This window comes from Gigantopelta aegis, chromosome 6 (genome assembly GCF_016097555.1).
Source record: "Gigantopelta aegis isolate Gae_Host chromosome 6, Gae_host_genome, whole genome shotgun sequence".
NCBI classification, from domain to species: Eukaryota; Metazoa; Mollusca; class Gastropoda; order Neomphalida; family Peltospiridae; genus Gigantopelta; species Gigantopelta aegis.
The window spans coordinates 32,684,792-32,828,970 of NC_054704.1; the positions used below are offsets into that span (position 1 = coordinate 32,684,792).

The window sequence follows — 144,179 nt, forward strand, 5'->3', positions numbered from 1 at the left end:
GATTTTACAAATCCTGATTATACGTGTCACTACGTACATTTGCAATGCTGGAACACCTGCGTTTAAGAAAAACAAGCTTCGTAAATTCGGCCTTTGGTAATGTTTGACACATTGTGTTAGAGGAAAACAACTACGTTTTTCCATTAGCAGCAAGGTGTCTTTAGGACAACACATACCACGGCCTTTGATATATACCAATTGTTGTGCACTGGCAAGAACGGGAAAAAACCCAATCCATCGAGATGATTCGATCCTACAACGCAAGGCGAACGTTCTGCCGACTGAGCTAGCAGTTGTCCGATTTGCCCTGTCTTAATGCTACTACAGTAACTAGAATTAATCCATACCTGTGTCGTCATACTATTGTACTAGGTGTAGATAATCTTTCATTAAAATACACCTGTGACATCACTGTATTGTCTAGCGGGCATAGTCTCCATCATTTTTCAGGAATGGAAAGTTATTCGGACATTCCTCTTTACAGAATCAACACCTGCAAAACCATGCAACTTGAACTTTTTATGCGTTCAGGTCAGGGATTCTAACCCACTAACCCTGTACACTGTGAACAAGTACAACGCTTTAGCCCACGAGGCCCAGACATCTGCAACACCAAATTAACATGTAATTTAAGCCCACCAGGCAATTAACATGTAATTTAAGCCTAACGAACCTGATTACTTGTGATATTAATATAGTCTGGCGGAACACAGCGAGAATTATCGGAAACTAAATCGGAAATCAGATATTACACGTTTAGAATTTGCATCACGCTTAATGCCATCCACCCACCACTGAATAGTTCCTGCCCGAATCGTTCAGGTTAGGTCCGATAGTTTTGGGGGATTAGTTTTGTAAATATTCTTTGCCATTTTAACCAATATTTGTTTATTAAAAAAATTCAACATAGCTGTTAATTCAGCAGCCACGTACTTTGTTTTAACGAATAATTATATATGTATTAAGTTGGAGAATGCACCCGGAAGTGTGGATTTCACGAATCTACACCTCCTTATACATTCTCCATTACAGAATTCTAATTTGTAAAATAAAATAAATTTTCGAACACCTACTCCCTATAATGAATGGAAGAGACGGACCACTGAAACGTAAGACTGACAGGAAAAAAGCACCAACCATCAGTATCTCGATGGTTCACCAGTGTTCATTTAGTGTCTGCATTCAGCAACCATACCCTGAGATCTAAGCAAAACATCAAATACTTTTAAACACAAATTTAACACGTTGAGGATTTCTTGTTAAAATTTTGAAAGAGGTGCACAAACGCTCTGGATTCGCCTAAGCGTTAAATATCTACTGGTCTACGCCTAGAAAATCCTATGACAACCGTGTACAAACTTTAATAAGAATACATTAATTATCCACACCATATCGGAGTATTTGTTACATCACTATCAAAAGTTTATTATTATTACAAAATCATGATAAAATGTTCAATTTTTACACCAAATAGAACAGTTATATCATGGAAGAGTATTTTAAGAAACAGTCCAGTAATCACGACTTGGAAGTTTGCTTTTTATCATATCCAAACGATTTTTTTTTTTTATGAAAGTACATAACAGAATGCATGTCTTTTGCAAACCCCATGAGTTGTATAACTAATACGATTGCTTCATGGTCATATTCTAATAACAATTTTACAAAAAAAATTAATTTCTTTTCTGTTTACTAAAACTAAGTCGAGATACGATTCTGACATCGATTCTAGTTTTTTGTATATATACAATTGTTATCGTGTTGTGAAAATATAAATTTAACAGTGATTAACATTTTCTTGGAAATAAATTTATTCATGATTTCTGTTTTTGTTAAGTTATTTTGTGTACAGATGCACTCTTGACAATGATTATAATAAACTTTTCTCAGGTGTAGATAACAATTTTTGTAAACTTGATCTTGTGTAGATGACAATGGCTACAGTTTTAATCCAGTCCCCTAGATTATAAATCATGGACAATAAAAAACAAAAGACATCAGTTGAGAAATCTATTGAGCAGCAATGCCTTTCATTATTTGAAATAAATTATTCAGAAAACATCACAAATGACACAGTAATTGTTTACAAGAAGTAAATATCGACAGTTGGCAATGCCACAATCTACAACCAGTTATTGAAATGTGACAAATACACAAATGTATTGAATATTTATTCTAATAAGTTGGTTTTAAAGTTTTGCAAAACAAATGTAGGATCTAAACAATTGGTCTTAAAACCGTCATTGTAAAATAATCATTAACACACATTAAGTCTTTGAATATGAAATTAATCATTAAAAGAAAAGCTCTAAAAATTTATCTTTCAAGAAAATCTTTTCAGTGTAAATTTAATAATTAAAACAAAATTTGAAATAAAGTTTCCTTGTCAGTACATTTCATAAATGGAATGTCTATTTTTCACAACAAATATAAGCACACAATTTTGATCAAGCAGTTCATTATCAATAAGCCACTACATAACAAATGGTATTTGTGGTATAGCAAAACAAAAGAAAAAATGTGTAAACTTCTGCGACAACAATACTAATGAGAGGCAACAAAGCTGATAATCATCTGGTTTTTGTCAATGGACTTTGAGCTTGCTGTGGTTGCGACGTTATTTGCACGGGCAGCTATTCGCACATTTACACGAGTCCACACCGGTACACCCGGCTCCACAGGTGCATGACCCTAAAAGACAAAACACAGTACAAATTGGTGCAAAACCCCTCACCAAATTAAGAACACTCTGTTACTTGGTATAATAGTTCAAGTACTGTGACGTACGAAGAACATACACGTTTTAGTCTATGTGAATAAAGGTCAAGGCCACAAGGATGAATATTTTAATGTCAAGGTCACAAGATTGTGTCTCTTTAATATCCACATCTCAAAAACGTTATCTTGGCCAGCGTTTGTAAAACATTTAGATAGTATAAATATGGTTGCAAACAGGTCACTTTATTAACGGAACCAAAATTTGAGCCTTGGGTCTAATCTTTATGATATTTTGTATATAATTACCTGAACATTTGCAGGCTTTCTTGCAAGTTGGACATTCACAGCCTGGTCCACATTTGCAGCTCTCTCCGCATTCACATGACTTACCCAGGCATTCTTTCGTGCAGTCTGAAAGGAAAAGAAAGAAAGAACTTTTGTTTTTTGATACCTTAATCAATCGCCATTTGGTAATAAACATGTTATTTCGACACGTTTTTAACAATAAGAGAAATCCCACTTCCATATGGCCTTTGATATATCAGTCATGGGACAGTGGTAGGGAAGGGGATACACCTGACTGATCCACCTCACTACTGTAGTGGCCGTTTGTGTCACACAGTTGCTTTTGTCCAACAGAAGCAAAATACTAAAACAATTCATCCCAAAATACATACAATAATGTTCATTTCAAATTACTTTCTGAAAAAACTATAAATACATTACGCTTCCCATTCTCTCTAGATATGTTCATATACCAGTTAAAAACCAGAAAGCAGTTTTCTCACAAATATAATCATTAACCTATCAAAACTAGATGTAATAAATGACCTCCTCAAACCAGAATTAATATAAATATTATTTTGGTAAATAATTAATTTTACATGATAATTATCTAAGTTAAAAATCAGCTAACTATTAATAATTTGTCAAGTCTGTGTGAACAATATTTAACAGAAATAATTACTTGTTTTGCACGAGCAGTCTTCTTTGCACTTGCAGTCACTGGATTTAGTGCAGCCTACACCACAGCTGCAGGTATCTGAAAAACAAGGCATGGGAAAACATTTATATACTCAGAAACACCATTTTCCAAAAACGTTTGTTTTGTTTAACGACACCACTAGAGAACATTGATTAATTAATCATCGGCTATTGGATGTCAAATATTTGTTAATTCTGACTCGTAGTCATCAGAGGAAACCCGCTACATTTTCCATTAACAGCAAGGGATTTTTTTTTATATGTACTTACTCCACAGACAAGAAAGCACATACCACGGCCTTTGATCAGTTGTGGTGCACTAGGTGGAACGAGAAAACCCCCAAATCAGTTGAATGGATCCATCGAGGTGGTTCGATCCTGCGACACAAGCACCTCAAGCGAGCACTCAACCGATTGAGCTAAATCCCGCCCCAATTTGTCAGTATTACCAAAATAGAACCCTATAATATTACTTTCTTTTCTGCACCCCCTCCCAACCCCACTCTCCGTTATTTTGGTCTAGGCACGGCCCAGGACGAGCGTCGCTCATTGGGATGAATCAAAAACCATTCTAAATTTGGTACCATCCACTCGTTTATTACATTCCGTTGCAGCAGGACAGAGATATTGGCACAGGCGTTTTCACCACGATCATATGACCACTCACATCATGTCATTTGTTTAAATATTCTGTTTTGGAGACCTTTTTCTCGAAATAAAACACTGACTTATCTTCAAAGACTGGACTCTGAGACTGTTGACGAAACACCATGCAAAAATAATAATTCGGAAACAAGGTCTCCGAAACAAATTCTCCGAGTCTTCGTAAACATATCACCTGAGTATGATAATGTATTTATTATGTACAAACTGTAATTGAATTTATTATAATTGTATATTCGCTTCGCAATCTGTGTTTATACATTCAATAGGGTCGGTGCGTTCGTAATACTTTAACATGCTCATATACCACGAAGGTTTCGAGCATCTCCGCCCCAGAATTCGGTCTCTGGGAAACCAGGGGCCCAATCCGGCGCAGAACAGGGTCAGTTAGTTATTTTTCGAGTAGAATCCTAACGTTAGACCTACATACGTTTGTAACTGTTTCCATTTGCGCGAATTATGTCCCCTGTTCATGAATGTTTTCTAAAGTTGAAGTTTGTTGTTTAACTACACCACTATTGGATGCCCAAAATTTGGTACAAGTGGGGTGGGGATGGGGTAAGAGCTAAATTCCTTGCATTCCCGAAGGGCGGTTGCTTTTAGAAAGCTTTGTAGATTTAGGCCCCTTGACTTAACAGTTACTTACCTCCACATTTGCAGGCCTTTTTGCATTTCGGACACGTACAGCCCGGTCCACACGTGCATTTCTCTCCACCGTGTCCTTTACAGTCTGCTGTATTTAGAAAGAAAAGGAATGTTTAAAAAACCTCAAAAACCAAAACAAACCCATTATTAGTATTTAAATGGTGCGTATAGGTGTCTAACATACTGAAATGTTGACACTTAATCCTGATTAGAGGTGGCTGTATTAAATATTATATGAAGAAAATAATTGTTTAAAGTTAAAAATATTTATTAAATTTTTTTCCATTACTAGCAAGGGATCTTTTATATGTAACATCCCACATATCCAAGCCAGGATAGCACATACGATGGCCTTTGATATTCCAGTCGTGTTACATTGGAAATAGCCCAGAGACAATAATTGTGTCCTACATAGTCATATTTCCAAACAATAATGAATGTAAAAGCTCGGGTTTTTAACTGAATACTACGGTAGTGTTATGAACAAGTTTGCCTCGGTAACATAAACTCTTCTTTCGACAAGTCTCAGTATGTATCGATCGAGATTGAGATTTTATGTAACCGGCCGATGTTCATCCGAGGTTTGAATCGTAGAATCATCCGACGAGTTCCGAGCGGTCATTCATTATATAAATAACCCACCAAAGTACGTGACATACGACCCTGAACGTTTGGGTCGCGCACAGAAACTAAATTTGGTGATGAGTAAAAAAAAAAAAACCCACTAAGAATCACTGGGCCATAACCCGTACGTGTTATATTACCGAGTAAAAACACTCGTTAAAAACATCAGATATGCCTAACGGTACCGTCTCAGGACAACGCTTACTTAGGTAAGGTCAGTGAACTATGATGGACATTTGACAATTTAATATGATAATACTCTTTATAAACACAAATCATGGCCGTAGCTAGGAAGATGGGGGAAGGGGGGGGGGGGTGCCTTACCTCCCTATTTAAAAAAAAATGGTTATTGATATTGACGAAATGGAATTTCAGAGCCTATAGATTTCAAAACTTCCTGGGGGTGGGGGCATGCCCCCAAACCCCCTATTGTCTTGTGCCTTCCATGCTCCTTCGTTCTAAAAATTGATCTACCCTCCCCGACAAAAAATCCTAGCTACGGCCCTGCAAACGAATGTTGGTAGCATACACAGAAAATACACATGGCTATAAATTAACAAAATAACCGGGGAGTATTTCTTTTTTTCTTCTTCTCATAAGTTATTTTCTTTCTTTTGTTTGTTCAATTGTTACACAGTTCGTTAAGAATTACATGCCTTCATGGAATACATAATCTGTACACATACACTTTAATCTACATTCTGTAGGCGGCGGTATCAAAATCACATGACACGACTCGTGATAGTGACTGTTGACAGACTGATGCAATCTATGAAACCATGGCGATAAGATCCGAGTGTATATCATGATGACAATGATGATGATGTAATTTATTTCAAGCACGCAGTAGTAATGGGCACGCAACTCGACAACCTGCCTAGGACAGATGTTATTTATTCGTGCTGTTATGTATTCAGTTATAGCCTAACAATAGCGTACTTCTGGGGTGTCGTTAAATATTCATTCATTCATTCATTCATTCATTCAATAGCGTACGAGTAAATGTTCAGTTATACTTTGAAATATCCAAATGATTCACTGGCGACTGCCCTTCTATTTGTTTTTAAATAATAAAAAAATACTTTAATAATACTTAACCATCCCCTCCCCCCCCCCCCCAGTTGAAAGGCAATCTAAATAATATATATATATCTATATCTATATCCATCTATCTACTCTTGACAGTTCACTAGAATGCAGTTCATAATTATCCATGCTTGTTTTAATATGATTAGGTGATTATAAACATTCTAAAAACAGTTATAGAAAGCGATGAGGGAATTTGTATATGTAACTGTACGTTTTAATGTTTATATAATCTCTCGTGACTATATAAAGAGTAGCCTGTGTTTGTGTTTAAAATATATATATATATATATAATATATATATATATATATATATATATATATATATATATATATATATATATATATATATATATATATTTTATGTTATTGTTTATATAGTGTGAGACTCAAATAAAATGTTATTATATGTTTGTTTTCCTGTCATTTTAAAATATAATTTTCAGTATTATATCGACTGTCAATTAGTAGTACTAAGAATATTACACATACATCTAATACTTAGTATTTATGAATGGAAAACACACACACACACACACACACACACACACACACACACATACATATTATATATATATATATATATATATATATATATATATATATATATATATATATATATATATATATGTGTAATCTATATTTTGTACCGACTGAACCTGAAATAAAAACGACAAAAATAAATTCGAAATAAAACCTTCTAACGAACAATTTTATTTAACATTTTCGCAACCACCCTGTTACACACGTAGACATTTCTGATTTTACGGGATTTGTTTTTCCAATCTTTTGAATCCTTGACTGTCTGCTCGCAGACAAGGTCAGCGTGTTATTGGAATAATGAATGCACTAAAAGATGTGACCTTGCGAAACTAATTCCTGGAACGCCTGTGTTCCACTTTTGCTAGCGACAGCTTCAATATATACGTCGATACCAATGCGTTAAAAATAAACAATTAATACACTTTATAACCTATAACCAATATATATTATGTAACTTAAATAAATACCCCCCCCCCAAAAAAAAAAAAAAAAAACCAAACAAAAACAACAACAACCCAAACAACAACAACACGACTACACGAAAACACCCCACCCCAAACAAAACAAACCCTTAACCTAAACAACAATGCGATGAAATCTAAATTATATGAGTAAATCTTGAACTGTTATGGTAAGGTTTACATGATTTTAAAGTATTGTTTTTTTTACTAATGTGTTAGAAATCGTATTTAAATATGAAAGTTATATCGCAATAGGCACCGTTTTAATATGGGTGAGGAGAATAGCTGCCAGGCATCTACTCAACAAGACAAATAACCTTCACTGTGGTATGTAGCACGTGTTTGTGTGATGAAATCTTGTCAAGTCAAGATTTAATATTCCTTTATAACTTCCTGGATTCGCCAGGTAAATTAGGTTGAAGAATATCCGCGACGAGCATGAAACAACACGACCAACACACATCCGTCTTCTGGTACTATTAGTATTCCACTAAACTACGCACACTTGTAAAAACATACAGTCAAACTTGTGTTAAACCGAAACTCAAGGAAGTAACAACAAATGCAAGTCTACAGGATTTGACTAAAAGCAAATTAATAAGGCCAAACCCTTTGTTGTTTTATAGCTGGTGAGCATTTCGGAAATAGCACTAATAGAATATATGAATAGATTAAATGTATTTAATCTACTAATATTGTAGTGATACACTAGTTCGCTGAATATTTCTATTACTATTGAATTTATTTTTTATATGCTTAGTAATACTCTTATACAATTTAATCTGCTATAAATGGCACCATTCATACAGTAATCTGTCCGTTTTGTTACGTTTGCTTAAAAATGCTTTTACTTCTTATCTGCATCAAAAACATCGACACCCACGAAACAGAAATATCAATAATAATTAAAAAAAACACACAAACTAAAAGACCCCCCCCCCCCCCCCCCCCAACAAAACACTCGCTAATGAAAACTCAACCCAAACAAGACAAGTTACAACACCCCAAATTAAAACAAACCAAAAACAAACAACAAACAAGGAAAAAAACTAATCCGAATTACAACAAACAACATACAATTAACTCCCCAAAACAACAACAACAATAAATAAAATATCAATATGTTAAAATGGTTATCAAAAATGAGAATAAACTTTTAATAAATATTTGAAAACACATCATATCTGTATATTTCATTGTATAATATTATAATTATGCTTTTTGAATGCTTTTAATTTCATATAAAATATTTAAAATGCAACCCCACAATGAAAAACAACAATGAACAAAAACACTAGTATTATTTTATACATCATAATGGTTTTTTAAAGGTCAGCTGACCTTAATTAACCGACAGAACATAACACATTGACTTTCCACGTCGATTATTCCATAAACGTACGTCATTCATGTACAAAGTTTAAATGTCGTATAGCCACGTTCCCACGTTTTAACCAGCTACTCATTCTGTCTACTAGTTATACGTGACACGTAAAATTCAAATCTGAGAAAGGTTTACTCACCGGCTTTAGCGTCTGCCATCTCTGTTGGTTCGCTTGGTTGTGGTAGTATTGATCGCGGAAGGGTCACGGACGAACTATTTGTAAACAAGTAACGTGTGCAGACGACGCTTTCGTGTGCAGCCAATGGATTCGTGCGCAAACTGTAGTTCGTTCGTGTGTTTCAGTTAGGCGTACTAAATAAAGCGGTATTTTTAAAATGGATATTCGTTAGAAAAAACACAACAACTTCATTTGCTGTAGAAAATATATATTTGTCTAAAGGTATTTAAAAACAAAAACAATCGGTCTTTTTAACAATTAAACTTTGTAAATATACTGAACTCGGAGTTATGGTTAGTTTGTCATTAGAATAAGGTTGATAAGCACTGGGTTGGCAGCCCGGTAGACACTGGGTTCGCAGCCCAGAACCGGCTCCCACTACACTCTCTTCTCTCTCACTGACAACTAACAACTAACCCACTGTCCTGGACAGACAGCCCAGATATCTGGTATGCGTGTCCAGGACAGCGTACTTGAACCGTAATTGGATATAAGCACGGAAATACGTTGAAATGAATGAATGAATTAGAACAGGTTTACTTAATTACAAATGCTCAATTCTGTAAAAATGGCCTCAATGATGTAGTGGTTAAGCCATCGGACATAAGGCTGGTAGATACTGGGTTCACACCCAGGTACCTGATCCCACCAGAGCGCGTTTAACGGCTCAGTGGGTAGATGTAAGGCCTCTACACCAACTTCTCTCTCACTAATCAGGGGCGGGTTTTAGCTCAGTCAGTTGAGTGCTCACTTGAGGTGTTTGCGTTGCAGGATCGAACCACCTCGGTGGATCCATTTCAGTTGATTGTGTTTTTTTTGTCGTTCCAACCAGTGCACCACAACTGGACAAAGACAAAAACAAAGATGTGCTTTCCTGTCTGTAGGGAAGTGCATATAAAATATCGCTTGCTGCATTTGGAAAAATGTAGCGGGTTTTCTCTAATGACTACGATTACCAAATGTTTGACATCCGATGATTAATTAATCAATGTGCTCCTGTGATATCGTTAAACAAAACAAACTTTAAACTCTTAATAACCACTAACAACTAATCATTAACCCATTGTCCTGGACAGACAGCTCAGATAGCTGAGGTGTGGGCACAGGACAGCGTGCTTAAACCTTAATTGGATATAAGCACGAACATAAGTTGAAATGAAATAAAATGAAATGAACCTTAATTGGATATAAGCACGAAAGTTATATATATATAATTCTGTGAAATGATAAAAGGTACTTCAGCCTGTAATGCTCCTGAATCTCAGAGTATAATCCCTTCTTAAATATTAATATTTAAAGGCGCGTACCCTAGTTTTAGCCCGTGGAAATGGACACTAAATTTAGTTAAGCTACAAAACTTACAACACACATGCGGATAAGGTTATAACAGAGAGAAGTAAAGCTAAAATCTGTGAAGTTTAAACAGGGAAATGCCGTCTAAAAATTACTAGAGTTTGTCTCGATAACCATTACTTCTCAGACGAACGTGCGCTTTTTAGAATTATGAGAAATGCATTTTGGGGTATTGTAACAACCTGGATGAACAGAGCAACTTCATGTGTACGAAAATTAATATTCTAAATAATAACATGTAAGTACTGATAAAGCAAAATTATCAAAGACGGCTTTTATAGTGAAAAATACGTCGTAGTGTTTAAAAACTAGGGTCTGTCACTTTAATCATTTAATGCTACAGCTGAGATTATATTCCGGTTTCTTTTGATGTTCAGTTTAGTATGTTTAAATATCGTATATCTTTTGGGAATGACGTAGTTGATACTTTCATCCGTGATTAATAATACTTATCGAAAGATCACCACTCATGTTATCCGATAAAAGTATACTTTATACAATAGCATCTATAAATAAATATATGTAGTATCTTAGGTCAGTTTTTGTTTACTTATTACTTGCTTACATCTTTACTTACCAATGATTCTAAAAACGTTTAAAATACATGTACAATGTATATGCTTTTATGATATTAGTATATCTCAACACCCGTTGACCAAGAACAATAATGCTAGCTGTATTATCACACATTAACACATGCACATAACGAATAGAAAAAGTTGATGAAGTTGGGTTTAATTTACAAACAGAAGCTAAATTAAAGTGATGAACCCTAGTTTTTAAACACAACAGTGTATTTTTAACTACTAAATCTGTTTTTGATAATTAAAAGCAGGCATTACTTACATTTGATTATTTAGCTTATCTATTTCCGTACATCTGGTCATCCTGGTATTTGTAATAGTGCGAAATACATTTTCCATAAATGTAAAAAAAATGTAAATGTACGTACCTCTGAGAAATGGCGGTTATGGAAACGAACACTATATTTTGTTTTACTTTGTTGTAACTTTATACCCACGTGCTACATGCAGGCGCGTGCGCAGGGGGGGGGGGGGTTGGGGTCGACCCCCCCCCTGCTCAAGGCGAATTTTTTTTTTCATATCCCGATTTTTTACATTCCTGTGAAAGCAGCTCGGCTAGCCAGCAGAAAACACCTCAGAATAGCCCTAGAAAGGGTCATTTTTTCAAACTTTTCGGGGGGAGGGCCCCCCAGACCCACCCGCCACGGGTTTCGCGCCTGCGGCGCTCGAGGTGTCAGGCTTCGCCAGACACCTCGACCCTCCCCATGCAAAATTTCCTGCGCACGCCCCTGACATGTTTGTAAATTAACCAAACTTAGCGTCCATTTTCACGGGTTGAAATTACTATCTGCGATCGAACGAAAGCAAAATATTTATAATTTACCGTATTATCTACGTTAGCCTTGCAATAAAGTATAACAGCAACTAGACTTCATTTATCAAGCCTGATTATGACGTCAGAAACGTTCTTTACTGTTAACGGTTGCCAACGCGAAACACAAAGGAACATTTTACACCTCCCCCCCCCCCCCCCCCCCCCCCCCGATATACATATTCAACCTACAGTTGTCAAAATGTGCAGTAGGGTGTAATGTTGGTGGGGGTTTCTAAATAACTTCAGGTTTGGTAATCATATGTCACTGCTTTGCCCATCTATTTCTGTGAGAAATTTGCAGAATATTATGATATTATATATAATGCAATGAAAACTGTTTGTATGTGTATTGAGCCAGAAACTTTGAAGTTGATCAATGTGTCTTCGATATATTTGTGTGATGATGCACTGAAATTTGTTGACAACAATAAATATCTAAGTCATATTATATGCAACAAATGAAGGAAAGGAAATGTTTTATTTGACGACACACTCAACACATTTTATTTATGGTTATATGGCATCGGGCAAAAAAAAGAAGAAGACATTACAAGACAGTATAGAGCCGTTTGTGTACGTGCAAACATGTTGTTGCGGCGATTTGCAAAATGTTCAGAATCTGTTAAAAAACCCAAGTATTTGTGAGTTAATGTAGTAATTTGTACGCAGGTGCATTAGATGAAAGTTTAGCAGGATACCAAGAAGGATCTTAACATATGTTATAACATTACACACCGATGGATGATTGGACAACGACGACCATACAGTGCCAACAAGATGTCTGTCAGTCATCGAGTAAAAAACTGTAGCTCTTTACTTCACACAACAACATATTCACTGAAAAGTAGAATCGAAGCAACCTCAAACGACCTACTTGCCCACATGCGATGTACAAGTGTGTACGTCAAATCCGTATGTGTAAATCGTTGGCTCAAGCTACTGTCAGGGCCGTAGCTGGGATTTATTATTATTATTTTTTATTATTATTATTATTATTTTATTTATTTATTTATTTATTTTAATTTTAATTTTAATTTTAATTTTAATTTTAATTTTAATTTTATTATTATTTTTTTTTTTTTTTTTTTTGGGGGGGGGGGGGGGGGCAACTGAGTAGTTAATAGTCTAAAACTCCTTAAACGGTTAAGAAGAAAATTTTCTTTAAGTTTCTATACTTCTTTTCCGGCCCTGACTGTATATTACGTAATCAGTTTTGTATGTGATTTTTAATTAGGCCTATGTTCTATGGATCTTAAACAAAAATCTATTATTATTATTATTATTATTATTATTATAAAAATGGTATGATAGACAAGCTCGTTTAGTATTCTATACATATACTCCGATAGCCGTAAACAGACCTATTAATTGGAAACGATTACACATACGGATTTGACGTACATACTTGTACATCGCATGTGGGCAAGTAAGTCGTTTGAGGTTGCTTGATTCTGCTCTTCAGTGAATATGCTGTTGAGTGGAGTGAAGAACCATATTTTTTTACTCGATGACTGACAAACATCTTGTTGGCACTGTATGGTCGTCGTTGTCCAATCATCCATTGTAATGAATGACTAATTTGATAAAATTATGTTTTACCATGTTCAGTTTACTATCGAAATTAACCAACAAATGTTCAGAACGGTGTGAATTTCTATGCTAGCCATAGTCTAATATTGACATTCCTCGATCCCCCCGTAAACCGGGCTATTGTTATAGTGACTGAACATAGCAGAACAGGACCTTATTTACACTCAGGGCGTAGTCTAGGGTATATGGAGGACGGAAATGTTTTATTTAACTACGCACTTAACACACTTTAGTTATGGTTATATGGCGTCAGACATATGGTTAAAGATCACACAGATATTGAGAGAGGAAACTTCATGGACTGCTCTTTTCGATTAACAACATCCCACAGACAGGGTAGTACATACCACGGCCCTTGATATGACAGTCGTGGTGTACTGGCTGGAACGAGAAATAGCCCAAATGGGTCCACCGCCAGGCATCGATCCCAGACCGACCGCGTATCGAGCGAGCGCTTTACCACTGGGCTACGTGTAATCCCCTAGGGTATATGAGGATATATACATACAACAATCAATATACATTTAATTACAAGATGGTGGGTGTAAATTAATGTACATAAGTACAAAGATACACAGAAAGCTACACAGAATATTAGCCAGTGGATTTGAAAGTATTCATAATTAAACTACGAAATAGAGTTAAATAATTCATACAATTTATATATTTATTTGGTTTAGAGTTAGGCTGACAGAAAGATTGTAAGTAACGATTAAAAACATACATGTAAATATATAATGCAACTCATGTCACATGACTTCACCAAAACGCTTATGCAACGAATCTGCGAAGCCGACAAGACTTTGACAACGACATTGTTGTAAAACTGCTTCATATTTAGGTTTATTTAATAGTGCAGATCATTCAATATAGTGCTACAACGAAAAATGGCCATCGTGTATACATTTTCCTCTATATAAAAATATTTTGTATGCCTACTTGTTTTTTTTATTTGTGCAGTTTGAGTTAATGCATGTGCAGATTCATAAAAAAACCCAAGTCATATGTAAATGATTTTTGGAATAGCCTCGGTTTACAGAATATATATGTATATATATCCATGCGCATGAATTAAATTAAAAAAAACAAACGAACCCCCCCAAAAAAAACCCCCACAAAAAACCCAAAACAAAAACAAACAAAAACAAAACACAAACACAACAACAACAAAAAAACAAACAAAAAAGCCCAAACAAAACAACAACACCCTCCCCACAAAAAAAAGAAGAAGAGAGAATAGCACATACCACCGCCTTTGATATACTGCGATGACAATGGTCAATTTACTAATGAATGAATGAATGAATGAATGTTTAACGACACCCCAGCACGAGATTTACTAATGAAGGCAAAAGATCACCAACAAATGTTCAACTTCATCAATGTTTATTAATAACTAATAGATTTTAACAACAACTTGTTGAATGTATATGTATATGTCTCCTTTAGTAATCAATAATAGCTATATACTAACACTAAATTATTCCAGTGCTAAATAACTAACAATATATTCTACTCAATGTATTTAACAAGTCAGGTGATGTCGACCTTAAAAGACTGAGTTCAATCATCTACTAGTACTTTAACCAATTAATTAACGAACTCGACAGACTGAGTCTAAAAAAATACAGATAATGGATTTTGTACAAAAAAATCCTCCAACGCATCACTAGAAAAATACTGTAGTCTACAAACAATATCTCAAATTGTTTAGGTCAAATACTAGTCCACTCGCACTGACTTCATAGATAAAAACAATACAAACGATATCCAATTGTTTGCCTAATCAGTGTACATGTACAAGCCTCATGTGTGCACACTATATTCTTTATACAATTCGTCCAGGTACATTTCGTTCACCCACCTCGGACAATTCGTCCACTCGAATACAACATTTAGACCAATAAATCTAAAATGTTATTTCTTAGCCATTGAAATGGTTAGTTATTTTTGTTTTGTGGTAAACTACTAGTATACGTCGAGATTATCTTTATTCGTAACAAAAACATCTTTCAATAGATACTGTATACATTATTACAATCCGCACCTAACCTCTACTCAACTGCTTTTCAACCCTTTACGTCTTTGTAGTCATGAATCCTCTCTTCAACTCTTCAGCTATACTCTCCACAAACTATATATATATATATATTATTAATTATTATTATTATTATTATTATTATTATTATTATTATTATTAATTTTGAGAGCTCTTTCAAAAATAGTGTCATAAATAAATTTGTAAATACAATAATCATAACTTTACTTTCCCATTCCCAAATGGGCCAAATTTAGGAAGCTTGTTTTTCTCTAATGCAGGTGCTGAAGCATTGTAAATGTATGTAGTTACATGCGTGTAACACAGGTGTTGAAGCATTGTAAATGTATGTAGTTACACGTGTGTAATAAATAAAGAGTCTTTGTAAATTCGGCCCGTTACAATTAGCTGTCGGTATTCGTAACAGTAATGGTGTCGTTGCGAAACCTCTAGTAAATAATACTGACAACAAAAATTTACAGCCACAATTCTTATGTCAACTGTATCACTATCCACAGTGGCAATTACTCTAAATAAAAATAACCGTTTTAGGATCTACAGAATTATCGGTCCTGACGTTTTGCGATTTAACACGTTGATTCATACTGTCATTACTCCATGCGTCCATCCATGTATTCATGCATCCAAGCATCCATCAATCCACACACAAGCTCATAACATCTCCGCCTGTCTGTCTCTCTGTCTTCCTGTCTCCCTGATTGTTTGTCTGTCTCTCTCTGTCTGTCTCTCTGTCTGTCTCTCCCTGTCTCGCTCTTTCTCTATGTCTCTCTGTATGTCTGTCTCTGTCTCCCTGTCTCTCTCTCTCTCTCTCTCTCTCTCTCTCTCTCTCTCTCTCTCTCTCTCTCTCTCTCTCTCTCTCTCTCTCCATATACTGTTTACAAAATACGCACTTTACAAATAAGTTAGAACCATAAATGTTTCATAAACTATATACATTATATTGGATTGGATAACATACTAACGTGCCTATATCCAATTGAAGTTCAAACGCGTCTCTCCCGGGCACAATCTCTGACTTAGCCAGTGACTGGATCCGGGACAGAATGGGGAGGGGGGTGAATTGAAAATGGACAGCATTTTGGAATAGCTATTAGTGGAAAAGATAGATATATGTATTTTTTAATCAAAAGGTTAACTGGCCAAAAAAAAAGAAAAAAGGAATTGACTGCTCGGCCGAATATTTATATAATTTGGAGCATTTTAAATAAATGAGATAAAGAATAGAGGATCGGACTATTTAATAATATAGAAAAAAAGTAATTTTGACATAAAAGTTTGAACGAAGGTCTAAAAGTTTAAAATCCGATCTATATGATAAACTACATTAAGACCCTCATATCCCATATATGACAAAAGAAGGGGAGAGAATCACTTCTGCAAATACATGTACATGTATCTACAGTTAACTACAGTTTTATGAGAACATTTTCTACTCTTTCAAGGAATGTGTTAATGAGTTATATGGTGATTTCAACTTTGTATTAATCAAGAATTATATACTATTAGAGATACAATAAAAAAGTACTTTCGTATTTTCATTTCACAAAAGTTATTTAAATATAATTAAAAATACGCCTAGGCAAAACAACTTCTGTCAATTTTTTTTTTTATGAAACTCTTTTCCCTGTCAACTGTAATTGTATCGATAAAAAGCAGTTACAGATTTGAACATATAAAATTAATTCTACACTTAAAGTTACAAACTCGCCTCACCATAATATATCATCATATACTGATTCAAAATACAAACACACCTATGGTTTTTAATAAACTTATCAACGGTTGACGACAGTTGCCTTCATATAACCTATAAGTAAGTCGGTCGCAATGTTTGTTATACTTTGTGAAAAAACATAGCCCGCTTCTTAGTATTGAAATGAATTAAAAAAATTCATATGACGTAGATATGGAGTATAGCCTAGGTGTGCTTGTATTTTTAATCAGTAAATGATGTTATGTTATGGTGAGGCGAGTTTGTAACTTTAAGTGTAAGAAAATTAATGTAGATGGTCCATTCTAAATGGTTAAATCGTTACACACAGACCCGAGATTGCAGTTTTAAGAGTACACGGCATTTTGTTACACACCCACGTGAGAGATCACCCGTTGAAGATCATTTTCGTTTTTCAATATACGTTGGAGGTCACTTTTGAGACTTGCGATTGGTTGATCCACATTGATGACCCGGTAATCTCAGCCATACCATCCAAATAAAAACAAACAAGACTGAAATTGACTACTCTGTGATATATAAGTTAACTTGAAACCGGGGGCGAGATGTATCCCAGTGGTAAAGCATTCATTTGATGCGTTGTCGGTTTAGTATTGAACCTCGTCGGTGGGCTCTTGGGCTATTTTTCGTTCCAGCCAGTGCACCACGATTGGTATACCAAAGGTTGTGATATGTACTATCATGTCTGTAGGATGGTGCATATAAAAGATCCCTTGCTACAAATCGAAAAATGTAACGAGTTTCTTCTCTAAGACTATATATCAAAATTAGCAAATGTTTGACATTCAAAAGCCGATGATTAATAAATCAATGTGCTCTAGTAGTGTCGTTAAACAAAACAAACTTTACCTGAAACTTCTTGCTCTATGACGCTTAAATTAACTGCAAGCGCGAATGGTGTAAATACGTTTTAGCTGAAAACGTTTTTAAAAAGTTGAGAATATGTAAGGAATAGAATACTACATTCATTTCCACTAGAATAATATTTATCTTACAACTCGTTGTTTAAAAATGTATGCAACTCGCTTTCGCTTTCGATAATATTTTAGTAAATAATTCGTTATAACATAAATAGTATTCAACGGCAAATAATGTAGTGACCTCTATTTAAAATAGACAGTAGCTGTAGACATTTAAGAGGTATAGGTAATAGTTTAAAGTGTCAGATGTCAATATGCTATCCCGATATATAGGATGGCCCCCTCCCACAAAACTGTATCTCCCTGTCTCGTACGCTTAGGCATACTTGAAATTAATATCATAACTGAACAATACCGATATGGTATCACATGAAATATTAGTATCCTTGTGTAAATACTTACAAATTTAAAAGAGGGTTACATTTTGGGTTGGGGGTTGGGTGGTTTACCCGATATAAAAGAGAAAGCAACTATTTTTCTGCAAAGAAGTAGAAGCATATATTTCTGAACTTGCCTTTTACGTCTTATTGTCAGACAACTTCATTTATTATAACGGCCATAGCAATGTTTACATGTCTAATGTTAAAATGGTAATGAGTCGTATGAGACATATAGGGTTAACAAGATCCGTTGAATCTGTAATTCCTTGAATATGTTGCATTGAAACATATTATAGCATTGAGAATCGAGATTGCTTCTTTAAAATTAATCTCTGAAAATGGGAGTTGAAGTTGCTCATTTCTGTAGCCATTGTAACATGTTTTTGACCAATTATAGCCTTTCTATCTTTTTAAAAGTTTACAGCATATTTACATATTCTTGATTAAAATACAAATGTCTGTATATTCAAATTATTTGTGGTCATTTTTTAATGTTCGTAGTAGCTCTGTGCGGACATTTCATATATTTTATTTACCAAGATGTATGCCATGTGGGTAGATAAATCCATTGTATGTTTTAATGTTAAACAAACCCAGGATAGTCCCATATCTCACGAAGAATTTAATTTGTAGTTAGCAAAATCCCCAAATGCGAATAAATGTTAATTTAGCTATTATATTTTATTATTAAGTCGCAAAAATCTAATTCAAATATCAAATAAATACAATTTATATAACTTTAATTATTTTGTTATAGCAAAATATATTTAAAAAAAACCAAGAAAAACCCCAACCAAAAACCCCCCAACACAAACAACGAAAACATCCCCCCCAAAAAAAAACAACAACCCTCCCCCCCAAAAAACCCCAACATGAAACACCCACAAAAAACAAAACAAACCCCAAACCACACAAGGCAAATCTATCGATTTCTTCTTTAGATATAAATATCCCTCTGTATGTTGGAACGTACTAGGATGTTTATTACTGTACATGAAACTGTACATTCTTAAACATTATGAAGTAAGTTTTAAAAATAAATTCTCGCCTGCCCACTCACGCCGCCCACAGATCTACGCTCGTTAACTTTGAATTATTAACCTACTACCCCACACACATTACAGCGACCAATAACCCCAAGAAATTCGATGACAAAAGACCTCTTATAAATGCAAATGCTGCAATGAATTCACTGATGCGTACAGTCTAGGTGCGACCGCCGCTGTAGAATGTAAAATAAAGTTATTCACGCTAGACTTGTTTGTTAAAAATGTCTGCAGCGTCGATATCTAGGGACAGCTTGACATCCTAGAATATCGATCCGTCTGACAAATAAAAACTTGAATACAGCAGAATATGTTATTAAATTCTAACGATTGTTTCGCGTAGCTATCTAATTTGTCTAATCAAGACCAACGAACAACGGGAGATTTTTGATTGACACGAACTGGGCGGGGCTTGGTGACGTGACCTGGTCTATTATATTATGTATGTCTTGTACAGCTGGGACATAATTGCGTCTGCTGTCGCAGACATAATGCTGCTAATCCCCCAACCGACACAAACAGCACAAAGACTGTGTTCTGGGTATATTCTTGGTTTTAAAAGAGAAGTTACTGTCGTATAACGTGGATGGTAACGGCGGCAGGGTAAGACCGCGACGTTAAGGAAATCGATTAAACGGGAGAAGAAAGAAATGTACACAGGTACGTTTGTTTACATGTCAGTTTCAGTAGTAGGTCAGAGCTCACACGGCTACTGTACATATGTCGCACACGTAAATGATGATTTGTTTAGCGTTATAGTTTATATAACATGCTGATGATAGTGTAATAATATCAATACGATAAATTGACTGGGATTATGGGTTAGTAGTAATCGCAATACTAAAATGTAGACTATTTTCAGCAAGACAAAAATGGGAATGGGTAATTTAAAAGGCGACCTGTTTGTATTTATTTCTAGATGGCGTCAATCCTTGCCTCACCACCCGCTGGTTACGATCATTATTAACACGCCAGGCTCACAAAGCACTTTGTGAATGATGATTGTAATTCGTATTCGATACAAATTATCATAAAACGCCTGCAGCGATTACCTCCCCTATGCAATGTTGACGAACACAAAGTTGGCATTATGTGGATCACGCTAAACGCCTAACCACTCGTTTATTTAAGCTTGTGTCTTTATGGACATAGCCGGCCTTTGTACTTAAGCATTTTCACAAACAGAAGAGGAGTAAAGCTGAGGGTTGTAGCGCATGCCACGGATATTTTACACATCTCAAATACATAGGTCGACTCCTGTTGGAAAGCAACAAAAGTAACGTGTACATTCAAAGGAAATCATTGTACTTACGTATAGGTGCGGATTCACAGCGGCATAATTTGTATGTAACATTGTAGGTTGCTTTAGACAGGTTATAAAAGGTAATTCCAATGAAACCTTTGTGAATAAAACTTTCATTCCACACATAACCGCAATCATATTCAATTTAAACATATCACTAAAAAGGGTCTCCTCTTAATTTATATCTGACGTACATAGTATTAAAAATGTAATTTAATTTCGATATCACGGTAAATTAATTGTTATAAAAGAATCAAAATGACATCAAACATGTATAAATGATATTCCCCTCGTGTCTTGTGATAACATGATCTATCAGCACTCTATCCTGTGCCGTCTATCCTGTCTATAGCAACCTATAATATTACATACAAATTATGCTGCTGTGAATCCGCACCTATACGTAAATACAATGATTTCCTTTATGTCTTGTGATATCATAATTTATCAACGTGTGCTGATAAATTATGATATCATAAGTCTCGAGCGGGTATTTTTTTATTATTATCCATTATCATTCTTTTCATTTTAATTAGAATGCAGTGATTAAAATTTGACCAATCAAGATTATAAGGAGCGATATCTCCAAGGAGAATATCGCAGAAGATTTTGCAAATTATAGTGTCAGCGATATCTCCTACAAAAGCCTTTAATGGATGATAAATATATATACACATGTATATAATATGAGAGAGAGAGAGAGAAAGAGAGACACACACACACAGAGAGAGAGAGAGAGAGAGAGAGAGAGAGAGAGAGAGAGAGAGAGAGAGAGAGAGACAGACAGACAGACAGACAGAGAGAAAGACACACACACACACACACACACACACTACACACACATGACACATTACAATACACACACACACACACACACACGCACGCACGCACACACACACACACACACGCACGCACACACACACACACACACACACGTTTCTTTATTTTGAATTAAATAATACGTTGTTCACTGTCCCTTTTCCTGTTTTCTCTTTATACACATTGCATACAAAAGACACCCTGTGACGTTTAACTATATGGTAGCCTATTTGGCAGCAGCAGGTTTTTTCTTTCATTCTCTAGACAAAGAGTCGTAAATGTCATATTGGCCGTTTTCCGAATGGAAAATCATTTGTATTATTACGTGATTACCAACAGTAGTGTTGTTATATTAGTCCGGTTTATAAAGTATCCTTGTGCATGTGGTGTATCGCGAATACAATGTTTTATTATTATTATTATTTTATTTTTTTTGGCATATACATACTTGGATAAATGAATAGATGGATGGAGGAAGTGTTTAATTGCTTCCCTTACGTAGATTATATGGAGCCGTTTAAGATATTACCAATGGTTCATATTAATACCATATAAATTCACATGCTAAGGGAACTAAAATTACTAAAATTACTCTCCTTGAACTAGTCTCAAAGGAGTGTTGGGAAGCGAGAGTGATAGCTCCCCTTAAATGGCGAGGTCTGTGGCTGTATAGGTAGATAGATAGACGGATGGCCGGACGGACAGACGGACGGACGGAAAAGTCCATAGTCGTAGGGGAGCTAATGCCTCCAGCCACCCCCAGCTCACATGCTTATGGTAATTGTGTATACATACATTATTTTCAGACAACAGCAAATACGACAACAATAACATTTGAAACAACAGCATCATCATCAGTAAACAATGATAAATGCAACTTGACCCACAATGCATCAGGAGCCGTCTGCTAGTGCTGAAAGTAGTGCTCAACTGCGCATTGCGCACACTGATGACGATATAGTTCGCGCCGATGACGTCCCCGTGCTGTCGTGTGAAAATGGCCAGTGGTCAGGGCACCGTCCGAAAGTGAAACACTCGACGTACGTGACCACACCGCGATGCTGTACTTGTGGAATCTTCCTCAGACCCGAGAAATGGCGCGTGGGCGCGGTGCTCGTGTTCGGAATTGTGCTCATGTTCCTCGCTCTGGGACTCATTGTCGCGGGATCTCTCAAACTCAACCAATGTAAAGGCGTGTCCACCGTCCAGGTATGGTATATACTGATCATTCATGTAGGTTTTTTTTTAGTAGTTGGAGGCCAGAGTGTAACACTGTTTAATGAATGATGACTACCCCTCATACCGACTTCTGTGTTTCTCGATGCAACAAACGGCAATATCTTTCTTTGTAAATATATGTATAAGAGGCCAAAAACAAACTCAACCAGGTATGGTGTATACTGATCATTCCTATGAGTTTGGTTTTGTTAGTTGGAGGGCAAAGTGTAATACGTTTTAATGAATGATGACTACCCCCCTCCCTCCGACATTTGTGTTTCTCCAATATACAAACAACAATATAACAGCTTTCTTTGTAAATGTAAGAGGTCAAAACCAAACTCGACCAATGCAAAGGAATGAATGAATGTTTAACGACACCCCAGCACGAAAAATACACCGGCTATTGGGTGTCAAACTATGGTAATGGGCCAGGTATGGTGTATTCTGATCATTCGTAGTTTTCTTTTATTAGAGTGCAGAATCACTTTTTAATGAATGAAGACTTCAGCCACCCACAACGTTTTTATTTCTCGATGCGACAAACAGCAATGACTTTCTTTGTAAATATAAGAGATCAAAAACAAACTCAACCAATACAAGGGCATGGCTACCGACTGGGTATCGTGTATATTGATCATTCGTAGTTTTTTTGTTAGTTGGAGGACAGAATGTTAACACTTTTTAATGAATGATGATTACCCCTTCCCTGGACATTTTTGTTTTTTCATGTGACATGCAGCAATAATTTTTTTGTTGTAAATATATGAGGTCAAAAACAAAGACGATTTTAAAACTGATACAGTAGAAAAAAACTGCATACTCATTTTATAACAAATGTTATATATATATAACATGAAAAATACATAAATTATGTTGTTTTGGAATATAGTACAAAGTTATAGGATCGAGGTTGGGGATAAGGGGTGAGGCGTAGCCCATTGGTAAAGTGTTCGCCTGATGCGCAGTCGGTCTAGGATCGGTCCCTATCAGTGGACCCATTGGGCTATGTCTTGTTCCAGCCAGTGCTTCACAACTGGTGTAACAAAGGCCGTCGTATGTACTATTCCGTCTTTGGGATGGTGCATATAAAATATTTAATGCTGCTAATCATTACGTTGTGTCAGCGGGTTTTCTCTCTTTTTATCTGTCTGACGCCATACAATCGTAATTAAAATGTGTTGTATGAGTCGTTCAATAAAACAGTCCTTACTTCCTTCCTTTCCTTCACAGGATCGATATATGCGTCGATGGTCTCCTGTCAGAAAATTAATAACTACATATGTAATGGCAGATACATAATATATTCGTAATATTACAATACGAATCGTGCATGTAAAAAGGCTTTTTTCAATATTCTAAAAAAGGCATCAATTTGTTTTAACATGGAAATCTATTTGTGGTAGAGTTTCTCGGTCATATAATCCTTTACCATGGAAACCAGACGAGGAAAATGGTAAGCAGTTTAATTAAGAATTATATATTTTTTTGATATTATTAGGATAATATGTACTACTGAATTTACAGAGGATATTATAAAATAGACGGCAACCTGTATTTGTTTTGGTCATTAAATACATATAAATTATGTGGGTTTTTGAAAGTTTAGATACATCATTCTAAAATGGATTTTGAAACGTTTTCTCTGTATTTATTACCAACACCAGGTGCCAGGTGGCAATGAGTTTTCCCCATATATTTTTTTCATTCATTTCGCATGGAATTAGAAAATATTGTTAGCCGCGAACAAAACATTCGCTTTTTTATATACTTCACATTGAAATATGAAATATGGTGTCTAAATTACGTATAAACTAACAATATACGTAAACGTGTATATTACGTATCAGCTAACAGTATACGTTTATATCCATAGGTGTAATAGATAGCACTTTACTGGGGAGTCGTAGCAAATCTGCCTTTAAAAGGTACTTTGGTTTCCGTAGAAACACTATTATATGCATATAACCAAGCTATAGGAAAGAAATGTTTTATTTAACGACGCACTCAACACATTTTATTTACGGTTATATGGCGTCAGACATATGGTTAAGGACCACACAGATTTTGAGAGGAAACCCGCTGTCGCCACTACATGGGCTACTCTTTCCGATTAGCAGCAAGGGATCTTTTATTTGCGCTTCCCACAGGCAGGATAGCACAAACCATGGCCTTTGTTGAACCAGTTATGGATCACTGGTCGGTGCAAGTGGTTTACATCTACCCATTGAGCCTTGCGGAGCACTCACTCAGGGTTTGGAGTCGGTATCTGGATTAAAAATCCCATGCCTCGACTGGGATCCGAACCCAGTACCTACCAGTCTGTAGACCGATGGCCTAACCACGACGCCACCGAGGCCGGTCCCAACCTATAGGAACCAATCACATACAAAGTAGCGAACACTTGATCCACCTGAAGCACTAAAAAACGTTTGGTAGTTCTAACACACAGCCATCAGAGGAAACGCGCTACATTTTGTCCATTAACAGCACGGGATCTTTTATATGCACTTTTCCACAGACTGAAAAACACGTACCATGGCCTTTGGCGAGTTGTGGTGCACTGGTTGGAACGAGAAAATAAACCAATAAAATACCAAAACAAATACAAAGTATCAGAAAGATCTCTTTTAAACAGTATACGGAAACTCCCATCATTGTGATCTTTTGTGGTGTGGTAACGCTGATAGTTTCTGTTAATTGCATAGAAAATTATGTTAATAACGTTAATTCTTCAGATATTACTTGTATAAAACGCCCATGCGAATTTGGTTTAGGTTTAGTGAAAAGCATACCAGCTACTGTTCAGTTTTATTAATGGTAGGCGAACGTTCCCAAAATGTCCTTGGTATAACAACCACGAAGGTGAAATTCAGGTAAGCCCTATTTTTATATATATATAAATGAATTTCTACATCGTTAAAATAGTTTTATTTATTTTTCAGTTGAAGCACCCCTTGGGTACAAGCACGGTACAAATAAATGACACATTTTTCACAATTAGTAAGTAAAGATTTTACAACATCCTTGATTTGAATGACAACATCTGATTATTTGTGTTGTATCGTTTTTCACTCAGGATACACATATTTTGTTATTTGTGCTTTAATTAGCGTTGATGGTAATTTCTTTGGCACTCTAGTACTCTAGATTTTGCAGTTGTTAGGTGCTTAAGACCAGAACAAACTACAGTAAGCTATTCACTCTTTATTCCCCTAAACAATAGACTACTTCAGTTTGAAATATCATTCATACTGGTTTGCTTATAAACCATTTCTACCAGTCATCATATACATTACGATGCTTCCAACTTGACTAATGTTTTCCAAAATTTTAGCATTTAAAGGTCATTTATCCTTAAAGGGACACACCCTAATTACGGCTATTTGTTAACCACTACGGTGTTGTTTTTCGCTATTAAACCCCATTTTTCACAAATAAAATTGCACTTTACTTACATTTTATTATTTAGAATACACATTTCCATTCACCTGAAGTGCTTTTTGGTAATCCTGATGTTTGTAAAACCACGAAATGCATTTGTTTGCATTTTTTCACAAGACGTGTAGTCGAGAAAAAACCGTTAAGCAAGCGAGGTCCAATCTGTTTTTAGAGGGAATATTTCTATTTCAATGTCACAGACGTTGGTATATCACGTGACCGTTATCATTTTGGTTCGGTTTGTTTTCTCGTGCACGGTTCGCGCAATCAACATCCGATTTGTTGTTGTTCATTTGTGAGATTTTTTTCACAGTTCGTGAACATTTTCAGTAACAATAAAGTTCAGACAAGTAAGTATCTCAATACAAAACGTTACAAACCCTTAAAACCAATAATTTTGCTAAGTCCTACGATATCTGGAGAGGGGATACAACCAGGACAGAACAGTTGGAACATGTCCAGGAGAGGTGAAAAGAACGCACCCCAAATCTGTGAAATTTGTCGTGACGTAGGCATTATTGTGCTTCGAGCGACATCTACCGGTGACATCAGAATACAAACTTTCAAAATTATTTCAAGCAATTGGGACATGGGGATTCCCATGGTATTTATCGATATGAAATCTGCTTTTTCACTCCATTTGATAAAAACGTGATCTAAGTGTGTTACAGGTTTGTAGATTAACCAAATTATAATTTATTTTCGCTGGATGGAACTAGGGTGTGCGGCTTTAATGTAAAATTAATCTGTTTTACAGTGTCTGTTTAATAATTGCCTGTTCTGTAATATAAGACGTCAGTTAATATTTATTTATACAGGAGCATCAAAGATTATGTGTGGGCGTATGTGTGCGTGTGCGCGTATGTGTGTGTGTGTGTGTGTGTGTGTGCGTATGTGTGTTTGTGTGTGTGGACGTATATATGTGTGTGTGTGTGTGTGTGTGTGTGTGTGTGTGTGTGTGTGTGTGTGTCTATTTGTCTGTGTGTATGTGCGGGACAGCAGTATTTCGAACCCTGGAATTTCAGTATAAAATGCAAAAATCTCGTGCAACTTGTTCATTATTTGTAACTGTTATATTTGTTTCTTACAGAACAGTTAACAGCACTGAACAACTTTGCGTTTCAAAAACCGACCGTCCAATCTTCTACCGATTCTACAATTGAGAACACACCGGAAATAGATGGTGTATCAGCGATGGCGGTTGATGGCAATGTAGAAACATGCTCCAGAACAGGTACGATGATATAACTTACTGTGTTGTGTCAATACGTGCACACTGGGGTAGGATATGAAAGTATCACGAAGTTCAACATTTAAACGTCACAATGCACTTCGTGATACATGCAAAGCGTTTGTAAGATGGTTTCTAAATTGGTTCTTTTCGATTAGCAACAATATTTATCAAATATTTTGGACGTCAGCATAGTTATTTCTGTACCGTGTACGATCGTTTGTTAAGTGTTCCGAAAACGATATCGCGAAGACATAAGTATTTTTCATTAAACATATTTTATATTTGATGGAAGAATATGGAAGAATTGTACGAGTACGATCCACGTTTTGTTTCGTTAGTTGTTTGTTTGGACTATAGTTTTGTCAGGTACGTTTTCACAGCATTAATAGTAATTGTTAATAAAGGATAAAGTTTATTTTGTTTAACAACACCACTAGAGCACATTGATTTGTTAATCATAGGTTATTGGATGTCAGATATATGGTGATTTTGACACAGTCATAGAGAGGAAACCCGCTACATTTTTCCATTAGAGGCAAGGGATCTTTTATATGCACCATCCCACAGACAAGATAGTACATACCACGGCCATTGATACACTGGCTGGAACGAGAAATAGCTCAATGGGCCCACCGACGGGGATCGATCCTAGACCAACCGCGCACCAGGCGTGCACTTTACCACTGGGCAACGTCTACCCCGTAATAAAGGATAATACTGATTTAAGTTACCGTAAAACGTCATGGTGATGTAAAAAGAAAGGAATATTTTATTTCACGACGCACTCAGCACATTTTAATTGGAGGGGAAACGCAACACGCAATAGACTACTCTTTCCGATTAACAGCAAGGAATCGTTTATATGTAGCATCCTACAGACAAGAGTAGTAGATATCACGGCCTTTATTACACCAGTTATGAAGGACTAACTGGAACGTGAAAAACGTCCATCGACGGGAGTCGTTCCTAGATCGACCGCGCCTCAAGCGAGCGCTTTACGTCAGGTACCCCATGGTCGACTAATTAACAAATGGCCCCGTTCCTGTGATTATTCCATTAATGTTAGGTCAGGTTTAGGGTATGTTTTGATCGCCGTGATCAACTAAGGGGCGGGACGTAGCCCAGTGGTACAGCGTTCGCTCGATGCGCGGTCGGTGTGGGATCGATCCCCGTCGGTGGGCCCATTGGGTTATTTCTCGTTCCAGCCAGTGCACCGCGACTCGTATATCGAAGGCCGTGGTATGTACTACCCTGTCTGTGGGATGGTGCATATAAAAAATCCCCTGCTGCTAATCGGAAAGAATAGCCCATGAAGTGGAGACAGCGGGTTTCCTCTCTCAATATCTGTGTGGTCCTTAACCATATGTCTGACGCCATATAACCGTAAATAAAATGTGTTGAGTGCGTCGTTAAATAAAACATGTCTTTCTTTCCGTGATCAACTAAGATGACGATCAACACGGATCCAACTTCTGACGCAACACTACCATACATATACTTATATGGGGTGGGGACGAAGAATTCTGTGTGGCTCTGTGTGCATGATTTAAAAATAAAATTAGCTGTAATAACTAGATGTGTCTTTATGCATGTGCATTGTAATGTATGTATGTGTGTACACGCTGTGAAATGATCGGCAATCCAAATAAACATATTCGTATTCGTATTCGTATTCGTAATGAAATAACCTAAGTTACAAATAAATTAATATGCAGGTCCCCAAAACTTTATTTCTATTAACAGCTATTCCAAAATACACCCGACAAATCATAGCATCGACGTCGATGAAAAACCACGTTCCAATTGTTAAATATTTATCTTTATTATCACGTTCCATTGTTTTCCAGTTTATCTTTATCTTTATTATCTGATGATTCTTACATTTCCCTGTTTTGTATCTACAAATAGTGTCCAAATGTTTCAGTTACACATTTTATTGGAATGTATTAAAACATGTATAATTATTTAATGAAAACAATAATTATTATTAAGAATGACATAGACTATGGTAAACGTTTTAATTATTATATATACAAACAATTACAATTGTTTTCAATAAAGTCAAAAGATAAAGGATTATGCAGTTTGTTTTCTTGGGCTCTCTAGTTCTGGCGTGAAGGTCGGCAATGCCTTGGCTCTTGTTAATCATCTGGTTCATTAATCTTGATTTTTTTTCCTTTTGATCTTTGCTAATAGTATTTTTTTGGTCAAAACGTAGGGAAGATTTATATGTTATAAATAGACCATTTCATGACACGTTTTTTTTTTTTTTTACTTCGATTTCAATATGTCAACTCGTGATGTGTAAAACCATGTTGTCACTTAGTGCTTCGCAATTCGATAAAGATGGTATTCACACACACACATGACTCATTGACATAAAAATCGTATTCGAAAAACCCACACGCCATGGAATAGCCTCTATATATTTAACTTTAGAGGCAGGGATGGCTTGAAGAAGATATCATTATTATAGGTGACCGTTATTTTGGCGAGACATAGGGGCGCGTGTCGTGGTGGATGATTATAAAACCGTAGCTTCCCAGCCACGTGGCTACATCATTGTTTCCATGACTCACTGACAACTTAATGTTTTTCTCCCAAGACGCTGAACGTGACCCCAGGTGGCAGGTCGATCTAGGCGGAGTGGAACCAATAGGAAGTATTAGGATCGCTAGTAGCAACACGAGCAGTAAGTGTCAAGTCTCATGTTAATTTAGGTTTCTAAGTGACAATTCTTTATATCGTATGTTGAATACTTTGAAAATCCCCGTAACACCTTTACTTAGTCAAACCTGGATATCGAAAAAACAACAACAACAACAACAATAATAAATAAAAACAAAACAACAACATGAAAACAATACATTTTTAAGATGGTTGCCTCGGGGGCATAGCTGTTAAGCCATCAGCCATATAACTGGGTGGGGCAGAGTTCACATTCCAGTACTGGTTACAACCCAGAATGATTTTTAATAGCTCAATTAGAAAATGCAAGGCCGGTACAACACCTTCTGTCTCACTAACAACTCAATTACCATTAATCTGTCTTGGACAGGTATGCCCATGCTGTTGAGATGTGTGCCAGGGACGCCGTGCTTGAACTTCCATTAGATATACACAAGGAAACTAGTCAGTTGGCACTATACTGGATGGCTTATAGAATAGAAACGTGACCTCTTAACAAAGATGTAACTGAGGTGACCCGTTTAGCAAGTTAGCGTGTATTTTGGGGTTTTATTTCTAAATGTATGACCAATACATTCCATTTTCCACCTATGTTTCACTCCTGTAATTATGTTTTGCAGTTTTGCACGATTTTGATGTATACCTGGGAGAAGATACAGATACTAGTGCTAAGAAGTTGTGTTACCACCACAACGGTCCTGTCAGACAACATCACGCCAGGATTGTATGTGACGAGGAGAGTAGTGGAAGGTATGTAAATCAGCTGATCATAAATAAATTTAAAAAAAAAAATGAATATAATATAATATAATATAATATAATATCATCATCAACAGTTCAGTTATTTTATGAACTCACACACTCCTACACATACACACACACACACAGAGAGAGAGAGAGAGAGAGAGAGAGAGAGAGAGAGAGAGAGAGAGAGAGAGAGAGAGAGAGAGAGAGAGAGAGAGAGAGAGAGAGAGAGAGAGAGAACCTGCAGTGCCTGTCGGGTAATCTTGCACCATTTGGGGTCATACACTCGAGAAACACATTCACAATGGCACCTGTGCCTGTACCTTATTACATCCGATAATTATCATTTAACTTTCAGCACAGCCGCGTCTACCAACCATCTACCTAAGTGCTCTTAAATATTGTATACTAAGTCGTATGTAACATTGTAGTTTACTAATGTAATGAAATACTCTTCGGTATTTGTTCCAGATTTGTGTCTATTGTCTTACGTGCCAGTGCTTTAAATAAACTGGAGAATTTGGTGCTGTGTGAGGTAATGGTGTTTGGGCGGTGACGTTGGTTCGTGGTCTACACGTGACGTGGATAATCCTGTGATAACTAAAAACACATCCCAAGTGTTTAAAACAGATTATGAGTGTGTAGTCCAGCTATCGTCGAACGTCATCCTAGATTACGACCCACTTGGATATCAGGATGGCTGTTCATACTATGCATATAGTAGGCGAAGAATGTGAATCAGAACAACATGGGTGATTAGATGTCGGAGGACATACCACCAGTTGTGGCAGAGAGAACAGGGATGCTAAAAACAGGACATTCTAAATATTTCTTTAACTTGATATTTGTAGTGAAGAAAACTGATTTATGTGCTATTATTGGTTATTTCATTTTAAGGCACGTGTGCAGGAAATTATTTAAGTGTCTAGAAGGTATCTAAACTGTGGCTAGCGAATTAATTTTTTTTATTATTATTATTATTAATATTGTTTTGGGGGGAGGGGGAGGGTAGGGTCATGCTCCCCTAGAAAATGCATTTAAAAATAATTTTTGCTTTGGAGGTTTCGACCCCTCTTGGCACACGCGCCTGTTTCTGTTTCAACATGCATTATTAGACAATGGCAACAGGCAGTCAAACAACATTCTTTGACCGCAGTCATGGCAGTGGCACACCAGCAGTGGAGAGGAGTTTCGATTCATTATTTGGGTGAGGTGGGAGTTGTGGGCTCTGACAGACGGACTGCTGGTATCGGCATCGTCAGTGTTTGTCAATCCGTCTTACCCTGACTCGATGTCACCATCCGTTTAACATATCTGTTTGTAATAGCGACCCAACGAATTTTCAAAACATTCCAACATAGCATGTTTTATTACCACAAGAAGATGTTCGAATACATAGTATTTAATATTTTATTATTTTCAAAACTGATCCATAAACTTTTATTTATCAAGTAGCGATAGAGTAAGGTAATTTGAGTATTCAATAGCATACATGTTTGAAGAAATATTAAGTGGATGTGACGCATCAAACTTTTATAAAGCTTCCTCTGTTTTCCAAAGATAAAAATCCTAATTCTCTGTTCAAGAAATTTTTAATTAATATAAATTTAGTAGTTTTAGTTATTAATAACATTGTTTGTGTTTAATTAGCAGAACATTTCATTACTGTGATTAAAGGAACATCACCAACAACGACGACGACAACAACAACAACAACAGGCTGCACATACAAATGTGAATTTAGTCCGATGAATATATGAAATTATGCCGATGTTTGTACGCCGCTTTAGTATTTTGGATTGTTAATGGAAATGATATAGATGTGCTTTTTCTGAAAATCTGGTGCTATCAGCAAATAGTAATAGATATTTGTGGTAATGTAATATACATTATATATAAACGTGTATTTATTGTATTGTATATTTATTCCGGTGAAGTACAACTGGTTGTATATATAAACACAAAAGTCACGAATCGTTACACCTCGGCTGTATGAAACGAAGGATTATCGTATTGATGTCCAACATTGTGCGCAGGAAGTGCTCATTACATATAGCGAAACACCCTATGTACAAAATGGTGTTGGCATACAATAGCTTTATTTTAAACTCACAATACAGACATTAAAATACGTATTCAAAGGTAATGACTGCACCCGACAGTAACTTCATGGGAGCATTCCATCACAACTTTGTTAAATAGTCATTTCAACTCATCTTGTACTACCTCTCCCCGACAATTCTCCAGCAAATCGTTTCATTTCGGAAAAAAACCCTGGTGGAGACATTCGGGTAAAACAAGCTGGTCTGAAAACTTTTTACCATGCATTTCAATCATTTTACTCACAACATTACTTGTAGTTCATATAAAAATGCAACCCTATGTTTGGTAGTAATGTATTTGTGAATAAATGTTATTATGGAGATTCGAGCATTTTCGTTTAGAAAAAAAACAATTAGCTTTCACTCTACACACGCACACACGCACACGCGCGCACACAAAACAATGGGATCCCGTATGCCTACACATGATATTGTTTCGACAAACGTGTGGCCCAAGGTAGACTAATAAGAAAAACGTAGTTACGACTTACATCATCTGTCGAAGAAATCCGAGTGAATTATTGATCACACTGTACAAAGATCTTGTCTGAACAAGACTACATCAACGGTTATTTTAACGTTTGCTTGGCGCTTGTTTCAGTACTTCATATAACTTAAAAGTACTGTTAGTCTTTATGCATCATTTCCTTTAAAAAATATTCCAAATTTAAGAACATGCGATTTCTCTTCGTTGAAGATGGTTTTAAAGTTTCGTCATCTAACAATATCTACACTTCCCGAAAACCTGATATTATCACTCCTTTTTTCTGATTCATGAGTGCATGTCATCAATTCTGTACATATTCCATTGAGCTCTGACCAGTGGAAGTTAGTGTTCTAAGCTAGTATTGGGAGTGGTAGGCATCCTATGGCCGGTGCAGGAGGGATGAAACATCCTGTTACCGATTTCCTAGGGAGTGGCGGTCCTCATAAGAGCGATCACCTGACAATCCTTTCGACTGCCATGTGCAGAGATACGATTTTAATAATGGAATACGTTTTTTGTCATTCAGATTCAGTAACTATCGACTGTTAGCATAATACTTAAAATGTATTTTTTGTACTTAGATGCAGTTAAGGCTCAAGCACGTTGTCTTGGTCGCCCAAACAGGGATTGATAGTCGAGATAGAGAGTGAAGTCGGCGTAGAGCCCTTAGACCACATCGCCGAACCATTATAAATATCTGTCTGGGTTCAATCGGTACTGGATCACGACGTGATAAAACGAGAATCTAATCATACGGAATGCATCTCTGCTTGTACGGTGTAGAAACACTACAATTTCGATATTCTGAGTTATTGAGAAAGGATTAATTTGTAATTATTTAAAAACACATAAATGTAAAACAAATTAACAAAAATTGGCACTTATAACAATGATGCCGTGCCTTTAAGTCTTGGGGTTGCTGGCACGTCGTATATGCGAATCAAAATTTGACACATTGACGGCCGGCATCTAGATAGAGACGTCCAAGAAAGTCATGTTTCACAGAGGCAGCGAACCTTTCGACAGCAACCAACTGGCATAACGTTACGGAGTGTTCCTCTCAACTGAACGCGCTCAATTCCGTCGGCCGTCCACTAAAGATACCCTGATAAAAAACATTCTACTAATATATTAAATTAGTTGACTGTAATTTTAATGAATATATAGTTTAATTTATAATGTTTACATTTTAAAGCAACAGTTAATGAATAATGTTGACTGGAAACTGCCATTATGCAACTTTGAGATAACACCTTTAACACAGATGGTTTAACCTCTGTGTCCCTGAGGCCGGTGGTTATCGACTTAGATGATTTACATTTATATTTTATGTTCAGCATGAGAGTAAACGTAGCTGGACATGCATGTGCTGTATCGTCATGGTTCCAGACCATCGGAAAAACGAAATGGACCAAAATAATTGTGTTGTGAACAATGTCCATAACGGTAAAGCATATCAGTTATTGAACAGTTATTTTGTTGGATATTACATCTCGCTTCAAGATATACAATAATTGTTATAGCATATAGCGAGACAAGATGCAGTAGCCAACGCATATGTTGTCTTTATAAAGACCTATGGCCGAATCATTAAATAGTGCTAGTTTATTGAAAACAGGAATTGAGAAATCTCTCTCTCTCTCTCTCTCTCTCTCTCTCTCTCTCTCTCTCTCTCTCTATATCTATCTCTATATATATATATATATATATATATATATATATATATATATCGCACCACCATTATCCAATATAGAGGTTTTTGAAGGCTCGCCTGTCTTTCGTAAAAAAGGTTCTTTGACGAACGGAAACGTCTATTTCAAATAAACGACTAGTTACTGGTCTTTCCTGTTGCTATACACGTCATATTAGTTAAGCATTTTATACATTTTATTGATATAATACTGCATTATTGCTATAATTATTTTGCCAGTCAAACGTTGAATAATCGTGTAGTTTGTAATACAAAACCGATTTATTTTGCAATACGTATGCACATAATATGTAAAGAAAGTTGTAATTATACTATATGTTATTTATTGATATTTCGCTTTCAAGTGATTTATTATAATCTAGCAGGTCTCCTGTTAAACATATCATGCGATTAGCTTCTGTCAGTGTTGGGTACCTACTTATACAATGTGTTGATGTTATGTAAATATTTTGTTTAATATATTTACTTATAAACATGCTTTTTCTAGTCTGTTTAGTTAGTAATATAACTATTATATTCGATTAAATCTGTATTTTCTGTTTATCTGTATCTCATATATGGCAGTTTTATTTGTATTTAAAAAAAAAATGAATCTCATGAATGTGTTCAAAGGATTAAAACTAATTATGATAGTTTTAGATATGGTAACATGGGATGATGAGAGAACTGATCAACTTAATTAAAGACCTCTAGACTTTTTGCAGATTGCATAAACTTTGATGGTGGAAAAATGTGTTGCATTCTTTTCACTGCTCAATTCAGGTTTTGATTACATTTTCCTTTTGGCCGACAACATGTTTGGCGACAGAAAAGTAAATGCTTCATTGTATGGAAAACATTTACTGGCCCTTAATTTATTGTGTTGAGTATAGTTAAACGAAGTCCTACCATCCATAAGGCGTATTTCTCTCACACTCATTGCTCATGTCTAGAACGGCCTTAACTATTTTCCAATATATGATTTTAACAGTTTGTGTTCATACCGCTTATAGGCGAAGCAAAATAAAAGATTCTATAAAACGAGTGGAAGAACATTTGTTTTATTGTTACGGTGTCTGTGTTATACATAAACGTAGATGTATGTATGTATGTATGTAAGTATGTATGTATCTATTTATCTATAACACACACACACACACACACACACACACACACACACACACACACACACACACACCATTTTACAATCACCCACAAACATCTATCTATATGTCATCATCTATCTATCTATCTATCTATAACACACACACACACACACACACAACCACACACACCATCCATGAATTTTACAATCAGCCACAAACATCTATATGTCATCATCTATCTATCTATCTATCTATAACACACACACACACACACACACACACACACACACACACACACACACACACACACACACACACACACACACACAACCACCATCCATGAATTTTACAATCACCCACAAATATCGGTGTTTAAGACGGAGTATCGAGGGGATGGTTATTGTCCTGCCAAGTTTCGTTAACTTCGTGAAAGTTCCAATGTTTTCCTTGCATGCTTTATGCCCGCAAACACCTACAACCTATGAAACAACTGTTTACATATAGGTATCTCCACAAAACAATATTAAGCCTGTACCGTCAACATGCTTAGAATCATAATCTGTGGAGATGATGATGAAGACAAAGAAGAAGAAACATAATACGAAGAAAAATCGTTACGGTTAAAGGGAAGGTTCAAAGTTACACTTTGACCAAAATATTTATTAATAGTTCTTGTGAAATATAAATATTACTAGTATACCTAATACAATTACATTTACACAACATATAACATTCAAATAATTTAATTTACTACATGTTTCAATTTATATTATTGTAAAATCTAATTACGGTAACTTACAGTTTGAGTTTGATTTCATCCTGATCTCCCTATTGACAAAGAACTAGCTGCTATTTTAATAGATACGCGATGAATATGTTTTTTTAATATATACTTTATATTTTTTAACATGTTTTATCGAGGAAACCACTATTTATGCCGAGTGGCAGGCACCACATTACAGTCGTGATATTCTTGAGTTACTTAAAGTTTGTTTTGTTTAACGACACTACTAGAGTACATTGATTTATTAATCATCTGCTATTGGATGTCAAACATTTTGACATATAGTCTTAGAGAAAACCCGCTACATTTTTTCCATTACTCGCAATGAATCCTTTATATACACAATCATACAGACAGGATAGAATATACCACGGCCTTTGATATACAGTCGTGGTATACTGGCTGGAACGAGAAATATCCATTGGGCCTACCGACGGAGATCGATCCCAGACTGATCGATCATCATCAGGCGAACGCTTTACCACAGGTTACGTCCCGCCCCTTAAATGAATTACGCAAAGATTATAAATGGGATCAATTAATTTGTAGTTATTTATCACAAATGTTTGTGGAAATTACAAAATATGACACTTGCAACTTTGAGAACGCACCTTTAGGTAAAATAAGCAGTATTATTAACAAAATAATCATTAAACAATAGGGAGGAATTTTAAATTATTGAAAAACTCGATCAAAGGGACATACCCTAGTTTTTAAACACTAAGATATATTTTTGACTATTATAACCGTTTTTGATAACTTAAATCATACTTTACTTAGATTTTATTGTTTAATTTATCAATTAACGTACATTCGAAGTGTTTTTTGTCATCCTGGTGTTTTTAATATCATAAAATGAATTTTTCATATTTTTAAAAACGCACGAGCGTCTGAGAAGTAACAGTTATGGTGTCGAGTTTTAGTCTATTTTTAGAGGGTATTTCACCATTTCAAAATCACAGACTCATGTTTCACTCAATTGTAACTTTATCCAAATGTGTTACAGGTTTGTAGATTAACTAAACTTAGTGTTAATTTTCACGGGTTGAAACTAGGGTATGTCCCTTTAATTTGGCGTTACAAATCTGACTGGTTCTCATTTAACCACAAGATATCTATCCACATTGCACTCAATGATACATGGTCGAGAATCATATCGCGAACATGCAGTCTATTAATATCAAAGAATGCTCACGACAATTGTCTGTTATCAGGTAATTTCATGCGACTTATCTCAGTTGTGACGAAACGTCGTTACAGCCATGTTGAAAGTGGTTCTGTTGCTCACCCTCTGGGCCTTGGTCCAGCCCAAGTCTGTGCCAAGACATAAGCGTATGTATTTAATAATAAAACCAGTTTAGTAGTATTATTGCATACATCGATTAATATGGATTTGCATAATTTCATTTTTTATTTTACTTTGCTTTAATTTTCCTTTCCAAGAAATATGTTTTTCTTTTCCTCCGTGTCTTTATAAAGACACTATTTAAATTCTTTATATTATTTCATATTAAAACCAGTTTATTAGTATTATTACATGAACCGATTATAATGGATTTGAATGAAAAACCCCAATCCAATGTTGTTACTCTACATTTGTCTGACATTAGGTTGATAGCAAAAATATGATTAACGTGCACATTCAGAGCAAGCTGTCGCAGCACACGCCTGTAATAGGCACAGGTGTCGACTCTTGCAGGCTCCTCTGTCCAGGACAGGCTATGTCTCATTTCGTCAGTGACTTTATATGGACATAAGTACAACTTGAAAACCCCCAGAATTAAAATGATATTAAAATACAAAACAAAAATACACTTTTAATCATGGAATCCATTATATTACATCGTTTGAAGTAAACAATATGTTGATTATCGACAACATACCTAGATACCGTTGTTTCTAATACCCGTCCAACCCTTTAGAATTTAGTTAATAAAGTTGTCAGTATTGACATTAAACACAAAAATCGAAGAGCCAACAAGCCCATTAAACACAATGTTATGCTGTATATCACACTACCACAATGTCATCATAATATCTGACACCACTTTTACCAATACCAAAACTATTCCAGGCATGACGGTATGTTACGATGCCTTGGGATGTTTCAGTACTAAGTACCCGTTCTTCAGTTTGCAACGACCACTCAGTTTTGTCCCCGAGTCCCCCAGTTTCATCAACCCCGACTTCACCCTGTTCACCCAACAAAACGTCAACAACGGCGACGTGCTTCACACCACTGACGTCACCGCTTTGAAGTCGTCACACTTCAATGCCCACAGACCTACGAAAGTCATCGTCCACGGGTACCTGGAGAACGGTAAAGCCAGCTGGTTGACGGTAAGATGAAAATATTCATTGTCTTGGTTTTAGTAGTGTTATAAACTATCAGATATTTGGGAGGAACACTGAAGAAGAAGAAGAAGATGCTTTATTGTACTGAAGTGGCCTTTGCCCATTGTACATATTACATATATACTAAGTTTACAAGGAGCTCCATTCAATATCATGACATATTCAATAGCATAACATTTTGACACAGTATTATTATAGATAATACAATAACACCAATTCATTGACTAGGTTTACAGCACCCCCCCCCCCCCCCACACACACACACACACTTTTGCTGTTAATTGATTCTTCAATATTATAAGTAATAGTAGGCCTACTATACACAGTAACACCAGCTCACTTACTAGGTTTACAAAACCCTACATACCGTTAATTAACCCTTCAACAGTTTTGCTCTAAAAAATTTTTTTTTTAATATAGAAAGCTAAGTTTTTCAAAGCGTTAATGTCTTTGCTACAAAATAGGCTTTGTACATTTGCACTGTCTGGTCTATATCTGATATTACAAAAATCGTGTAGGAAGTTACGTCTAAGATCAGTTAACACTGTGCAATTAAGATCAAATGTATCTCGTCTCCAATGGTACCTAAGTTACATATATTGCATAGCCTCTCAGCAATGTTTATATTGGTATGCATATCCTTTTCATTATTACTATGATGGTAAAAACAGCGGGAAAATGCTATTATACTTCTCAGATGGTAATTTAAGACATATAGGTAGTGTTCGGTAGTTGGTGTTGTATAATGACATAAAATGAGTCTTCTTTTTTTTAGGAACACTGAGATAAGATGGTGACATAAAACAACTAAAACAACAACAACACCAATAACAATGAAAATCACACACTCTCAAATACAATCCCAAATCACAACAAATAAGAAAAACCCCACCCATTCCAGAACCCCAAATATTAAGAAATGAATACAGCAACAACAAGAAATACCAAACCCATCAACATCAATAATGAACAAACAAAACAAAAATACAAGACCCCCCAAAACCCCAACAACAACAACCCTCCAAAACATCCTAAAATATGCAGAGGAAAGTATAAAACAACAAAAAACCCCAAACAAAATAAAAATAAAAACAAAACAAACATGCACGGTAAACGCGTAGAAGTACAAACACAACTCCGAAAGTGAAACTTTACTAACAAAAATACAATATTTCAAAAACAAATTATTACATTTTGCAGTAAATGTTAATTTAAACAATTTATTGTCGTTTTGTTTTGTCTCAGTAAATACTATTTGTTTCTTTCAGCATATGAAAAATGAGTTTCTGAAGACGAACGATTTCAATGTTATTATCGTGGGGTGGGGAAAAGGATCACTGCCCCCGTACACCCAGGCTACAGCCAACACACGTGTGGTCGGAGCCATGATAGCGCAGCTCATCAAAACTATACAGGTAGGCGCAGGTGTAATCGAAACAATACACGCATTAGCATATTCAGACTCATACTTACATACTCCTACGAGACATGTATATTTTGCTGGAACTATAACAACAGGAATTCACGAACCACTATGGGTGTGTAGACACAAAACTGAAATGGTCAACATAGCTTCAAACCGAGGTGTTTTATGGCATATAAAGATATTTTTGAAACTCGAACACGCTGGAACTTGAAATATTTTGCCGATCCTTAAATTTTGTGTGTATATATAATTTTCTTTATTTTTCATACCATCATAATTATGCATTTTCTCGTCGAACAGAAGACTACGGGTGCACAGCCGGAAACGTTTCACATCATTGGTCACAGTCTGGGTGCCCACATCGCAGGGTATGCAGGAGAGAGAATACAGCACGTTGGTCGAATCTCGGGTTAGTGGATGTAGTTACTACATATAACTTCCTAACAATACACTAGTAAATTTGTTTTATTTGTTTAAAATACCACAAACATTTTGTTTAGGGCATCAAAGAGTGCATTTATCTTTATGGCGATATGAATGATGAAACCGCGAGTTTGGTATCGCACTACTTGACTCATCCGAGCCTGAGGTACACATGATCTGCAGTGCCTACCCATAAAGTGGGTGAAACTCGGTCACCAAGCCTAATGGTGCATTCGGTCTTAATACTGAAATGAAAAATCGTCTCATTGCCTCAGGTGGATACACGAACTCAGTACCCACTAACGTTGGATACTAGTATTACAAATTCACTAAACTACCGAGTACCGAGGCCTGTATGTGAGTTTTGTTTTCTTTCATAAGTATACAATTTATCGGTAAGAAAACATGACACAAGGTGTTTGTAGGTAATTTTTTAAAATTTATTATTACATTTTAAAGGTAAACAATTTTGATCTCCACAAAAAAAGAGTACTTTTTTTCTATCCTAAGTAATATAAAATTCGACAGAATGGCCTAAATTATTTCAAAGCAATTCAGAACATTTTGCATTTAAAGCTGTGATCTAAAATGAGACAATTATTAGAATATAAGGTATGCATGACCATGTCACACACATTCTAATTTTAAGCCAGGTTGTAATTCAGTAAAAATACGAAACTAAGATGACACTTTTCAGGACTTGACCCCGCGGAGCCCTATTACCAGAACACCGACATCCGCGTGCGCCTTGACCCGAGTGACGCGCTTTTCGTCGACGTCATACACACAGACGGACAGAGCATTCTTAAACTAGGTGAGATTTGTTACACACTAATAGAGCTAGTGAGTCGTACTGATTTTACGAAACGAGTGTCAGTATTATTGTATTGTTCAAGCGAGAGCGAGGGTAATACATGAATCCTGACATGAGTTTCGTAAAATCAGTACTCTGTACTTGGTAACTATTATCCTGTTCAATTATTTAGACCCAAAGTTTTTTGCAAATGTTACGTTTATTTCCTATTCGATATTTGTTTTCTTTGCATTTACATGAAAACAAACCCAAACCCCGACAGGTTTTATATACAAATCATCATATAAAATGCACGAAGTTGACTTAATTCCACTTTTTAAAAATCTCTGTGTGTTTTGAATGCACGTTACTTCTCCTATAAATAACTAAGGTCATTTGCATATCAAAAGCATCATTCTACAGTGCGTTTCAAACTAATGTTCGGTTCTATCGTCCTATCCGCACAAATCGTAGTATGGCCTATATTTAAGAAAATATCTGTAAACATAAAGCAGGCGCGGATTCAGGTGGGGAGTTCAAGTGACAAAACCTCAGTTTGAAAAAAAAAATGTATTAAATATTATAATTATATTGTGGAATACACAAGCGCGCGCGCTGAAGGGAGAGAGAGAGAGAGAGAGAGAGAGAGAGAGAGAGAGAGAGAGAGAGAGAGAGAGAGAGAGAGAGAGAGAGAGAGAGAGAGAGACCCGTCATTTATGTAACGACGCACTCAACATATTTTAATCTATGGTTATATGGTTATAGGGAGAGAGAGAGAAGAATATAGTATGCATGCGATAGGTGGAAGTGTGATCCTCTGCACAACCCCAACCTCACTTAAGGCTTCTTTTGTATATGGAGCGAGACGTAGCTCAGAGGTAAAGCGTTCGCTCATGGTAGGTCGACTGATCGATCCCACATGGTGGACCCATTGGGTTGTGTCTAGTTCCAGCCTGTGCACCACAACTGATGTATAAAGGCTGTGGTATGTGTGTGTCATACTAGTTATAATATGTAGATATTAAATAAAAAATTATTATCCTGTCCGCTTTCTTATACATAACACAGTCTGTAGCGAGTGTGTCCACCTAGAACATCGATATAGGCCTGGCACCGTCGTCTCATTGAGGCCACTAAACGCTGGAGAAAGTTCATGGGAATGCCTGTTTCGCAGATGCGTGGTTAGGATCTATGTGTCTTGGCGAGGGGTTGTCACGGGTGGTCGGCCGCTACGGAGATGGTTGACCTGACCTGGTTGTTTTGTTGATATCGTTGCCATAATTGCCATATGGTGTTTCTGTGGACGTTAAATTGACGTACGACGTCACGCTGCGAGGTCCCAGATTCAGGCATCCCTACGACTCGCCATCTGTCATTTTTTATTGAGGCGTGGCATGACGAAAATGCATCAAACAGTTCACTAATGGTGTTTTTCTGACTTCTGGACTTCTGAAGGCTGCACAGAGTGGCAATGATTTGCAACTGAATGTCTGGCCTTTTATAGTGAACACTGGACAGAATTTCTCCCGAATATTCCATGTTTCTTGAACAAAGTATGCAATCGCTGCAACAACTGTTTGGCTGCATTTCTGTGAGCTGTTTCATGCACATTTTCTCTGGTTTACATCCATAAATCCATTCACAAATTTATTACTTTTGCCTTTGAGTATATATATATATATATATATATATATATATATACACATGTACTAGTATATATCTGTATGTGTATGTATGTATGTATGTATGTATGTATGTATGTATGTGTCTGTCTGTCTGCCTGTCTGTCTGTCTGTCTGTCTGCCTGTCTATCTATCTATCTATCTATCTATCTATCTATCTATCTATCTATCTATCAGTTTTTCTCTGTATGGCTGCATGTCTGTCTATATATCTGTCTGTCTGTGTCTGCCTATCTATCTATCTATCTATTTTTCTCTCTATGGCTGCCTGTCTGTCTATATATCTGTCTGTCTGTGTGTGTCTGCCTATATATCTATCTGTCTGTCTGTCTATCTATATATCTATCTATGTATGTATGGCTGTCTGTCTCTGTCTATCTATCTATCTATATATCTATCTATCTACCTATCTATCTATCTATCTATGTGTGGCTGTCTGTCTCTGTCTATATATATGTCTGTGTGTGAAAGTCCGTATAAAGCGGCCTTAATATAATTCTGTCCTCATCTGAAATATTCCTCGTTGCATCGTTGTAGGCTATGGAATGAAACAGACGTGTGGCCACGTGGACTACTTTCCTAACGGCGGTATGACTCAACCTGGATGTGACAAAGGACCCATTACTTCTATTAAACTGGAAGGTCTATATGATGGTTAGTGTTACATTACTGTGATAGCAGATTCCTCTGGGATCCACATGACACAATTATATTTGCAATTGTATTTACAGATTAAGGTGGATTTTTTAGAATCAAACAAGTGCTCTTAACATTTGAGTCATTATGACGCTTGAATCTAGATTTAGAATCTACACTATTATGGAACTTTAATAAAGGCTCTACTTTGATCTGATCTTGATCTTGAGCTTGAGCTTGATCTTGATCTTGATTTTGAGCTTGAACTGCAAACCTGAGTCTGTAATACAATGCAGTGCAATATAATGTAATGTAGTCGTAGTCATAATAGTTGTAGTAATGATGATAGTGACGACGATGATGATATTGATGATGCTAAACACGATGATGACAACAATAATGATGAACATGAAATTGTATTTAATGATAATAATGATAAGGACCATTGGAGAGTTAATTTAAGATATTAATACCTTAAATTTTAAAACATGACAACTCCTACTCACCTATCATTTCAGGTGTTAAGAATTTCGTTGCATGCAGTCACCTGCGGTCTCACTACCTCTTCATCGAGTCCATCAACAGCCGGTGTTCCTTCGACGCGTATCAGTGCAACAGCTACGACGACTTCGAGGTGAAAACACAAACGATTTCATTTCTACGATTCGATTTCATTACACTAATTGCCAATACACTAAAATAGTTTTTATTTCGGTTTAGGCTTAATGCATCAAATAAAGTCCGTATTAACATACATTAAAAAGTAGTGTCATATAGTATATTTATTTGTAATTTTCAAAGAACACAAATGCACGCCATACAATGGCAAAGTCTATAATATAATTAAATATAATAGCGTCCGTAGACAGCACATATATTTGTGTTACGTCACATTAGTCTGCGCGGTACAAAAGTCTGCGCATGTTAATTACGTTACATTACGTCTTGAGACAAGTGCTGGGGTATGTTTGTAAACAAACAACGTTAATTTAATTCACAAAACAATAGTTAAAACAACACATCTCGATTGTGAATATATGTATAAAACTAACTGATAACAATTTGACTTAAAAAAGCCCTTTGAATTAATGCACTAAAAGTATACTTTTGCCAGCCTCGATTAACGTTTTTTTGTATCACCTGTCAACACGTGTCTGTCACCGCTGCAATGATCAACCTTGTATATCAACTTACACAAGTTTACATAGAACCTTTAATACATACGTTATTGTAATTTATGGAAGTATAAATGAAATGGATGTTTTATTTTATCTGTTAAAGTGCTGTGCCAGACCATACACTAAAATTTGAAATTCCATAATTAAATGTTTCTTAACACAACCAATATGGCTGCCTAGGTAAAATAAAGCTTACAGCATGCCCCATATTTAAAGCTCCTGTATGCCGGAAACGAACACTATTTATGCTTATTTATTAAGGCGCGTGCGTGTGAGACACCTTACCACTGGATTACAACTTTTATTCTTGTTTTTGTTCTTTAGCTTTTTCGTGCAGGTAGGGGGGTTTGGGGATTGAAACCTACCCCCCCCTGCTCAAGGCGAAATTGTTTTCATATCCCCCCCCCCCAGACCCCCCGATTCTTCCACGGGCTGAATAGTGTAGTAATGCGGCGCTCGCGGTGTAATATTTTTGCCAGACACAACAAATAATGCCTTATCAGTTTGAACTTGCAAAATTTTACGACGAACTCGACCCTGACAGATGATGATGAAAAATTTCCTGGCGACAACTTACCCCCTGTTTATACGAATTAGTTAATAACAGACAACTTATGTTGAATAATGATAATAAATTTTGACATTGGCTTTTTTTTATACTGGCATTTTGTGTTATCCAAACTAAGGAGCATAAAACACTATTTATATTTATCTTATTTGCATAAACTAAATTAACCTGTAACAAACTATAATAGGAATTGTGTGTTGTCTAGAAGTTACGAAAAGTCGAACCTATTACCTATTTGTTGTTTCTGTTAACAGTAGCGACATACGTGGTTGTTTTGTTTGCTGCGCAGACTTAGGTGCCGTCATGCAGGCCAGTAAATAGAGGAGGGTGCCACTAAAAAGCGTTCATTACTTGAGTTTAAAACAAATTATTTAATTTTTTAACTTTCAGTAGTAACACGTTTATTGTTCCATTGTACTGTGGCAGTGAAACAAATATTTTTAAAGAAATATTTTAACTTTAAAATATAACACAAATGCTTAGGTGCGCCGACTTTAGTGCCACGAGTGTATATTTATTTTTGATGTTCAAAGTTCGGCAAATGTATGCCATGCAATGGTAAGGCTTGTGGACACATGGGATTTCACGCCGACAAAGTGAAACCCGCTAGAGGACTGAAGCACGTGAAATACTTCCTCAAAACAAGTGGAGACGGACCTTTCTGTCGTGAGTGTTTTTCTAGTACGAGTTATTCTAAACATGGTCACCTCGCGGTGAGGCGGAGACAAGTTTTTGATAATAAGACAGATTTCTACTAAATTAATTTAAGAAAATTCCATGGTCTTACCTAGCTTACATTAACTAGGGAGCAACAATCAACAGAATCCTGACACAGTAATATAAGATCTTTCTTAGTTAGATCCCTGCATATATATAAAAGACCTTGGTATGTAAAAACGCATGTAAAAGACCCCTTTCTACTAACAGAAAAATGTAGCGTTTGTTTTTCTAAAATTATATGCCAGTTACCAAATATATCTATAAATATGCTGTAGTGGTGTTAGTGGTGTCTTCAAACAACAAACATTAACGTTTGTACTATCGGCCTATTATTAATATTATTATTATTATTATTATTATTATTATTATTATAATACACGGTTTTTTTTATTGAGAGAATGTATTCTACATTTCAGGCTATCATTATAAAGTACAGCTGTCGTTTGGCAGTCAGTTTGGTGCACGGGCAGAGCGTGGCGACATGTTCGTCAATTTAATCGGGAAAACCGGCCAGACAGGAGAACTGACACTTAACAAAGAGTAGGTAACATTATAATGTATTTACTTCAATTCAGTACATTTCTAGTCTTGAAGATTACTTCAGTGATTTATGAAGGAAAATTACTGGTAAAAGTGGCCAAGCAATGTATGAAAAAACTATATAAAAAAGTTTAATTAGGAAATTTTAAATTTTTATATTACCATTTCATAGTCTGTATAGGCCTATAAATACAGGGACGAGGGACCTGTGCCCCCCACTCGATGAAAAAAATACACGCCACTACTCTATTTACCGTAAATAAAGATACAAATCTGGATTGCCCCCCTCCCCCCTCCCCCCCCCCCGATAGCGTTGCAGCGGGCCTGCACTAAGACATTTAATGCAATTAGCACTCACCTTAAGATAGGTATTTTTTCAGTGATATGTATATACAAAACTGCACACCATCTATGCATTTGTTATTCAGTCACATGTACGTGCAGCCGGGAATGTCATACAACTTTGTAGTGACGTCAGTTAAAGATATTGGCGACATCACCAATGTCGAGTTCCGGTGGCATCACAATTCTGCTTTATTGAACCCGCTGAGCTGGAATCTCCTGAACTTCCGACATCCAAGGCTGTATCTAAACAAAGTAAACGTTGTCAACGGGCACACGTCTAACCAGTGAGTACAACATTTTGTTACATGCGCGATTTTCTAATACATCGCATACATGATTTTCATGTTCGTGCTATACGTGATCTTTGTTTTGTGCTATACGTGGTCTTTGTTTTGTGCTATACGTGATATTCGTGTTCGTGCTATACGTGATCTTCACGTTCGTGCTATACGTGATCTTCATGTCCGTGCTATACGTATATTCGTGTTCCTGCTATACGTGATCTTCACGTTCGTGCTATATGTGATCTTCACCTTCGTGCTATACGTGATGTGATCTTCATGTCCGTGCTATACGTGATATTAGTGTTCGTGCTATACGTGATCTTCACGTTCATGCTATACGTGATCTTCATGTTCGTGCTATACGTGATCTTCACGTTCGTGCTATACGTGATCTTCATGTCCGTCCTATACATGATATTCGTGTTCATGCTATACGTGATCTTCACGTTCGTGCTATACGTGATCTTCATGTTCGTGCTATACGTGATCTTCGTGTTCGTACTATACGTGATTTTCACGTTCATGCTATACGTGATCTTCATGTTCGTGCTATACGTGATATTCATGCCCGTACTATACGTGATATTCGTGTTCGTGCTATACGTGATCTTCATGTTCGTGCTATATATAATCTTCATGTTCGTGCTGTATGTAATCTTCATGTTCGTGCTGTATGTAATCTTCATGTTCGTGCTGTATGTGATCTTCATGTCCGTGCTATACGTGATATTCGTGTTCGTGCTATACGCGATCTTCACGTTCGTGCTATACGTGATCTTCATGTTCGTGCTATACGTGATTTTCACGTTCGTGCTATACGTGATCTGCACGTTCATGCTATACGTGATCTGCACGTTCATGATATACGCGATCTCCATGTTCGTGCTATACGTGGTATTCGTGTTCGTGCTATACGTGATCTTCACGTTCGTGCTATACACTTCACGTTCGTTCTATACGTGATCTTCATGTCCGTGCTATACGTGATATTCATGTCCGTGCTTTACGTGATATTCGTGTTTGTGCTATACGTGATCTTCACGTTCGTGCTATACGTGATCTTCAGGTTCGTGCTATACGTGATATTCGTGTTCGTGCTATACGTGATCTTCACGTTCGTGCTATACGTGATCTTCATGTTCGTGCTATACGTGATCTGCACGTTCGTACTATACGTGATCTTCATGTTCATGCTATACGTGATCTGCACGTTCGTGCTATACGTGATATTCGTGTTCGTGCTATACGTGATCTTCACCTTCGTTCTACACGTGATATTCATGTTCGTATTATATGTGATATTCGTGTTCGTGCTATATGTGATATTCGTGTTCGTGCTATACGTGATATTGATATTCGTACTATACGTGATCTTCTTTTTCGATCTATACGTGATATTCGTGTACGTGCTATATGTTCGTGCTATACTTGATATTCATATTCGTGCTATACGTGATCTTCATGTTCGTGCTATTCGTGATATTCGTGTTCGTGCCATACGTGATATTTACGTTCGTGATATACGTGATCTTCGGTGTTCGTAGTATACGTAATCTGTGTTCGTGATGTATGTTATATACTCTTCAAAAGAAGAAACGCAAAACCACATTGTCGTAACATTTGGAGAATTGATTTAATTATTGAATGGTGAGTCCGATAATTACCAAATGTTGCAGGATTGTTCACAATTCACTCTAGTCCATTGTGAGTAAGTGATAGGACACACCACCAAGGTCAAGGTCATCTGGAGTCAATACCGGGTGTGGCCTCCGCGTGTGTTGACAACTGCCTGGCACCGCCTGCCCATTGAAGCAACCAGAGTACGGATGACGTTCGGGGGATGGTGGCCCACTCGGTGCTATGCCAGCTCGGGCAGGGTCTCTGTGGTTGTCGCTGTCGGGAGGCGTCGGTCCAACTCGTCCCATAGATGCTCACTTGGGTTCAAATCCGGTGATACGATGGCCAAGGAATCTTAATGTGTTGTTCTGTAGGAAAGCCGTTGTGAGACGTGCTGTGTGAGGCCTGGCGTTTCATGTTGGAACACTGCGTTGGCGTTGGCCATAACTGGAACGATGTGTGGCCGGAGGATCTGGTCAATGTAGTCCTGTGCATAGGTTGCCCTGCACGTGGACCAGGTCAGTTTCAGTGTGTCGTGCTGCCCACACCATGACACTACCCCCGCCGAATCTGTCCACTTCCTGCACGCAGTTTGCCGCATAACGTTCACCACGACGCCTATACACGCGACATCTTCCATCATGACGTCGGAGCAGAAATCGGGACTCGTCACTGAACCACACCTTTCTCCATCGCAGTTGAGGCCATTTCGTGAATCTGGCACCACTGCAGTCGGATCGACGGTGTTGTGGTGTTAAGATGACACCTCGAACTGGACGTCTGGCACGAATTCCTACCTCACGTAGGCGGTTCCGTACGGTCTGGTCGGATATCCTGCGCAAACCTGGTATTGCTGCGGCTGTGGAGGTGGCTATACAATCGTTCCCGAAGGTGGCGTACCCGGATGTAGCGGTCGTGTTCGGGGGTAGTGACCCGTGGTCGACCGGATCTAGGGAGGTCACGTTCGTGCATGAATGTGAACTTCACAGTCTGGAGATGGTGCTTGGGGACACATGGAATGCCCTGGCAACGGCCGCTCTGGATTCGCCTGCGTCTAGTCGGCCGATGGCATTGTTTCTCTGCGGTTCACTGAGACGTGGCATGTCCTGGATTGTCAACTGTCGGCCAGATACAGAGGCCAGGCAAGCTATAACACCCTGCACTTTTATACTGTCGTGTTCTGCACGTGCAGACAACGCACGTGCAGTGGTGACATGATTTGCGCGTGGCTGCGTGCTATTACGTGGAACTTTATTTCAGTAGCTGCGTTTTTCGTGTAACCGTGGGAATGTGTTTGGGACTATGTGATCTTCACAAAGTTCGGTAGGAAACTATACGTGAGTTCATTTGTACCCTTTTGCGTTTCTTTTTTTGATGAGTATATTTTTGTTTATGGCATACATATCTCCTTATATTTTGCTCGTGTTCATTATATATTTGTTCGTGCTATACGTCATCTTTGTATTCGTGGTGTACGTGATTATCATGTTCGTGCTATATGTAATCTTCATGTTCGAGCTATATATAATCTTCATGTTCGTGGTGTATGTAATCTTCATGTTCGTGCTGTATGTGATTTTCATGTTCGTGCTGTATGTGATCTTCATGTTCGTGCTGTATGTGATTTTCATGTTCGTGCTGTATGTGATCTTCATGCTCGTGCTGTATGTGATCTTCATGCTCGTGCTGTATGTGATCTTCATGTTCGTGCTGTATGTGATTTTCATGTTCGTGCTGTATGTGATTTTCATGTTCGGGCTGTATGTGATTTTCATGTTCGTGCTGTATGTGATTTTCATGTTCGTGCTGTATGTGATCTTCATGTTCGTGCTGTATGTGATTTTCATGTTCGGGCTGTATGTGATCTTCATGTTCGTGCTGTATGTGATTTTCATGTTCGTGGTGTATGTGATCTTCATGTTCGTGCTGTATGTAATCTTCATGTTCATGCTGTATGTAATCTTCATGTTCGTGCTGTATGTTATCTTCATGTTGATGCTGTATGTAATCTTCATGTTCGTGCTGTATGTGATCTTCATGTTCGTGCTATATATAGTCTTCATGTTCGTGCTGTATGTGATCTTCATGTTCGAACTATATATAATCTTCATGTTCGTGCTGTATGTGATCTTCATGTTCGTGCTATATATAATCTTCATGTTCGTGCTGTATGTAATCTTCACGTTCGTGCTGTATGTAATCTTCATGTTCGTGCTGTATGTGATCTTCATATTCGTGCTGTACGTGATCTTAATGTTCGTGCTGTATCTGATCTTCATGTTCGTGCTATACGTGATCTTCATGTTCGTGCTGTACGTAATCTTCATGTTCGTACTGTATGTGATCTTCATGTTCGTGCTGTACGTAATCTTCATGTTCGTGCTGCATGTGATCTTCATGTCCGTGCTATATGTAATATTCATATTTGTGCTGTATGTGATCTTCACGTTCGTGCTGTATGTAATCTTCATGTTCGTGCTGTATGTGATTTTCATGTTCGGGCTGTATGTGATCTTCATGTTCGTGCTGTATATACGTGTTCGTGGTTATGTGATCTTCATGTTCGTGCTGTATGTAATCTTCATGTTACGTGTAATCTTCATGTTCGTGCTGTATGTTATCTTCATGTTGATGCTGTATGTAATCTTCATGTTCGTGCTGTATGTGATCTTCATGTTCGTGCTATATATAGTCTTCATGTTCGTGCTGTATGTGATCTTCATGTTCGTACTATATATAATCTTCATGTTCGTGCTGTATGTGATCTTTTTGTTCGTGCTATATATAATCTTCATGTTCGTGCTGTATCATTATATATTTGTTCGTGCTATACGTCATCTTTGTATTCGTGGTGTACGTGATTATCATGTTCGTGCTATATGTAATCTTCATGTTCGAGCTATATATAATCTTCATGTTCGTGGTGTATGTAATATTCATGTTCGTGCTGTATGTGATTTTCATGTTCGTGCTGTATGTGATCTTCATGTTCGTGCTGTATGTGATTTTCATGTTCGGGCTGTATGTGATCTTCATGTTCGTGCTGTATGTGATTTTCATGTTTGTGGTGTATGTGATTTTCATGTCCGTGCTGTATGTAATCTTCATGTTCATGCTGTATGTAATCTTCATGTTCGTGCTGTATGTTATCTTCATGTTGATGCTGTATGTAATCTTCATGTTCGTGCTGTATGTGATCTTCATGTTCGTGCTATATATAGTCTTCATGTTCGTGCTGTATGTGATCTTCATGTTCGAACTATATATAATCTTCATGTTCGTGCTGTATGTGATCTTCATGTTCGTGCTATATATAATCTTCATGTTCGTGCTGTATGTAATCTTCATGTTCGTGCTGTATGTAATCTTCATGTTCGTGCTGTATGTAATCTTCATATTTGTGCTGTATGTGATCTTCATGTTCGTGCTATATCTAATCTTCATGTTCGTGCTGTATGTAATCTTCATGTTCGTGCTGTATGTGATCTTCATGTTCGTGCTGTATATAATCTTCATGTTCGTGCTGCATGTGATCTTCATGTCCGTGCTATATGTAATATTCATATTTGTGCTGTATGTGATCTTCACGTTCGTGCTGTATGTAATCTTCATGTTCGTGCTGTATGTGATCTTCATGTTCATGCTGTATGTAATATTCATATTTGTGCTGTATGTGATCTTCACGTTCGTGCTATACGAGTTTTTCAAGTTTGTGATTCTAGTGTACGTAGTATATACGGTATTGGGGCGGATGGTAGCCCAGTGGCAAAGCGTTCACCTGATGTGTGGTCGATCTGGGATCGATCCGTGTTGGTAGGCCCATTGAGCTATTTCTCACCCAAGTCATCACGATTGGTATAGCAAATGCTGTGGTGGTATCCTGTCTGTGGGATGGAATATATAAAAAATCCCTTGCTACTAATGCAAAAAACATGTAGCGCGTTTCCTCTTTATGACTATATATCAAAATTACCAAATGTTTAACATTCAATAGCTCAATGTGCTCTAGTGGTGTCGTTAAACAAACACTTTTTAATACACACACACACACACACACACATGCGCACTCGTCTTTAATCTGTGATCGTAATAATCGTAATCTTTTTGTTTGTGATATACATATCTCCGTATGTGGTGCAAATATACTTTTCAATCTCGATGTTACTGGTTTTGAATTATGATCAAATTTAACTTTATATATCTTAATATTTATGAGTTAGACATTGATAAACAAAATTTAGTATTAGATTTTGCATTACCGTTAGCTAACTCAAGAAATTACTGATGTAATTTTTCAATCCCTAACATTTTGTTTCAACCTTTTTGTTTTAAATTTCTTTTTAAAAAGCATGTTTATAATACATCATTACGTCCAGTAATAGAAATAATAATATTGCATGATTACGAATTATGACAAAGAAAATGATTTTGTTTAGATATACGTTGTGTGGTCACAGCGGTGGAGTCGAGAATGGGCACAAAGATCGGCTTTCCATAGGAGCACACACTTGTTAATGTGTGTGTTATGGTATTTGTCATGATGTATAGTTTACACGTGATTTGATTACACTTGTCTCACAATGAAAATGTGTTTTGTTTTAATTCCATTGTTATTTATGTTCTGTTGTATGCCTAACAATCTGAACGACAAAACCGTAATAGGTTGTCAGGGCCGTATATTTGCACATTGCGGAGTCGAATGGGTATTTGGCAAAATAGTGAATGATTCTATGGATCTCTGTCTCATGTCTCGTCTATAGGAGGAAAGCCACTCCAGAGTAGATAATTTACTTGAGATTTCATTCCTCTGGCACCGCTAAAAGAGGACTGCCACTCCCAGACTTAGAATAACTACTTTTGTGATAACATGCACTCATGAATCATTGTTTGCTCCACCCGACTAGACCTGTTAATCGTTTTACAAATTCCAAACTTAATACATTAATATAAACTTAATCTATAAAGTTCATTGTGCTGTATAGAAATCTGTCTGGAGTGCGCTGTAAAGAAACTACCAATATAATCGCCACACAGGAAACGTTCGAAGAGAAAGTAACAACATGGTTTAAATAAAGGTTGTTTTTTTCTCTCGCTAAGATGTTATTTATATAAAAGTGTACAAAAAACTGCACTTAGAGCCATAGGGTAAAACATGCCGTATTAATCATAATCACACTATGGAATACGCAGGGAACTAAACACAGGGAGGCAAAACATTAAAACATTATATTGTCATGCTTTTAACTATGGCAAATATAGTGTGAGATATAAGTGACTCGACCTTTAACAATAGAGAAAATAGAGTTGATGACACCAGTGTTATTGATTATCAGATTACTGTAGGAAACATAGGAGTGTGAATTAGATAATAAAATTCCAGTCATTTATTCCGATTCAAGCATGTGTTATATGAATCGTAAAGGTTTTTGTCAGATAATCAATATGGAATGTGATAACCTTGCATTCTGTTGCTCCAAGTTATCATGGTGTCACTTCAGAAGCTGTGGCTGGATTGACCAAGTAGATTGTTGTATTACTCGGAATGGCCCATTTACATTCTGAAGGTTGTTGTTGAACACGAACTAACTGTGTTAATACTCGCGAGATTTGGAATCGTCATTCTGAAACCTGAACAAGTTCAACTCGTAATCTTGTTAGAAAGCGAAAAGTCAACACAAAAGTCAGGCTGTACATGCTAGGACGACATCCACCGATTGAAGTATTTGGGGTTTTATTTTTGACCAGAGGCTTTGCAGTAATGTTACCTTTAATAAGAACAAACATTCTGAGAGTACTGCTAAAACAATGCATGTCCCCTATCGTATATCCTAAGTTAAAGTGCCATAACTGTGAAAAATGGGAAAATCGCCATCTGTAACAGTACGTGATAAAGCTATATACAAAAGTTCATCTCAATATCTTCAAACATTTTATAAAAACAAATGTCCGTAAAACTAATTTTCTTATCTCCTAAGTTCAAGGGCCATAACTCTGTCAAAGCTGAGTAAACCGTCATGACAGTCAAACTTGATCTGTGACAGTACACTATAAAGCTATGTACAAAATGTGAGCTTAATATTTCGAGGGATTGTGAAAAACCATCTGGAAAACTACATGTGGGGCAGACGGATGGACAGGCAGACAGACGAAGATGAAACCTACAGTCCCATCCTGCTACCTGCTTAAATGTCAATAAACCTAGTGCCGTGACCTCGATTAATTTACATCTTATTTGCAAAGTTATCAAATTCTTAAAGTATGTAATCTGAAAAATATCATATACTTTGATTGCACTGAAATAAAAAAAAAAATTAATATCTTACATTTTCAGTGTATAATATCTTACATTTTGAGTGCAATGAAAGTATATGATATTTTTCATTAATCGAGGTCACTGCACTGGGTTTATTGACATTTAAGCAGGTGACACTCCATAACTGACGTATACATTCATAGTCATCAAACAGAAACACTTCAATAACAATTTTACACTAAAAGCTGTCCAGCGTTCATAAAACAAAAAAACGTTATGCAGTAGTTTATTTTGAGGTAAGGACACCCAAACTTGACGTCATTCGAGTTTGACGTCATTTCCATTCATAAAGACACCGCGCCAAATATTCTTACGTCATTTGAATATCTAGTAATGGCGGACTGGAATTAAAGTTGCGTGTACAGTTTACAAAGTTTATTAAGCTTGAGATTATATGATAAAGAGATTATTACCCTCGTGTGTTTCGGTATCGTCAGTATCATATATTAGGAATAAAAATAATGTATTATGCTTGCCAGAGGCTTGCATAATACAATAATACAATTTCTATTCCTAATATATATATATATATATATATATATATATATATATATATATATATATATATAATGTTTTTATTTTATGTTTTATATTGTCCAGCTATACAAAATCAGTTAAATGTATTATTATTTTCGCATATATTCTTTTTACAAATGAAAATCTGACTGGTGCGTTTTCAGTGAAGTTCAGTATATTTTTCTGCTACAAAGGCCACTCCTACCGACTGGTATATATCATAGTAGTTGGTAAATTAGGCTTTCTTAGGCATAAATATTCCACGATTGTAGAGTTGTAAACGTGAAAATATTAAAAATATATATCACCTTACTAAAATTGTGACATCACAGGTTATTTCCGTGGACCCTTCACACATACACACACACACACACACATACGCACGCGCGGCGCTGAAGTGAATTGATCATACGACTGATCGCACCCCAAGCAAACACTGTATCTCAATGTTTTCACCCTTAACAAACAGAAGAAGTAGGGAACAAAACTCCCAAAACAAACACATTTTTCAATTTGCAACATCGATTTTATTTTATTTGGCAATGAACAAAACAAAACTCTGCGAACGTGATCACAAAATTGACATAAGCAGTTAATTATTTATCATATGAAATCTATAATCTTGTACGAATTCCAATTATTGATTTACAAGATACGTTAGATTCCATATTTGTCATACAACACATGGCTAATTAAAGACTGTCTCTAAGGTATACTATTAACAACAATAATTTAAATGTGCGTACTGTACTACTGCCCATTAAACAGACAAAAATCAAATCAATATAAAATATAGTGTTTTAAACATCATTTATATAAAAGTAATATCTTGAAGTGTATTTATTACTTAATTTATATTCCATTTCTAAACCTGTAATTGAAATACATTTTATTGAAATAGTATAGCACAACAGAGCACAGCATAGCGCAGCGCAGTACACAATAGTATACAGGATAGAGTAGACCTTTGCAGTATAGGACATATTCGTTTTATAAACAGAATTTAATTAAGCGCCCCTGTTTGCTTTTTCACGACTAAAAACATGTGCTTACTAGCATTCAGTCTCAAATACGACGAAACATTAATGCCATCTGAAAGATAAGTCTTTTGACTAACAGAAACACAAAAAATTATTGCAATTTTCAATATTTTAATTGCCTTAACACAGTTTTGACAATACTGTATTTGTGGCAAAACATCGCTCTAACCAATGCCCCACTACACGTGTATCAAAGGCCGTGGTAACGAGAAAATGTAATGGGTTTCTTTCTAAGACTATGTCAAAATCACCAATGTTTGACATCCAATAGCTGATGATTACTAAATCAATGTGCTATTGTGGGGTCGTTACACAAAACAAACTTTGTTTTGTGGTAAACCAGGAACAACAATAACTATAGATCTAGAAAATTCTACAATCATGTATAATTGACTAGCCTGTCAGAAAACGTTCATTGTAACCTTAGAAAGACAACCCCAGTCCAAAACGTCAGTAGCAAGTGGACCCGACACGTGCCCGGATAACAACATGTACCCTTCTTCCGATTCCCCCAGTGACTTGTCCTATACACGTTTAGAACCTCCTCTAGCTATAAGAGCTTTCTAGCGATACACCAAATAAACTTGCATTTTTATCAAAGGTTATATTAGCGTCCTTTATTATTTCAGGGGGTACTTAACTTATCTGTGTAAATAAAGATATGGAATTAAATGGCATTGCTTAGCGCTTTGTTACTTGATAATTCATATTTTGACGAAAATCCACAAATGTAAAAAATAAATAATTAACAAACAAATGGAAACCAGTAATAAAGTCAGAAGTAAAAAGAAACCAAATAAGAAGAGAAGCGACACACGAAGAAGTGGGTTTTTAAAAATTCAGAATGGCTGTATTGGCAGAGAAAATCTTTTATATCAGTTTAACACAGCAGTGGTAGGTCGAATACTGTCAACGGTCTCGACTCGAAAGTCTACCCAACGTCAGTACAGCTGGGACGCTGGTGCTAAAGGCACTACGCCACCGTTTGTCGTGTCGTTATTTGTTTTAGCATCTTATTATGGTCATATTTAGGGAATAAATGAATGAATGAATGAATGTTTAACGACACCCCAGCACGAAAAATACATCGGCTATTGGGTGTCAAACTCTGGTAAATGCAAACAGTAAGTGATATTTAGGGAATAGTTCCTAATTAAAAAATAATACAAAATTCTAAAATGCCTTTTGAAATAACCTCAGTAGTATTTAAATAGCCCACTGGTTTGACGTTGCTTGTTATTTTTAGAACTAATTAATGACAACTCTGAAAGTAGTATACTGCCACTCGTGTAACAGAAAATAAAGAGAAAAAGGCAGTGCTATGAAATAAGCATGGCTGATCGAAAATCTTCGTGGATTTGTTTGCAAGGTAGTTGTCTATGGAGACTACTTGATAAACCTAACAGTCGGGCAGTCCTCTCAGTGTCGTATTTCTCACAGAATATCTTATGACAAAGAGATTATATTGAATTGCATGGAGTAATTAATGGTGGTGTGCAACCTGAAACAACCTTACTAGAATCATCGTAAAACGAACATCGCAAATGGGACAATTTTTCAGGACATCTCGACTGTCCCTAGATCTGCAGCTGATCCACCCTTCTCATCAGGCATTTAACTCGATATTTTATCTAAACAGTCAAGTTAAACTAGTATATTGTTTGAATGGTGAGCTCTCAGTTTCCTGTTTTCCCCAAAATTATCATTTATGCATTTTAAGATTGTTTGTCTTAGCAATTTAATCAAATTATATGTTACAAAAAAAAAGAAAAAAGTGTCCAAAGTGTTGAGTTCTGAATGGTCGCTGTGCAGATCAACCGAATTACCGTAGCAGGTAGGAGGCTAGAAGTTTTTCTTAAAACATGTGCGTGTGTAGAGGGGGATTTTAAAAAATATATTTCGGGTGGAGCAAGACACTAAATAAAATATTCGCTCGCCATACTCTAGAACCCCCCCCCCCCCCCCCCCTGCGTGTGCTGTAACCTCACCGTGGTGCAGGGGTGTAACATTCTCTTTGAGAATAGCCAATACAGCACAAATTGAAGTTTAAAGTAAAAGTCAGTATCTATCTGTGATATTTTTATTTTTGCACAGTTCTTTACACTGTTTTTATTTATATCTTGAATTTTTCTATTGATGTTGATCATCACCTTATTTGTTTCCATTACCATAGTTTGACACCCAATAGCCGATGTATTTTTCGTGCTGGGGTGTCGTTAAACAGTCATTCATTCATTACTCTAGAACCCCACCTACATAATTTCCTGTACACGCGTCTGTATGATTTTCTGTGATGTTAAGTGCAAGGCTAGAAGTCTTAGTTTCAAGATGGTGCAGTGAAAATAAAACCAGTGATGATGACAGTGTCTGCGAGCCGATGTCTTGGAGCGCCTTAATCGCGGCAACAAGCGCAGGTGTCAGACCGCCATGCCCATGCAGAGCACGTTGCCCACTCTCACCTTGCCCATCTCGTCTTCAGCACCTGCAGGCGAGACAGAAAACAGTTCAGGGGCATAATTCACAAAGCTCTCTTAAACTCTTTTAACGTCTCTTAAGAAACATCGTATTGTCACTGAAAATAGTTTTTCACTGCGTTGCCAGATCGCAAAATCGCGAGAGTTAAGTGAATTGGGCCCCTGATTCATAATGATATATACTTGTATAGTTCTAACACAGCGTTATGGCTAATTATGAACTTGCGCATTATTGCACCTGGTCCCAACTCGTCGGAGAATTGCATGGGTGTAGGGTGTGCCGAAAAAATCCGAGGAAACAATACAGGAGGATCGCTCTTAAACCACAGGGTAAATGCTTGTTGACTACAAAGTTTGATTTTTGGAAAGAGCTTCCCCCGCAGTACACAAAAATTTATTTTTGACGGCATTTGTTCAAATCCCTTCTCTAGATATGGCCATGTTGGAGACAAAAGCACAATGCCATATTAACCTGCTGCGGGGCCAGTAACAGAACGATAGCATATTACACGTGTCCCACCCTTACCATAGGCTTACCTAGTGACAAAAATAAACAACCACCCCCTACTACCATATGCTTACATAGTGACAAAAATAAAATAGCCTCTAATTGCAGTCAGCAGATCGAATAACCATAAAAAAAAATCAATCACCAGGGCCCCTGAAAGCGCGGGGCACAAAATATAAATTTACTATATCTTCTACGTTGTAAATCAGGCACTGCAAAAACAACATAATAACACACTGAACAGAAATACACGATCCTAACAAATTAAAGATATACAAGTATTCAATATGTGTTTAATAAATATAATTACATCACGTGTGACAGTTCGAAGCACTCAACATCTAGCGAGAATGACACTAGTATTATATTATGTGTATGAAGTGAATGATGGCTAAATGCTGAGTGGTCCGAAAAGGTCACGTGATGTTTAAATGGCGTCCATCTTCTTCGGTGGAACAAGTTAAGAAAGTTTAGGATCTTTTCCCCAACAGAATATTGGCCCAACGTGTCCGAACCCGGCTTCGTTTAGTCCTCCTTCAAATAACAAGAAATCAAGTACAATGTGTAACTGATATGGACTCATTTTACTACATGGTAAATATGTCACTAACAGGGTAGCATCAGAGAGAAAATACAGTAACAAACTGACGAAACTGGAGTACATCAACTTATATTAAAATAACAATCAGTTACATACACATGCACGCATATGATGTCTAAAACTGCCCATATTTGTGATTAATATAGTACATTTTCTTTATATAAGATCTGTGTTAGTCCATAAAGTGAAATGATGTATCTGTAGTTGAGAGGATTGAGTAATATAGTCATATTCGTTTTATCAACTGATGTATCTCTTTTCTTGTATAAAGTTACGATTTTATCAACTGATGTATCTCTTTTCTTGTATAAAGTTACGATTTTTTATGTGGTAACAATATTGTCAGTTTCATTACTATGATGTTACAATAAACAGATGACTAAATACGACAAACTGATGATAATATAAAAAGGAACATCATAATGACAATGATAAAAATAAAAGACAACACGTATCGTTATAAAAGGAGAGAACAAAAATAGCCTTTTAATAGTTAATAAGACAGGTGTTTTTAATAAAAGACAATTGATAAACAAATATTTAAACATGATGAAATACACGATAACACATTTTACATAAAACCACACCGTAATAAATAAATAAAAAAACGTACCATAATAAAACATGACATAATATTTGAAAAATAGAAAGTAAAACATAAAAGACATGACACGACACGACCAATTATATATATATATATATATATATATATATATATATATATATATATATATATATATATATATATATATATATATATATATATATATATATATAAATACTCGCCTGTATCTCCTGCTACAAATTCAACAACAGGCAGATCATCCTTGTACGTCAGGTAGCCGGAATCCTCTCTCCAGACGTCATCATTCATGTCACAGTTGCACGCAAGGGTCGGGTCAACGCAGGAACCTGTCATGCCACACCCACAATTGCCGCTGCCAGGACTGCCACCCCCAAAATAGTCGACCAACTCATTGGTCCTGTTCTTCCAGCCAGTGGTGATCATGCCCAGCACGTCACTGTTGGGGTTGTGGATGAGCGCCGCCTTGCACTTCCAGCTGATGAACTGCTTGCACGACTTGGAGTTGTCGATAATGGCAATGGCTTCCTCCAGCGTCACGTTGTAGTTGATTATCATCTGGAACTCTCCCGCGCCTTCGTAACCGACCACCTCTTCCTCCTCCTGCTGGTCGTGACCTGTGAATAAAATAATGTGCGCTGGTTTCAATCGTCGTATGTAGTTTGTTTAAAAAGAATGTACATTATATATATATATATATATATCAGTTCCAAAACTATGAGGATTTATAAATATTAAAAATGTATATGCACCAAACTCTATAGTTAGAAAGACATTTCATGTTGTTGGGTATCTAAATAGAAAACCAAATCCAAATTTGTATTTAGAAATCATCAAACCTTGGCAAACATTATGACGGAATATAATCTAGCATCACATTAACAAAACCAGGGAATTGCTGAAGGTACTTTTGAAACAGTATAGCTTTAACAGTAGCTGCCATGGATTTATACGGATTCATATAAAATACAGTTATCTACTTGATGTCATTTGATTTAACAGGCATTCCATATACAATGTATAACTGTACCTATAACAGTGACTCCTATACCATCCTCGAACAACACGTCACAATAAACTAGTATGCTCCTTGTAATAGTCTGTGGGATGGTGCATATAAAAGATCCCTTGCTACTAATCCAAAAGAGTAGCCCGTGAAGTGGCGACAGCGGGTTTCCTATCTCAATATCTGTGTGGTCCTTAATTATATGTCTGAAGCCATATAACCATAAATAAAATGTGGTGAGTGCGTCGTTAAATGAAACATTTCTTTCCTATTCCTTCCTCGGACACCATGTCACAGTGCACTAGTATGACCTTGTAATAGTTGATTTTAAAATAAGACAGACTTGTACCTATAGCAGTGACTCCTGTCCCGTCCTCAGACACCATGTCACAGTGCACTAGTATGACCTTGTAATAGTTGATTTTAAAATAACACAGACTTGTACCTATAACAGTGACTCCTATCCCGTCCTCAGACACCATGTCACAGTACACGAGTATGACCTGGTAATAGTTGATTTTAAACTAAGACAGACTTGTACCTATAACAGTGACTCATATCCAGTCCTCGGACTCCATGTCACAGTACACGAGTATGGCCTTGTAATAGTTAATTTTAAACTAAGACAGACTTGTACCTATAACAGTGACTCCTATCCCGTCCTCAGACACCATGTCACAGTACACGAGTATGGGCTGCTGGAGAGTCTCGGGTTTCTTGAAGGGATCAATGTGCGCCATCGTGTTCTCCTTCAGTCCGCGCTTCCCCCACTCTGTGCACGTGGCAGCTGACAACAGTAAAGGTATATAATGGAGACAAAACACGAGGAACGTTCACAAAAAATGATCCAATTATCTAAAATTAGATTTACACCATAGACTCAAAATGCACGCGTCTAATGAGAGGGGCTTCATGTATGAAAACACATACAAGGTTGTTCACATTGGCTGTTATAAAAGTCATGAACACCCTGAATGAACTGTGTAAAAAAAATCCTATACAATGTCGTGAGAAACTATATGTTGTATATTGTAAACATTAATCATAAAGGGAAATAGATTTATTAAGTCTATGGATATATTTGTTTTGAAAATCAGCAAGAAATAAAATATTTATAAAAAAATCTGAAACCCACCCCACTCCCCCCAAAAAAGAAGAGAAACCGTCAGTTTTATTTTAAAATAATTTTTGTAACTTTTAATTGCCGCTTGTTTTTACAGTGGATATGAAAGTTATGAATAAAATTACTTTATATATCATGACTAATTAAGGAGGTGTTGTTTTGTTTAATACATTTTATCAGTTTTGAAACATTTCCCAGTTTGGTCTGTGTTTATGTTTGTAAAGTGTTGTTGATGTACGCTAAAAAGAAGTACTACTTACCATACGGCGTGCATGAAAATGTGTGACAGTCTTCAATCTCTTTAGCATCACCGGCACAGGGAGCAGTGAGATCACCGTATGACGTCATGTCACACTCTCGCTGTCGTTGCCGTTTTCCACCGCCGCAAGTAACTGAACAAAGCGGCCATGATTCCCATGGGAACCAGTCTCCTGGTACTAATTCAGAAAATAATTATATTTAGAATAAAATATCGTGATACGAATTTTGCTAGAACATCTTCATATTAAATAAAGTACAATAGTAGCAATGTGTACCTGATATTCTATATTACACTTTCTATAGTAAACTTTACTTTACTTACGTTAATATTTTTTATGTTAATTACATCTGTTAATTTGTTATTAACAACGTTTTTACAGAAGTATACTGCGGTATCTACTTGAATATCATCACGAATTTTCTTTTATGAAATATAATAAACTGTTATAGTGTTTGAGTATTAATTATACAAAATAAGCACTAACCTTTAACTGCACTGTATTAAAATTAATATAAACAGAAACTAAATATGTCATGGTCCCATGTTTATTGAATTTAAAATCCAAAAGTTTATAAATTAATGTACTATCCCCTCACTTGGACAAACATTCACGTTGCAAATCAGATACTCTGACGAGTTTCCAATACAGTCGGCGCCGCCATATTTTGGCTTTTCACATTCGCGAGTTCTCTCCCTTGTTCCACCACCACAAGTGGCGTTACATGTTCCCCAAGCCGACCAGGAATACCAAACTCCATCAACTGTGAGAAACAATAATAGTCTGAATTGTTGTTACTTTAATAACCAAGTGACTATGTATTTTAGGGCATGAATACATCAATATTTATCACGTCAACCAGTTAAAAAATAAGACTGTTTATAATCAAGTGATCACTTGCTATACTGGTACTATGATAACGAATAAATAAATACTTATAAATAAATAAATAAATAAATAAATAAATAAATAAATACTTATAAACAAATAAATACAAACATAAATAATTAAATAAATAAGGAATAAACCAGTTAGATTGATATATTTGCACTTTCTCTCTCATTAAATATATGACGTGAAATATTTCTTAGTACTTGTTATATTAATATATAATATCGTGATTAATAAACCTATTCATACTGATTGTATACTATAGTCTTACAGCAAGGAAAGTTTTTTACCTAAGTATGAAATTTACTACAAATTATTTATTTCTGAGCACAAAAAATAATATGTTTTTTTCCCACAACACTTTTATTTTTCTTCTTACGTCAAACCACACTGAAATTATTTACAAAAAACATTTTTGTAGTTGGATTGGACGGACTATAGTATGTGATACCTTACAAATCGTTAAGAAATAATAAATGTCAAATGCTAAATATGAGTAAATAATGTATAGTTTATATTTCATAAATGTGTGAATATTGAATATTGAAAACAAACCACTTTCCTGCAAAACGTAAAAAGTATTTTTAATACATGTCAATACAATTACAACACCAAGCTGCGTTTGACGCAACACCAAGCTGCGTTTGATGCAACACCAAGCTATTTTTGACGCGACACCAAGCTGGTTTTGACGCAACGCCAAGCTGTTTGACGCAATACTAAGCTGTGTTTGACGAGACATAATCTACAACTAAAGCAGCCAATGAGAGACAACAAGAAACACTCACAGAGCCAACCCTAGTAATTATGCACATTGCCTGCAAGCCACTTAATACTGATTTTATTAATGTTTTTACAGATCATCGTGTTAATGTTAGTCAACATTCATATCTCGAACCGTTCCACATTACCAGGTGTTATTCTTAAGGCATGCTGAACAGAGGTTCGGGTCCTGGTTGGAGTTTCTAGGTGTTTGATTAGTACCAGTTGACGGAACATTCATGTGTGCTACACCATGCTGCCTGTCTTCATATACTAGTATATAAAGACGCGAAGGAAGGAAGGAAATGATTTATTTAACGACGCACTCAACACATTTAATTACGGTTATATGGCGTCGGACATATGGTTAAGGACCACACATATATTGATAGAGGAAACCCGCTGTCACCACTTTATGGGCTACTCTTTCCGATTAGCAGCAAGGGATCTTTTATATGCACCATCCCACAGATAAGATAGCACATACCACGGCCTTTGATATACCAGTCGTGGTGCACTGGCTAGAACGAGAAATAGCCCACCGACGGGGATCGATCCCAAACCGACCGCGCATCAAGTGAGCACTTTACCACTGGGCTACGTCCCGCCCATAAAGACACGAATATAGCGTAGCGAACGAGCACGAGTGTTCCATCGACTTGGTACTAATCAAACACCTAGAAACTCCAGCCAGTACCCGAAAGTCCACGAGGGCGATAATTGATGGTCGGAGTAAGCTGGGTTGTTCGAGGTGGTTGATGTATAATGAGTAAATGTCTTCATGAACTGTACCAGAGTATGATTGGTAATAGGAGTGGTGATAATGATATCGTGTAGAGCCATCTAAACTTTACCGTTAAAACTAAAATGTCAATTACTAATTTTTGTGGTTCACTTAAGATTTATGCACAGTATTTGAGCTGTCTGCAGAGGACAATGCGTAATGGTCAGTAATGTCATCACTGATGGATGACACCAAGAACAATAATTTACAAAGCGAACAAAGGAAATTACTGTTGATTGAATCACTGGCGTTAACTGTAATTTCGATAACATGACACCAAATCTGAGATATTTTCCTCGAGTGTTACATTATATTATTATATTTCTTTCTATGTCTGGCAAATATTTTCTTCATCATGTCATGTAACATAACCAATGAAGTAATAAAGTGTTTATTTGTTTGTTGTTCGTGTGAGATATTGAGATGATTATTGTTTTAAGACAAATTTAAACAACAAAGAAGTAGAACAATACCCCCTGGATGATACTTTAAAAACACACCAACAAATACACAACAAAAGAAAATGCAAACAGTTGACAGTATCCAAGGATGGAACGATTCATCATCCAAGTCTTGATACATAGAAATTATCACACCAGCATAACACGACTTTGTTAATTGTTATAATGCAGGTTTTGTTTTTCAAACGAGTTCTATAAATTCCTACAGCATATTCGCCTATGTCATAACTTCTTTGGCATCAGAATGTGAATATGCACAAATTATTATAAATATTTTGTACAGTACTTTAAAATTTTGTTTCCGATATTAATTTATGGTGCTACAATTGATTTTCTATACATATAGCTAAATATTGTGTAACTGGATTGCTGGAATTGTGAAAAATTAACGTACTACTTATATATATCCTGAACAACAAAGTTTGTTTGTTTTGTTTAACGACACCACTAGAGCACATTGATTTTTTTTTAATCATCGGCTGTTGGATGTCAAACATTTGGTAATTTTAACAAATAGTCTTAGAGAGGGTAACCAGCTATATTTTTGCATTAGTAACAAGGGATCTTTTATATGCACCATCCCACATACAGCATAGCACATACCACGGCCTTTGATATACCAATCGTGGTGCACTGGCTGGAACGAGAAATAGTCCAATGGGCACACCGACGGGGATCGATCTCAAACCGATCGCGCATCACGCGAGTGCTGTACCACTATGCTTCGTCCCGCTACACCCCAAATAAAAAGGGACGACCAAGAGAGTAGGAGTAGACTAGACTAGACTAGACTAGAATAGATGTTCCAGCATTAAAAATACATAGGCTATAGATAGTATTTTAGTTATTACTTTGGATAACGATCATCGGCATCGGTGAATTTCGTTAGGATCAAACTAACTTTAAAAGACAACACAAATGAAAGGTTTTATTTAGATGTTTTAAAAGAAATTCCAAATACAGAAAATCTAAATCGTCAGTCATGTCCATGTCCAGTCGAGGTTCAGACACAACCTTTGACCATGCCAGTGACTGGTATTGGAATGAAACAACAAAAGGAATACGATGTGAAGAATTTTCATTTTATTATACAAAGGTGATGGGGTTAAAACTAATTTTTAGAACGTCGTCTAAAGAGATAATTAACAATAGTTAATATTTTAGAAATTATCTGACGCATGACTTGTAACGGGCAAGGCAAAATACCGAAATAAATTCATAATTTGATTTAATTATTTTGATATAATTATGCCCTAGACTGAATCGTTGCAACCATTGGATTTTTTACACGACAATGCAGAGCAGTGATTGAACACTTCACCATACAGATTGACGAACCCGGACAATTCTGAGTATTGCAATCCTGCCAATCGTCAACAGGTCCTTGACAGTCGCGGCCGCCATATTGTGGCTTTGAGCATGTTCTACTTCTTGACTGGGTGCCACCCCCACACGTGACCGTACACGTGTCCCACGAGGACCAATCATTGTAAACTCCGTCAACTGAAATCAAATGTGCTACCTTATGATAGTTAACTGGTGAAATACTATCATTTGTCAATTGTAAACGTTTGCTTTTATTTAGCTTTCTTAACATTATATTATTAAATTTAAGCAACAAATCTAATTATGTGACTTTAAAAATTGGAATATAATTTTACAGCGATTTATTTTATCACTTAAATTAGAAATGTGCTAACCAATTATGAAAAGCTTATTAAATAAAAATTCAATAAAAGATGTATATGGCAGATTAGTTACAGTTAAGGTCTTGGTTAAATGATTTAACGAATAAGGCAAATTATGTTGACATATATATATTAATTATATTTTGTTTTAGTATTTATTAAAATATCGGCTTACACGTGTATTTAAAACTTACTTGGACAGGGTTGCATCATGCAATCTTGTGTTTCATTGGCTGGGCCCTGACATGGTAGACCACCAAAGAAAGGACCAACGCACGTGCGACTACGCCACTGAGTGCCACCGCCACACGTGACCGTGCACGTGCTCCAATCAGACCAATCATTATACACCCCATCAACTGAAAGTATCGCAATTTATTTTTGAAATAATAATTAAATTTCAGTTAGATTTTAAGAATCGTAGTTACAGGTTTCACATTTCCACAATGCACCTATATTTGGATTAAGTATTTAATTAGTGTCACTATAAATAATTGGAGTTTCTATATATTATAATGAAACATTTGCTGGTTAATTCCAATACATATGTGATTTCAAAATGAAGGAACGTCTAGCAATTGGCAACTGGCGATCATAAGTACTTTGAATACTTGGTGGTCATCATGTAAATCCACACTGAAACTCTTATCTGTCAAACAATTGAAATCTAAAGCAACTAAAATCGCTCTATGTGCCCAAACAAAAAACACCTCATATTGCGAGAGCTGTAAATTTATTTCCGTGTGTATATTGTGTAAGTAAGTCTCTCTCTCTCTCTCTCTCTCTCTCTCTCTCTCTCTCTCTCTCTCTCTCTCTCTCTCTCTCGCACGCGCTCTCTCTCTCTTTCTCTCTCTCTCTTTGTCTGTTTCTCTGTCTATCTGTCTCTCTCGTTCTCTCTCTCTCTCCCTCCCCACCCCCCTCTCTATCTCTCTCTCTCTCTCTCTGTGTGTGTGTGTGTGTGTGTGTGTGTGTGTGTGTGTGTGCATGAGTGCGCGCGTGTGGGAGAGAATTTTAGATATGTATCAGGTTCTGTCAAATATAAATATATACTGATAACATTTGTTTCTTATGGTAACTTTAAAAAGTATCTTGTATTCTGTAGAAACATATTATTTATCTTAGTATATACTTAATTACTTATTTATAACTTGAACATATTTGCTAAGGCCGTGTGCATAATATCGAATAACAGTAAAATAAAATAAATATAATACTAGGGGCAGGTTGCTATATTCAAGAACATGCATAATCATGATAATGTGCAAATCAACCGTGCAGTGTCAATCGTCAGCAAATCAAGCAGCACATCATTTGTGTGTGTTCGTAAGGACAACCTCAGTTGGTGGTCATTCATTTACTTTCAATTTAAAACAGTATTGTCATATTTTACTCAGTTGAAAAAATCATTGATTAAATTGGAAACTGGTAGTATCTTATTACACGGGCATTTTGTATTTACAAATGTCACGCAGTTATCAAAGTGATTTGTGCATAAGTTGTCAAACATGTATATAGGGAGCTGGCAAATAGTCCTTATGCAGCTTTCAAAAATATTAATTTGTATGCACACTGGGAATATTTTAAATATGTATTAATGACAGACAGTTGCAACAGAAAGTCTTTAAATGTGATTAAATCTATAATGGACGATGCGTATACATTAGACTTCAAAATAAGGCACGTTTGGTCTGATTTTGGTTGGTAAGTTATTAACATTATACTAAACAATATGGACACAACGTTAATGTATTCTTGAAATGGCTGTACAATATACAAGGAAATGACATGCACGATTATTCAAAGGTATACACTGTGACTGACGGAGCAAGAGCGAGCACGCGAGCTGATAACTTGCTGTAAGTATACATACCTATATCGTACATACCGTATTAAACACATAGATGTAAATTATCAAAACATTTTTATATAACATGGATTTGCATGTATTTAACTTTTATACTTTACTGTATTTTTAATATCACTTATCGTTCTGTATTTTTTAAAATATGCTTGAGTTTCCGCATTTGTTTCAGAAATATCAAATAAACTAAAAACATCAAAATATAATTAAACTAAATTACTTAATTAATATAAAGATACTAGTAAATAAACATGTAAATAATTATAAAATGAATAACTATGCTACATGCAATATTACAAATCATGTTTGCTGTTTCATAACAAAAGTATCACGTAATTATATGCTAGACGAAAATGTGTAGCTAATAAAAATGAACATCATACATGCTTACATTCCATAAAATATAAAATACATTACTAAGCAATGCGATATCTAAATAGCTAAAATTGTTACGAAGAAAACACTATTTGGAAAAGAAAAGAAAGCATTCATTATTAGTGTTAGATACATTTATCAATGTTCTAAACAAGAAACGTATAATATTGTAAATTATCTATACACACTAATAAATAAATAATAAATAGATTAATTATGCTTATATGATACATGCTTGCATGATAAAACAGCATGCTAAATATTAACATACAAAACATAATATCAATTGGATGACATACAGAATGCAACCATACGTGAATATGTTCAGTATACATGCATATAGGTATTTGAATGCTGACTTTTTAAACATTGAGAAACTTTATAAAAATTCTAAATATTATAGGTATGTTTGATACGTTGTCCTGGTTTTGGTTTCCTTTTGAAATTATAAAACTTACAATAGTTGTTGAAAATCATATTTGTACAGCAATAAAAATTATATGAAATGAAATGGATAAATAAATAAATAAACACAAAATAGATATAAATAAAATAAATATAAATAAAAAAATAAAAAAATATAAAATAAAACAAAAGTGTACCTGGACAGTTATGTTCATTGCAGGATGTCGATTCATTCCACGCGCCCTCACAATCCGCGCCGTTATAAAACGGTCCGATACAAGTTCGATTTCTCCACTTGATACCGCCCCCACACGTCAGACTACACTCACTCCAGTCAGACCAGTCCGAGAAAACTCCATCAACTATACCAGTCAATATTAATATGGTATCTCTTTAATATAATATATATCTGCATATTCAGTTGACAGGTGACACGAATACAACATACTCAACTTACGCACATAAACACACACACACACACACACACACACACACACACACACACACACGCACGCACGCATATATATATATATATATATATATATATATATATATATATATGTGTGTGTATATATATACTATGTGTGTACACACACTTACTCACACACACACACACACACACTCACACACACACATACATATATATATATATATACATATATATATATATATATATATATATATATATATATATATATATATATATATATATATTATATACTATGTGTATACACACACACACACACACACACACACGTTTGTCGTCTAAATGTTTGAATGTTCTATGTCTGTATGTGTATCTGTCTATCTATCTATCGATATACTCATAAATTGATCTATCTATTATGAATATACCTGGACAGTTATGAGTATTGCAGGTCTCTGTTTCATTCCATTGACCTTCACAATCGTTTCCACCATACAGCGGTCCAATACACGTTCTGTTTCGCCAACGTATACCTCCATTACACGTGACGTCACACTCACTCCACGGAGCCCATTCGTTGAAATACCCGTCAACTGCAGTCATGGAGTTTATTGAAATAAAACAGATTATTTTATTATTATTGATTACAGTAGTCAAAATGCATAATACTGAATATGTTAAAGGAAATACTGTGTTCAGGGCAAAGGAATATTGATGTGGAATTTGGCGTATTAATTCTAGTATTTTGAAAAGAGAACAATGTTTTATTATAATTACATCATGTAATTAAAATACTGCTGTAGTGGCCGATATGAATATCACTAAAGCACTAAAGCACGGTGTAGCAATTACCATGGTACATATGTACATAAAATGTATTGCAACTTAAAATATTTAAGAAATATATATACATGTATGTAATGAAGTAAAAACATTTTCCATAGTCTAACTGGAAGAAGATTATTAACAGGACAGTATTTAGCCTGTCAGTATTAGACCTAGAAACTCTTATGTTCTACATTCCACGTATTCTTGCGAAATAAATATTAGTATGTATTAACAATCATTCTGGGAGTTCTGCTAAAGCAATACATGTCCGCTATGGTGCTCAACAGATTTTCTTATCTTCTAAGTTCAAGAGCCATAACTCTGTCAAAAAATTTATAAATGGCCATGAAAGTACATGATAGAGCTATACACAAAATTTCAGCTCAATATCTTGAGGCATTCCGAAAAAGAGTTCGGAAACTATATGTGGGGCAGACGGACAGACAGACGGAAAGACGGACGGAGATGAAACATAAAGACCCCTCCAGTTGGACCGGTGGGGGACTAATAACACCACAACACCGTTAAAAGCTAAGAGCTGCAGAAAGGTGCCAGGCAACAGTAGCCATTATAACCACAGGTACTTGATGACAGGATAATATGAATATTTTCCCATTGATAAGATTACAGTATATATATATATATTTATATATATATATATATATATATATATATATATATATATATATATATATATATATATATATATATATATATATATATTGACGTTGTAGACCAGTGTATGGTTGTCTTAGAGTACCCCTAAATGTACAATTTATAATGACAGACAATGTGAAGTGAGATGTAAACTTTTATAGTCATTTATCATAATTAATATAAAGCATTTTTTATTCACAAAAATGCTCCCCCCACCCCTCCCCACCGGTATCAATTTTTGTTATGCATTGCCGATATATTTTCTCGTGGAATTTTTTTTATTAGAAAGTAAAATGAAATTGAGCTACTGCAAACATTAGGTCGACCACAAACACATTAAATATACATTCTAAATGTATTTCTGTAATTTTAATTGTTAAAAAGGCTCTGGTAGTCAGAGACACTTTATAATGACAGCAAAGTAAGGACAATCTCTTTACTGATCTTACTATTTATTTGGACAAAAACGTCAATTGTCGTTAAATATACAGTAGCCGTATACCGAGGGAAATTAAATTACCCTGTGATCAAGCGATTATGGTTACACAAGACAGTGCAAACAATAAGCTTTTGTGAGAGAAACACATAGGCGTCCTAGAAAAAAAAAAGATTATGCAAACTTAATAATACTGATATTGGTGATGAATACCATTATTTATTCTATTGTAAGAAACATAATAAAGAAAAGATTACAATGAAATAGATAAAACAATATAATAGAACTAATCCTAGCGTTTTTAAAATGAAAGGTATGCTGTTTCTTTGCAATGCACCAATATTGAAAACCTTGCTAATTTTATTTTTTTAAATTATCTAGTCTTGTGAACTGACGTTTCTCCACACTGTTCCACTATTTTGATTACGTATCTGGTGTTCTTTGTCGATTATAGATAATTCTATGTCGATACCTGTTCTTGTATTGTCCTCGTGTTACCACATTGTATTGTGTCCGAGTGTTCTTTAATAAATCTTGACAGGCACGGCGAAAGAAGTAGATATGGGGGGGGGGGGGGGGGTGCGTCTGAGAGCGAGGGTGCAAAACAACGTTTCTAGGGTGTTCGGGGGGTGGGGGGGGGGGGGTGGGTATTCTCAACCGTTAAATTAAAAAGAACCTATATGTCCTGAAATGCAATTCCTGCATTCTGCAAATAAAATTCATCTCTGCCTTAAGATTTACTACAAATAATATTATTATTGGCGATATGGAGGGGGGGGGGGGGGGGGCGACTAGAGATCTCACAGGCCCCCCTGCTCCGCCGTGTCTGCTTGAAAAATCTTGGAAGCAGGGAGAGGCAGAAGACACAGCACTGTACCTCCAGATCTGAATATCAAACTCTGGCAAAACAATGCGCTGATCACCCCAATTGAAACGTAAACACCAAACCCGGCACAGTTGCTTGCTTTTTTCTGAAGCCAGTGAAACAGGTAACATAATTCTATTGACATTTAACTAACTAAACAAACGATAAAAATATAGAATATATCTAATAATATTATATATCTAAAACACATCAACAAACAGTTGAGGTTATCTAAATCAAAGAAGTTAAAGAAATGGGAGAAGAAAAAAGAAGCGAAAATAGTTTAACACCACTCACATAATATATATAACAAAAATGCACGTTTATTACTTACCTTCATGAACTGTATCAACATTTTTAATTTGACGATCTTCTTTATATGCCTTATGGCAGCGTTACCTAATCTGAATAATGTTCTTGTGGATTATACAAATATTGCAGTGTACGTGCGATCGCATGCGAAAACTGAAGAGTAGATTTATAAATAAAACACACACACACACACACACACACACACACACACACACACACATAATATATATATATATATATATATATATATATATATATATATATATATATATATATATATATATGTTGGCTGATTTGAGAAGCCAGCAAACATCAACCCCGAACTGACCAGGGCAGTGATTCGTGTTACAATCACGTGACTGATTTGTAGAGCCAGCGCAATCTTTGCCGCCATAAAAAGGACCCGTGCAATTTCTAGTTCGCCACTGAACGTCTCCTCCACAGGTGACGCTACACTCGTCCCAGTCAGACCAAATAGTCCACAAACCGTCAACTGAAAAATAGTAACCGAAATGTATTTTTCGCTTCGTCTGTACAAAAGATAATCTAAAAATATTTTAATAAAGAAATATTCATAGCAATTATTATTACTGACAGTATATACATGCAGTGTGGTTCCCTTAGCGATTGTAAAGCAATAATCAACTCAACAGACACTGTTTAATAATTCTTGGGAGTAGTAAGTGGGTGCAACTGTCTCTATGGTATTATGTTTTTCATTTCAGAAATGTCGCCAATGTAATTTGAATACAAACGTATGCATTTAAACTTTCCCTGTTTTGTTCTTGATTTGTTATGTTTTGAAACAGCTTCCGAGTATCCCTAGTATTCTGCATGCAATGTCTCCCATCCATTTAAGTATTTCGTAAAATGTCGACCTTATTTGCTGATATGATTCAGGCTAAATGATGCTTTAAGTTCCTACCTGGACAATGTTGAACGTTGCAGGCTTCTGTTTCGGATTCAGATCCGTCACACTCTTTGCCGCCAAAATATGGCCCCTCGCATTCTCGCAGGCGACTGCGCGTGCCGCCCCCGCAAGTTAGACCGCATGCGCTCCACGTGCCCCATGGCTTCCAGACGCCATCAACTGTAAAATGACAATCAAGTCTCACATTTACAACAACTCTAAACAGTGACCTAGATCTTTGGAACAGTTTTGCAATGCTAAAATTAAAAAATCAAAATACATGATAACAGGTCTAGTATCGTTGCAATGGCGGTCCTCATTTACTGATATATTGGAACTTTGTAAAAAAATTCAAATATTGTTTAACTCTATACAATTATGTTTACTGTAGAAAACCTTTTCATTGAACATTTTTTAATTTAAAACAAGACAAGAAAATATGGCTACATAAAAATAGCTGTGTGCGTCCTTTTGGTTCCAAAAGTTTGAATGGATGGAAAGTTTTACTTATTTTATTTATTACCGCCCCCCCACCCCCCCCCCCAAAAAAAAAACCCCAACAACAAACAAAACAAACCCAACACCCCCCCCCCCCAACAACCCCAACAAAAAACAACAACTGGAATATGCTCTACAAGACAAGAACTTTTAGCATTTGAAGGCTTTCTCTGACCTTTCATGTCGGTAAATGGTTCAGAGATGAGATATTTGAAGGAAAATGCTATTTTGAGTAATTTGCTATAATGCTTTTAGCTCTTGAAGAATGATGTTGCTCAGTGGAGTGTGTCGCAACTTCAGATCACATTATAAATGATAAATACGTGGGAGGGCGGCCGAGGTCGTTCAACAACTATTTTTTATATGGCCTAACGATTACAAATGCCAATTTCGTGATACTTTGGACTCACAAATTAGTTTAACTCAAAACCAAAAAAGAAAACGTTAAAAATTGACAAGTAGAATCTTTATACAAGAAAAACATCCATGACAAAACTACAAACAAATAAATAAAACAGTTTAAATGCATTTCATTATATGATTCTACATTATACAGTAATATAAATATATCACATAAGTTTTATAACATTTTCACACAATTTAGCCTGTGTGATTTTTATTAAGACGAAACACTGCATGAGCAAACATAAACACACAAGACAACAAAACTGAAATCAATAACATATTACAACACAACACTGTCAAAAATAAAACAAATAAACACTAAGTGCAAGCATAAAATATATTATTATCATCCCATCTCATTTGTTCTTTTTCCTTTTATAATTTGATAATGCAGCATGTTTAGTCTTTAAATTTCATCCTTAAACTTAGTGTTCATAATGGCTTCCGCCATTTACACTAAGCACACTTGCTGTTGTCACCGACAGGTCTTTGTACACATTTGTTTGGTATAGCACTACACGACAGCTTTTTCGTTCCGATCTTTGTAACTAGTTCTGTAGGTCAAGATGCTCAAAATATTAAATTTAACATATTTCTCGTTCCAGTTAATTTTTACCATTCTTATAATTATAATGAGAAATAGCTTATTGAACGGTGTATATTATTATTCTACTATACATTTAGCTACAGTAAATACAAATAAACATATAATAATAAATATCCCGAAAAAAGAAAACAAGAAAAGTAAATTATAATTGTATTTGTGACGTTGCAGGGTTGTAAAAGTAAATACGTTTGGCATCAGGTAATGCTACAGCCTTCTCGGTCTCAGGTCTTTATAGCTTTGCACTGCAATATATTTGGACTGTCAAAGTTTGATCAAAACGTTAATAAAAATTCATCCAACAGCTAAGGTATCGTGTATGCAAAACAAATTAGATTCAATCCTATACTTGTTTTCAGTGATGCTAATTATATTGTTTAATTGATGCAATTACAGTTTGCTAATATTTCCTTTTATTTGTTATACTAGTATTTATATGCTCTAGATTTCAACGCAGTCGTTATTACAGTATATTAGATTCAAGTAACATCAAAACATATAATACATACAATTGAAAACAATCATCATACTATACTAATCGATATAATGATACTGAATGCTGGACAAAAATAAAGACTGGGATACCAGGACACGGTTGTGTATTGCACGTGTCGTTTTGTCTCCACGCTCCAAAACAGTTGGAACCTCCGTGTAATGGTTCTGTGCAGGTCCTCGTCCTCACAGTCTCACCACCCCCGCACGTTCTGCTGCACGTGCTCCAGTCTGTCCAGGCCGCAAACACACCGTCCACTGAGAAACAGAAACAGTTCCTCAAAAATAGGTTTTATATAATACACTTACCACGTTAAACTGTGTTGGTACAAATCATTCTAAGCTATAAATGCTTCTTACAATTAAAATAACAAGTTAATTTCATCAGTTACTTTTGTTTTGTGCTTCATATCACTAAATGGTTCCAGAGCGAAACTAAAATGGTTAAGCTAAAGTCATTTTGCAGTTCACCATTCAATCTCTATAAGCAGGACGAATGTTATTCTTAAGAACATAACATATCAACTGACTGAACCAATGACGTGATAAATACTCAATATTCTAATTACCTCAATACAGTTCTAATATTGCAGACTATATAATATTGAACACCAAGCTTGTAGTGTCAAAAGAGCTTACACTATGTCCAGATATAAATGACAAGATCTTCCCGGGAGTGGTTGTTCTAACATAGACGAGGCATTAGCTGTAGATTCATGCACTCAACCACTATTTTGCAAAAATGCCCATTCGACTCTGTACGGCCCTGATCATGTATTGCTATTTTGTTGTTCAGACAAATTGATGATAAGGAAATTAAGAGGAAGCAACGAGGTTTTCTAAAAAATTATATCTTTGATAAATTACTCTGATTTGGAATACGACTACGGTTTTGTTAATATGTGTTTTGATGATATAAAGAAGCATGCAGACTAAAAGATACTGGTGCATGAACCAACAAGTATAAATGCATTATATACAAAGGTAGAACTAACAACATGTTAATTATTATGTACCACGAATGATCAAACCATATCAAAGTATCCAGTATTTTTGTACCATTACCTGGACATGGATTGTCACTGCAGCTTTGATTTTCTTCCGGTGCCCCTTCACAGTCTGTACCGCCATATTTAGGAGGTACGCATGTGCGGTAGCGAAACTGAATTCCTCCTCCACACGTGGTACTGCACGAGGTGTAGGAAGACCAGGCTTCCCACAGACCGTCAACTGAAAACATACATTTATGATAAACAAAATATATCATTAAACCTGCGTTAAGTATGTTTTAAAAATAATTAAAAGCAAAATTCTATCAAAGTAAATTGACCAAACTATTTTAGTGTACAAGATCAAAGAAACTGACCAAAATATTTTAGTCTACAAAATGGCAGTAACCAACTCATATAACTTGACTATAACAGATGAAAAAATTACAATAAGTAGTTTAAAACAATTAATATAAAATACACATTTAATGTACATGATTTTGGTAATGTAACGACAAAAACGTAATTAGAATATAATAAAACTACATAATAACGAAGAAAACAATATAAAACAAAACACTGAAAGCAGTTAATTAATTTTAAAACACGTGTAATCGAAAAACATTGAAAGCAACTCATTCACAGGTGTAGTTAAAAATATCTAAAGACAACCAATAAAATAGATAAACTAAAATAAGTCAAACACAAGTGAAATGTGGTCTTACTTGGACACGGCCTTGATCCACATATCTGGGTCTCAGTGTGGTTTCCAGCACATTCCTCTCCTCCGTGGATCGGTCCGTCACATGACCTGTAGCGTGACATAGATCCTCCCCCACACGACACCGAGCACGTCGACCACGAACCCCACGTCTGCCACGTCCCGTCCACTGAAATATTCCAGTCACCAGACATCGAACTGTGTCGTATGGACTATTTGGTTTTGTACTCCAGAAACAATAGGCTTATAAAACCAGTGGCGTCGCCAAGGATATTTATAATTAATGTGTGTGCATTTGTTTTTAAAGTGAACCTTCGTTAAGATTTCTTAAGGTGATCTAATACGGTGTTTTATCAAAAAATGCATTCCAGAGAATAAATGGTGCATCTCTCTGGCTACACTCAAACAGTATAATACACTTTATAATAACAAGTTACTCGCAGTGTATTTGTTTGGTGTTAATATTAGTCACATTTAAAATAATATCCATGAAGGTTAGTTGCACAATGACAAATAATATTTGGTTATAAAAATCGCCTGAATAATATTAATCAAGGCTGTGTATATTAATTGTTGGCGTCTCTCAAATTATGCAGTGAAATTCATTTGATACTCTTATGTGCTATTTTAATTAGATAATGCAATCACCTCAGTACTAATACTGGCAGAACGTTTAGAATCTAACATCAGACTCAAGGTCGTAGAAAATGGGACAAGACGCTAAGAGTTAAGGGCTGATTTCATGTCTATAAGAAGTTTCCCAAATTTATAAATCTATTCTTAAAACATTTATTACTTGAAACTGCATCTTGTGCAAATTTGTTACATTAAAAATATTGAAGTAAAGTGATAATTTCGTGAACTGTACAATAACAAACTCGTATGTTAACTATCTCATACATAAATGTTTGACGTACCTGGACAATGACGCAGAAAGCAATGGGCAATTTCATCAAATGGACCTGAGCAGTTCTTGCCCCCAAAGTAGGGTCCTGCGCATGCTCGCTTTCGCATCTTGGTACCATTACTACAAGTGACGTCACAATTAGACCATGACGCCCATGCTTTCCAAATGCCATCCACTGAAGAAAATGTTAGTCCACAACACCAATATATTATAATATTCGGAAAACTTAAAAACAAACACTAGAGACCACTCATAAAATATGTAACATTTGAAATAAAGTGCAAGGGAAAGTTCCTTTGCCCTGCCAGTGAAAAGGAAAATAAATACCGGTACTAAAAAAATAAAATAAACGGCAAACTGTGAATTACACAACACTATGCAACTAAGCAGACAACACCACTGTGATGACAGTATAGCACAGCATAAGCACAACTGACCTGGACAAGGTTGTGTATTGCAGTGCCTCGTGTCTGTGTTAGAGCCATCGCAGTCCCGCCCGCCATAAAACGGCCCACGACATGTGCGAGAGCGTGTTTGAGTGCCGTTGCCGCAGGTGACGGTGCAGATGGACCACACACCCCAGAGATCCCACACACCATCGACTAGAAATTAGAAAGGGTTCGGTGAATGGTGAGCGAATAGTTTGTCCATAGCAAGCAGCAACAGTAGCAACAACAATGATAGCAACAACAACAACAGCAGCAGCAGTAAAAGTAGCAGCAGACGCAGCAGCAGCAGCAGCAGCAGCAGCTTAACAAAAAGGAACACCGCGCGTAACTACGACATAGACCATATAACTCACGCTCGCTGTTTCCTGAAATACCAACGATGTATTAAAGTGAGATCAGCACTTTATAACCTACAGCCGTTGAGGGTTTTCTCTTCTATTTTTAAATATCCTGTTTGGAATGGTCATGTTACAATCAATGGTCTCTCTTTCAATAATATTAATTTCTATTCATAGTTAAATTGCATAACTGTATATGTCGTGATGTGTATGTTTTATGGAGAAGGCCTAATAAGTAATGGAAAACTTATTGTAGCCAGGGAGCCAAACCCCATGTGTTGGGCGAACCTGATATGGGGTGCTGTAAAAGGTTGTATGGTATCAATGTGTTCAGAGATCCTTCCTTGACATCATCAAGGTGCACAACCCGAAAAATGTGCTGCGGAAAAAATATTATAGTCGTTTTTTAAAATGGCCGCCATCTGAATGCGTTTTCGACCATATTTCGGCACTCGATGTCGTGATTTTGGTGGCTATATCCATATTTGTGGGTCACAGAATCCATTGGATCAACCAGCCAATACAAAGAGTCGTTATATCTACTACAATTCCAAAATGGCTGCCATCTCAGCAGCAACGTAGCTACTGGTCAGAAGGCAGATCCAGTTTTACAACAACAGCTGCTACATGTTAAACAAATTGGCACCAAGACATTATCTGATTCAATACAGATGGAACAGAAGAAAACAAAAACAGTGAAGCTGCCTACATGTGCTACTCAGAATAAGGAAGCAAAATCTGGCAAAAAATATCTGTAAGTGTGAAGAGTTATGAATCTGTTGCCCTACTTCGCATGATTCAGATTGCTGCAAGTGGTGGAAAGGTTGACATTATATATATCCACTATATCGGCAACCATGAATGCAGCAAATTTCTACCATAATTTTTACAGAAGATGGTCAAATGAGAAACTTGTAATAAGGCAAACCTTGTCAAGGCCATTAAAGCTTAAACAGATGTGAGTGCGGTTACCGAGTTGCCAGAAAGCCAGCTTAATACAGCAGTCATAGTAGATGCCATGTTTGCCATTCGTCATTGATCTTTCCATAAGGATGAAACCTTTGGAGAGATTGCTCAGCGATTCAAACACCTACTTCTCTGAGATGTACCAAGTGATACCGAATCGATTCACTCTTGCTGTGACAGATATACGATAGCAAGCCTGAAGGGAACTGAACAGTCAAAAACAAGCTAAAACAACATCAGCACAGCCCAAAGTTTATGACATTCAGGAACAAATACGTGCCCCAGAACCACTTGAGTTCTTTTTGGTTTCTGCAATCAAAGCACGACTGCAGTAGTTTCTTTGTGATTTATGGTCTGTGGAGGGAGCACACTATTCCTCTCTGGGAAATATTGATCTGTATCTAGGAGGAGGCTTTCAGAAGGAAACCAAAACTGTTAGGAACAATGAAGAATCTGTCACTCCAATAGATGAACTAGAATCCACTCAGGAGGAGGCAGACACTCGACTCATCCTGCATGCCATCTACAGCGACCAGCATGATCATGTTAAATGTTTGGTTATTCATGCCAATGACACATACGCCATTGTCCTCTTCATCTATTATTCATCCTCTCTGCTAAAAGATGTGTCGGATATATGGATTAGAACAGACAGAGATACATACTTGCCCATACATGACATAGTTTCTGCATGAGGGCAATCTCTATGCCGATCTCTACCTTTCGTTCACAGCTTGAGTGGAAGGGATAAAACAACTTTCTTCTACTTCACCAGTAAGAAGGTATGGTTATCCACCAGCAGGAATCTCAATTTATCAGCCTTACAAGAATTTGCTGAAATTGCTGGCTCCACTGATATAGAAACCAATGTCACCGAACAAGCAAGACAACTTATGATCAATGTGTATGCCAAAAAAAGTGATGCAGATCAAGCTCTTGCTGTGTTCAGAGCTCACACGTTTCTGAATAACCGATACGCACTGCTGAAGCTTCTTCCACCAACAGAAGGTGCCTTCCTGCTTCATCTGAAACGTGCAGCATTGACAACCATAATAGACACGTCAGCCCATATTCCCAAGCCAAGTTTTACCTTTATTTGAAGAATTTGGCTGGACTGCAAAAAATGACACTTTTGTTCCTGCTACAACTTCTGAACCCGTATGGCCTCAGGAAATGGCTAGATCTATTGCCTGCACCTGCACCAAAGGATGTGGTAACAGATGTCCCTGTGTCAAGAAAGGTGTACTGTGCTATATTGGTTGTAGATGCACTGGATCACAAGACAAGTGTAGCCATGCACGACTTTTGGCACAACTTGGTGAATTGAGTAGTGAAGGAAGTGACAATAGCGATGACGAGAACTGTGATAACTGCACACGTATACAATGTTACAAATCATAGCATAGCCATGTTTGCTGTTGTTCTAATAGAGCAGTATACCAGTGGATCATTACATTATGATTGCTTACCTCCAACCCTTTTCCATACATTTCGTATATAATTTTGCCAATATATTTCCATGTTTGCATTTACGACGGCCATTTTGTATTTACAGCAGCCATTTTAGTGGCCATTTTGGATTTTTGGTAGATATAACGACTTAATATATTGGCTGGTTGATCCAGTGGATTCTGTGACCCCACAAACATGGGTATATCCACTAAAATCACGACTCTTTGTGCACCGTGGGCCGATATATGGTAAAAAACGTTTTTGGATGGCGGCCATTTTGAAAAACGTCTATAATATTTTTTTCAGCAGCACATTTTTCGGATTGTGCACCTTGAAGATACCCAGGAAGGGTCTCTGAACACATTGATACCACACAACCTTTTACAGCATCGCATGTCAGGTAAAACCATTTGGCTCCCTGGCTATTGATTTGTTTTTCAAAAACAATATGCTTCAATCATTGGTCACTAATAAGATCACCGGATAATTAATAATGAAATACCTTCTATTTTGAGAAACATAGTATGACGTGTATCACATAATCCCTTTCCACGTTAATGAGAACACTTCAAACACTGTCCATGAACATTTAATTTAAAAATAAACTTGACCGTATAAATATGACCGATAAATCAAATATTTATTAAGAGCTTGCGAAACTTATACAAATTCACACCCAAATGGACTTCCTCAACTAGTCACGCAATCACGATGTCTTCTCTGTAAACGAAAATAGAAGCAATTGCGCACTGTACATGTGATTAGCATAATTGCAGACACATTATCCAGATTGTAATTGGTGACAGTATTACATGTAGGAATCTTTAACACAAATAGGTACTCTTGGCGTCAACTATAATACCTGGACATTTCTGCAAATTGCATTGCCTCTCTTCTTCGGGAAGTCCACCAACACAGTTAGTTCCGCCGTATTGCCCTTTGTAACACTCGCGAATTCGTTTTTGCATGCCACCGCCGCACGAGACATCGCACGTGCCCCATGATCCCCAGTCCATCCAATGGCCATCGACTGTAAGTCATTGGAGTATGTGTAATGGTAGGATTGGTGCGTGTGTATACCCTTTGGAACCATGAACAGTACTTATCAAAAATAAGTTCCGGTTGTTTGTCGTCACCATAAAAAAGTGACATCCTCCATGTGTAAACATACAGCAAACAAGAGATTCTTATTGGTCGACAGTACTGCGCATGCCCTGAGTATTTATTTAAAATAGAAACAAAAACACTAAATGTGCCTTTTAGGAATACAATCATTATTTAGTTCTCTTCTTATGGACAAAAAATTATAAAAACTAATCTCTATAACAGGTGATCAAGACTTTGTGCACAAATTGATCAATGGTTTCACAAAGGGGATTAGCTTCCCCTTCATTGAACTTAAATAGACGTTTATTCATGCTGGTCTTGAATAAATCTTCGTAAATCTTTAAAAAATAAAACAAATTCTAAAATGCATACACATTTATATTCCAAAATATGTAATTCTAAACTAAGGTTTCAATGCTAAGAAACAAACATGCATCTTTAATGACATCAGAAGCAGCAAAAAACCTAAACAAAAAGCACTTTGTTATTAAAGCAACGCGTGCGCGCAAGCAACACAATGCATTTATATATAATTTAAATAAATAAATTAGTTGTAAACTATATTAATTATTGATATATTTAAGCATCTACAACAAAAATACGTTTATATTCAAATTAAAATAACACGTACAAATTCCTCTCAGTTTGTCAAAATAAAGAGGTTTACGTTATAAATAATAAAATATCAAAACTGAAAACAAGATTAAAAACATATATATATATATATATATATATATATATATATATATATATATATATATATATATATATATATATATATATATAAAACCTACAACACTACTCCTGAAAATTGGTCTTAGTGCCTATAAGTTGTATTAGCTATCGCTTAATTATCAAGATACGTACATCTAGCTAAGACATTACCTGGACAGCTGTTCGTGTTACAATCCCTCCTTTCAACAGCTGAACCGTTGCACGCCTTTCCATCATATTGGGGTTCAACACACACTCGTTCCCGTTTCTGCCGACCTCCCCCACAGGTCACGTTACACGGATCCCACTCAGCCCAGTCGTGCCAATAACCGTCAACTAAAACAACGAACATTTGAAGGGTTTTTCGAAGGTAATAATAAAAACCAATAATGTTAGTTATATTGCTATTTTTCACAGCAAGTAAGCCAGTGTGTTGCTCTGTATAAAGTGAATCTCAAGTGCCTGTGAATAGACAGAGGGGCCGGCGAAAGTCGACACCTGCGCCCATGACAGGCGTGTGCTACAACAGCTTGTTCTGAATGTGCACGTTAAAACCTATGACCTGACCACTGCCAGTTCATTTTTTTTGCTAATATGAGATAACCAAGCTAAAAATTCGTATAAACCAAATCAGCATATATCTGTAGTCAGAAAAAGATCAAATATTGTTTTCAGCATACTAAATCAAAAGGTAAAATCAATGGTCAACAAATTTTATCCTTCCAAACAAAAGGAAACAAAAACAAGAAAAAGATTAATTAATTAATGCTTAACAACATCCCACTATAAACGGAATAGGCTATTGGGTATCAAACAAGATGTATAAACCAACAAAAGTAGATACAAACATTTGATGAAACAGTGTATGCAGCTATGACGAACAATGAAAGATAAAGCAGGAAAAAGAAAGAAAGAAAGAAGAACCGATGAAGGCCATAAAAGGTCTGTCACCCAACTGGCTACACGTGTGGTGTTACGTGAGACGGACGTACCTAGGTGTAATAAAAATTGTTATAGCCAAGTTAATTAAGATTATTTGAAGTCAGTACGCCCCGCAGTCAGTTGCTTAACATCGTTTCTTACACACCCGTTGGTGAGAACATTATGCGCTATTTTTGATAACACATGGTTGTTTACACACGTACGTGTGTTAACAATTTCAAGACATACGACTGGCTGTTCCTAGGCGATGACCAGGTCACCAGTGTCATACATCCAATGAAAAACAACACGGTGGAAATCCATTACACTGTGACGTTAGTTAAACTGACAATCATGTGTTTGTGACGCGTAAGTTAGCTACAAGTGCAACGGCTGTAAATAACTTTTAGTAAACAAATATGTTAAAATGTGCTTAAACCCTGGTATTTTTTAGGATATGTAAGACATAGAATAATACATTCGTGCCCGTTAGATACCATTTATCTCACAACTCGTTGTTTAAAAACGTATCAAATTTTAACTCGCTTTCGCTCGTTAGATATATTTTACAACAACTCGTTGTGAGATAAATGGTATCTAACGGCCACTCATGTATTATTCTCTATATCTGTTGACTACAGAAGGTGAAACTAATAAAGCTGTCTACTTACTGAGACGTGTAAGCGGCTACTACAGGCCTACCCGTTTATTTGCTGACAAGAGTCGTGCCATGTCTTTTAAAGCAAGATTAGAAAATCATCAATTCATCTAACACTTTGAAAACACTGACTCCATGTATTAAGAAAATGTTATTATTTAAGTTTGTTTGTCTTAACGACACCACTAACGTATATTGTTGTATTAATCATCGGCTATTGGATGTCAAACATTTGGTTATTTTGACATATATCCTTAGAAGAAACCTGCTACAGTTTTCCATTAGCAGTAAGGGATTTTTTATGCACATTACCATGGACAAGATAGTATATACCTCGGCCTTTGATATACTTGGAAAACCGAATCAGAGAAAACATATAATTTCTTCAGCGTTACATAAAAGAAATTGATGCTTTAATTAAACATAAAAAGTATTGTTGTATAATGCGTTGTTGTACTTCAGTTACCAAATAGTGAAGTTTTTATTTTGACTAATGATTTGATATATATATATATATATATATATATATATATATATATATATATATATATATATATATATATATATATATATATATATACACACACACACCATTTATTCCTTTAATTTTATATAACATTGTTGTTTCTTTACATTAATAAAACATCGTTGCCCTAATTAGACTTACCTAACATTGTATCTTTAATTCACCTGATAAAAACATTGTTGAATTAATTCCACTTACAGAACACAGTATGTTAAGTGGGTACTGAATCAACGCAGTTAATGCAGAATAATTTCCCTTTTTATGCCTATTGAAGCAGTGCTCTAACTACACGATGCGATGTCTAGAAAAGAAACTCTGCGCCAAACCCAAGACCCACTTGGACAAGGGTTAGTGTTACAGATAGCATCGTCGATAGCGCTTCCAACACAGTCGGAGCCTGCGTTCAGAGGTTGGTTGCATTTGCGCTGCCGTTTTCGCTGACCTCCACCACAGGTCACGGAGCATGCGCCCCACGTCTGCCACAAATCCCAGGCACCATCAACTGCGATACATAAGCAAAGCTAGCAACATATGTCAACCATTTGAAAAGAACAAAACCATAACACAGCTGTAAAATAAAAATTTAGATATACTGTATTACTGAAAAGAAACCTTTGACATATGAATAACGCTACTTGTTTACATGTAACTACACAAATATAGATGACCAACAAGTCATTCAACCAAGCAGCAGCCAACCAATCAATCAGTCGTGTGTTACGTCTTTCCATCTTCCAAAAAGTTCACAAACTATTTCTGATTCCAGAAAAACAGCCCTTAACCAAAGTAAAATATAAGAACACAGTTAAAACGTTATTTTCCAGTATATAACGCTAGCTGAGAAATAACAATGACTTCAAGAAATTTAAACACCACCACAATAATAGCGAAAACAACACACAAAACCCCCAGAACCTGAACCAAACACAAAAGTAAAAGCCTGAGGCCTATTTCACAAAACGTCGTAAGTTTACGTCTGCAACTGGCAGTTATACCGGGTTTACATTTACACCTGTTTGCATCTATTTCACACAAAAAATTACATCATTACAGAAGATGGAGCGTTTTAAGGACAAAATAAAATGAAATATGTGTTCTTTTAACTATATTTGTTGTACTATAATAGTAATGCAAATTGTGGTTTAGTCATAGATTTACGTTTACGTGCAAAACTAGGCTTACGATGTTTTGTAAAATTGAGCCCAGAACATTTCTCTATGCTCGCGGCAGACGATCGAGTCAAGCGCGATTTGATTAGCGGCGGCAACACGACGTGCATTATTAAACGGATATCGCGAGATCAGCATGTCGTACACATGGTTATTTGACACATAAACAAATTCCACATGTATTATGCATCAAACAGCATAACAGTTAATAAAGAAGAGCAAAGTAAAGCTGCACTGCTTATTACACAGAGTCCAACTGAATCTTATAGTATTAATAACGTGGTGGAGGACAAGTTAATTTTGCACTCGTCGCCACGATGCACATGCCATTATAAGCTTTGAAAATGTTAAAAATCAAAGAATAAGAAAACAATATCAGTTTCAACAATAAGGTAAAGATGAAATAATTGTTTCTTCATGTTCGTGCAATATATTATGTGTTTTTTTTTAGACAAGACAAGACAAGACAAGACAATTTTTATTCAGTATAAAGGCCATAGGCCCATAATACAGTCAGAAACTGTTATACATGTTTGCGCATGTGTAGTGTTTGCACATTTTACTCTATGTATATATTTAAATATTTAAGTATTTCTAAGTTTTTGCACATTATAAAGATAAAGACATACATTAAATAATACATCCAAATTTTCTGATGTCATAATATCTTTAAAGTTTGCAATGAATGATTTTGTTTATAAATTTAGAAATATGGTGATCTCTTAGTACATTTTATGGTTCCTAGTTCAAATTCCTGAATGAAATTACCAAATTTAAGTCAGAATGCATATAATAAATTATGATTTTTCAGATTATGATTTTTTGTTTGTTTTGTTAAGTAATTATAATATTATTGGTATATGACTGTTTATACAAGTAACACTTACTTGGGCATTCTAGATCTTTACAAACTTCAGTCTGTGTCTGACTTCCGGGACATTCTTTACCACCATAGAACGGGCCTTTACACGCTCTGCTTCTGATGTGTGTTCCTTCCCCACACGTTACTGAACACGACAACCACGGCTCCCACGCCATCCAAACACCATCAACTACAGCAGCATACACAAGTCATGAAGATTAATGTAACAAAAATGGTATATATATATTGCAATACTGACACATTAAACTTGGGAATTAATAAATGAATGAATGAATTTATAAATGAATGAATGAATGAATGAATGTTTAACGACACCCTAGCAAGAAAACTACACCGGATATTGGGTTTCAAATGAAGGTGAAGTTAAATTTGGTATTCCTTAGCCAAACGAGTTGGAAAATAATGTATATCTGATCTGATCACCAAGGATGCTAAAACTGCTATGTGCTTAAATATTCATTTAAATGTCCACAGAAGCCCTGGCAATTTCTCGTTGTTCGGGCCATATTCAGCTAGTAAGAACCATGGTTATTATACACCAACGTTGACAAATGCCAATTGTCTATGTTGAGACCCTATTTGAAATGAAGTCTCGGTTAATGGGAATCATGCCCTTCATCTTTGTTTCGCGCTAAAAATCCTAAACAATTTTGGGCGGGAAGTTGCTAAGTAGCAGAAGTGCGAAGTATCACAGCACTCCACGACTGATGCATCAGCGGCTTTGGTATGTACTGTCCTGCTTACTGGAACATTAACAAATAAAAGATTCCGTGCTACTTTATCAGCAAACGTGGCCTATTCGGTGGAAGCCGGTTTCGTCTCCTTCTTTCTCAGCCAAGTGGTGAAATAACCACATCTCAAACACCAAATAGATGCAGTTGAAAAAATGTCCTGAGGTGTCGTTAAACAAATATTCCCCCTAAAACAAAAACAAAAGTGTCTCACTTGGACATTGCGGGAGAGTGCATGGTCTGGTCTGGAGCGCGTCTCCCGGACAAGCTTTTCCTCCATGCAGAACTGGAGGATGGTCACATTGGCGCGTTCGCTGCACGATGCCGTCTGCACACGTCACGGAACAACTGCCCCACGAGCCCCATAGAGACCAAACCCCGTTCACTGGTTGGTAAAAACAAACAAAAATATTGGTCACAATTCAAATACTTAAAAAAAGTATAATATATATTATCAGGCGCGGATCCATCAGTCTATGCTCATGTTATGTAGTGACAGGAAAATATATAACGTTGTGGGGTGAGGTGTGATTGGGGGGGGGGGGGGGGGGGGAGATGTGATATCGCCTCCATGGCCCCAAAAAACCCCAAACACTTACCTGTTACTTTAATGCATCAATACTATTTATATATGTACATTATATTCTTTGCATAATCAATCCTACCGTTGACAGACAATGCTTATTACTGTACGCTATCCTGCGCTACCTTTATACCCAATAATGTGTCGATCAAATGACAGAGAGCTGGGTGTACATTAAAATGGCATTTCAACATTTTCTGTTAAATTACGAAAATGTCCGGAAACGTTGGCGTGACAAGAGTTATCATTTGACCAACTAAGTCAAAAACAACTAAAACTATCTCTATTTCACTTTCGGCTAACCGCTCCAAATTATACTTCCAAATTAGCTCCACGAAATCACAAAACAGTTTCTGTTTGTCTATAATCCCACAGGACATTTGCAAATTCAATACCTCCAAAAGCCACCCTCTCCCGCTTCCGACCCCGGATGTGTGGGCGATACCCCCCCCCCCCCGCCCTTTCATGTCCTCGACGGAGGAGCCGGCAAAAGCCGACACCTGCGCCCATGACAGGCGTGCGCTACAATAGTTTGTCTTGAATGTGCACGTTAAACACTATGACCTGACCTGACCTGAACTTTGACGTGACGTCAACAATGCTTTGTCGTTTTAATATGCTCATTGATGTCAAAGCGATACTACGTACATTTTCCTAACTATTGTTTTAACTTCAGAAATGTGCGAACAGAATCGCTGTTTAATGATCATATTTATGTTAAATGTGTACATATAAATGTAAAGTATCTGTGCACGGATCTAATTCTACCTAATGACGATACCTAACTTATGTACTGTTCTACAAATGACGAGTGAATATATCAATAGAGGTAAGTGTTTTATTGTTTGTTTGTTTGCTTGATTGTTTATCAGGACCGTTGAAGTCGGAGTTTGGGTGTGCGTAGGCATTGGCATATTGATGGTTTTATATTGAGGGGCCACCCACATTGTTTGCGTGTGTATAGGTGTGGGTGTGGGTGTGGGTGTGGGTGTGTGTCTGAGGAGGGTCATGGCCCCCATTCTCACCCCTGGTAACCCCAATGCATATTAATAAGACTTTAAAAGAAACATACGGAAGTTAATTCAGTCTACTGCATTAATTTAATCGTATGAAGTGTCCTCGATATTATCGGAGATATGCAATCCTCCAAAATTCGAGGTGCTGTGAAAAATCCAGATAAACATAATACATTTGTTTTTTTTTGTAGGGAACATGTTTACAACGGTCAGTGTGATATTTCTGTGAAAGATTACCATAAATAATATGTTACTAACATGGTTAATTTACTTCTAAATACTGTTAGTAGGCGCCCTTTTAAGCACTGCACCTCCTCCATAAAATAATTCTACATCCGCCCCTTCCTGTTGTAACAATATTAAAAAAAACATTGCAATGCTATACCATCCACCCTTCCCCACCCGCCAGCTTCACCTCCTCGTTGTGACCCCTGCTCGATTTGACACTGGATCCGCCACTGATTATTTTGATATAAAAGAAAAGTTTAATTTATTTATGTATCTTATGTCAGTTTGTATGTACTGTCGATTCTGTCTAAAGAAGCATTTATGAACAAATGTTCTTTGTATGGAGAAAAAACATCACTTTGTGTATAATTGACATAAGACCGAATTTCAGTTGACTGATAAAAGCTCATATATATTTTGGTACAAGCTATACTATTTTACAACCATGTACATTATCTTCTATAATAAACCATTGCTTTAAGGAGATGCTATCACACACATTATGGGTGTATGTATTATCAGACATTAGATACCAACCATAAGCGTACGAGACAGGGGGCAGGAGCAAGGAAAACCTTAATTCGGGCAAAAATTATAGAGATATTAGGGCAAAATGTACTAACCTTTTATTTCCATCTTTCTACCCGCAAATTTTGTTGTAATACATGTAAAAATGCGTGGTGATTCGTTTGTAATCCTATTTAGCTGTTTGGTAGGAATGCTATTGCTAATATGAATAAATGTTGGTATCCAAATTCGGGCATTTTCGTTTAATTCCAGCAAAAACCAGCCTGCCTCCCCCCACCATAAAAATGGGAGCACGTACGCCAGTGAGCCAAACTAATACACCTGATGCGCTATACCAATATAATAACAATATGTAGGTTTGAAAAAATCCATCTGTCCCATCAATGACATGTATAGCATTCATGAGTTTTATGCATATGAACCTTTTATTACTAGAATCATTCCTTCAAAATATATACATGTCTTATATATGTACGGTGGTAGATATTAATCGAAATACACTGACCATTGCACTGCACGCCAGCCGCATTGTTAACTGTAGAACAGGAAGTGGTTAAAGACCATGGGTTTCTCTTGCACATCTGGACAGTTCTTTCGCTTCTGGTACAGGTCAAGCTGGTGATGCTGTACTGTCCAGCGCCATTTCCAAATCTGCCGTCTGTCACAGCTGTAATTAAAGACGTTCAAAGTAATTATTTCCTAATCGTGGAAACGGTTCCATTCAGGGTTTTTTAAAATTGTAATATGATTCTAAATACGTGTAGGTCGAAGATAGAAATATCGGACGAGGTGTGATGGGTCATAAGAACAACCTTGCTCAATGGATCCTTTGTTTTCCGTAACCAGTGCTCCACAACTTGTATATTATAGGTCATGGAATGCGTTATTCTATTAAAGATCCCATGGAGCTATTCGGTTAAGAGTAGCTAAAAAAAGGCAGCTTCCACGCAAGGGTAAATAAACAAACATTTATTTCCTTTCCTGAGAAATAAGTTAATTTGTTTTAGCACTAGTCTGTTCTTTGTCAATTCTAGCCACATCCGAAAACAATCGTTGTCGCTTCTGGCGAAGGTAGAAGACCCGTATGATCTTCAGTTATGTAATTCGGCTGGTATTATTAAAATGGATAAATAAAATTATTTAATAACAACATAAACACTCTACTTTACACAGGATATGAACTATATTTGATTTGTACATATATACGTAGTTAATAGTTTGGTCAATTATTCCTACAAGAAATTGAACTCATAAGAAGAAAACAGAAACCGTCCAAATGTTAGTATTTTGTATATAAACCTATCTGTGTGGTCAACCCTAGTCCTTTTCATATATCTTAAAATAAATTCCATGGAACCCGTAGTGGCTAGCTATAATTTGCCCCGGACCCACACTCCTTTCTGAGCGTATGTTTCCAAATTACCAAAAAGCACCTCACCAGCAAATGCCCCTGGCAGTCCCATCTGTTTACACACAAGGTCGGCGGCAAACATCCCCCACTGGTCAGCACACACCAGTCCCCATTCCTTGTTGAGGTCGTTGAAGATTTCCACGCGACCTTCGCCATACTCGGTCCCTCCCTGTAGTCGCACCAGTCCTGATTTAACAAACACATTAAATGTTTATACCAAAGTGTACTGTGAATCCCATTTGTAAGCTAAGCCATCTATCAGCGACCATTCATACACTTACAGACATATGATATAAAGAAGTATATTTCTGCTTAATTGTAAAACATATTTTTCGATGAATTACTAAAATTGTTATATGAAATTGTGTTGCCTTAGAATATTCCGTCCAGTGAATATTTTTAAGGAAAATGTCTGATGACTAGACATTGTTAAAATCAACAGAAAAATGTAGTGGTATTCAAAATCGAATATCTATTTGTGGTAGATATAATGATCCATGACTTTCAAGTATTGGATACAAGAAAGGCTCAAAGTGCACATCACAGCAATAATACAGAATACTACATGACTGGCCGTTAGATACCTTTTTTTTTTTTTTATACAAGTTGTTTCAAAATGTATCTAACGAGAGAAAACCATTTGGATATGTTGTTAAATAACGAGTTGTAAGTGAATGGAATCTAAATATAACACTGCTATACATTTTAATTAGTTAGATAACAGAGGAATTAATTATTACAGTTTAAAAGACAACATTCGTATTTTGTAAAAACTACAGTTGTAACTGCATAATTCACATTTGGAAACAATGTAATGTGAATGTTTCTGTAAACAGTTCGGGAATTCGAATATAAAAATATACACAAAAAGATATAACGAAGTCCTAGGCTTACCTTTGCATTTAATATCCATACATGACGCAGACTGATTGGTTGGCCCCAAGCAGTATCTATCCACACCTGGTGTTCCTCCATTGGTGCATATTCGGTGACGTATCTTATGGCCACGCCCACATGATGTTTCAGAAGAACATGCGCCCCATGCACCCCAGTCATCCCATTCTAAAGAAACCGAACATAATATCAGTATTAATAGCAATCCACTAAAATCATTTATATATTAAATGTACGCGGTAATTATGAAAGAAAGAAATGTTTTATTTAACGACGCACTCAACACATTTTATTTACGGTTATATGGCGTCAGACATATGGTTAAGGACCACACATATATTGAGAGAGGAAACCCGCTGTCGCCACTTCATAGGCTACTCTTTTCGATCAGCAGCAAGGGATCTTTTATATGCACCATCCCACATACATGATAGCACATACCACGGCCTTTGATATACCAGTCGTGGTGCACTGACTGTCACGAGAAATAGCCCAATGGGCCACCGACGGGGATCGATCCCAGACCGATCACGCATCGAGCGAGCGCTGTACCACTGAGCTACGTCCCGCCCCCGGTAATTATGAGTTAACTTAGTTAACTTAGTGTTAATTTTCACGGGTTGAAACTAGGGTCTGTCCCTTTAACTTTTTCATATTCTTTCTATTCCCATTCTTGTTCAATTTCTTCTTTCTTCTTCCAATTCAACCTCTTCTCCTCTTTCTTCTTTAAATACTTCTTATTGAATTTATTTTGTATGTCTTCTCCTTTCTGTCTTGTACAATTTCCACCAACTGTTTCTTTGTTGAACTTTCATTATCACCACTCGCTCCCTTTCCTTTCCATCCTTCTTGTTCTTCTAATTCTAATTCTATTTCTTTTTCACATTTTTATATCAGGTTTTTCTTTATTCTTCTTCCTTGTCTATATATGCTAAATTAGTAGAGCTTAATGCAAAATCTGTTATCTACTTGTACGTACTTGGACAGGTACTGGTCATGCAGGCCTCGTACTCTACGTCTTTCCCATAGCAGTTGAGAGGGTCAATCGTCTCCTTGTTCACCGTGTCCTCGCAGTTCCTCCTGCGCATGTGCCAACCTTGTCCACACGAGACTGAGCATGCGCTCCAGGCCTTCCAGACACCCCAGACAGGAGCATCAGCTAAAATACAAAATTACAAATTAAGTTTTAAACCAGCAAAAAAGAATATCGACTGATGCTAGGAATAAAATGTCTTAAAATATTCCTGGAAGTCCGTATTGTTCATTGTGTGTTTAACGCTACTAGCATCGATACTAGTTATTATTGATAGCTTCAGCAAACCGACCTCAGAACTAAAGGTTTTATACATTCCATAGGAATACAAAGAAAAGAGCAAAACATTGTACGTTTTCGAACAATTATAGAAATCATTTTCATAATGAGAATCTGAAGAAGGTGACAGCAAACGCTTTATCCACTGAATGTATCTTTTTGACAGAGAGCTGTTAGTGAGGTTTGTCCCGTTTTAACCAATAAATAATTCCATACGACTGATATATCAAAAGTTTCCTTTCAAAGACAATTTAGACCACGTATAGCATTATTAACCATATGTTAGACAGCAGATAGCCTTAGTTTTAAAACGTGCTGAAGTGCCGTTGCATATTCTATCTCTTCTCACAAGCTTACCCCACGTACGCTTGAAGTTGTTTTCCTTAAACAAATAGTAACATTCGAACCACAGGAATTATTATTTCTGTCAAATAATTCATAATATCCAGAGGTTTGTTGTCTATTTTATATATATATATATATATATATATATATATATATATATATATATAATCAACATCACAAGGTTTGTCCAGACTAATGATTATGTAAATGTGTGTTTATAATATGTGGTTTGTTGTACTTACCAACAAGGTCACAGTGTACTCCAGTCCAACCTTTGTTACAAATACACAGCGCCACCAGACCATCAGCTTCCGTCCTCGTCTCCAAACACGTGCCCTTGTTGTTACACGGGTCACCTCCGCACGGGCCTAGCGCTTCCTGTAATGTAACTTGTTAATGTACATTTAGACACAAACATTATATTCGGATCTCTGAATCTGAACGAGCAAAACATGATCAGGGCCTTTGGTATAATAGTGGCCGATTCCCTGAATATCTATCTAGTTCCTTGTCTATAGGAATTAAAAGAAATACAAATGTAAAATGGGAAACTCAGTTTTGATCAGAACTAATTTGGTCAATAATTTTTGTAAAACCATTTAAAACAACTGTTGAAACTAAACTGAGATGGTTTCACTCATACGCGTACGAGACAGGAGGAGGCGGCGGCGGTGGTGGTGGTGGTGGTGGTGGTGGTGGGGGGGGGGGCAACTACCCACTAGTACTGGAGGAAAACCTCAAATTAGGGCAAAGCTAATAGATATTCGGGCAAAATATGCTAACCTGAGACTTTTTTTTAACTATTTATTTCCATCATTCTACTCGCATAATTAGTTGGAATCCATGTAAAAATGCATAATGGTTAATTTGCAACCCTATATAGCTGCTTGTTAGTAATGCTAATATGAATATATGTTATCCAGATTCGGGTATTTTTGTTTAATTCGGGCAAAAACCAGCCTGCCCCCTACAAAAATAGGAGCTCGTACACCTATGGCTCCACTATAGAATATTAACAAGTTAAAAACAATACAAAATAACTTCAAGAGTTAGATTTTGCTTGAGTACTTTATTGTACGTTCTTCGGGTATGGCCTTTAGATTATTGGCTTGCTTTACGACCTCTAATAAAAAACAAAAACAAATCATGCTTTTTCGAGGCCGGTCAGTGGATGTAAGACAAAACTTGAGATAGGTAGTTTGTAACGCAACATACGGATGACTATATATGTAACGCTGCGCTGAAAAAAAATCTGGTCCCGTGGTTGCAAAATTATTATATTTGAATCAATTTTGCTTTCACAGTTCAAATGTGCAATATTCAAATATGATATAAGTTTGTGGTATCCTAGAAATTTTTGAAGTTTTAATGAATCGACAGCGATCGACAAAGAAAATGCTATTTTCAGCCGATTCTTCCTTAAACAGAGTCTGAAATGTAAATCGCAGCTGAGCTGTTGACAAGAAATTAAATTGGTCCTTAAAATCTGAACAGATACTTAAATGTAAAATATAGAGCAACGTTACAACGACTCCATGTTGTTTTAGACTACAGCTGGCAAATATTCTTAGACTATTAGCATAATTAATTTGCCCAGTAACTCTCTTGTGTGTCTCTGTGTGTCTGTCTGTCTATTTATCTATCTATCTATCTATCTATCTATCTATCTTTCAAATTGGTTTCTGCCTCACTAAAAATTAGAATGGAATTAAGAAATATTTAACATTAAGGGCACAGATTTGTCAACAAATTATTAACTTTTTCTTTAAAGAAAACTGTTTTAAAATAATTGGATGAAAATGATTACCACTATAATCTTTATTAATTTTATAACTCAGTTATCTCTTTCTTACACTTCCCAAATCTTCGGGTGATGTTTATTTTGTTTCAAGAATTTAACACTATATTTTTAAAATTTCTGATGGAATTGAAAGAGACACTATGCAAATCAGTCCAATAGGGATATCATGGTATGATAAATATATTTAATTATGATAAATGTTTAAAAAGCACATATTTACGAACGTTCCTTCGTCAAGAATTAAGATAAAAAAATTATATTGATAAAGGATTATCCTCAACTTGAAAATTTTGCTATTTTGGGGAAATGACTACCATAACATTATACTGAAGAAAATTTTAAATTCGTGTTAGAAAGATTGTGTAATGGCATATAATAATTTTGTGGAAAAGATTGAAATAACGGAATTTAGAAATTACCCGTCTGAACCAATTTTCTTTAATAACAATATCAGAATTGCCTTTAAAAATATTTTGTCAAGTACAACTGGCTACAGAAGGGTATAGCATAATTTTGTGATTTTTGTTATGGTAATGGGGAATTTCTATCTCTTTAAGGTTTTAAGCATGTGCATGATACTTCATTTTTTATAAGCTACTTTTCTTGCAGTAAGGCTCAACACCGTATTATTTTGTTTTGAAATCATCTCTATTAATAATAAAGCTAAAGCAAAATGGGAAACTCAATTTGGATCAAAACTCAAGTGGTCTAGCATTTTTGTAAAGCTATTTAAAAACAAACCACACTCTTGAAACGAAACTTAGATGGTTCCAATATAGAATATTAAACATAATATTAACAACCAATACTTCTTGTACAGAGTAAATATTGGAAATGATGACAAATGTATATTTTGTTCCAGACAAAAACACCCCCCCCCCCCCCAAAACCCCCAAATACAAACAAAACGTATGGGGAGTGTTTTGATTCCATTTTATGCATTGGATTAAGGCAAGTTGTACCAATGCGAATGACACAAATCTCTTTAAGGAATTGGTGAACAGGGTGCGCACTTGAGATTTAATTTTTTTACTTGCCATTCGGGTAATGTCAGCACTTTGACTTAATGTGCAATTTTTTAATAGCTCGAATTTTATTTTAAAGAATGTATTGTACTTTGCATAGTAGATCAGTTTCAGTGGCGATTTAGAAAGCAATGGGTACGCTACTTGGGCAGTTCTAAAAATTATTTTTTCTCTTTCAAATAGCTATTCTTTACTTTACTAATTCGATGGACTTGTTTCTCAGGTTGAAAACACTTAATTTTAATGCCGCCTCTCTATTTCACTCTTTCAAGGTAAATAAGTCGTACATTTACAACTTTCAAAAATCTAACCAACGGCCAAAATGTCCGACAACTATTCTCTCGCTGAATGTGAAATGTCTTCAATCTGATCACAAAAGACAAGATATTTTCAATTTTTTACGTAGTAAAAAGTCTTCATTGTTTTTGTTTTGCAGGAGACACATAGCTAAAAAAAAAAAGACGAGAAACGTGGGGCTGCAGAATGGGGCTATAAATGCAATTATTTCCATGGAAGCTCAAATAGCGCCAGTGTTATGATACTTTTTAATAATAATTTAGAATATACAGTGAATCATCTTATATGTGATAAAAAATGGTCGTTATATTATTATGGACATCACTATAGAAAAATATCAATTGTCATTAGTTAATTTATATAGTCCAAACTCGGATTCCCCTATATTCTTCAAAAACATTAAAAATCAGTTAGAACGTTTACCGGGTTCAGTTATTATGGCAGGTGACTGGAACGTGGTTCAAGATTATACGTTAGACACATATAACTATAAAAAAGAAACAATGTTTTATCCCATAAGTGTATTGCAGAAATAAAAGAATATCTAGACTTGAACGACCCTTGGAGAATAGGTAACCCAGATAAACGTTAGTACACCTGGCGACTTGAACAATTGACTAAACAAAGTAGGCATGACTGTTTCCTGGTTTCAGAAGACATTTCAGCCTCAATTTAAAATGCTCTATAGACATAAGTTACAAATCTGATCATTCCCTTATAATATTACAAATTTCACTCAATGACACAAAACGAGGACCAGGTTACTGGAAATTTAATGCAAGCTTACTACATGATGATAATTATACAAAACTTATTAGAACTATTATTTCAGAAACTATTAACGAATATTACATTTTTGAAGAAAACCGACAAACTATGATATTTTCCATTAATGATCAACTTCTTTTTGAAATTATTAAGATAAGAATAAGAAGCGAAATTATTAATTAATAAACAAGAAGAAAACAAGATGTGCTAAAACAAGAAAAAAAAAATATTGAAAAAGAAATATTAAATTTAGAATCAAGATCACATACTTTTACTAATGATGAATCCAGAATACTACATGAAAAATAAAATTAGAACTTGAAACCTTGCGTAATAAAAAAATAAAGGGAATCATTTTTAGAAGTAAAGCAAAGTGGTATGAAGAAGGCGAAAAAAATACAATTTTTTTTGGGAAAATAACTTCAGCCTTTTTTAAAAATTATATTCTAATAATTACAATAAACAATAAAAACAAATTAAAAACAATTTTCTAGACACTGAAATAAAATTATCAGAAATTGAAAAAGATAGTTGTGAAGGTTATATCACTTTAGATGAATGCAAAGAGCGTATTAAAAATATGAAAAATTGAAGAAGTCCAGGATCAGACGGTTTTACAGCTGAATTTTATAAATTCTTTTGGAAAGATATCGGCACTCTCGTCTGTCATTCTATTAATCATGCATATAATTCTGCAAAACCTTCAGATTTTCAAAAACAAGGTATTATAACATGTATCCAAAAAGAAGGTAGAGATAGACGCCAACTTAAAAACTGGAGACCAGTCACACTTTTAAACGTAGATTACAAGATTGCGTCAGGTGTCATCGCTAGTAGAATGAAGTCAGTTTTATCAAACATTATAAGCGAATAACAAGATGGTTTTTTAGAAGGCCGTTTTATTGGAGAAACCACTAGAACCTTTTATGATATTGTGGAATATTGTAAAACAAATAAAATCCCAGGTTTATTACTTACAATAGATTTTGAAAAACCATTTGATACGGTTGATTGGGATTTTATAGACAAAACATTAGAAACATTTAACTTTGGGCAATCATTCAGAAAATGGATAAAATTGTTTTTGGATGATAGCTGTAGTGCTAATATAAACTTTGGGTACCTTTCAAATTTCTTTAAGTGTGAACTGGGATGTAGACAAGGATACCCGATTTCACCATACTTGTTCATTTTATGTGTCGAGCTATTTTCTCTTGTAATAAAACGTAATGAATATATCAGAGGTATACAAATTAATAACATCAAATTTTGCATATTTCAATACGAAGATGATACGAATTTTACTTTAGACAGATCAAAAAGAATTTTATTAGAATTATTTAAAATAATTTTAAAATTTCAAATATGTTCTGGTCTTAAAATTAATTTAGACACATGTGTTGATATGTGGGTCGGCTCCAAATTAGGATCCATTTGAAAAACTTTGCCTACACATACCACTACCTTGGGCAAAAGAGCCATACAAAATTCTCGACATAATTTTTTCTACAGATCTCAATGAAATTCCTTTTCTTAATTTCGAAAAACAAATGACCTGAGCACGTAAAATATTATTCACATGGTCAAATATATCGCTAACTATTAACAGTAAAATTACTATAATAAAGTCTCAGATTCTGCCACTTTTCATTCACTTATTCAGTCCTACCTGATCCAGATAAAACATTTTTCAAAAGATTAAATACAATGTTTCATAAATTTATCTGGTGTGGTAAACGTGATAAAATTAAATGAACAATGCTTATGAATGACTATAAAAATGGTGGACTTAAAACGACTGATGCTATGCCATTCTGCAGATATTTAAAAGTAAAATGGATAAAGCGACTACTCACATCATATGGTTTGTGGCAGAGTAACTATATTAACTGACTTTGGTAGTGAAACTATTTTCAGCTTTCACAAAAACCAACTACTTAAAACCGCAAAATGTATTTCAAATGTATTTTGGAAAAATGTAATTACTAATTATGCATTAATTAGACAAAACGAAATTGAAAGTGTAAAGCAATTTATAGATGAATCGTTTCTCAAGTTTATTCCGCCTAAATATATAAAACTGTTTTTAAATTGGCACAATCAAGGCTTAAAACAAATAAAATGCGTACTTACTGCAAATGGTGAAGTTAAACGATTTATTTCGGTACAACAACAATTCAACCTAAATGGCAATTATTTATGATATTTTAGACTAATTAATTATATTCCAAAATATTGACTTTGTGGAATAAAAGGTCATAGATTAAATATGGAAATAGCTGAAAATGATTAATAACAAAAATACAAAACACTAATGATAACAAAATTATATACAATATCTATATTGTACGTATTCAATGCTCTCTAGAAAACATGTGTCACAAATGGCCCCAAAACCTCAACACCACAATCACCGAAACCATGTTATCACAATGCTTTGAACTTACACGAAAAACCACCATCGATATTAAGACGCAAAAGTTTCATTAACCACGAATACGTATCTGCATAAATGTGGCATACTAGTAGATAATCTATGTACTTTTTGTTCGAATGAAGTGGAATCGTTAGAACATTTATTCTTCATTTGTTATCACACAAGACAGTTGTGGGTAAACTTTAAAAATTGGTTTGAGATCAAAACAGGTACTACCTTGAATTTAGATATATGTGTTATACTATTTGGAGGCCCACACTTAAGTATTTTATTAAATCATTTAATTTTAATAGTGAAACGGTACATTTATAGTTGTAAATATAGAAATCAGTCTCTAAATTTTATTGAAGTTGTAAATATAATAAAGTATCACAGACATATTGAAAGAATGAATGTTTAACGACACCCCAGCACGAAAAATACATCGGCTATTGGGTGTCAAACTATGGTAAATGCAAAAACAATTGTTTTATGATCAACAGCAATATAAAAATTCAACAGTTAAATAAAAACACAGTGTAAAGAACTGTGCAAAAATACAAATATCACAGATAGATAAAATTAAAATTTACAATAAAAATCAGTATCTCGAAGAAATTGTAATAAAAGTTCTGGATGGAAACATATTGAAAGATTCATATTGTCAGGAAAAGAAGACCAGTTCACAAGTAAATGGGCTGATTTACAATTGAATACGGTTGTGCAGTATATGACAACAAATATAATGAATATAACTCCCATACATATGACATATTGTTTATATACATAATATGAAATATAAAACCTTTACCTTACCGTTATACAGGTACACATAATCATGTTATAACTTTATTATTGTTATATATTGTAAGATGATGATTCAAGGCACCCAACCTTCACATTGCTAGTGATCTGGGGGTAATAAAGGTTTAGAAAAAAAAAACAGTTCTAAAAATCAGAATAGGCCTAATCAGAATTCCAAACAAGCACACATTCAGCATTCTTGAATGCAATTCATGCAATGCTTTAAAATCAATGATGGAGCTATTTTCAACAATCACACAGGGTTTTTGTTGGTGTTAAAATATGTAACGACTGATGCAGCATTTGATTGTTATTACTGTTTGCAAACTGTTGTAATTATAAATGCAATGTGCAAAAATCAAATCTTAGCTCTCTCATTTCAAAAAAGAAATTCGACATAAATATGCAATAGAACAATCAATCTACCAATAAAAACATAACCTCCTCTTATTTGAAATTAAACGGGAGCTGTATCTTCAACTTTTTAATAGACTATTTAAAAGTGATTGCTGAAGGTTTGATGATGTTGTTGTGGCTGAACATACGAATAATATACTTTACATTTGATTGTCTGACGTGATGAAACTTACCGGATTGATGGAAAACGAACTGCGGCTGTGATATTCACGGTCATTGACAGCGTCAATGAAGTCATCGGGGTGATCGAGATGGGTGTTTTTGTTCAGCTCACATTTACCGTCTGCGCTGTCGAAGTTAAACGACTGACAGATTGGGGTCTTCAGACACCGATACGCACACTGGGACGGCATCTTTACCCAGCTCATAAAAAACCAGTGGCCAGACAGCCATTTCCCTTTAGACTGGTAACTTTCTGCCCCTTTTGTCCATCGATAAATTTTGTTTTTCGAATTAAGACAAAATAAACCTGAAAATAGCGCGAATAACACCCATAAAATTAAGGTGTTAGCCATTTTGCGCCTGTTCTCCAACTCTCGTTGAAAACACGCGTTATGAGGTGATGCCCATGTCATTCACAATTTAACGTCTATCACGTTTAGTTGTCACCGAGCGACTAACGCGAGGAATCTTGAATTCTCTTCAACCTTGGGGATGTTTGTTGTTTGTCGGTGATACATTATTAAACGGATTGCTTAATTAACCGGACTGTTGATTGCAGAATCAATAGTCACAGCTGATTAACCACACCTTAATTACATGTCTTATTTATTTACTTAGAGGTGCCAATGGAATTATTACCGTCTTCCTGCCTCTAAGCGTGTTAAGGTTTAAACAAACAAGACAATAACCTCAAAAGGCACACTGTATCTGGCAAATCTTCCCTTGAGGAAAAGAAATATATGAATAATTTAAATTATTAATTAATTTACTTAAAATGTATACGCATTGGCATAACGTGTCAAAAGTATCACCGAATTAGGGATGGTTCAGTGCTTTCAGCACTTGACCTGCTTTCAGGAATCACGTTTTCTTGCCCACATAGTGGCTACCTTCGTTCGTCTGCCACCGAAAAGGGGTGGAGCATGGTTAGAAAATGCATAGAAAATGTAAAAAAACCCCAACAACAATCACTTCCTCAATGCGTGTAGGTGAGTGAATACATGATTGTTTTGTTTAATGACACCACTAGAACTCTTTGATCTATTAACCCATCAACAATCACTTCCTCAATGCGTGTAGGTGAGTGAATACATGATTGTTTTGTTTAATGACACCACTAGAACTCTTTGATTTATTAATCATCGGCTATTGGATACCAAGTGTGAGTGCATGAATTCATCTATCTCTTTATCTATCCATCCATCCATCCATCCATCCATTCATCCATCCTTACTTACAAAGTAAATACTTAATAAAGGGGTAGTCTCAAAACAGCAAATGATCAAAATTATTTATTCATTTTACACGTGAAATCTAAATATATCTTGAATTACATACCACAAAACATTCCATCCAAATAATTTCATTTTACTTGTATTCTAAGCATTTATATTACATTTACCGGCAACATATTACAGTTTTGGTATTCTTAAGTTAAGTTTGCAAAGATTATATTTGGAATTGATCAACTAACGATTGCGAAATATGGCACTGGCCATTTTGAGAATACACCTTAAGTGTCAGACTACACACTTCACAGAATATATTCTTCATTGTTGAGAAATGTTGGTTTTAATACCATAATAGTTTTATTATTTGGATTATTAGTGTTCTTTCATAAATGCCCACAATTGTTTTTAATGTATTATACTAAAACCCATGTAAATATAGACAGGTTTAGAAATGACGAACGGATATAAAATGACCCACTACAGCCTCGAAAGTTCACTACTAAGAACTTCATCATTAAACCGATCTACTACTAAATAATAATTCCCCCATCAATTAACTGCCATTTGTCACACCAACCGCATAGCACAATATAGTGTGGAGACTGCTTAGTGTATGCACACCTACGGGCCCAGATAATGGACACGGAACATATATCACCAATAAAACACTTTTCTTCCAAAGAAGTCTAGCGATTTTTCTTTGATCAAAACTCACACCATAAGGGCTATCCAGGCTAACATAATTCATCCCCTCTTCTTGGTATTTCTTTAAATCCAAGAGAAGGGGAAGCTTCTGGGTGGTTTTTTTCCAGATGAACTTGAAGTTTGGTTTACGATTAGGGACATAGGACAATAGGTACAACCTATACACATAATTAGGTAACAACAATAATACAGCACGCACATTAAAATGCATTACTATCACAGAAGATTCATTGACTAGTGATAACCTTTTAAGGCCCAGCACCACTCCACTACGTTCCGTAAGGAACCAGGAAAAAAGAAAACTGGTTCCCTGATACGTACTTGCACTTGCACCCAGGACAGTGAGTTAGTAGTTAGTTGTTAATGGTTAGTGAGAGAGAAGTCGATGTAGTGGTCTTACACCTACTCACTGAGTCGTTAAAACGCACATACCACAGCCTTTGACCAGTTGTGGTGCACTGGTTAGGATCGAGAAAAAACCTAATCAGTTCAATGGATCCACCGAGGTGGTTCGATCGTGCGACACAAGCACCTCAGGCGAGCACTCAACCGACTGACCTAAATCCCGCCCTGCTCAGTAAGATCGTCTGCTTGATATGTTTAGTTCGCAGGATTGAACCTCCTCAGTAGACCCATTCTCTGATTGGGGTTTTCCCGTTCCACCAGTGCCAGACGACTGGTATATCAAAAGTCGTGATATATGCTGCCCTGTCTATACGAACGTGCATATAAAAGATGCCTTGCGTCTAATGAAAAAATGCAGAGGGTTTCCTCCGAAGACTTAATATATTAACGTGCTCTAGTGGTGTTGTTAAACAAAACAAACAATGTATCTGACTAAACCACAAATCCTTTTGTTAAATAGTTTTTCCCTTCTCTTTAAGGACCAGGGTTTCTGAACTTGTTCATGTCGGAATAAATAAAAACAACATTTACTTGGACTGATGGTGGTCATTAAGTATTATTGTCACAAATAAATTGGTTTATAAATATTGTATGACGCAGAGGTGTCATAAAGTTTTAACGCTCTTGCGGTTTCTGGGTTCAAAGCTGTAAACTTTCCAAGTCACTGAACATGATGTTAGTGTCCACGCCACTGTGCATATTGAACCAAAAACATATGGGTATAGTTATATAATAATAAAAAAAGGTTTGACACCACTAAAGCACATTGATTTATTAATCATCTGCCTTAGGATGTCTCCATTAGTAGCAAGGGATCTTTTATACATGCATGCACCATCCCACAGCCAGGCTAGCACAAACCATGGTCTTTGATAAACCAGTCGTGGTACATTGGATGGAACGAGAAATTTCTCAATGGGCCCACCGACGGGGGTCGATCCCAGATCGATGGCGCATCAGGCAGACGCTTTACGGGCAACGTCCAGCCCCAATTATATAATCACTATTTCATTAATTTCATTTCGACTTGATGTTTGTGTTTTTATCCAATCAAAATTCAAGCACGATATCTCTGATACATACCTAGGCAAACTGTCCTGCACGAAGTTCAGCCAGCAAACGTTTCGCTCACGTTCGCGAACTATTTGATTGGTTCTCAGCGTGGTCATTTGGTTTACTATGAAGCGCATAAACCAGTCTAGTGGACGTTTTCCCGCTCAGTTTGTCTGAACGCAGCTCTGTGCCCCGTTCCACGAAGCGAACTACCTTATGTCAAAGATGAAACTACAATATTTCGTTATTTTCACATTTATTTGTAATAAATAACTACAAATTAATCGACCACTCGCATAATCTTTCCATAATTAACTCTAGGACAGGGCTTCTAGAATTTTTATAAAATCCACTAGCCATGGGATTAGTGATTATTTTTTTTTACTAGCCATTATTAAAAATTTACTAGCCCTACTTGACTTTAAGTTGATTCAATTTTACTAAATAACATAAAGAATCAGATACGTCACCTAAAGAAGGGACTACAGCTTACAAACACTATCACTGGGGAGTGAGGGTGGGAACAGGATATTCATATGTACAAAATAGACTTAACTGCAACATTTGACTAACAAAAATTCACTAGCTGTCGGGCATGGCAATAGTAGTTATTTACTAGCTCAACACTGAATATCACTAGCCATGGGAGGCGAGCTACCATAATCTAAAATCCCTGTCTAGGATAAAAAGTCTGGCACTGGACGATAAGTGGGGTTTCCCTGAATAATGTGTGACTAAATATAGCATGGCCACCATCTTCTTCTTTTTTTTGGGGGGGGGGGGGGGTGTCACTTGACCACAAAGAATTCTGGGTAAACTAAGTGTGTTGAATGTGTATGCATAAAACAGTTACGTCCCATTTTTGATAGAGTTATGACCCTTGAATGTAGGAGATATTAAAACTGTTCTAGATATAGTTTTTCAGACGTTTGTTTCGCAATGCCTCAATATATTGACTTCAAATTGTGCGCTTATAGCTTTATTATGTAGAGTTGCAAATCAGGTTTGAGCTTAATGGAAATTTGCTATTTTTGATAGAGTTATGGTCCTTGAGATATTAGGCCTACAACCATCACAGTTTTTCGGACGTTTGTTTACAATGCGTCAAGATAATTAGCTGAAATTGTTCATATACCTTTCTCGTGTACAGTTACGTATCGCGTTTGAAGTTCATGGAGATTTGTCCATTTCCAACAGAGTTATGGTCCTTCAACTTAAAAGATATTACAGTGCTTAGGACTTATCTTTGTAATGCTTCATGTAATAACATTTCCGAGAGAGTAATAATGCAAATAAACTATAACCCTTTCCAAAATGACATCACCATGAAAATTTGTTGGGGACAAGTATTGCTTAACGGTACTGTCAGAATGCTTTGTTGCAACCCCTGTTGTAATTTCAACCCCTGTTGTAATCGGCTAGTGCAAATTACAGTAAGCGTTGCACATGCAGTGCAATCGCAACCCCTATTGTAATCGATTTTTTAAATTTAGTTCCAAAAAGGACTTCAATCATTACATATCGCCTTTGTAAGACGATTAAAACATATTTTGCGATGTGGAAATACTTCTTCTCAAACTTATAGATGGTGTTTCTAAGATGATTAAACTACATTTTACGGCTTTGAAATGTTTCTTGTTTGATTTATGAGAGAGAGAGAGAGAGAGAGAGAGAGAGAGAGAGAGAGAGAGAGAGAGAGAGAGAGAGAGAGAGAGAGAGAGAGAGAGAGAGAGAGAGAGAGAGAGAGAGAGAGAGAGAGAGAGAGAGAGAGAGAGAGAGAGAGAGAGAGAGAGAGAGGACAGAGTAGGGGGATAGCGAGAGACAGCGAGAGAGAGAGAGAGAGAGAGAGAGAGAGAGAGAGAGAGAGAGAGAGAGTGAGTGAGACTGAGAGATAGATAGATGAGACAGAGAGACAGAGAGACAGAGACACACACACACACACACAGAGAGAGAGAGAGAGAGAGAGAGAGAGAGAGAGAGAGAGAGAGAGAGAGAGAGAGAGAGAGAGAGAGAGAGAGAGAGAGAGAGAGAGGACAGAGTAGGGGGATAGCGAGAGACAGCGAGAGAGAGAGAGAGACACGCACACAATCACACACACACACACAGACACAGACACACACTCAGACACACACAGACACCCACCACATACAAACACATATACATAGATACATACACACACACACACACACACACACACACACACACACAGAGAGAAACGCCAGACACACACAAATACACACACGCACACAGACAGACACACATACACACACACACACACACACATACACACACGCACACAAACACACACAAAAAATACACAGACACACTCAGACACACACACAAACAGACACACTCACACAAACACACACACAGACAGACACACAGACAGATACACACACAGACACCCACCACATACAAACACATATACAGACTGACACATACACAGATCCAAATACACCGATAAATACAGACATACTCACACACACAAACTTACTGACAAATATAGACACACGCAGACTCGCACATACACACACAACACAGATGTACACATCATCTGTAATGACTAAAATCAGATTTATCAACAAAAATAATGAAATAAAAAAGTCGATGACAATACATGTAGTTGCCATTGCACTGCAAGTGCAACGCTTATTGTAATTCGTGCTTTTATAAGTTTGAGAAGAAGTATTTCCACATCGTAAAATATGTTTTAATTGTCTTACAAAGGCGATATGTAATGATTAAAGTCGTTTTTGGAACTAAAAATAATGACATAAAAAGTCGATTACAATAGGGGTTGCTATTGAACAGAACAGAACAGAACTTTATTACACTCAGGCCGTTACACAACGGCATTAGAGGAACATGCATAATAAATTACATACATTTGACAAGATGGTTTACAGGATGAAATATATAAATAGTGTGTAATACATATTTACAATGGTAGCCACACATAAAAATAATATACATGTTTTGTCATGGATGCATGATATATATTTATATAAATATCAACAGTTTAATGTTAGTAATAGTAGTAGTAGCTAAAGAATAGAGTTGTTGACTAGTTTAATTTTTTGTTTTTTTAAAAACCTTGCAAATTATATTTATAAATTTTGCTAGTTTTTTTAATACACTTATTTTCTTACTGTTCATTAATTCTTTGAAATTGTAAGTACTTGGTTTTTTTTATAGTAATAGGGCTGTAAAAACTCTTTTCGATATTTATAAAAAAAACTTGCACAAAAACAGGTAATGGTATTAATCTCCGATATCCGTTTCATCACATAAAGGACATAATCTATCTTCAAATAAAATTTGATTCCATCTTCCAGTTTCTACAGGTAGATAGTGATTTGAAGTTCTAAATTTTATGACACTGGACCATAATATTTCAGGAATTATATTAAGGTATTTTTCGAAAATAGTTTTTTCTTTAAAAAGTTGATAGGTTTTACCTTTTGATGACTTTGAAATATTACTATGCCATATTCGTAGCTATTGGTCGTATTGTCTACTCTTGATTTGTTCTGAGAGCCAATTTAAAGATTTGAAAGTATGTGATATCCACACATTACTCATTCCTAAAAGATTCAGTGTATTTTCAACTGTAGTAATCCAATCATACCTATTACCATTAACTTTATAATCTGTCAACATGAATTTGTAAATTATAAAAGATAGTTTCGATTGTTTTCCTGAAATAATACGTCCCCAATAACAAACCATTCTTCTATGAATATTTAATTCCAATGGCATCTTCCCTAATTCACCGTATAACATAAAAATTGGGGTGGATAAATGCACTGCAAGTGCAACGCTTATTGTAATTGGCGCTTTTATAAGTTTGAGAAAAAGTATTTCCACATCGCAAAATATGTTTTAATCGTCTTACAAAGGCAATATGTAATGATTAAAGTCGGTTTTGGAACTAAATATAATGAAATAAAAAAGTCGATTTCAGTAGGGGTTGCGATTGCACTGCAAGTTCAACGCTTATTGTAATCTGCACTGGCCGATTACAATAGCACAGCCGATAACCGCATGCGGGTAACTGTAGTTACTCGCATCCAATATGGCGGAGGACGCACATGATAAGTATTAATCAATGTAAATTTCCATTCTTAACGGGCATTTTTGAGATGTCCATATACAAAAACTTCATGAAATATATAAAATAGTATTTGGGAATTAGATAACGGGCATCAAAAATTGAGTGTGATGTTGGTAAAACTGAAACTGTCAACATCATCAGGATGTGGGTATCTGTTGCGGTTGGATGAGGGTAACTGTTCGATGCCGAATGCCGTTCAAGTCACAAATAATTAAAAATTGGATGATTGATTACTTTAATTTGAATATAAGACGAAATGACTCGACGGTATTAACTTTCAAGATTGAAATAGTCCGACATATTACCCAAACTCTGAAAGATGAAAGGACAATTACCCCAAATGGAAATTTAATGTCAGATTATACCAAAATTAAAATTAAAATATACTCCTAATAGTTATGTATTTTGTTGTTGAACATCGAAATGCCCCGGCAAGCGAGAATTTAAAAAAAAAAAAAAAAAAAAAAAAATAGAGCTTAGCTCGGCAGCAGCCAGATGTGCGATGCTGTTCAATGTCTTTAGGTATGAGTGCTTCACCAAACTTAGTTTTGCTATTTGATATAGTTATTAGTTGTTGAAATGCAGAGCGTGAGTTTGGCCGTGACCGTGGACTAGGACCAGAAGACATTCAAGCTACTGTTCAGTCAGTACAAATGCATGACAGCCACACATGTATCAAGGCATCCGTAACCAACAAATTGCATAAGCTAGAGTCCAAGATCATAAGGTGAAATCATTTTTGTCTGAGAAACTTGATAGAAAGTAAGTTGCCTTCTTGCCCCTCTTTTGAAGGAAATGTTTGCCTTGGTGCCCCTCCAGCTTACCTTAGTGCCCCAATGTTTGTTATTAAACCTAAGGCAACACTTTCCGCCGCACCCCCCCCCCCCCCCCCCGTTATTCACAATGTGGCCGTTCAAATATTACGTAACGCTATTATGTAACAATTAGGCACCCTCCACCACCCCTCTTTAGTACATCACGATGGAAGAGATACCCACGTGATATTTATCGTCTCTTCACATGTGAAAATACATCTTTTGAGAGGTCATGACATCCGATCACGTGAGCAGAGGTGTCACACAATACAACTCCGCATGGGTGTTATGCAAAAAGTATGCACATGGTTCTTTCGATTCATATTTTTAAATCGGAAAAATACTTGTTGTATATAATTAATGTTAGCAGCATAATTTAACAAAATATATTTTTTAATAATTTAGTTTAGCCTTGAACATGTTTTTAATATTGTTTGTGCAAACTTCATTGATAGATGTGTGGCGTAGGAATGCAAAGTTTCATTGATAGGCTAAATAGCTAAGTGAAGTAGCCACATGACGTCATTTTTGTTCGTTGATGTGCGGTGTAATAAATGAAATACTACACTCGTTCCCGTGTGAGACCGTTTATATTACAACTCGTAATGTATGATTAAAAATAAACTCGTAATATAAACGGTCTCACACGGGAACTAGTTTAGTGTTCTCTATGTAACGCTTCGTAATGTTTGACCATACGCCCCCAAAATATTACGTAACGTTTGGACACCCCCCCCCCCCCCCTTCCATTCACAAACAAGTCAGCGATGGATGTAATGTAATTTTAACGTACTGTTTTGCAATTTGGGAAAGCGCAGATACCCATTTCAACTCGATTAATAATCCTTATTGAGTATATACGTCTGGCTATAACTAAGCCTACGTTAAACACTGTCGCTATGACAGAGCGTTTATGAAAAAAAGTAATAATAAAAACAGTGCGTTACTTAACGCTGTTAAATACACCCACCCCCTCTAACGCCACATAACATTTAGACCTCCACCCAACCACTACCTTGAGCGTTACGTAATATCTGAATAGACGCAGTGTGCATTTTGATGGTGTGTGTTAAAATAGTATTGGCTCGGGTGGATGATGTATCGCACAAATAGCGCATGTAATAATCTGAAAAAAGAAAATGAAGGGGAAAACATATGAATAATGTTTTTTACTAATTGTTTCTAGACGCTCATGGCGATCATTAGTTATGAGGAAACAACTACAGCAGTTACACACATCCTACAGTTACGCTCATCATTGCAGTTACCCGCATCCATTTTATCAGATACCCACATCCCATCTGAAACTGACTAGAGAGTTACCTACATCATCGCTTCGAAGTTACCTTCATCATGCCTAACTTTGTGATTTCATTATCAGCCAAATTACACAACTTATCCTAAGTGCATCGATTCAAAATATATTTATACGAAACTAACTGCCGATACGCTCTATTAAAATGTGAATGTACTGCTTAGAAATACGGACACTCACATTGATTAATACTCATCGTGTGCGTCTTCCGCCATATTGGATGCGAGTAACTACAGTTACCCACATGCGGTTATCCCCTGTGAATAGGGGTTGAAATTACAATAGGGGTTGCAACAATGCTTGTTCCATCAAAGTATTTTTTAAAATATGTTATAAACGTTATTAAAGCTACATCCCACCCATATCTGATAATAGTGTTTCTGTTACAGCAAAGAGGTAATACTTAGATACAAAAAGTTTAACGACACCACTAGAGCACAGTGATTAATTAATCATCGGCTATTGGATGTCAAACATTTGGTAATTCTGACACATAGTCATCAGAGAAAACCCGTTACATTTTTTCTGATGCAGCAAGGAATATTTTATATGCCCTTTCCGACAGACAGGACAGCACATACCAGTCGTGGCGCACTAGCTGCAATGAGAAATAGCCCAATGTGCCCATCGACTGAGATCGATCCCAAAACGAGCGGTTTATCACTGGGTTACGTCCCGCCCATATATGGTAATAGTGTTTCTCTTACAGCGAGATAGTAAGATCGCGTGTTTGTGAGGGTGGTGGGGGGTATTTGTGGCGGACAGTTCGGAAGAAAGCTCGCTGGCAATTTTGAATTACAGATGCTCAGAGACGCGTTTTCACGGTATACCAGTCGTTGCACACTGGCTGGAATGATAAATGACCCAATGGGCCCACCGACTGAGATCGATCCCAAAACGAGCGGTTTATCACTGGGTTACGTCCCGCCCATATATGGTAATAGTGTTTCTCTTACAGCGAGATAGTAAGATCGCGTGTTTGTGAGGGTGGTGGGGGGTATTTGTGGCGGACAGTTCGGAAGAAAGCTCGCTGGCAATTTTGAATTACAGATGCTCAGAGACGCGTTTTCACGGTATACCAGTCGTTGCACACTGGCTGGAATGATAAATGACCCAATGGGCCCACCGACTGAGATCGATCCCAAAACGAGCGGTTTATCACTGGGTTACGTCCCGCCCATATATGGTAATAGTGTTTCTCTTACAGCGAGATAGTAAGATCGCGTGTTTGTGAGGGTGGTGGGGGGTATTTGTGGCGGACAGTTCGGAAGAAAGCTCGCTGGCAATTTTGAATTACAGATGCTCAGAGACGCGTTTTCACGGTATACCAGTCGTTGCACACTGGCTGGAATGATAAATGACCCAATGGGCCCACCGACTGAGATCGATCCCAAAACGAGCGTTTTATTTCTGGGCTACGTCCCGCCCATATATGATACTAATGTTTCTCTTACAGCAAAGAGGTAATACGTAGATCATCCCAACCACGGTAAAGAGTGGAGTCAACAAAATTCTGAAAATAGCAAGTTTGAGTTTGCCGAAAGCAAATGAGCCTAGCTCTCCAAAGAGTGAGATCGGGTAAGGGGTGGGGGTTAGTTCGGGAGAAAGCTCGCTGGGAATTTTTAATTAAAGATGCTCAGAGACGCGTTTTCAGGGCAAGTTAGAAACAGTATTAGAAAGGGCACTTAAAACGGACGAGGACAGGTGACCACCCTCTGGATCCGCCAATGGCAATATCTCGCCTTTAAAAATAAATATTTCAGTGCACAACTTGGAGTTCAAGGTCACCTGTAGCTACAGGGTTTACTCATACTCTATTTATATATTAGTGTCAGTGATTGGCTAACTGATGACACGTGGGTACAAATGAAAATGGCTTTCAACACCGTTAAGTATTGTAATGGGCGACGACTAGCTGTATTTACAAAGGGATGTTATTGTAAGATGCATAATAGTGGTTATGCATTAGAGCTCAACATGTCAACAATATCTGTGTACAATTTTACAATACTTAGTCATAATGTAGGCCTTTTCAGTGCACATTAGTTTTGCAATATTTTGAGTGTCTTGGAACGTGACTTAAGTTAAGATGGATGCGCATGCATGCATCAAGGCAATTGCAGTAAAACTTCCGGCCATGACGGCTTTCTTAAAGCCAATAACCTATACATTTTACTTCTGTTTTAATTATCACTACTGACAAATTCTTTGTGTTTCTGGAGGTTCTGGTGTTTGCTCTAGCTAAACAAAATAATTTTGTTATTTGTTTGTTTGTTTGTCTGTGTTTGTTTTTTTATGCGAAACAGAAAAGGTACGTGTACCTAGGGCCAGTAACTTTAAGATACAACACTACAGATGATTGGTAGGGTCATAATAGCATGACTAAAATGTCGCACTTTTAACATCATAGAATGTAAATCACCTAAGAAAAACCCCCACGCCACAATTAAACTACTTTAAAAGCCAAACGATCCGCATTTTCCCCCACAAAATGACCGAATCAGAAATAAACATTATTAAGTAAAGTACTAAAATGTGTGATGATTTAAAAACCTAACATATCACTGTCAAAAAACATTAAATGGTATTACTATATAGAATTATCGATATAAAGGTAACCTTTTCGTACATAACATATCAAATTCTATATCGATATAAAGGTAACCTTTTCGTACATAACATATCAAACGATCCATACGTTTTATAATAGCTTGGCTTCTATAAATAAATATTATATGAAAAATAAATAAATAAATAAATAATGTGTGTGTGTGTGTGTGTGTGTCTTTATTTCACGTTTTGTACATAACCATAGAATATACATAGTTGTTTGTTGTTGGTTTTTAAACAGCACCCATCCAAATACAACAATGTATGATATTAATGACAGAAAGTTTAAGTTTTGAAAAACAATAATGGCTTAATGTGAGACCCACCCCAACCCGCAGCAAAAAACAAACAAACAACAACAACAACAACAACCACCCATCCAAACAAGCATATTATAAGTTTCTATAAATTGAAAGAGTGAAAAAATGCAATTTCCCTCTACTAAATAATTTATGTATCTAATACCCACATTATGCTAACGCGAGTACAAAACCGATTTATTATTTACTTTAATATGTTTATTATACCATATGTACTGAGATTGTATTTCATTTTCACTAACAATTTTATTTTGGTATTTTTTAAAGATATATGCATCAAGCTAAAATTGTATCTTTCCAAGTTATTTTTAATTTATGGTATGATTTTCAGAATATATATATATATATATATAGATAAAGAAAAATATATGGTAATCAAATATAATTAGTTCATTTCTTTGAAAGTTTTAATTTCAAATTTATTTAAGTGTTTATCTTGTCAGAAAATTATTATCATATCATATCATATCATATCATATCATATATCATATCATATCATATCATATATTGTGTCATAACATCACATCACATCATGTCAAATCACGTCACATATATATCATATCATATACCACATGTATACTTTAAGATATGAACTTTTTAATGGCAACATTTGTGGACATTTCGACATTGTGTTTTAATCAAACTACAAGAGCCACTATACACGCAAAGTATATATACTGCACTTATACACAGATACGTATTATGTTTGTGTTTGTTTATATTATAAGTTCAATGACAGCTAGTTTCGTTTTCCGAATACTGTATCTATATATAAACACAGCTATGTTTGCTAGTAGGCCAGTGATTGGCTGAATGTCACACCACTTGGGTATGAGCAATACGAGCAGCACTACTTGATACTGGATACCTGCGTGATGGGTCACGGAATTTAAAAAGTTAAACTTTGTTTTGTTTATTAACACTAGAGCACATTGATTTATTAATCATCGGTTATTGGATATCCAACATTTGGTAATTCTGACATAGTCTTTGAGGAAACCTGCTACATTTTTTTTAATGCAGGAACTTGTATTTCACATGACATCTCTAAAATAAAAATAGAATTGATATGTTTGAGTACAGGTAGTTTCGGTTTTAAAATAATCGATGTACATGTATTTTGTTTGTTTTCAGCTATTGACTGATTGTGAACTTATATGGGTACAACTTCGTAGCTGTTAACATAGCGACACCGTAGTGAAATGCATACATAAACAACATTATTTTAATACCAGATAAGCGCAAATACAAAATAAGAAAATAGATAAGAAAAGAGAACGCGTGCAGGTAAAATGGGAAAGAAACGTACCTTCATCTAATAAGTAGTCCACTTGTGTATTAATAAAAGTCACCGATATATATATGCGCGAAAAACAAATACCTCCACGAATGAACAACATCTTATAGAAAACAGGTCCTCTACACATGTGGAAGCTGTCAAGTACTGTTCTTTTTCATGTCTTAACAGTTAACGAAGTCCTTCAAGTTCAGCACTCACCACCTGAAAATATATTCCAAAAGAAATTCGGCAGTATCATGCAAATCATAAGAGAAACAAAGAAAACAATATACAAGTAGCTTAAAAAATGACATTGTGTATAAACAAAAACGTAGTAGAAAATCATCAATAAACAGGGTGGTGGGTGGGTGTTAAATTTCTAAACACGTCTATCTGACTCAAGCTACAAACAAAGAAAGTGACGTATTTTTAAATGACTAATTGTATTATGTTTTACGCTGTACCACATATAATTAATTAATACATACTATAGAATGGAACTGATAATAACACAACTATCTCAAAACTTTATTAAATACAATAATCGGGTATTACCGATAATTATTATTAATGCATAGATTTTGATATAAGACTTCAGCATCTTTAAAACACAACACAAAAAACAAGTTTGGATCATTTCGGCCGCAGCAAACAGATTTTTGTTTTTCAAGAACCGAGGAGACAACCAACAGCCTTTAACTTTAACCCCTTGGGTGCCCCACCTCTTTAGGCCCCACAAAGAGGAGGATCCACGATCCACATACCGCTTACCCCTATTATTATCTTCGCCGTCCAATTATTTTACTCTTATATTTGGAAGAACTCCATAGACCGTATTGCCAAAAAGACCTTAACACAACCAAATGATTATGGTGGCTTGAAGATGATAAATCTAGAATTTGTTGATAAATTCTCTGAAATTAACCTGGATAAGAAGATTAATAAGTAGTCCTGAATCATTGTGGTCTCATTTGCTTCACTGTCAGTTATCTTCCAGACGTATTAATTACTAATATAGGTGATGACTATCACAGGCAGTGCAGTAAGAAGATTTCAAATACTTTTTGGAAAGAGGTGTTTAACAACCTTGCATTTTTTAAGAACATAGTGACACTCGAAAAGGAGGATGTTGCCTCCGAACCACTTAATTGGTACAATTCATTGATAAAAATTAATAATAAAACTATATATTATGCTAACTGGAATTCAAGAGGCATTACAAATGTACACGATATGTTTGATCTAGATGGTAACCTATTCAGTTATGACACCTTTTGTGAGTTTTATGAATTTCATCCTCCATTCACAATTTTTGAAGGGTTAAAAGCTACTTTACTTGAAAGATTGCCATTTCTCTCTTCTAAACCCCTTTCAGAAAACTTCCTCTTTTGGCCAAAACATGTCTATATTATTGTAAAGAACAAAATGGGATCACAGCATATATATATAAAAATTACATTAGAAACTCGTTTTCATAACCAAAGTATATTACTAAATGGGAACATGATTTGGTGGAACAAAATTAACAGTCTTGTTTTTAACATTACAAAGGACACTAGGTTAAAGTGGTTTAAATATAGAATAACACAAATAAGTTTTTATTTGATATTAAACAGGTAATTAGTCCAAATTGTAGCTTCTGCAATCAGTCCCTTGAAACGTATTTGCATCAATTTGTATTACTGTACTCATGTTCAGTCTATACTTAAAAGTTTGCAAGAATGGATAGCAGTAGCCACTGGTATCTCTGTGTGTTTCTCTCCAAAAGAGTTTCTTCTTGGCATTCCAACCCCCCCCCCAAATAAAAACAAACAAAACAAACAACAAAAACAACCAATAACAAATATTATTTTGACTAAACAGTTTATATTTCACTCTAAATTTACAAAGAAAAACATGATTTGGCTATACAAGAGGACTTTACCTGGTGGAACAAAATTAACAGTCATGTTTTTAACATTACAAAGGACACTAGGTTAAAGTGGTTTCAATATAGAATAACACAAATAATTCTTCCAACAAATAAGTTTTTATTTGATATTAAACAGGTAATTAGTCCAAAAAAAAACAACAACCCAGACACACACACACAAAACCCCCAACAAAAACAATAACAAATATTATTATTATTTTGACTAAACAGTTTATATTTCATTCTAAATTTACAAAGAAAAAACTTTTTTTTGAGCATTTGAAACATAATATACACAAATATTATATTTTAGAAAGAATATCATATTGTAATGAAAATAAATATGAAGAATTTCTGAACAGATGAGATATCTGGTCAAGTATGTTCTTGCAGCTTGAACCAGTCTAGACAGAAACACATTGTTTGTATTATATCTTGGGATGTGAATTGGTAGATGTTACTACAATAACTTGCTTTTGGTGCTGGTAACACTTTGTAAAATGTAAAATGTTGTTACATATTGAAGATGGTGAATAAAATAAAAATTTTTTTTTAAATCTCTGCCGCCTAGGTTTCCCTTAGAGGACGACTCCAATGCGATACCGTAAAGGAGTGGACTCTACTGGTTCCTCAGTAGTAGTCCCCAATATAATTAGTATTAATAACATAATACACCCTGCCCTCCACTGTACGCCGGTAGGGGTAAATAAGGGCCAGTTTGCTCGTAAATCCATATCGTGTCTCCCCGGAAAGTAGTTTTTGGAACTAAAAGTAATGAAATAAAAAAAGTCTATTACAATAAGAGTTGCGATTGCATTGCAAGTGCAACGCTTATTGTAATCTACACTACCCGATTACAATAGGGGTTGAAATTACAATAGGGGTTGCAGCAATACTTGTTCCATGAAACTATTTATAAAATATTTTATAAACGTTGTTAAAGCATGAACGTATTTCTTTTTCAAGTAAGCGCTTTGCCACTAGGCTAAGTCTCGCCCATATCTGATAATAGTGTTTATGTTACAGCAAAGAGGTAATACTTAGAAAAAAATAGTTTTGCTTAAAGACACCACTAGAGCACAGTGATTAATTAATCATCGGCTATTGGATGTCAAACATTTGGTAATTTGATAATGACAAGTAGTCATCAGAGAAAACCTGTTACATTTTTTTCTGATGCGGCAAGGAATCTTTTATATGCACTTTCTGACACAGGACAACACATACCACGGTCTTTGGTATACCAGTCGTGCGCACTGGCTGGAATGAGAAATAACCCAATGAGCCAACCGACTGGGATCGATCCCAAAACGAGCGGTTTATCACTGGGCTACGTCCCGCCCATATATGATACTAATGTTTCTCTTACAGCAAAGAGGTAATACGTAGATCATCCCAACCACGGTAAAGAGTGGAGTCAACAAAATTCTGAAAATAGCATGTTTGAGTTTGCCGAAAGCAAATGAGCCTAGCTCTCCAAAGAGTGAGATCGGGTAAGGGGTGGGGGTTAGTTCGGGAGAAAGCTCGCTGGGAATTTTTAATTAAAGATGCTCAGAGACGCGTTTTCAGGGCAAGTTAGAAACAGTATTAAAAGGGGCGCTTCAAACGGACGAGGACAGGTTGCCACCCTCTGGATCCGCCAATGGCAATATCACGCTTTTAAAAATAAATATTTTAGTGCACAACTTGGAGTTCAAGGTCACCTGCAGCTACAGGGTTTACTCATACTCTTTTTATATATTATTGTCAGTGATTGGCTAACTGATGACACGTGGGTACAAATGAAAATGGCTTTCAACACCGGTAAGTATTGTAATGGGCGACGACTAGCTGTATTTACAAACGGATGTTATTGTTAGATACAACATGTCAACAATATCTGTGTACAATTTTACAATACTTAGTCATAATGTAGGCCTTTTCAGTGCACACTAGTTTTGCAATATTTTGAGTGTCTTGGAACGTGACTTAAGTTAAGATGGATGCGCATGCATGCATCAAGGCAATTGCAGTAAAACTTCCGGCCATGACGGCTTTCTTAAAGCCAATAACCTATACATTTTACTTCTGTTTTAATTATCACTACTGACAAATTCTTTGTGTTTCTGGAGGTTCTGGTGTTTGCTCTAGCTAAACAAAATAATTTTGTTATTTGTTTGTTTGTTTGTCTGTGTGGTTTTTTTTTATGCGAAACAGAAAAGGTACGTGTACCTAGGGCCAGTAACTTTAAGATACAACACTACAGATGATTGGTAGGGTCATAATAGCATGACTAAAATGTCGCACTTTTAACATCATAGAATGTAAATCACCTAAGAAAACCCCCCACGCCACAATTAAACTACTTTAAAAGCCAAACGATCCGCATTTTCCCCCGCAAAATGACCGAATCACAAATAAACATTATTAAGTAAAGTACTAAAATGTGTGATGATTTAAAAACCTAACATATCACTGTCAAAAAACATTAAATGGTATTACTATATAGAATTATCGATATAAAGGTAACCTTTTCGTACATAACATATCAAACGATCCATACGTTTTAGAATAGCTTGGCTTCTATAAATAAATATTATATGAAAAATAAATAAATAAATAAATAATGTGTGTGTGTGTGTGTGTGTGTGTGTGTGTGTGTGTGTGTGTGTCTTTATTTCACGTTTTGTACATAACCATAGAATATACATAGTTGTTTGTTGTTGGTTTTTAAACAGCACCCATCCAAATACAACAATGTATGATATTAATGACAGAAAGTTTAAGTTTTGAAAAACAATAATGGCTTAATGTGAGACCCACCCCTACCCGCATCAAAAAAAACAAACAAACAACAACAAAAAACAAAAAAACAACAACAACAACCACCCATCCAAACAAGCATATTATAAGTTTCTATAAATTGAAAGAGTGAAAAAGTGAAATTTCCCTCTACTAAATAATTTATGTATCTAATACCCACATTATGCTAACGCGAGTACAAAACCGATTTATTATTTACTTTAATATGTTATATGTACTGAGATTGTATTTCATTTTCACTAACAATTTTATTTTGGTATTTTTTAAAGATATATGCATCAAGCTAAAATTGTATCTTTCCAAGTTATTTTTAATTTATGGTATGATTTTCAGAATATATATATATGGATAAAGATAAATATATGGTAATCAAATATAATTAGTTCATTTCTTTGAAAGTTTTAATTTCAAATTTATTTAAGTGTTTATTTTGTCAGAAAATTATTATCATATCATATCATATCATATCATATCATATCATATCATATCATATATCATATCATATCATATATTGTGTCATAACATCACATCACATCATGTCAAATCACGTCACATATCATATATCATATCATATACCACATGTATACTTTAAGATATGAACTTTTTAATGGCAACATGTGTGGACATTTCGACATTATGTTTTAATCAAACTACAAGAGCCACTATACACGCAAAGTATATATACTGCACTTATACACAGATACGTATTATGTTTGTGTTTGTTTATATTATAAGTTCAATGACAGCTAGTGTCGTTTTCCGAATACTGTATCTCTATATAAACACAGCTATGTTTGCTAGCAGGCCAGTGATTGGCTGAAAGTCGCACCACTTGGTGTATGAGCAATACGAGCAGCACTCCTTGATAGTGGATACCTGCGTGAGAAGTCACGGAATCTGAAACGTTAAACTTTGTTTTGTTTATCAACACTAGAGCACCTTGATTTATTAATCATCGGTTATTGGATGTCAAACATTTGGTAATTCTGACATAGTCTTTGAGGAAACCTGCTACATTTTTTTAATGCAGGAACTGGTATTTCACATGACATCTCTAAAATAAAAATAGAATTGATATGTTTGAGTACAGGTAGTTTCGGTTTTAAAATAATCGATGTACATGCATTTTGTTAGTTTTCAGCTATTGTCTGATGGTGAACTTATATGGGTACAACTTCGTAGCCGTTAACATAGCGACACCGTAGTGAAAGACATACATAAACAACATGACTTCTCCGGCAGGTAAGTCAAAAACACATGACTGTTAAAAAACTGTTCTGAATTTGCTGCCTTGGTAAGATGTTTGCAACTAACATAGCTGTTTTAACAACTAAAATACATATTAAATTCATTTGTTTTAATTTTGGAATATCGGTGCTTTGTATCCAGTGTGTCATCCTAATGTTTGTTTTACTCTTTGCTGATGGCACTGTACTCCTTGCAGATAATTACCAAGATATGCAAAACTCTTTGAATGTATTTGATTCGTATTGCACGAAATGGAAACTAACGGTAAATTGCAAAAAGACGAAAGTCTTAATCAACAGGAATGATTACAAAAAGGTGTTTTACCTTGGAAAATCAAAGCTTGATAATGTAAAAATTTATAAATATCTATGTATTACATTTCACAAATCGAATAGATTTACTAAATGTTTGTTTTGTTTTTAAAGTTTTGTTTAACGACACCACTAGAGCACATTGATTAATTAATCATGGGCTATTGGATGTCAAACATTTGGTAACTATGACTCCTAATGCAACAAGGGATCTTTTATGTTCAAATTCCCACAGACAGGAAAACACATACCACGGCATTTGTCCAGTTGTAGTGCACTGGTTGGAACGAGAAAACCCCCAATCAGCTGAATGGATCCACCGAGATGGTTCGATCCTGCGACGCAAGCACCTCAAGCGAGCACTCAACCGACTGGTATCGACTAATCACAGGAAAACAGTCCCAGTGGTCGTTATTACTCAATGATGTTAAAAATAACGTTATAATCACAAATCGATTATGTATCTTAAATCTGTTTTAGATGATATTGGTTGTACATATATATCATATAATATGGTTATCACAGTGCAATGATATTACTAATGCTTCCGTGTTGAAAACGTATATTAATACAAAGCTTACTTTTCAATCATGGTATATTACTTATATTGATAACGCATCTAAAGCTTCAAATTATAAATTATTTTAAAATACTGTTGCATCTGAGACACCTCACAATTGTAGAGAGAAAACACTGGTGTCCATTATTACATTTTAGATTATCAAACCATAATCTTCCAACTGAAACGGGCAGATGAAAAAATGTACCACTACAAAATAGAATATGTCCATTGTGTAATAAGTACGATATCGGAGATGAGTTTCATTATAGATGATAATAAACGAGTTACCAGTTATTATCAAATTTATGTCCCGAGTGAAAAGATAAAAAAGATAAAAGATAAAAACTTTATTGCATATAAACATTCCACATACGGAACTGGATGCAAAACATATGCATAAACAAGAAACAAACAAAATGACTAATTATGGGCAATACATGTATAATCATGAACAAATTTGCATACCGCACCAGCACAGGCTGGGTTTTGGTTTTGCATAATATATTTAAATTTTTCTTGCATACTCATACTTTTAAATAGGTAATTATGGAAAGTTAGATATGCATATAATTTGACACGTTGACTATTATATTTCTCACATATTATGATATGATGGTATTCATCTTCAGTTACATTGCAGTGGTCACATAAACGTTCTTCCACTGGAGTGAAGGGTTTTGTATGGTGCCCAGTCTCCATTTTTAATTTCTGGTCACTGAGACGTATTTTAGTAAAAGCTTTACGGTGCTCTGGATGTATACAGTGTAATAAATATGGCTCTAGTTGAATATTGTGTTTATATAATTTGTACGTTCGCATCTTATTACTGGATCCATCTCTTTTGGCTGGAGCTATATGGTTTTCTTTTAAAATATTGTGATACTTAGTTTTAATTATATTTATAAGATGAATGGGATAATTGACAGTGCTTCGTTTTTGATTCAACTCACCAATGTAATAATATAATTTGTGAAGCCAACCAATATTTTTCTTTTCAAGGCTTGTGCATTCAGAGAAAGCATGTTGTAAAATAATGTTGTCCGTAGTTTGTATATGGGAGTAAAAATGTAACATTTTTTTTACCACAGACAACAGGAGTGGGTACAAACCTAGCTCAGCTCTAGAGGCCCAATTATGGGTACGACTATTAACCTGTAGTGTTGATTTACGGAATTTTAAAAGCACTCTCTCTGGCAGGAAAGTTTCCAAATATTTTAATGATATGAACTGGGCACCCCAAATCTCACTGGCATATAAAAGGACAGGCTCAACAAGAGAATTAAATAACTGGCATGAAATGTCTACTGGTAGGTTAACATTTGAGAATTCTTTCTGCATCTTGTAAAAACAACCTAGTCCTTTGCTCCAAAGTGATCGGGAACATTCTTTAAAATTTCCATTTTGAGTAAAGTCAACCCCTAAATATGTATACTTTGTTACAACTGGGACTTTATTATTAAGTAAGCTTATTTGTTGTACTTTGGCCACCAAAAATAACAATTTTTATTTTATTTAAATTAATAGTAAGATTGTTGTCATTACAATATATATCTAGTTGATCAAGGAGCTGTTGTAGACCATGTGGGGTTTTTGATAAAAGTAGAAGATCATCTGCAAAAAGTAGATGGCTTAAGCGCATTTGTCTAGTGATACTTTATCTCCAATGTTACATAAATATTCTTGGAAGTCATTAATAAACATAGTAAATAGTGTTGGAGATAAAATACAGCCCTGGCGAACACCAATGTTTGATTGGAATGGTTGTGATATGCCTTTATCAGTCTGAACACTATATGTAACATTAACATATAAAGATTTGATTATTTTTAAAACATTACCTGTAACCCCCATAAGAGCAATTTTATTAAATAACTTGCTTCTATCCACATAATCGAATGCTCGTTTGAGATCTACAAAGCATGCATAGACCTTTTTCTTTTTACATTTATATTTATCAATCAGGGTTTTTAGTATAAATATGTGATCTGTTGTTCTAAATCCTTGCCTGAACCCAGCTTGACAGATATCAATTTGGTTGGTTTGTTGTAGGTAGTCTACAATTCGTTTATCTATTATTTTGCAAAACAATTTACCAATACAACCACTAAGAGCGATTCCACGATAGTTACTTGGGTCTGTTTTGTCACCTTTTTTGTGCAAAGGGACAATTATTGAATGGGCCCACTGTGGAGGAAAATAGCCTATTGACAATATATCATTGAAAACTTTGACAACATGATCTAGTATTAATGGAAAGAGACATTTGATAAGCTCATTAATGACATTGTCTACACCCTGTGCCTTTTTCAGCTTAATATCTTCAATACATGCTATAATTTCCAGTGCTGATATTGGTGAATTAATCACTTGGTTATCCTGCAGATTAGTATAATCAACCTCATTAGAAGAACAGTTAACTGTTGGATCTTGGTAGATCTTTTCAAAGTGGTCTACTAATTCATGAGGATCAGGGAACACTTCGGGTTTTTTTTTATCCTTAATACTGTTAATTGTATGCCATAAAGCTTTTGTGTCATTCTTAGGTATACTTCTAAGTTTTGAAACAAGATCACTTTTATGAGACCTTTTTTATGACGGGTTAATCTCTTAATCTCTTATATTTCTTTTTGGACAGAAATGGATTTTGCTTTGTTTCTTGTGTGTTATTAGCATTAAATGTCTTGAAATTAGATTCCATAGCCAATTTGGCATTTTTGCATTCTATGTCAAACCAAAGATTTTTCTTCAGAGATCTATTTAGATTCTGATGTTTGGTAGCATATATATTTATGGCATTTACTATAGATTTAAACAAGTTGACATAGCAGCTTGCGTCTAAATCCGACGTTGGTGGTGGTGTCAAAATGAACCTATTGAGTGCCTCTTTGTTTTCATCTGACATTACTGCTGAGTATACACGTGGCATGCTATTATTGTGCCATTTTCTTTGTTTACGTTTCGTGAATTTATGGCTGAATTTTTTGGGATTTTCCTGTGACGTTTTGTTTCTAACTGATATATTAAGTTTTAAGGAGAGCTGACAGTGATCTGATGTCCATGAAAGTGGTTTAATATTAAAATATTTCACATGGCTGTAGAGTTCTTCAGATGCAAGAACATAATCTACAACACTCTGACCATTGTACGTGTGGCATGCAAACTGTCCCAAGTGATCTCCAACTGTTCTACCATGTAAAATAATTAATTTTGATGCAATTGCTAGTGATATGAGGGATTGTCCAAATTTGTTCGTTGTATTATCTCGGTTATTTCTTTTTGTCTCTATGGTAGTAAAAATATCTGACGGTACATATATGTTTTCAAGAAAATTAACTCCATCACTATTCACACACCCACACTCGGTAGCAATTCTAGCGTTAAAGTCCCCGCCAATTATTATCGATCCATGTTGCGAATATTTTAAAACTTCATTACTTATGACATTAAAGGGATCTGTTGTTAAATTTTTTCAATATGATGAATTTTCAGGTGGTACATAAGTAGTGCAGACAAATATATCTTTGTCAACCGATAAAAACGTTTTACTAATTCTAATCCATAATGTAAATTCACTACATGCTACAAAAGAAACAAAAGGCTTTAAACCAGTTTTACATAAAAAAAAGCCAATCCACCACGGGATGCTTGCACAAACTATTTGCGTGGATTGGAAATTCAAAAATATCCTGTAAAATTGAAGTCACTCTTGTTTCCTAACCATGTCTCAGAGAGACCAATAACATGAAAGTTTTTAAAACACTTATTAAGTTCATCACGTTTTAAGTCGGATATACCTTGTTTCCAAAATGAAATATTAAATTGTGAATTTGATGTTAACATTAATCAAATTCAACCTTCTGGAATGCTGATCCATTGGCTATATAACCCACTACTTCACCTCTCTCACATACATTTAACGTTTTGCACACATTTATGTATATGAATATCGGAACAGATTATTGAGATACTGCAGTATATATTGAGCACTCTGATGATCAGTGAATGGCATCCTGCTGGTAGCGCTCCCTGGGAAACCCCAAGGAACATTGCTGTCTCTTACTGTAGACAGTACGTGAGTTCAGAATGGATGATATTGATGTTGATTGCTTATCCTGTCATTTGGAGTTGAGAAAATGTTGGCATTATAAGTGTTTGTCATCCGTTGACCATTCATCCGTTCACTGGAATGCACCATAGTATTTCTCTCGGCATGATCGGTTTTTCTGTGGGGATAACTGTTGCTTCTGTTTGGCAATGGTGGGAAATCTTGGTGGGTGTACTTGTGCTCCCTGGCAAGCACATGTGGTTGGATGTCAGTATCACGACTTGATCTGTCTTTGTTGTGTTTAATTGTAAGACCCACAGACTCCAGGAATGAGTTGGCAAGAATACGAGATTTATATTTACTGGGGTGGACTTTGTCGTGATACATGTTCTTTTTGGGGGCACCCTGAAACAGAGTTGATTGGTCAATTACTTCCACATTTAATGAGGAAGCTAATTTTTTAATCTTATCATTTGCGTTGTTGATGTTTTTGTGGAGTTGGCCTTGAGTTAAAGAAGGCAAGATGAGTGAAAAGTAAATGGCTGCATTTGGAAATTTACTTTTACATTCATTAAACAACTGTTTGTATTCACTTACTTCAAAAGCGTAATCTGGAGGGTTATGGCAGTCATTTACTCCAATGTGAACAATGACAGTTGTTTTTTGAGGCAAGTTCTTGACTTGTTCCATGAGTTTGGTCACTCCATGTCCTGGGTAAAACAACACCTTTGACGTACGGTTTGGAATGTGTTGACCGATAAAACGCAGAATCGAGTCACCTAGGAAAAGTGATGTTACTTCATCACTGATGTATGTATTGCGTGTTGGGGGGGGGGGGGGGGGGGGGGGGGGGGGGGGGGGGCTGGCTGCCTAATGTTCTCATATTTACCTTCCGTTTGAAGTTTGGTGTTGTGAATGGTCTTTACATGTTGCTGTTTCTTTTTCACCTGAATAAATTGCTCTTCTTCGTTGTCTTCTTCTGTACTTGATTGCTCATCTGTGTTGTTTATGGGGTTTTTTGTTTCTTTTATGCATGACATAGAACAGTTTTCTTTAACGGCCGATGTCAGTGGAACATTTGATCTGTCCTCAAACTGTCCCTTTTTAATTTCTATCTAAGTCTCCACTGTTGATTTCTGTGAAGTTTGGAGTAACTCCACATTTACTGCATGTACTTGTAAACTGGCAGATAGGGCTCTGTTTTTCTTTTCAAGTTGTTCAAGTTTTCTTTCTAGCGTTTCATTGACTTTTTTTATTTGGATATTGTCAAATTGTAAGTTTTCTATAGATCTGTTATGGGATTCTTGCATTTCCTTTATGCGATTTGAGAATTGCACTCTGTTGTGACTTTATCCGAGTATTAAGCTTATAATTAGTGGGTACTTACGGTTTAGCTGATTATCTTGATTCCGTAACGTCTGGTCGTTTTCACGGTTCAGTCGCGAGCGGGCTTGGCCTTTCAGAATCGTCTGCTGGCTTTTTGTGTCCACGGGACGCTCCTCGTCCAATAGGTGGGCTCCTTTTCCCCGCCAAGCTCTACATGGTAATGCACCAGTAGACTTTCCATCTCCAGGGGTGCAGGCGGCGGACCATTTCCAACTTCGACATCCAGGCGTTGACTGGTCGCGAGTCACCACACTCTCCCCCATTTTATAGAAGAGAAGATCACCTCCCGAATTTCCAGGGAACATCAAACACTTCACACGCAGGTTACTGACTCGGATTCACCCGGGCCAGGATTCGACGACCATCCATGAATAAACAGGTTCTTGGAAACATCCAGGGTTTCCTATTGTTATAGGTTAAGACTACCCCCCAAAAGAAACAGTCATATCATATTTGTAAAAAGATACTGACTTATCTGGCGGTGGCATCCAGAAAAGCCATTAAAGTTATTATATCCACGAGTATTATCCATTGCATAGTTAAAGTCACATCCATGAATATTAAAATTATGCACTGAGCACAGTTCAAGTCACATCCAGGAATATTATTAATGAAACACCAAGAACTACTCCTTGAATAACACTTAAAGTTGAACACTTAAAGGTAAAACACTTAAAAGTTAAACACTTAAAAGTTAACAGTTAAATAAATTCCAACTCAGCCTTTTGTGCAAATGTCAGTCAAGGCAACTATATTACATTATATTACACAAACCTAACAAAAAACTGGTCCATCATATTTTGCCCTATATGATGTTGACCTCCTAATTACATCCTTACTAAAAAAGAGTCATAATTCAAATAATTATCCCTCAACTTAGCAATAGTTAATTGAGAATTAACTATTATTCCCCCACAAAATAATTTGGGACCCTCTCCCTAAGGAACATGATAGATACCTTCCCTCCCCCTCACAAAAGGATGGAAACGGTCTGCATCATCCAGGAAAAATATAATTTTATGTCCTGTTTTATCTTCTCAGTATTACATACTTACCTGAGAAGAGACCCCTTAGAAATAAGGTCTGTTCCCAGTTACCCAAAATCCAACCCCCCTTCCTGGGACATCTTCTATTATTACTTACCCACAGGCCTCCCATACCCAATTAACTGTTCCCCAAGTGGATGCTGAACACCAACCATTCACCTGAAATACATTTAACTGGATAATATTGTTAGACCTGAAATAAAACATTAAAATTAGACATATAATACGATTATTTAAGTTTAACCCTAATTCTCTGGTCTACAAACCATCATTAAAATATACCACCAGTAAAAATCCCCCACCATATTGAAATAATTATTTTCAAATATTTTAAATTCAGTACATAGCACCTGACTAAGATATGTAGGTGTGAATGATATGGAGGGGTGTTCCCAGCTAATGCTCGGTACAAACCCATTCCATACAGACTTGACCATGGTAACCTCCTGGTTTAATAATCACCCCCCTTTTCCCCCCCTTTTCACCGGTTAACAAGCCCATACAGCGCCGGTTGTTGGAAACAGTGCTCTGCAGTACTGCCTCCAGGGATGTTTTGCGAACCCTGGCCACCTCGGCTACCACCTCGCCGAGGTAACTCGGGCCGCTAGGACCTTGGCCCTTCAGTCCGGCATGAGGGGCATTCGTCTCCAGGAGAAGATGATCGACGGGGATTAGCGCCACCGCCTGGCGCTGTTCCCCATCCATTGCAAACATCTTCTCGCAAAATAGGCCTCCGGGAACAGCCTGCAGGCATCCTTAACCGCCTGGCACCCCCCGTCGAAGGAGGTTAAGTGTATTTTTTGGGAACGGGGGCACCTCTCCTGGAGGAGAAGGAGACCGGCCGCTAGAGGGCCACGACTCCCAACTCCCTCCTACAAAACTCGTCACTACAGGCGTGGACGGCTTGCTGGCCTCCAGGAGTGCTTTCATCAACAACTCCTGGGCCCTCCACGTCCCCACGTCGGTAGAAAAATCTAAACCAACGAAGATGGTCACCCCATTCTTAGTGGCCATCTTCTCCACCCATCCCCTCTCTGCGTCTTGGACCATGGTGGCGAACCGGGGATGAATCCCTACTACCACCTTCCAGGCCGGGTAACATTCCACCATAGGTGGAAAGTGACCCGGCTCGATATGCACGGACATCCCACCTATCACATCAATAGCTGGGCATGGAATACGGTGTGGGTAGTGGTACTGTACCACTTGCTCCAAACTAGGAGCTGTGCCCAGTTTCATGACCCGGGCAAAAGACTTCGGGTGAAAATGGGCATCCACCCCTTGGAGAGTATCCCTCCCCACTACTGATGGCACAGGCGAAGCAGTCCAGCTCTCACCGGGCTCTGCTCCCCCTGAAACCATCCGACCCTTGTCCTCCGCTGGCAACGACTCCCCACTCCCCGTTATCACTAACTTTCCCGGGGCGTCATCTTGAGAAGTCTCTTCCCCCGCCGGGATATACTTATTCCGAGGAATATCCACCCCCGTAGCCGACCATCCCATAAACCAACGGCGGTCCTCAAGGGACAACAAAGTCACCGCGTGAAGCAACGCCCTCCAGTGAATGAGCGCTGCTACACTCAACACTGGATTCAGCGTAAACTGCTCAGATGGCTCGTTTAGAAAACGGGCCATCTGTTGTAGTGCAGGCACGTCCACCTCTGACGGGCCCACCATACTCGGGATCAATGGTCCCAGTCTACTGGCCAACTGACGAGGAGTAGCCGACGGTCCGCAGACCCTCCTTGCCAGTTCTCTCACTGCCGCCCACCGAATGGCGGCCAGGTTTGGGGTTTGTGGGTTTGCTGCCCCCAAGATTCCCGGGATGTGGACTGACAGGGCATGCGCCCGTAATTTACGGGTGCATGTCCCACAGCCTGGGACTGGACATTTGGAGTCCCGAGACTTCTTACCCCCCCCCCCCCCCCCCCCCCCCGTCCTTTACCCGTGTCTGATCCCTTCCTCTTTTCCCCAAGGCTAACCGGTCCGGGCGTACGCCCAGTATCCTTGGGGGAGACTGACTCGGTCGATTCCGGTGAGGTGGGTCGGGGGAAAAACAGACCTGACTGAGATCTGGGCGAGCACAACCCCGGCGGAGACCAGGGTAAGGCAACTCCCAGCGGAAACCGTAAGCATGCATATGCACACACACACATGCATACGCACGCACTCTCACACACACACACACACACACACACACACACACACACACGCACATACACATTTGAGTAAATGCCACTGAAGTAACTTTAGGAAAACATACCTGCAGTTTGCTATAACTTCATTGGCTCCACTGACATTGGTCCTTCCAACAACATTCCTTAAGTAGAACAGGGTTCCTTTGTCCAAAGCAGAATTTTGCTTGTAAAATTTCTGATAGATGAACTGACAAATGGAAAACATTTTGCAATAGTTCTCACTTGTGGTTATTTATAATTAAATAAATATGTGAGTAAGTTCTCTCAAGCAAAATTATTAGTTTCTGTTGAATGATGACTGATATTTAATACATTTTTTTAAATAACAACCATAATCAATAGATATTATAATTGCTGGATATTTGTTAAAGTCTACAATTTATTGAAATCCAAAATCATGATAATTACACTATTTTTGATGTTTTTAATCAAATTAAGTTAAATACAACAAATCTTTTAGATAGGACAATTCTGGGGTTATATTTTACAAATGGCAGGGAATAAAAATAATACACTTTAAAAATTTAAATATACACAACAAAAAACCCTAAAACTCAATGACAGCTGATACCAGGGGTTAAATTGTTTGCCTCTAATACCTGTCACATATTTTGGCATTACTATTAAACATTAAGCATGATAATTGGTTAATAAATTATCACTGTTTTATGCAGTCGCACAATGAAATATTAAAATATTGTTCAATAGTTTTGAACAAGATTTGAGTAAGCCTGCTTTTTAGACATTACAGTTTGAACATATTTTTTGGTTCAGTAAATTAACTGTCAATTTATTATTTTCTTATAATGATGACATTTCAACCCCTGAATTTCTGAAAGGTATTATAATTGATTTAATAGCATGCATAAAAAACCCCATTAAAAAATACAATTCAATAAAGCATGCAACAAATGAAAGATGTATGTAAGTTGTATGCAGTGTTGCACCATTTTAGAAATTTTTAAGTTTTTAGATTTTTTGGGTATAAACCATATAAAGACAATATGTTCTTACATGTATATTGCAGTTTAGCTGCTTACAATATTCATTCTGACACCGTATATTTATTGTTGTCCTGGTGTTTGTAATAGCTAAAATTTAATTTTTCTTAAAATGCCAAATATATGTTTACATATCTTGGAACTTGGGTCAGTTCCTTTGATGAAACTGCTCTACTACAAACATATTTACAAATAACAAAACATACAAAACACAACTTAATTAAGAATCCAACATTATTTAGTGAAACATATTCATGCTGTAGTTTTCAAATACCAGAAGAAGATTCATCATTCTGTGAAGGCCTTCAGGTCGATGAACAACACCAGTCAGCCTTTCGAAGTCTGTTTTTCCATTCAACATTGCTAACTGAGCTGAGTAAGCCCTTTCATTAGTTAAAACATCTCCTCCAAATACCTTTTTTCTTAATTACAGTAGGGTTTTCACCACCTGTTCGAGGAATGTATTTCTCATGAATGTGTTCTAAGATACTTATCATATCTTCTGATTTGTTTTCACTTTTATCAAGCAAATCTAAAATGGCAAAATCAGACTTTTTGGAAGTTTCACTTAAGTGAGGATGTGGTATGACTGTTGGCAGACATACAGCATATTTTTTTAAGCAATCGACATACTTAACAAGTATATGCATGATGTGAAAAATGAAGTTTTTATCAAGTGAATCACAATCTTTCAAATTTTGCACAAATGAACTGTTATCAATATGACTTATGTCGGCTATAGGAGCACTGTCATCCAAAGAGGTATTCAAAACTCTTTTTTCCAAATCAACAAGCAGAAACCAGTGAAAACTTTTGTTTCTTCGATCAACACTCATCTGAGATGGAGTTCTACTGATATCAATGTTGTCCCCAATAATGTCTGCAGATTGAAGTGTATGTATGGAAGTACCTGGAAAACTCTCACAGTGTTTCTTTTCTTCTGACATCAATGAACTGACATCTTCCATCTGTTTCTGCTGTAATGCCTTCTTTCTTACTGCAGTTGCAGATGTAGATACACACAATCCAAGCTTATTTAGAATAATGATAGTCTAAAAACAAAAACAAAACTAAAACAAATTAATTATATATAATTATATGTATATAAATACTAGACAGAATTTGGACCCAAAAATGTTTTGTTTTTTAAATGGCTTTATTATTATTTTTTGTATAGAGGATAACTGAAGGAAAATACAGTGGCGGATTCAGGGGGCACACGGTCCGCACGCCCCCTGTATTCGTGACAAATATGTACTTTTGAGTGGTTATATTTTACTTTCAAATTACAGGAAAAAACATCTACGGCACTTTCATTTCAAATTTTTTTATGTGCCCCCCCCCAAAAAAAAATCCTGGATCCACCCTTGAAATACTACTAAAAGAAGTTACTTTGGGATGTGAAATCATTTCAAGCAAACACAAAGAGATCATAAAGAAATGTTATATACATGACTATTGTAATCAAAGGATATTCATTTTATAAATAAAGTATTAGGCACATGCATAAGTAGTTAAGACATACATGTATATACATTCATATAGCATATAACAATTATCATTTTAAAAATTATTTTATTTAAATGTAGATTGATTATAAAATTTTACCTCATCAGTGGCTCCACCATGATCTAAAACTTGCGCAATAATGTGATGAAAAGCAGATATGTGTGTGTTTCGAAATCGGAGAGCTACGGCAGTAGCAACCGGTATCCCCACTGGTGATGCTTTAACCAATGTGGACATAAATCGGTGTATAAATGGAGCTGTGGTTTGTATTTCTTGATTCAAAATATCCATACTAAAAGTGTTGAATGTTTGCTATCTATTTGACGCAGAATGGAATTTGAATTTTTTGAACAGATAGCTGTTAATTCTTTTTGTACTTGCTTCAGAACAGAAGTTTGTATGGATTGTTTTAAATCTGAGCTGTAGATGGATCTTCCAATTTTATTTGGTGACTGGGGTTTCCACATGCTGGTAACAATCTTTTGAAACTGTCCAGGAACAAATCTTGATGTTATTGTTCCATCAACTTTGCTTCTTTGCATGACCTTCAAACAAATATGTTGAATGAGAATTATTTATACATGTGTATTAAAAAATTATTTTAAAAAATAACAATTATTTTGGATATTACAATTAAACTGAGAATACCAAAGAAAAGACCTGCCCTGGTGATAAGTATACATTAAATAACCTGTTGTTGTATGCATATATTATAATCTATATGTGTTTATTTTACAAACAATATATATATTCTTTTATCTATTCCTAACATATACAAATTATGTTTGTACATCTAAAATGTAAAATTCATAGGTTTCCCCAGGGCAATATGGCAGCACGGCCCATGCTTCCTTGGCTCTGTAAGTAAGCGCCTTAATGTCTGGTAAGCACCTTAGCGGAACAACTGTGATGCCTTAATTGAATTTGTAATAAATTAATAAAAAAATCGATGTGGTTTAGAATTTGCTCCCAATAATTGAAAACAAAATACGAATTTTGAGAAGATGAAAAATTATGAAAACATTTGACAGACAGAAGTAACTATATGCCTATGTCTACCTTTAATTTTCCCGGAGAAAATAATCTAATGCAAACTTTTTTGCATTTGTGTGGTGAAGGCATAACATGAACTTCGCTTTTGTGTGACTTTGCCTTGGGTGTTGTAATCATTGGCTTTTTCACCTGTAGGGAAGAACTTGGACTTGGTGTGTGGATGATGTTCCGCTTGCTTCCTTTTGCTGGTGTTAACAAACGCTACTGACATGTATTTTTAGGTGATGACAGTTTAACTGGGCTTCCTTTTGCTGGTGTTAACAAACGCTGCTGACATGTATTTTTAGGTGTTGACAGTTTAACTGGGGCTGTAGATTTCGCCAAATACTTTTCTCTGAGGCTGCTTACCAAACTAAATTTTTCTTTACGAATGGCATCCATTCGATTGATAAGATCGAAGTCAAGTTTTGCCAATTTATTTAGCTTATTAAAACAAGCAGAACACACATATTTAGAAATATTATCATTGTCTTTTGGGACATTCCCTAAGATTTCGCACAATTGTGTGAACACTCCAAAACTTTCCCCAAAAATTAACCGCCGAAACCTTTTTTTTAACATATCGTGACAAACACGACACGTTTCCACGGACGCTGACGCTGCCATCTTTATATACAATAACAAGGGAATCTATAAGGAACGTTGCAATTCGTTGCAATCAGATCTCATCGCATCCAATGAAATTTAAGCATTTTGTGGCACGATTTCTTGACGACATGTATCAAGGCGTAATACGAGGAACGAATATTAGCCTTGATTTATGAAGATGTTGGTTCATAAGCGTCAAATTGTCCAATAGTAGTGTTCGTTAGACTAATACAGAATATTTCTTACTGAGAAAGTATGGAAAATATTTTCCCTGTTATGAGTGACTGCTGGGGTAATAAATATATTTACATGTATGTTTTTCAAGAATGAAAGAAATAGTTACTTACCATCTTTCTGTCAGCCTAATTATGAATACCTTCTAATCTCCTGGCTGATATTCTGTATATATTTTGTGTGTCTTTGTATTTATGTACATTTATGTACCACTATCTTTTCACAATTATATTGACTGCTGTTTGTGTCCTTTGGCATATACGTTGAGACAATGCTTATAATGTCATTGTTTACCGTCTTTGGGTTGTATAGCTATCTCTACGCGTGATTTTCAAACACATAACATTACGTGGCTTGTAACAGGTAACCTAACAAAATGATAAAATGTATGCAGACATCTGCACATGCTGTCAGTGCAGCACCAGCCTTGGCGGGCACAATATCACGAAATTCTTTGGACTTAAAGAAATGCATGTACTTCGTTTACAATTTCCATTCACATTCTGGGTATAAATTGAGCATTCTTTATATGAATGGTGCAGATGAAAAGTTATGGGTCGTGGGCGATCTCTATCAACAGAAAATCGTCAAAGAGCTTTGGCACTCCTTCAAGATGGCAGATCTCAACGATAGGCAACTTGGGGTGTCACAAAAGGTCATATCCAATCTATGGATGCGATATCGGCAAACAAATGCGGTGCAAGATCGACCTCGTTCAGGACGACCACGGGTGACAACGCCACGTCAAGTTCGCCTCCTGAGGTTGATTACTCTGAGCGACAGACACACTACTTCAAAAGTTCTGGCTAATTCATTGCAAGCTGCTATAGGTGTGCGTGTATCCCGGACGACAGTTACACGGCGTCTGAGGGAACGCGGCATTGAGACACGTCGTCCAGCAGTTCGTCCCCCTCTAACACCAACACTGAGTGAACAGACTCCGATGGGCTAGAGAGCACGTCACGTGGAGAAACCGTAATTGGGCACGTGTCCTATTCTTTGACGAATCAAGGTTCAACCTCCAGTTCAACAACGGCCGTAGACCAGTTTATAGGCGACAGGGTGAGAGGTTCCATGACGCTACCTTTTTCCAAAATGATCGTTTCGGTTTGTTATTGTGTGGGAGAGATCGGTGTTAATCGTAAAACAGATTTGGTAGTTGTACAAGGTACTGTCACAGCCCAGACATACAGGGACAACATTGTTGTACCAGTTATATTGCCATTCTTGAGGACTATGCCTGGTCAACATGTGTTTCAGGATGACAACACAATACCCTACAGGGCGAGTATTGTCACAGAATGCCTTATTGCCGGATCTTAATCCCATTGAGCATGTTTGGAACATGCTTGGGAGACGGGTATATGCACATCAACCAGAGCTGGCGACACTCGATGACCTTCGCAGAGTTTTGCTTGAGGAGTGGCAAAATATTGACCAACGCCAAATTAGAAAGCTCATCTGTGGTATGCGACGGTGTTGTCAGGCCTGCATAGAGGCAGTGGGTGGACATACACGTTATTAATGTTTGACATTTAACTTTTTCTTCAATGAATTCGTTATTACATAATGTGAAATGTGTTATTTTTAAAATGTCAGTTATGTGCCTCGTTTTAGAAAACCATTTTCAGTATCATATCTTTTTCCAAGTTTTAAATTGTTATTAAAGGCATACTGCCACGGATTTAAAGACTTTATTTCTCTAAAAATAGATTATAACAAAATATTACATTAATTGTTGGAAACCAAATCTAGCTATGGTATCACCTTAACTGAATGAACCATGATGGAGTGATATCCATGTCAACCCTCTCGGCAATTTTAGTTTTTGAATTGTGGACCATTGCCATAATTCATTTATTTTTACAAAATATTATTAATAAATGGAGTATGGTGGATATGAAGATGGTTGAATAAAGTACATTTAGGGACAAATCAAATTATTTTTGTTCAGGTAATACTTTGTTAGACCATTAAATAGGTCAGTGGTCTGTGACAATATGCCTTTAAACCTTTCAGACTCGACATCAGTTGTTTCTCTTTTCAATTCATTGTATGTGCGTCGTTTTATATATCTTATTTTAAGTGAGTCTAAACTTTTGCAGCGAAGAGTATATAAAACGTTTAGTTAATATGCGGTTTTATTGACGTTATTTTCTGATCACTATATCGCACGAACTCTTGTCTACACCAGCATTCTGTCTAAACTGGCATATTTTATCGGTCTCAAGTGAATCCGGTTTAGACAGAGCCCACTATACATGTGTGTGTGTGTGTGTGTGTGTGTGTGTGTGTGTGTGTGTGTGTGTGTGTGTATATACATATATATATATATGTGTGTGTGTGTGTGGGGGGGGGGGTGAACTTTACTATAATTATGTAGTGAAATGCATTTGAACTATAATTAATTCGTCAGATTTACTAGACCATTTCCAACTAAATTTGGTGTGAAGCTTCTCTGACCTATGGGCAAGATAAGACATGACGTTATTAATACGTTGCATAAAACAAATATTATGTAATGTACACTTGACAGTAAGTACATTAATTACAATACACATACACATATAATAATACAAATATACGGGTAGCCAAGTATTTATAAACGAATAAAGATAATATATGTACGAAATCCACGGATGTAAACAGTACATAAGGATTTATAGGATATTAAATGAGCTTCCATTTCGTTAGTGAAATAATTTTCAATTGTCACGAGCTTTAGCTTTATTACCCATAATCGATCTTAATTTACATCACTCAACTCGTTTGGTTGATATTCCTGTAAGGTTGTATTGCGCCAGTCGATGACGTCGAAGTGTTACGTCCCAGGTGGGGATGTATCACTTTGATATGTACCCAGATAATTTTAACCATATGAGTAATAAAATAATTTAGTAAATGGTTTTGTTTTTATGGGATGGGGGGGGGGGGGGGGGGGGGGGGGGGGGGGGGGGGGGGGGGGGGGGGGGCGTAGCCCAGTGGTACAGCGCTCGCTCGATGCGCGGTCGGTGTGGGATCGATCCCCGTTGGTGGGCCCATTGGGTTATTTCTCGTTCCAGCCAGTGCACCACGACTGGCATATCAAAGGTTGTGGTATGTGCTACCCTGCCTGTGGGATGGTGCATATAAACGATCCCTTGCTGCTTATCGACAGCGGGTTTCCTCTCTCAATATATGTGTGGTCTTTAACCATATGTCTGACGCCAAATAACCGTAAATAAAATGTGTTTAGTGCGTCGTTAAATAAAACATTTCCTTCCTTCCTTCCGACCGACGCTATTTTTTTCAACAATAATAATACATACCCACATACATACATACATACTCACTCTAAAAGAATTTTCACAAGGAAACTTTTTTTATTGTCCTAACCGAAAATAATTATTTCTTTTCAGCATGGGCTAGACACCAGGAAGAGTTAAAAAGGGAACAATTACGGAAGTGTTACCGCTCTGCACTGACCTTAATTGAGCCAACAAAATTAACTCCCTTAATGTTTGAAAAGGAAGCACTAACATTTGAAGAGAAACAAGAAATACATAATGCCGAACCAAACAGCCGTAAAGCTAGGGCTGCACTTTTGCTTGACAAGGTATATATTCATAACATTACTCATCTTTAAAACAGAGGGGTGGGATGTAGCAGAGGTAGAGCGCTCGCCTGAGGTGAGACCGGTAACAAGATTGATCACCCTCGATGCATTCGGGGTTTTCTTCACTCAGTAGCCGATTTATTTTTCGTGCTGAGGTGTCGTTAAACAAACATTCATTCATTCATTCATTCATTCATTTATTCATTCATTCATTCATTCAAGTGTCGAACGAACCATTTGGTAGACGCCAAATAGCCTTAGTTTAAAAAGATATCGAGTTGTTGTTAAAAAATCTAAGCGGTCGATCACGCTCACGTGCATGACACAGTGGGTAGACCTGACACTGGCTAATATGTATTGACGTATGAATATCTATATATATTGTATATATGTCGAGGTTGACTGTTACGTACATCGATCTTAACGCACTGGCGCAGGGGATAATTAAATCCTTTCTGACCTCACAAATTGTCCCATGCCGTTGCTGGGACTCGAACCTGTGGCATCGAATCCACCGCAATCTAACCACGATGCGTTCAGAGCTATCCAGACATTCATAAAATGGATGCTGTTTAACTCAACCACATGCATGGGACCTACAATCTACGCGGTACAAAACTAAAATGTCTTTTATAATTGAATTATACGGAAATTATAAGTATGATTGAATTAGAAAATATTTCTGGCACTAGTTATTTTGTAGATGGCCAAAGCTCTGTCTGTCTGTCTGTCTTTCTATCTTTACATCACATGTTCTGCTTGAATATTTTAATCGCTCTTGCACATTTAAAAGATATGTAGACGGGGGAAGAATAAATTACAAAAATACTAGACTCTTTAAGTTTTACTTTTACCATAGCTGTCTATTTGTAATCGATAATAGTTCGGGATTAAACCCTAACCTCGTATAAATTCCTCCTCAAGCGCCTGTTATCTCTTTATAAATTGTTATGTGTTTATTTTTAACAGATTTACGATCTTAATGTCACACGCTTTTTAACTACGGGTGTTTCAATGTATGATGTCTTTCTGGAGACTCTCTATGATAACCGATATCGCCCCCTGAGAAAGCAACTGAAGGATACGCATGTTGACGAAGATTTTAGTAAGTGTTTTGACTTGTGTTGTTGAAATGAACCTGTTTTACAAATCACACACACACACACACACACACACACACACACACACACACACACACACACACACACACACACACACACACACACACACACACACACACATATATATATATATATATATATATAATAAAAATTATCATATTATATATATATTTAAAGATGTATAAATGCATTTTTTTTATCTAATCATACATTTTAAAATTAATGTAGCCCGATAAAAATTGATATGCTATGAAAAATAAATTAATCAATCAATCAATCAATCAATCAACCAATCAATCGTAACGCTGTACATGTTCTGAACTAAGTTAATCAACTTTTAACATTTCTGCAAATTGTGAAATTAAAATCAATGTGAAGGTTTAGAACAATCTAAATTTTGTTTTTATAAGAAAGTTTTAATAACAAAATACAGTTACACCAAATATTTTGTGGAAGAAAAAAAAAATCCCACACCTAATTCATAAAGTCTAGTAATAATGTTTATCGCGCATTGGATGGTGACACGAAAGCTGCAGAGCTAAAATGTTTAATTCTCCACTGAGAATGAATGAGAATGAATGAATGTTTAACGACACCCCAGCACGAAAAATACATCGGCTATTGGGTGTCAAACTATGGTAATGCAAACAAGTAAAATGATGATCAACATCAATATAAAAATTCAAGATTTAAATAAAAACAGTGTAAAGAACTGTGCAAAAATACAAATATCACATATAGATACTGACTTTTATTCAAAATTTCAATTGTATCTCGAAGAAAACAAGGGGATGTGTGCTGTATTGGCCATTCTCAAAGAGAATGTTACACCCCTGCACCACGGTGAGGTTACAGCACACGCAAGTCACTAGTGTGATAATGGAACATGGTCATACTCCGAATCTCTCGACTCAAATGCTGGCATAAACCCAACCTAGCAGAAACAGTGGTATCACTGCCTTCTTTGTTAATTAACTAATTAACCTACTTTCACCAGTCATCAATTTGTCTAAGCCACAAAGTCGTCGTCTGCTTGCGTTTTCTTTTAAGTTAGATGAGACCATTTAATACCTTATTTAATGTTGTAGATAACACTAATAACATTAGTTCATCTCACATGTGAACTGTTACAGTAACCACAAATCATATG

General features: G+C 36.1%; 8 protein-coding genes across 10 annotated transcripts in view; 3 read left to right on the forward strand and 5 right to left on the reverse strand.

The window, feature by feature from the left end:
- Nucleotides 1-2,001: 2,001 nt before the first annotated feature.
- On the reverse strand, nucleotides 2,002-12,138 carry LOC121375062 (metallothionein 10-II-like). Of its 3 annotated transcripts, none has more exons than XM_041502284.1 (6): nucleotides 12,047-12,138; nucleotides 9,248-9,420; nucleotides 5,012-5,095; nucleotides 3,686-3,760; nucleotides 3,025-3,129; nucleotides 2,002-2,691 (listed from the first exon to the last, which is right to left on the reverse strand). In XM_041502284.1, exons 2-6 carry the CDS (start codon nucleotides 9,264-9,266, stop codon nucleotides 2,618-2,620), a joined length of 357 nt encoding a protein of 118 aa, XP_041358218.1. In that variant the 5' UTR covers nucleotides 9,267-9,420; nucleotides 12,047-12,138; the 3' UTR covers nucleotides 2,002-2,617. The 3 variants fall into 3 exon arrangements, with proteins under 3 accessions (XP_041358218.1, XP_041358216.1, XP_041358217.1); XM_041502282.1 differs by having other exon boundaries at nucleotides 5,012-5,098; nucleotides 12,047-12,135; XM_041502283.1 differs by lacking the exon at nucleotides 12,047-12,138 and adding an exon at nucleotides 10,038-10,073 and having other exon boundaries at nucleotides 5,012-5,098.
- Nucleotides 12,139-20,216: 8,078 nt separating this feature from the next.
- LOC121374991 lies at nucleotides 20,217-36,535 on the forward strand. The gene is made up of 7 exons (XM_041502172.1): nucleotides 20,217-20,424; nucleotides 22,693-23,095; nucleotides 26,050-26,107; nucleotides 27,636-27,779; nucleotides 30,385-30,471; nucleotides 31,088-31,217; nucleotides 31,683-36,535. Exons 2-7 carry the CDS (start codon nucleotides 22,775-22,777, stop codon nucleotides 31,765-31,767), a joined length of 825 nt encoding a protein of 274 aa, XP_041358106.1. The 5' UTR covers nucleotides 20,217-20,424; nucleotides 22,693-22,774; the 3' UTR covers nucleotides 31,768-36,535.
- Nucleotides 36,536-38,636: 2,101 nt separating this feature from the next.
- Nucleotides 38,637-54,534, forward strand: LOC121376306 (pancreatic triacylglycerol lipase-like). Its single transcript, XM_041504145.1, has 11 exons — nucleotides 38,637-38,712; nucleotides 39,455-39,720; nucleotides 41,004-41,150; nucleotides 41,462-41,570; nucleotides 42,282-42,398; nucleotides 44,597-44,713; nucleotides 45,214-45,329; nucleotides 46,975-47,107; nucleotides 47,578-47,701; nucleotides 48,130-48,330; nucleotides 54,384-54,534. The coding sequence occupies exons 1-11, from the start codon at nucleotides 38,643-38,645 to the stop codon at nucleotides 54,460-54,462; spliced, it is 1,479 nt and encodes a 492-aa protein (XP_041360079.1). The 5' UTR covers nucleotides 38,637-38,642; the 3' UTR covers nucleotides 54,463-54,534.
- A 5,699-nt stretch (nucleotides 54,535-60,233) lies between these two features.
- Nucleotides 60,234-76,713, reverse strand: LOC121374488 (coadhesin-like). Its single transcript, XM_041501585.1, has 11 exons — nucleotides 76,707-76,713; nucleotides 76,049-76,213; nucleotides 72,454-72,618; nucleotides 71,796-71,960; nucleotides 69,152-69,316; nucleotides 68,608-68,772; nucleotides 64,970-65,134; nucleotides 64,372-64,548; nucleotides 63,626-63,775; nucleotides 62,186-62,599; nucleotides 60,234-60,298 (listed from the first exon to the last, which is right to left on the reverse strand). Exons 1-11 carry the CDS (start codon nucleotides 76,711-76,713, stop codon nucleotides 60,234-60,236), a joined length of 1,803 nt encoding a protein of 600 aa, XP_041357519.1.
- A 282-nt stretch (nucleotides 76,714-76,995) lies between these two features.
- LOC121374489 (A disintegrin and metalloproteinase with thrombospondin motifs adt-1-like) lies at nucleotides 76,996-91,526 on the reverse strand. The gene is made up of 10 exons (XM_041501586.1): nucleotides 91,439-91,526; nucleotides 90,778-90,948; nucleotides 89,837-90,001; nucleotides 85,847-86,011; nucleotides 84,717-84,884; nucleotides 81,087-81,251; nucleotides 80,660-80,824; nucleotides 79,747-79,911; nucleotides 79,098-79,262; nucleotides 76,996-78,290 (listed from the first exon to the last, which is right to left on the reverse strand). The coding sequence occupies exons 1-10, from the start codon at nucleotides 91,524-91,526 to the stop codon at nucleotides 78,070-78,072; spliced, it is 1,638 nt and encodes a 545-aa protein (XP_041357520.1). The 3' UTR covers nucleotides 76,996-78,069.
- Nucleotides 91,527-122,093: 30,567 nt separating this feature from the next.
- The window catches only part of LOC121376482, a 27,472-nt gene continuing 5,386 nt past the window's right edge, over nucleotides 122,094-144,179 (forward strand). Inside the window, exons 1-3 of the mRNA XM_041504364.1 lie at nucleotides 122,094-122,133; nucleotides 124,267-124,374; nucleotides 142,878-143,013. Coding sequence (XP_041360298.1) covers nucleotides 142,923-143,013 — 91 coding nt within the window. The 5' untranslated portion in view covers nucleotides 122,094-122,133; nucleotides 124,267-124,374; nucleotides 142,878-142,922. The remainder of the gene's footprint in view (nucleotides 122,134-124,266; nucleotides 124,375-142,877; nucleotides 143,014-144,179) is intronic.
- LOC121374490 lies at nucleotides 132,487-133,407 on the reverse strand. The gene has a single exon (XM_041501588.1). It carries the CDS (start codon nucleotides 133,405-133,407, stop codon nucleotides 132,487-132,489), a length of 921 nt encoding a protein of 306 aa, XP_041357522.1.
- On the reverse strand, nucleotides 133,430-136,729 carry LOC121374491. The gene is given in 5 exon segments (XM_041501589.1): nucleotides 133,430-133,562; nucleotides 133,994-134,115; nucleotides 135,204-135,353; nucleotides 135,355-135,981; nucleotides 136,538-136,729. Coding segments are annotated over 5 exon segments (1,224 nt in total).

Coding starts and splice junctions, on each gene's coding strand:
- LOC121375062 (XM_041502282.1), bottom strand. Junction 3,130..3,685: donor AGACTGCTCGTGCAAAACAA/GTAATTATTTCT, acceptor TTTTCCTTTCAG/ACTGCACGAAAGAATGCCTG. Junction 2,692..3,024: donor GAAAGCCTGCAAATGTTCAG/GTAATTATATAC, acceptor TTTGTCTTTTAG/GGTCATGCACCTGTGGAGCC.
- LOC121374991 (XM_041502172.1), top strand. CDS start 22,775: ATGCATCAGGAGCCGTCTGCTAGTGCTGAAAGTAGTGCTCAACTGCGC. Junction 26,108..27,635: donor TGACACATTTTTCACAATTA/GTAAGTAAAGAT, acceptor TGTTTCTTACAG/AACAGTTAACAGCACTGAAC. Junction 31,218..31,682: donor GACGAGGAGAGTAGTGGAAG/GTATGTAAATCA, acceptor TATTTGTTCCAG/ATTTGTGTCTATTGTCTTAC.
- LOC121376306 (XM_041504145.1), top strand. CDS start 38,643: ATGTTGAAAGTGGTTCTGTTGCTCACCCTCTGGGCCTTGGTCCAGCCC. Junction 44,714..45,213: donor ACTGGAAGGTCTATATGATG/GTTAGTGTTACA, acceptor CTATCATTTCAG/GTGTTAAGAATTTCGTTGCA. Junction 45,330..46,974: donor ACAGCTACGACGACTTCGAG/GTGAAAACACAA, acceptor TGATGTTCAAAG/TTCGGCAAATGTATGCCATG.
- LOC121374488 (XM_041501585.1), bottom strand. Junction 72,619..76,048: donor CAACGTTCAACATTGTCCAG/GTAGGAACTTAA, acceptor CCATGACTGCAG/TTGACGGGTATTTCAACGAA. Junction 64,549..64,969: donor CAACGTGAATGTTTGTCCAA/GTGAGGGGATAG, acceptor TTTCTGAATTAG/TACCAGGAGACTGGTTCCCA.
- LOC121374489 (XM_041501586.1), bottom strand. CDS start 91,526: ATGTCCTGTGGGATTATAGACAAACAGAAACTGTTTTGTGATTTCGTG. Junction 80,825..81,086: donor CAATACACAACCTTGTCCAG/GTCAGTTGTGCT, acceptor CATTTTCTTCAG/TGGATGGCATTTGGAAAGCA. Junction 78,291..79,097: donor CAGTGACAATCCATGTCCAG/GTAATGGTACAA, acceptor TCTGTTTCTCAG/TGGACGGTGTGTTTGCGGCC.
- LOC121374490 (XM_041501588.1), bottom strand. CDS start 133,407: ATGGTGGGCCCGTCAGAGGTGGACGTGCCTGCACTACAACAGATGGCC.